Source organism: Ruditapes philippinarum, unplaced genomic scaffold (genome assembly GCF_026571515.1).
Source record: "Ruditapes philippinarum isolate M1 unplaced genomic scaffold, ASM2657151v2 ctg2987_1_1_1_1, whole genome shotgun sequence".
In the NCBI taxonomy this organism is placed as follows: Eukaryota; Metazoa; Mollusca; class Bivalvia; order Venerida; family Veneridae; genus Ruditapes; species Ruditapes philippinarum.
The window spans coordinates 853-116,922 of record NW_026867371.1 but is presented as its reverse complement, the minus strand read 5'-3'; the positions used below and the strand labels follow the sequence as shown (position 1 = coordinate 116,922).

Below are 116,070 nucleotides of genomic sequence, written 5' to 3'. Positions count from 1 at the left end.
ACACGCTAATTAGCGAGGGCGCGGGGCGATGTTTAATGAATAAAACTTCGTTCCTGGAGGGCGCAGAGCGAGATTCTAGAAATAAAACGGCGAGGTCGCGAGACGAAAACACTTGAATTAGCGGGGCGCGGGCGAAGTTTAACAAATAAAAAACCGCTAATTATCATGTTTTCGTCCCGCGACACCGCCAAGCGAAAAATCGATAATTAACAAGTACAAATGCCGGGAGCGCGGAGCGAAAACACGCTAATTAGCGAAGGCGCTAAAATAAAATAAGTTTTATTTATTAAACTTCGCCCCCTCGCCCTCGTTAATTAGCGTGTTTTCGTCCTGCGGCCCCGCCGTTTTAACTTGTTAATTCTCGACAAAGGAAATATTTCGGGTTTTGCTGTTTCATCTGACTTTCTCTGGTTCATGTGTACATGACAAGCAGATTGTTCCAAGGTGGACTGGCTGGATCTCTCTAACCTCTGAGTTGCAATATCAAACATCCTCTACAGAAGAGTACATGCCTCCTATTAATGCCCAAAGTACAAAAAAATGTTCAGAAAATTCTAGAAATTTGAAATGATTCAAAAGCTGTAAACCAACAGTACACATTTGTAACCTTTGATATGGCTGCTGCTTAAAGGCATATTCTATAGTATGGAAAATCCAACTAAGTACATTGTATAGTGATACTATCATACATTTAGGGGCTTTTCGTTTGCTAGTTTCATACCTAGGGGCGATTGGCAAACGGCTTCGTGGAAGTGGTTTCTCAGAAATCTGGATAGAGTAGAGTGAATGTGTTAATGTGTTAACAGTTGAAGCTCTCGAAAGACTGCTTTTTGAAGAGTTTGTAGCAGCAGTTATCCAAATTCACAACCCTAGTGCATTTGAAGATATCAATCAAGCGTTAAATGTGCTAGCTGAGAATCAAAGACGTGAACACCTTGAAGATGTGCTAGCTGATGATTCTGTAATTAAATTTTACAAGAGGTATCAAGGGTTCAAGGAAGACGTCAGAAAAGGTCATTTAGGGCTTGCGGCACATTTTGAATAGATTTATTGAAAAGATTTGGCTGGTTCTTCGTTATATGAGGGCCACGAAGGAAAATGATCTTGACATATACATATCAACATTATAAATATGCTACAATTATTCTTTGCATATGATCATCAAAACTATGCAAAATATCTATCTGTATATGTCGATAAATTGATTCAACACACCCAGGATCAAGAAAAGTTCTTTAAAATAACGGATTCAGTATAAGCAGATCCAATGTGCCTGGCTCCCGTAATGCTGTTAATTTAACTATTGAGTAAATAATAAACAGACATGCACAGTCTCGTAGAGGCATAATAGGATTCAGCAGAAACTATGCTGCCTACTACAGATGGAGTCAAACACAACACTCAAGAGCCAGTTATGGTGAGGCTGCATTCCGCATGGCCGGCGTATCATCAGGGGATTCTTCTACACACATTGATACACAACCAGCAAATATAGCTGCATTTGAAAAAATGTCACGAAAGAATCAATAACTAACTTTATTAATCCATTTAAAACAGTAAATAGGGATGTGTTGTTCTATTTACGTTCAGGGGCTCCTGTACCAGAGGAGATCGAAAAGAGTCTGTTTGATGCCTACCGAAATGGACTTGAAGCACACAAAAAGATCGCCCAAGGATGTTTGGTTGATAAAACCTTTAGTTTTTATGCTCCACTGAAGAAGCAAAACCTAAAAACCTTTGCCGATAAAAAGAAAGTTAAGAAAGTGACATAAACTAAGAACAATCTTGTCAAAGTTAAGGCCGTTGGCAATGTCTTCGGTCAGCTTATCATGTTATCAGAAGAAAATGACATTATCCTTGAAAAGACACTAACGTACCCGCTTGGACCAGTCCCTTGGTCTCTAGCTACAGCAGATGGCTTACTAACAAAACTGACAAGGCAAAACTAATGCATGATCTCGAAGGCGATTATATAATGAATAGAGGTCAGGTAACAAAAATATAATATACATATATCTTCAAGCACTTTCTTGTCTTCCTTCAACACTTTAAGGCGCGCTGAAAAAGATTTTGAGATTTTACCAAAATGTGAGCGTGCAGTGACAGATATGTACAAAGCAGAATTTATCAAATCTGCAGAAAGGTCACGAAGAGGAATGAGAGATACAAGTCATACCTGATAAAAGGCAACACAACCAAAGTTTTGCAAGACTGGAAAGCTTTTTTTGTTATAATTATTAAAATAAGAAACAATTGATAAGATTGATATTAGAGGAATTGTCTAAAGATAAATATGCAGGGAAATTGGACGGAAGGAGAATCTTATGCATGTGAAGAGACATTTGTATGCCTCCAAAGTAAAGATAAGTAAAAGTAATACCGATTCCAGATCTACATACGTCTCAGGAGGAAGACGATACGAGAATTATGCTACATATGCAACATGCGGCTAAAAATGATGACAAAGCAATAATTGTACGATCTCCTGATACTAATGTTATGGTATAACTTCTAACGTAAGCACAGTCTATCAACAGAATAATACTATTTGAACTGGTGTGGCTATTGATAAAAGACTGTTGAAAGTAAATGAAATCATTGATATACTAGGAGAAGGTCTTTGCAAAGCATTGATTGGGCTACATAGTTTCACCGGATGTGATACAACGAGCCCTTTTTTATGAGGAGTGGGAAAATTAAAGCCGTAAACATTTCTTTTAAAAATCCTGAATATATACATATAACCAGTTTTCAAGAAAATGTGTGTGTTGATATTCAAGAAGAAGATTTCAAAACTCTAGAACAGTTTGTTTGCATTTTATACAGGAAAGACAAATATAGTGACATAAATAAGTTGCGCGATGACATTTTCAGACAAAAGTTTAGACTAAATGCAGACATACTTACAATGACCTATGGTGTTTAATACCACAATATCTTTCCACATTAAAGATGCATATTTTTAGATCAAATTACCAAGTATTTGTTTGGTGAAATGCCTTTTGTCAATTCCCAACTATTCCATGTCCTGATGGATATGAATGGAATACTGGTACAACCGCAGGCCTCACATATACATTGTACCTGGACAGAGCAGCAGAATTCATTGAAACAATAACTAATAAAAATGCTTGTGAAGTGTTAGAAGATGATTCAAATAAAGAAGGTGATTAAGAGGAAATTGAGATGGAAATTTATATTGATGTCATTTTCGAAGAAGATTTCGAGTAATAATAAATATGTGACTAAAAAGCTTTATTATAAAACATTGGAAAAGGGGGGTAATTTATATTTTAATAGCATTATAATTAAACCAAATTGAACAACAAAAAGTCTATTTAACTTCTATAATATTTATACAAACAACTTTTTTTACAAATAAGTGATGTTTTGCTTTTTTTAAACAAAACCACAAAGTTTATATTAAAATGTTAATAAAATAACAGAAAAATGGCGGCCATGTTAAATTTGGCGGCCATTTTGAAAAGTAATAACATCAATTAATTAAGTAAATCATTTTAGAGACCTTGTCTATGAACTAAAATAAAAACCGACCACATAGCAATTCATTTGGTTAAAAAATTAATGGTTATTTCAATAAGGCTGTTATTAAGAAATTGTGACATGGGAAGATAATTCACATTGGCCTGTGACTACATGGTAAACGTTTCAGTCAGACAACAAGTTGCAAATATCTTCCTATATGTTTATCTTTAAAACTACATGGGTCCCATAAAATACCCAGAGGGGGTAACTTTTTCCATTTCTAGCTCATACTCTACACTTCCGGCTAAAACTACTTTTATATAAACTGACGAATAACTGTCGGAATAAAGTTTAATTAAGAGTTTCTTTCTAACAAGCTAAGTTATGCCTACCAAATTCATCTTCAGAACAAAACTGAATTAATTTCAAAATATGGTCAACGGCAGTTTTCTTTTTCTTGACAAATTCATTATTTTGATCAAAACATTTAAATAATGTGTTTCTAGTATTTTTAGTTTTAAAGTCATACACGTCTCTCATCAAAGCTTATATTTCAGCTATAAAATGATTACATGATGTTCCATGGTGATAGGTTGTAAACTATTTGTTTCTTGACACACTAATTACATTAACTACCAGTATGATCACATCATCACATTTTCTTTTAAGTCTGTGTTTAACCTATTCACAAATAGTGTACGGGGAAATTGTTAAAAAAACCAATTAGTTTAGATTCAATGATTCGGTTTTTTTCTCTGTTCATGAACACGCCCTATAAACAAACGATCCACATCAAAATTGTGGTGTAATTCAAAAAGAACAAACTGCATTTCCGAGATAGAGCAGAAGACCTGTTTAAGTAGCTGCTGATTGTAAGTAACTGTTGATGTTTTTGACTTCTAATTTATTTTACTGGTATCTTTTAAGAAATCGATCAATATATTTCAGTGTATGATTGTTGTAGGCTGCCAGTGACCATAGCTTTGGCGAAAATAAAATGAAATTAAATCCTTGACGAAGTGAATGGCGATTTCTTGAATATTGCACTTCAAAAACATGAAAATTCGCTCCACATCGGCTTTCTTATAAAATGTGTATCAGTAAAATATCTATAATATCTACCCGGAACAAGAGCAGGTAAGACTGTGTGTTTTTAACCTTAACGTACGATGCAGACAAAGTTAATTTTCAGCGATTATTGGCAAAATATCGTTACATCATATGATATTGGAATTAATACAAGTGCTTCCCTTTTTACATATATTGCGTGTTAAAAACAAATACGGCGTCTACTTCGTATCAGACAAGTCACTTTTGTCTAGATGTCAACATTTGAAAATTGAGGATTAAAATAAATCAAAATGTGTGAAAGCTGTTTTTTCTACTTTTTTTCATACTGCTTTATTATTTTTATTATTTTATTTTTTTTTTAAGTGCGCATGCGTGAAGTATGGCGGTCAAAATTTCTGTATGAAAATTTTCAAATAAAAATTTAAAGAAACAGACGGATTTAAAGAGCAAAATCTTGTAAATTTATAACAAATAAGTGTAAAAGTTGGATTTGATTGAATATGGACTACACAAAATGTGAAATTGTTCAGATTTGGATATAAAACATAAAATTTCGAATGGGTCTACGGAACAAAGGATCTAAAAAAAGGACTAAATCACAAACGTCCCCAGTATTGGTGAGTGAAACTCCCGCTAAACGTCAAACAAACTGTACAAAAATGTCTCAATCAATGAATATGGCGGCGTCTCCCCAAGGTGTAATGCCCCAGATTATGCCTCTTCAATATTTTACTCCTTCGTCGTATCAAAATCACATGATTCCGACATCGCCATTATCTCAGGCATTATCGCAGCCAGTGAACCAGCCGTTCATTTCTCAAACACCACAAACTAGCGAGTTTCAACAAACTGTACTTGATAAACTGAATTCATTAGAAAATCGTCTGCAAAAACTTGATAATATTGAACAGCAATTATCATCAATGTCACAGAAAATGACCCTGATGGAAAATAGAGTCTCCTCGCTTGAATCATCAGTTTTAGAAAATAACGGTCGAATATTAGATGTAGAAGCCAGTCGTGCTATGGATTCCCAAACGTGTGATGAACTGCTTGAGAAACAGAAATCTATTGACTCAGTCCTAAAGGGGGAGAGAGATCGTATAAAACAGCTTTCGAATGACTATGATACCCTGAAAAAACAAAATCACAATCTATTAGAAGAGGTACAAGATCTTCAATCCCGATCTATGAGGGACAACCTATTATTCTTTGGTCTTGATGAATGTAAATCGTTTGATGAGAGAAAATCCGAAAATTGTATGAACAAAATTTATAGCTTTCTTCAAAATACACTCAATATTACTGACGCCAGAGAAAAAATAAAAATAGACAGGGCCCATCGTATTGGAAATTATGTAAACAGTAAAACACGACCAATAGTAGTTAAGTTCAATTTCTACCAGGACAAGTTAACAGTTAAAGAGCGTGTGCGTGATGTGACCAAAGATCAAGATCATCCCTCGTTCCGAGTCGGTGACCAATTCCCGAAAGCGGTGCAGGAGAAACGGAGGAAGTTAATTCCTACCCTCATTGCTGCCAAACGAGCCAATAAGAATGCTTGGCTATCATATGATAAACTTTGTATTGACGGTAAAATGTTTACGGTAGATACGGTGTCACGTGCCGGTTATGATACTTATTAGGGAAACAACGAGAAACAGTTATCATTTCTACTCTGGAATGTACAGGGTATAAATCCAAATTAAGTGACTGCGATTTTGTTAATTTTGTATCTGATTTTGATTTTCTTTTGTTAACCGAATGCTGGAACTCTAATCGGTCAAATGTTGATATTAAAGGATACGACTGTTTTGAATGTCCAAGACCTAAAATAAATAGAAAGGCAAAACGGGATAGCGGGGGTGTTATTGTGTATTTTAAAGAAATTTACCGTAACGCCGTCGAGTTAGTGTCATTAAATGTAAACGGTATTCTTTGGTTTAAATTAAAAAAAGAATACTCAAAGTGTGAAAATGACCAATACTTTTGTGTTTGCTACATTCCACCTGAAGATTCTGCTGTCTACAGACATGTTAATTCTCCATTGTTTGATTTTGATTTCTTTGAACATTTAAATACAGAGCTCCGAAAATATAGTGACCTGGGCGATATATACTTACTTGGTGACCTAAATTCACGCACCGGTGAAGAACCAGATTTTATATCAGACTTACAGTTAGACCTTTATGTTTGTATGCCGGAGAATGAAGATCAAAGCGAAAATCTACTTGTGCGTGAAAATCATGATAAACATGTTAATCCATTTGGTGTGAAATTACTGACACTTTGTAAACAAAACAATATGTGTATTACAAACGGGCGTATTTCGCCAGGCCACTGTACTTTTCATTCGGTTAAAAGAAATAAGCCTATACAAAGTACTGTAGACTATTTGATTACTAAATGTGATAATTTTAAATATATATCTAATATGTGTGTAATGGATTTAACTGAATATTCGGACCATTGTCCTATCATTTTTTCTTTAAAATGTAATGCTACACAGATTGACAGTAAATGTAATTATTCGTATGATAAAATTGTTTGGGATATAACAGAAAAGGATAAATTTTTTAATTTACTTTTAAGTAAAACTGATTTATTTGACGACATTATAAGAAAACTTGAGTCTAGTGATATTGATGTGAACCAGGGTGTTGATGCTTTTTCTAAACTTGTGCATGATTTATCATTTCAAAGTTGTGGTAAAACATTTTCGTCTGTCCCTATCACTAAAGAGAAAAAATCTCCATGGTTCAATGAAAAATGTCGAGATGCAAAAGCCTCATTTTTTCGTGCTAAACGTGTATTCAAGAACCATAACTCAGAAGAGAACAAATTATCATTTTTAAAATTTAGAAATGAATTCGCAAAAGCGAAACGTCATGCAAAGAATAATTTTTATAATCAGGAAAAAACTAAATTAGCAGATGTTAGTAAGAAGTCCCCGCGCAAATTCTGGAAGTACATAAAAAAATTTAAAAAACGTGATAAAACTCATAACAATGTTAGTTTGAGCGACTTTAAAAATTATTTTTCAACTTTTTCTAATTCACCAAATATACAACTGAATTCTGATTCTGAGAGATTCTCACGTGATGAAACCGTTATAATTGATGTTTTAGATTCACCTTTTACTGTTAATGAAATTATAAAAACTATTTCTACATTAAACCGCCATAAAAGTTGTGATTACGAAAACAATGTAGCTGACTTTTTTATTGACGCGAAAGATTTTATATCACCATATCTTTGTATAATATTTAATAAAATATTCGAATCAGGAATTTACCCTGAGGCTTGGTGTAAAGGTATAATTGTACCTATTTATAAGAAAGGCGATGTTCATGACCCTTCTAACTATAGAGGGATTACCTTAGTGAATGTTATAGCCAAAATTTTCTCTTTAACGCTTAGGAACAGAATAAATAAATGGTGTGAAGAAGAAAATATTTTCTGTGATGAACAATTTGGCATTCGTGATAATCGTTCTACAGCTGACGCCATTTTTTTGCTACATACTATTATTGAAAAAGTTTTATCGAAAAAGGGAAAACTTTGGTGCGCTTTTATCGACTACCAAAGGGCGTTTGACACTGTTGTGAGAGATGAGCTATGGATAAAACTACTTCAATCTGGCGTTAGCTGTAAAATGATTAACATGATTAGAAATATATATAGTAATGTAAAATGTTGTGTGAAAATATCTTCTAGTATGTCTATGTCAGATTTTTTCGATGTAACGTTGGGTTTGAAACAGGGAGAACCATTGTCTCCTTTGCTATTCATACTTTTCATAAATGATATTTCTGCAAATATTGATATAAATGCAATGACTAATAAAGATCTAGAGCTATTATCTATGTATATGATACTTTTTGCAGACGACATTGTACTGTTCACAACTGATCCTCATAGTTTACAGGCACAGTTAGACAAAATATATGATTACTCGTTAAAGTGGGGTTTGAAAGTCAATGTAAATAAGACAAAAGTGTGTGTTTTTGAAAAGAGAAGAACTGATCATAATAACGTCTTTTTTATAAATAATTAAATATTGAAATTGTTGATAATTTCACATATCTAGGTGTTAAATTCTCATACACTGGAAATCTTCTAAATGCAGTTAAATCGTTGTCAGACCAGGCCCTTAAGGCATACCATAATCTGATGTTTATTTTTTATTGATAGAGTTAAATTAGATATCAAAACCAAATTACAACTTTTTAATTCTATGGTTGTACCTATTTTGCTTTATGGATCGGAAATTTGGGGTGTTTACAATTTCAAAGAAGTAGATAAACTACATATAAGATTTTTAAAATATTTGTTAGGAGTACGTAAACAGACACCAAATATGGCAATTTATGGGGAATTAGGGATATTTCCATTGTCTATTGTTGCAAAAGAGAGAGCACTCAAATACTGGTTGAAAATTAAAAATTCTGTAAACATGCCTATTTTTAATGCTTATATTGACCAATGCAACAATGTAAATATTTCTTGTTGGGCAAGTCGCATTCATTCCATTTTAGATCACCTTGGATATTCGCATATAAGACTTAACTTCGATACAAGTATGAATTAATTTCCTCTGTTAAAAAGAACATTACGTGATCAGTTTATACAAGAATGGAATACATCGTTAAATAATATATCTAAATTAGATTTTTACAGACAATTTAAAACAACATTTAGCTATGAAACTTATTTAGATAAGATTACCAGTGATATGCATAGAAAACAATTTACATGTTTAAGACTTTGTTCACACAATTTAGAGGTAGAACTAGGCAGATATAGTAGATTAGATAGAGAAAATCGTCTATGTAAAATGTGTAATCAAAATGTAACAGAAACCGAATATCATTTTCTCCTATGTTGTACAAAATACTCTCAAATTCGACAGAAATACCTTGGTAACATATCATGGCCTTCCTTGAATAAATTTAATAGTATTATGTCTTGTAACAGCAAAAAGAAACTGATTTTATTATCGAAATTTATTAAAGAAGCTTTTGAATTGCGTAAATATACCCTTGAAACTTTAACTGTTTCATGAAAGTTTTTGTTTGTATGAATTTGTATTGTTATTATACTATTCTGTATTGTATGTCTTTGCCATACTTCATGTGTTTTCTTTGTAAATGGCCAAAGGCAATTGATTTGCTGATGATGCTAATAAATTTGAAACTTTGAAACTTTATTATTTTTGCACGCTTTCGGAGTAGCCTGAATACATGTATTCATGATATAAATCTAGTTCTTAAAATACAGTGTCTATTTGAAATCTTTAACATGGATTGAGTACCGCTAATACTACCGTGCTAGAGGGATGTGAGAAATAAATGCATTTTTTCTATTACATGTATGTCTCATCACGCACGGCAAACTCATGTTCCTCTTCGAAATGCTCGGTCATTATAACGCCAGGAGGTTCTAAATGTTGCGTTATACTGAATTTGCAAGTTCGTGTTGACACACACTCACTTTGTACTTACCCATGAACACCTTAAATCCAACTGGAACTACAACTAGTAGTGGATAGAACTTAACGAGTCCTATGTCACCATTCTTATACTGGTGGGTAATTTTAACGTCTCCCGCTCCATCATTTTGGAGGTGGTTATACAAATAAAAAGCAAAGAAGAGAAAATAATATCTGTGTAGTATACATAATCTTTAATCATTTCTTTGTGATATACATATATTGAATTTGCTGCTCTGTATGTAATAATTTTTCGTATATATCAAAACCCTTTCATGTTGATGTTACCCAGGACAGTGAAGCAATTTATTCGCCATCTTCTTCACCCTATAAATGAAACATATCCATTTACATGTGTTTTGCTTAACTGGTATACTTTAACATATTTCTGCTGAACTACACAATATTTCTTTTTCATTTATTTCATATCTTTAAATCAAATTGTCAGAATTGAAGCATTCCAAATAATATTTGAAATATTTAATCTCTGTTATTATTATCTCTGTTACTGGATTCAAGTTCAAATCCATCTTATTTACATGAAATGTCGTTTTCAAAATGTTAAGAAAGGACTAATATGAATTTGGTGTCAACCGTTTTTTGCCAAATAATGTTGGACAAAGTTTTAAGAACAGTTGACACCGGCGTATCAATCTCAACAGAAAAAACACATTCATTTGGCGGCAAATAAATGGTTGAATAAATATTCTTTTATTTTTCTTGAGCATTTTACTTGTTTGTTCAGTGCTGACCAATTTGGGAAAAGAAAATAGAACAAAATTATACCTTTGGTTTTGGTAAATTATTTTGTGAGCACCAAGCCGAGAACGCTTCTCTAACAAAATGAATCACGTCAGGTGAATTATTTTTGCAATATAAACGTATACTCTGCTCAGCAAAGGTATCTGGTAAAAAATGTGAAATCTGAAAATAAAGGTTTTATAAGATATCAACAAGATGGTTCTTTCTGGTGCTGTATGCGTTATTATTTGGATATGTTAAAGCGTTCACGTCACCTCTTGATAGAAGTGTGTAAATATTGTGTTAGCAGTTTTGCCGGCACAATAGACATTAAACAGTTGTAGCATTTTGAGTTGTTGTAGTAACATGGCGCTTGACCTCTGAATACAGTTGTTACTAGACGTCACTCGTGATAACTTCATAACTCTATTTTGTCAAGACAACTTCACAAAGTGAGTATTGCTTGACTTATCTTAACTATATATGACTTTATAAAAATTTAATAACGATATATATGTATATTGAAGCGTGCATTATAACATGATATTGAAAGTTCTATAAAGTATTTACTACAAAATCGTAATTCACATATACAAAGTAAATGTCATGTCAAACTGTATGTGAAAATTCCTATTACCTGTGATTTTGCTATGGCCACTGCTTTATTTTCATCTATTTTACTGTAGAATCTCACTTTTGATATTGGGTCGTTTGTCTTCATGCCATAATCAAGTTTCACTATCTGTCATCAACATATTTCATAAAGTTTTATTCAATCAGACTTAAAATTGCAGCGATCAAATCATAAACGAAGAAATAGATGGGTCATATGATATGTAGTTAAAATAAAAGAATGAGCACAATCTAAACTAAATATGGTGCAATTGTAATTCAGCACCATTCGATCATAATAGAAATATGAAATTTAGAATTCGAATTTTAATTACATTTCTATTTTATATTTTCTGGAAGGATTTACATTGAATCATAATAATATATCAATATCAACCACATCAATCGAAGAAAATTTAAACACATGTTACATGAAAAATGCTACAGTTATTTGAGAATTGTATGAGATTATTGAGGGTTTTTGGGTTAGTGACCAGTCAATGCGCCAAAAACTGTGATGAAATAGGTCATAAATAATCATAAAATATCTCCAATCTCCCGAATACATACGTCAATCTCCAAATCAAGTTTTTTGACATCAAAGTCCTCCAACATCTCGTCGTTTTCGTTTTTAAATTTCAATAAATGTTCTTTAATGCGGTCAGGATCATTTATATTTTCATTCCCTGTAGTCTGCAAATATAACAATAAAAGATGTATGATATATGAATGATTTATTAAATACGTATTTTACTTTTGTTATAATTTAAATGGCATTGACACCTAACAACATATAACGATCGTCTTTTCTGGTTGAGGAAGACCTTAGACGGAATTATGTTTAACAATATTTTCTTAAGCAATTTTACAAACATGTACTTAATCTCGGGCACTAAAAAAAGAACCAACAACGTTCTGTAAACTAGCAAGATATCTTCCTCAAATGTAAGGTTTCCTAAATGTTTGTGCGGGGGTTCGAACCCACAGCGGTGAGGTACAAGTGATTTGTTGTCAACGACTTTATACACTTGGCCACGGACTCCCCATTTATCCATACGTAGAAATATAGTACCAATACATTCCACCACCTTGAATTGTATAAACTAATTTTCGATCATCCTCTATTTTGTTACTTGAAATCCTTGTTTCATCATTCAAGATTACACAGGCCTGGCTACTTCTTATTTCCTTGCATAACGTCCTAAGACAAAGTAATAGGGGAGTAACTTGGCTAATATTTTTGGACATGAAAATTAACTGCTCCATTTTCAATATTTTTTTCTCTTTTCTTTATATTTAAATTCAAAATCTTATAATATAATTGAATTTCAACAACTGATACCTTTCCTTGTGTTTGGGCCACATACTTGTAGAGTTTTCGGTTCATTATGTCCATCAAAATAGATTTAGACGTATTCAAATTTTCTTCAGAGGATAGTAGTATTGTTCTTATGACTGTATCAGTCAGTTGACAGTATGCTTTCATATCATCTATCGCTGTTGACATGCTTAACTTATCACTGTAATAAGAAACAATATATAGCGGCTGAAATATGCCAAAAGTTTCCTTGGCACCACAGCATTGCGCGGTTCCGGGTTGTAACAACCACGTGATATGCCACCGTGTTAAACTGGGACACTAATGAAACCAGTTTAGTAATGGAGCAAAACATTTAAACAAATGCTTCGCTTTACTGAATTCAAATTGTTGCAAATAAAGGATTTAATGATGATTGAAAAACATAATGTGCAAAAAACGCACATACCCATTTTCGCCTTCAAATATTAGGAACTCATCTGCTGCAACCAAAGCGTCACACATCCTACAAAAGGTATCGGGTTAAGATTAAAGATTTATTTCTATGATTTTAATACCTGTAATGAAAATTACATTGTTGATATGTAAAATTATACCATTAAATTTCTGATTTCAAAAAAAAAAAATTCTTCGAACTCCTTCTACATATACGTTTTTTATTAAACTCTACTTCAACGGTCAAATTTGGCATCATTGTTCCTGTAGAGAACAGAATTTAATCATCTTATTTTGCTTTTATTGCCTTATGCAATTTAGATTTACATGATGCTTAAACAATTTGTAAATGTTGAAAACCGTTTATTTGCAGGAAAAAAACGTATTCAAGAATTGAATATATTTAGATCTGTTTGAGTTTTAAGTCACATCGACACATAACAGAAGAGGATCTGGTGTACACCTCTGTGTTATAATTCTGGCCTGGACAGGCTCTAGACTAGACTAGAACCATCAGCCCACAGTAAGCTAACTGCATGGACAGCTTATAACATTAAAGAATCAAAAGCTCCTGCTGGGTTTCGAACCCACATTGACTAAATCAGCCATCTAATCCAACCTGTCAATGAGGACATGGACTTCTGAAGTATTTATGCAAAAAGAGCAGCTTAAATAACATTATTGAAATTTGTTGTCAGTATAGAAAAACTTTCTTGAACATAACCTATGAAACATAATTATGATCACAATAATTGATATGACCAAGTTAAAAAAAAGATAGATCTATGATTTTTTGTCCTGATCTTGATCTCAATGATCTGTTGAACTTTAACTTGTTAAATGATACTTTGGTAAGGTTCATTGACAATTTCTACATCTCAAAATTGAACAGTATAATCTAGATGATATTAATAAAAACACTAGTATCTGCCTTGGAAATGCTTACATTTTCCCGATGATATTGTGTGTTTTGTGTTGATATGCCTTCCTATGAAGGGTCATTCTCGTGTGGAACATATCGTATAAATCATGAGCCTCCTGCAATAAACGTTTAACTTGTTACTTGTTCTTATTGTTACTGCTTTTAAAATCAAATGAGCCGCGCCATGACAAAACCAACATAATGGGTTTGCGACCAGTATGGATCCTGACCAGCCTGCGCATCCGCGCAGTCTGATCAGGATCCATGCTGTTCGCTATCAGTTTCTCTACTTGTTATAGGATTTGTAAGCGAACAGCATGGATCCTGATCAGACTGCGCGGATGCGCAGGCTGGTCTGGATCCATGCTGGTCGCAAACCCATTATGTTGGTTTTGTCATGACGCGGCTCAAATATCAATTTAACGATTACTTTAAATTCTTAAAAATCTGGGAACAAAGTGATCCCTCGTAAGCATTAATCACAACAAAATTACAAGAGAATTGCAGATTCAGTTTGATTGAGTCTGTACATGAGGGATAATGAATACGTGCACCAACCCTCACGCCCCCTAGCACCGGCTTCAGGGGTACTCAATTCTCAAATTAGAGAAAATAAGGTTCACTAAAGAAAGCCCAACACGAAATAATTGAAAATGTTGCAGGCTCGGTTTGTTTGAGTTTGATTTAGTTTTATATGTTTTATTTATTTATTTATTCATTTATTTATTTAATTAATCAAAACTAAAGTTAAAGATCATATCTTTCGATTTTTCGGTCAATGAATATACCGGTAGTTATGAATACATACTTTATCTCTGTAACATATTTGCAGCCTTCCATCGGCCTCTAGCACTCTGGCACTGGTTATACACCGGGTATGATCGAATGAATTTTTCATCCCTAGCATGAAGCAGTCTCTCGCAAAGTAATCCCATTTGTCCACGTCAATACCGTTGGTTTTATTTGCTACAATCTATATGCAAAACTTTCAATTTAGAAAGTTTGTTTCCTCTAATCCTTTAAAAAATTTACTAATTTGGACGAGTTTCTAAAATATCCTTTCAATTATTATACTGACTTTATAATTACCAATGAGGTTTTCTGAATCAGTTTATAACTTTAAATTGATCAATGAAAATCGTTCTTAAATTCAGTTCATCCCTGTATATTTTAAATGAAGTCAAACCGTTCTCCATTGTTCTTAGACGGACTTCGTCAAAAATCTTACTAAACAATTTGCCAGCGTTACTGGTATAGTTTCAATTTAAAAACATGTACGGATAATTATTTTGGCATTAATTTGGTAACTTCAAACATTAATTTATTGGTAAAAATGTATTTGAAATGTGCTTGTTTAGGTGTTGTTTCATTTACATTACAATTACTTTTCTTACCTCGTACAAAAAGCTTTTGTCCCTTCCTCTCCCACGATAGGGCCATCTCTACGAAATATATAAGATATATATGAACATTTAGGCACATATTTCAATAACTGAAATAGCTGGAAACAAAAGATCTTTATGTGATATGTCGTTGCATAATACGTTGTCTACTTTACAGAGATGTTAAATGAAAAACAATATTCAATATTGTACAGTTAATGTAAATGGAATAAAGTTTTGCTTTTATTCTGAAGTTAATAACAAGATGAAGGAACATTATGTACAGTTACAAGAAAATATTATATACGAAGTATATCTCACAATTAAACACTTTGTTTTGCTCTTATATACATATGTATATACTTTGTATATAAGAAAACTTTAATTTACATCAAAGAATATAAGCCGTATAGCCATATTAAATATGAAATTTTTAAACTATATGTTTAACTTCGTTATGTCTTATCAACATACCAAACTGACCCTGTCCTAAATCAAACTTAAATACGAAAAAATACATATATAAACTACATATATACCCCATTGTCGATTGTTGCAGGAACATCAATAAGTTCTTTAATAAATATTAAATCAACTTCTTTAAAATCCATCATAAGTCGCTTGAAATGTTTTTCCAGTCTCCTGTCATTGTCCCTTAACATATAGTCAAACATATCAACAGATGCTTTCTCGTGCTGAAAATTATAAACATGAATGGTATCAAGATCGTTTTGATTTCTATTATAAGTTTTTTTATATTCTTACGATATCGAGCGCTTGCAATAGCTTCTATAACTTGCAGTCCAAGTCAAATTGTTTACTTCAATGCAATAAGTTTCTATAACTTACAAACCCAGTTAAATTGTTTACTTCAATGCAATAACATGATAAGCTTCTATAACTTGCAATCAAAGTCAATTTTTTTACTTCAATGTAGGCATCATTCAAACCAATTGCCAATTTTAATAAGTGAATATGCCAACATTTTGCTTACTGCATGTTGGCAATTTGTCTACCGTTGTTTTAGTTGATGAATGTACATGTATATATGTTCAATTACCATTATTCTAAAATTGAAGCATTGACAACATACCTTCCACTTACACCCTTTCCTTACAGTCGGTATAAACTTTTGATCAAACAAATGTGAAAAAGGTCCATGTCCTGAAAAGGTATATATATTACAGAAAAAGTCAGCATAAATAAGGCTCATTTACTTTCAAAGTATCAAAATGACATTGAAATTGAAATTTCAATATCAACGATAGAAAATATGTTTTATGAAAGATAGAATACGAGGCTTTTTTCTTGGCGAATGCGAAAGCTAGTTATGTTGGAACTTCACGACATATTGCAATATTCCGGAGGTGACAGATTAAATATTTAACTAGTCTCAATATGCAAAAAGAATGAGTTCAAAGACTCAGATATCACAATATGCGGCAAGCTTCTGCTTAGAAGCAGTTCCAAAATGTTTAGACCTACCTTACGAACGAAATTGAAGAATATAAACTGATTATGACTGGTTTTCCGTTAACGCTTCCTCAATTGAATAACAATTTTACGTCTGCAAAAAGTGTTTGAAGTTAATAGCCATGTAGATTATGCAAACATCATTGAAAGCCACAAGGAAAACCAGAAACCTTGTAAAAAATTATGTCGATAACTATGCAAAATTCATGAATTAATAATAACTGATAAATCTAGTCATATTAACTTTCAGTTTTATAGCTTTTATGTTTGGAAATTGTTTTGCCCTGGATTATGAAATTGAGCTTAAGTCTGTTAAATAAATCGTTGATTATTAGCATGACTTATGAGAAAAGTTATAAATAATTAATTAATGTAAAAAATGTTAACCAATACACACATTATTTTTTATATTCATTTCGTGAATGAGGCTTTAAATGAAACTGAAATGTATATGAGAAGCCCCCTAGCACCGGCTTAAGTGGTATTCAGCCTTCACCACTAACGTTGTGGAATCACAATGATTCTGAAGGACCTAAAGAAATATGGCAACATTAAAGTTACCAGCTCATTGTGACTATTTAAACGTTCACTAACTATTTAGTGTCAATAATGCAATGTTGAAAATTTACTTTTGATACATGTTTATTATAACTAGCAATAGGTTTGAATATAATCTTTTTGCATCTGGCTTTATTTCATCCCTATTATGTTAAGTGTCAAAGCGACCAGTACTTTCAGTACTTTGATTTTTACTGGTAGTAGGGAAGTTTACCAAGGTCATGGCAGAGTCCAGCAATCTCAACACAAAGAATATCTTTGTCAGTGATGCCAACATCTGGTTGACGTTCTTTTATTGCTCGCAGAAGTTTCCCAGCAAGATGACACACACTGAAAAGGTAAAACGCATGAGTAACAACATTTGAGTCACGCAATGACAAAACCAACATAGTGCGTTTGCGACCAGCATGGATCCAGAACAGCTTGCGCATCCGCGCAGTTTGATCAGGATCCGTGCTGTTCGCTGTCAGTTTTTCTACTTGTAATAGAGTTTGTAAGTGAACAGCATGGATCCTGATCAGACTGGGCGGGTGCGCAAGCTGTTCTGGATCCATGCTGGTCGCAAACGGACTATGTTGGTTTTTTCATGGCGCGGCTCATTTTTAATGTTTCCTTTTCCTTTTTTTAGGTGTGCAATGCATAATAAAAGGTCGTTTCTGTTGCTGTTATTGATGTAACATTGTTAATTTGCAATATTAAACCACAATCAAGTAAATATACTAAACAACAGATTTAAATAGTTGACCTCACTTACCCTAATGAATGTTCAAATCTGTTATGACTCGCACCAGGGTAAACCAGATAACACGTGCCAAGCTGTTTTATGTTTCTAAGACGTTGAAATTGAGGCGTGTCTATAATTTTGATACATAATGGGTGCAATTCTATATGTCCGTGAATAGGATCGTTGAATACCTGCAATTAGATGTCAATTCTTTAGTGCCGTGAAATATGATCGTTCCCATAGAAATCATAATCGGGTCCAATCTTACCAATTTAGCCTCGTTTCCATTTCCAGATAACAAATGCTTTCATACCGCATATAGCCTCGTTACAAAACATCCATTTCAGTTGCATTCCACACCCAATATAGCTCCGTTTTCATTTTAGAGTCCAAAATAACTATATCAAATGCATATAGTTCTCCATTTAGCCTTATTTCAATTTTCAAGGTCAAAATTTTTATATGAATTCCTAATTATATACTTACAAGTAACAATTTCTAAAACAAGGTAAAACAGTGTGAAAAAACTTTCTTGAGAAATGCCGTGAAATGCAGTCATCATATACACACAATACTGTTTTCCTAGCAGTTTCCGACCCCAAATCTTACTTTTCAAAAAATAAAATAAAAATCTGTCTACAACAAGTACAAAACTTTGACAGAACAAAGTTAGGTATCTGTCAAGCATTACCATGTTTTTTATGTTGTGCTTTTACTTTACTTTTGAATTAAAAAGGGGCCTGAAATGTAACATCTTTTCTGACTTTTATGCAAAATTTCATATCAGTTTTTCTGACTTTAATTCAGTCTCAGTAAGCAATGTTTAGATGATAATAGAACTTCCAGACATTTTCCATGTCGTCTGGAATATATTGTTCGGAAGAAATAATTTACATAGAATCGGGTCTCAGTTATTGCGCATGGGCATCAAACTTGAATTCCCAAGGTGTTGCTTATTTTTAAATATTGTACATTCCATTACGTAACTTCAAACAATAGGAAAACCTTTAAAACATATAAAACGCTGTACTATTTTAACTGCTGTGTTGCATAGAAACGAATGTCTCTCTGATTTGATGAAGGAACTTAGATGCCTTACTTTATTTCCAGATTTTTTTTACTGGTAAAATAGAGTGAACTGGATAAAAATGATTAAGGACCGAAAACAGCTAGGGGCCGGAAACTGCTTGGAAACCAGTAACGTATCAATTATGTATTGCAGTAGAATACAGTCATTATATACCAGCAATATAATATCAGTTCTATATTGTCAAGAAATACTGTCAGTAATAAATATTCAATTTTAAAATACCCTGAAAGTCGTTATATACCCGTGGATAAAGTTTTTGTTTATATACAAGAAGGTACCTGCAATATAATATCAAATTTTCTCCGAAAATGGGGCCATAATGTTTTCAATAATATATCAACTCACTTTGTCCGTAAATAGGGTCATTATTTGCCTACAATGAGATATTAATTTCTTATAAGATTAATTGTATTCAACAATTTTAAATGCCCTAATCATTTCACACCACCAATTTTTCGTCATTTTGGCAGAGCTCCTTCGAGTACAATATGGAATTTAGACTCTGAACATGAAAACTAGGCTAGACGGAGTAAAATAGTGGTTTGTTGTGGATTTATGGACTCGTTTAATGAGAACGAGGCTAGATAGAATACAATACTCATTTGACGCGGATTATTTGTTTTTAAAAGTTAAGTAAATGAACACGAGGCTTAATTTGCATAGATTAGATTCATTTATGAGTTATGATTGAAAATCAAATGCTGCGTCCATTGGTTACACTTTATAATGTGTAAATGATTTTATGCACGTAGATAGCGTCGTTATTTACCTTAAGAAATGAATTTTGTGAGACATCAGTAGAGTGAGCTGATATGGAGTAAGATATCAATTTAGGTCATTTTTTGTGCCCTTTGATACTTACATGTTACGTTTGGTCTCATTATAGCATAGGTTTTGAAAAAAAACTTTACAAGATTAATTTATACATATCTCACCTAAGTGCTATAGTTTAATCTTAGTTTCATGCAATGTTCATAAAACTCAACTTACTGTAAACTTATTTGTATGGGAATGCAGCAACATGAAAACTAACAAACTATGTTATACGATTTCAAGTATTTTTGCTGTTAAGATTATACCTGAGAGGTCGCTATTCAGAGAGGTAATCTAGATAAAGTTTTATCCTGTCACTTGTATCAATTTCGGCCCGATAACAAGGTGCCGTATATTTTGACTGATCTACGGCACTTGATCACGTGGTATGCATGAATGGGCACCTCTTTGCCGAACTACTTTTCAAGAAAAAATATAATTATTGTTATAATGTTGGACTTTATGTTTGGTGGTTAAATTTCAAATTTTTCATGAAAATAAGCTTTTTGTTTGGTGGTTAAATTTCAAAATTTTCATGAAAATAAGCATAAATCTGAAGGCATGCTGCTTTAAAATAGCGTACTTGATTTAATTGTTTTGCACGTGCTGTTTGGCGCTACATTGTGACGTCACGTAAACAATACTTTAAACGTCTGTACAGCGTTAACGACTGAATAAAAGATATTGGTGTTCGAATTCATTTTCTTAGTTAGACCATTTTCTTCCATTCAAGATAGTTTTCACAACAAAATTCGACAAAAAATTGTTTATATTTCTCACATTTTTGAAACAAAATGGCGCCCTCAATGTGAAAATACACAGGGAGATAATAAGAATGGCGAGTGCATTGTTGTAGAATAATGCACGCTTCGGGCCTTCTTTGTTTATATAGAAACATTTTCGATAGTGTGATTAAAGGAAGTTTGCCTAATAAAATTCTTTAAAAAAAACGGTGACAGGATAAATAGAATAATAGATTGGTGCCGTGGATGGAGAAAGTTTATCTGGCTCTGCTCCGGAATTTATTGGATTCGCCTTCGGCTCACCCAATAAATTCCTCCGCCTCGCCAGATAAACTTTCTCCATCCACGGCACTAACCTATTATTCTCTATATCTTGAAGTACACCTAAGTGGACTACATATGATAAAAGAACATCTTGACAAAAAAACAATTTAACCATGTTTTATGTTGATGTTCTTGCTGTCGATGATATTGTTGTTACTGGAATTGTTAGTGTTATAGAAGTGATGTTTTCAAATGTCCAGCACAATGCTTCGTAATTACATGTACATGCATATATCTATTCAGACGTGAACAACTGAATAAAACTTAAAATAAAAAAAAAAAATAAAAAAAGAAACTTTTCTTCTTCTAACCTTGGGCAATTCTTCGCTCGAAGGGTCTTCTTCTGTTTCCATGACAACTGCTTGAAACAAACCCTGAAGGAGATACAAGCGTTCTTTAACATCTCATCTTCTATACTTAGGTTGTATATAAAGTGGGGTAATTAAACTTACAGTTTGACATACATTAGAGATTTGTAAATGAGTTAGTGTTAAAAAGATTGTAAAGAAATAAACGACTATCTTGTCGGACCATTTTTCCCCGGTTTCGTGATCAAAAAAATATACACACAATTTAAATAGCTATAGACCTAGTAGTGACAATGTTTGCACTTGTAAAGAACGCAACACATAAAATGTAAAACTGTATTATACAACGTATTTATGATCAATACTGACTCAAACCAAAATACCCTGGCTAAACGAAATAGCGTTAACAGTAACTCAATACGGGTAACTCCTTCGACGGATTAACTTCACTGTTGTTTAAACCTGTTTAATGTTTCATTTATTAAAGGTGAATCAATTCGTAGTAGAAAATAGATAAAGTTAACTATTACAGTAAAGTTACATAATATCAGATAGATGTTACAACATTTTTTGCCATCGCAATATTTTCGTCTATTATCATGTTTTGACTATGAACAGCGTTTTATCTTAAATCGTTTCACGACAAAGAAAAGTTCTGTCTATTCGTTATGTTTGGTTACATTTACTTATTCATTTTTTAATAAATGGTATGTACGCGACAATAGGTCTTGTATACGATATTGTACTTTGATTGATCGGTATTTGTTACATGTACTGCCATCTTAAACAAAGAACAATTACCTATATCATTAAACATAATTTGAAAATATAAACTTACCTTGTTATCTCAGGGTCCGTGCTACAAGTGTACAATCATGCTGTTGACAATCCTGCTCTTACTATACTACAGTAGATAACGATTTTTGTTCATGTCTTGTCTTGCTAAATCAGACGAAATTTTAGATATTTTTAAAGCATGTACAATGTCAGAAGAATTTTGCTTTGTGCTTTACCAAAACTTTGTTTATTTCTTAATTATTCAGTTTGATTTTTAATTATAAAGTTCAAATTTTATCGTGTCAATGTTTATAACAAAAGGGTTTCAAATTTTACACGATAAATATATTGTTGTGAAATATGATATCATGAACATGTAGTTCTATTTAACATCGATTTATTACGCTGTATGCAAACAAAGTTTTCTGTCGCTATCACTGTTGAATGAGGTAATATTGAACGGTGTATGGTGTGTGTCTATCGTATGCTGTACAATAACTTGGTTTACAATTGATGTCAAATATATTTAATTTGTGATACATTTGGGCTCATCTACAGCCACTATTTGTGCCATCATCTGCATCTAGCAGCAATAGGAACACCTCGACGATTAATCGAAGACAGACTTAACGTTTCCGTAAGAATACATAATGATAATAATAATATCTTTATTTAAAGAAGGTTACACATTAAGAACATACAATAACAATCATATATACCTTATTTCCAATGTGGCCTTCTGAAATAGAAAACAACAACAACAACAGGACATGCATAGGTAGAAAAATGAATGTATAATATGTAATTTTTGGAATAATACAACTCATATACTTTCGACAGACACTCAACAATTTGTTTAAACATATACGTATATTGCATCATTTGTTCGTTCTTTCATTCGTTCGTTCATATATTTATTCATTCATTCATTCATTCATTCATTCACTCACTCACTCATTCATTCATATGAACATCAAGATATGCTTTGTATTTATCTTTAAAACATTTAAGGTTATTAACATTACGAATATTTAAAGGTATATTGTTCCAAATGTTCATGCCATAATAAGAAAATGTGTCTTTAATATAATTTGTTTTAGGTCTTGTCCATAATACAATATCTTTTCGTGACCTAGATCTTAAGTTATATATTTTGTTGTCGGATAAAGTCATCAGTTCTGTCATATAAGTCGGTGCCATGTTATTTAAAGTTTTAAAAACAAGCACCGCCGTGTGGTATTTACATCTGTCAAGGAACGGTAACCAATTAAGAGTTTCGAATAGATTTATTGACGGAGAATTTTGAGGTTGCTGTAAAATGATTTTAGCAATTCGTTTTTGTATCTTACAAACATTATTTATGTAGTTTGTGTTTCCTTTACCCCATATAATACAACAATAGTCCATAATGGGCAATATATATGCATTGTAAAACAATAATTTCATATACATGAATATTTGTTAAATTATTTTAAGGTATATTAATAAAATTCTTTTTTGTACCATTCTTCTATTATTTAGTAATTGTTTACCTTTTGTATAACCTTTGAAACTTTTAAGTTAATTCGCGAAATGTACGGTGTCCCGTTAGGGCAATCACAACACGCACGCACACACACGCACACAAGTACGCACACACGCACACGCACACACACAAATCACAAAATTACGATGGTGAAAAGTCGAAATAACGAATCAACGTTGGTAAATAGTTGTAGGTATGATGATGAAAAGTCAAAAGAAAGATTTCACCACCTGCCTTCTCGACTTTTCATCATCGCATTTTCGATTTTTTTCCATCGTAGTTTCGTTATTTCGACTTTCCATCACCGAACGTTCAACTTATCATCATCGTGGTTTCGACTTTTCACCATTGTACTATCGACTTTTCATCATCGTGGTTTCGATTTTTCTTCATCATAGTTTCGTATTTTCACCATCGTACATAATCGTACCTTCGACGTTTAAACATCGTAGTTGTTCCTTCCTGTCTGGCATGCGCACAGAGATCATACCATGGATGACGATATAAGATAATATGTTTACCAAGGATACAATTACAAAGAAATAATGATGGAAGTATAAGGTTTGTAGAATGGTGAAAACTCGAAATAACAAAACCACCATGGTCAAATGTCGGAATTACGATGATGTAAACAAGAAATTATATCGAGTTTTTATCATCGTTGTTTTGTTATTTCGACTTTTCACTTTCGTACTTTCGACTTTTCATCATCGTATCTTCGGCTTTACACCATCGTGGGTCCGTTATTTAGACTTTTCACTATCGCATTTTTGTGTTTTCGAGTTGTGTGTAGCGATGGCTGTTACAGGACATGAACACTGTAGATATGAATGTTAAGGTTGTTTTATCCTAAACAAAGATTATAATAATTTTAACACTATCTCAACACAAGAATCAGTCCGACCTGAAATCATGTGCGGTCACAAAGCCAAACATCTTTGTTCTAGTGCTTATTCTGTTCCACGAACATTTACGATATATTACTTATTGCTTGACAGGAGTCAGTGTAAAGTATTATCTACGCCGTGAAGTTTCAAAGTTTCAGTTGCCCAGAAGCATACACACAATACTTAAACAATGTGACCTATTGATAAAGTGGTCTTACTTCCAGTATATTTCAGAAAGAATATACATGTATTTATATTTATTCATAGCTGATGAAGTAAAAGAAAGTTGTTTATATTTATATCATATTAAACAAAACGTTAAGAACTTTGTCCGATACATATTTTCTTTCCTAAAAAAGTTGTAACTAACAAGTAAAACATAGACATAAATATGCAACACAAAATAAATGACAAATATACACATTTTAAAGTTTTTGTTTATCATCGTCTATGCGGGTCTCTTGTTCCATACCCGGCTGGCGGGCCTGTGTAATAGTCATGTCTTCCTTTATATGGTTCCGGATAGGCACGGTCATATGGTTGCTGTTGCCCCTGGTACCCGCCGTACCTGTATTGTTGTGAGCGCAAATCAGAATGACTATTAGGCGGGGAACCATTATAAAAATCATTTTGGTGACCATATTGTTCTGGTTCCCGGTATGGTTGTATGGCAATGTCGTCACTGTAACTGTTCTTGTCATCGTCATTATTACGATTCTGACAGCAAATTGTCAGTGAGAAAATGATCAGAAGTAACTGAAATATGAAGCAAAATACTTTTATTTTAATTTACTGCAATATACTAATTTATGAATTTTGCTTTTGACATGGATGATTTATTCGTTGTAAAATATGTGACTTACACACTTCTTTTTACAAAACGGTCTCTATATTAATATACGTAGAGTATTACAATGTACATGTTTATTCTATGATGATATACATAATTCGTATGACAAACGTGTATTATAAAAAAACGAGATACCTTTTCTTTAATATTGCATGTATGTTAGAAACTTGTCTTGAACTCCTAGTGAATTATTCAATTTTTGTATCATACATTATAACTAATGCTGATCAATAGTAACCGTAACACCACCAGGTATAAGGTACACTTACCCACCACCACCCCTTATAGTCCCGCGTCAAGTACTTTTTTATATATAAAAAAAAGAGATTAATTTACCTGAACGGCAGCAACACCAGCCCCTGCTCCTATCAGGACATTGCTGTGATCTGTTAGCCAATCATTTATGGCCTCGTAACAACCCTGTAACCATGAAAACAATTTTAGCAAAAATTAATAAAAGATAAATTTAACGTTACAGGAATACGCGGTCGTAAAAATGTGAACAACATCAAACTCTCTTACAACAGTCAACATGCTTTCTTATAACAGTCAAACTCGTCATATTGCAAAATAAAGAATAATTTTTAGATTTGGTTGATGAAAACTTTTCAATAGACCTTCGTTTTAGGAATAATAATTACAAAGGTTCTATGGATTGAGTATAAAAAGGGAGATCACTCCGAATCATTGAAATACAAACACATATGTCATTACCAACTTTGTATGGGTATTTTAACGGTATATGTTTTAAGTGAATACTCGGATTATGACATATCATGAAAAATGTAACATCTTTTACACTGCCTTGACTGGGGCGTCTGTGGCCGAGTGGTAAAGGTCGTTGACGTCAAACCACTTGCCCTCACCGCTGTAGGTTCGAATCCCGACAGGGACTTTAAATTCTTTCATGCGAGGAAGCTATCCAGCTAGCTTACGGAACGTCGGTGGTTCTACTCAGGTGCCCGTTCGTGCCTGAAATATTACAAAGACACCTGAGGTCTTCCTCCACCAGTAAAGCTAGAATGTCGCGATATGACCTATACTGTGTCGATGTGATGTAAAACCCAATCAAACAAACAAGAAACATTGCCTTGAACCTGCTTAAACAATATTCAATCTTCATTATCAAGAGACCAGACCTACGAATAATGATAAAAAAATAAGAAAAAGAAAACAACAAAGTGATGAAATATAGGACAACCTGGCACACAGCTAGGTGTGTGAACCTACCTGATTAATGTAGGAATTATTTGATGACGGGTTTGTAACACAGGTTTTATCTTTGGTATTCATGCAGCATATATATGGAATTATTTGGTCACTTTGAGTTCTATTCCATTTAGTTGTGGCATTAAATTCGCTGTAGTTATCTATTCCACAACATTTAAACTGAAATTCAAAATGGAACCATATACTATCTATCATAAAGAAGTATTGTAAATACAAAACTAAAATAAGATATAACTTTACTTTAAACAGTAACTGGATGTAGACGAATATGCAAGTTGTTCATACATCGTAACTTAAATGATCTCCCCTGCTTAAAGTATACGGCGTATGCCTATACTTAAACGGCATACTGGCAGGCTCGGTTTGATTGAGCTTGTTCGTGCTTATATAACGCCCTATATAGCGTAATTCATTCCTTTTATAGCCGTGTAATAATTTTCACTTTTTGACAAACATTATGTTGGTTTATATTGTCAGAATGTTGGTAGATAACTTCAATATAGATTTGAAAGCAAACGTTGCTGTTTGTGTTGTTACGTTTTCTTTTTCATTTTTATTTAGATTCGAAGCAAGCACTACACCGCCGCATTGATTTGATAAAAACTGCGGATTAAAAAAAACTCGGTAGAACTTCGACTTGGATATAGGACAACCTGGCACACAGCTAGGTGTGTGACCCTACCTGATTAATGTAGGAATCACCCAACTAGAAAATGCCGAAAAGTTGAAACTAAAAATACCACAAGCACAACAATAATGTCATACGGCGGTTATCATGGAACCTTCAATGTGACACTTCCGTGCCATTCCATGAAAAGCGGCGTATGGTCCCCAAGTAATAAAAAGCGTGTGCCCTAAACGAGAAAACAATGGGCAGAACTAAATAAAATGGAATTTTGAGAGGGGATCAGAGGTTATTAAGCCTTTCATGGAATGGCACGGAAGTGTCACATTGAAGGTTCCATAATAACCGCCGTATGAACACATCTGCGGATGTTTCTAAATCCAAAATTTTACTATTTCATGTTTAAATGTTGAATTCTGCTTAAGCCGGTGCTAGGGGGCGTGGACGGTAACTTGCACTTTCCAGTACCGTCCAAGAACAGGCTCAATCAAACCGAGCCTGCATCATTTTCAATTTTGCCGTGTTGGGCTTTCTTTAGGGATTCTGTGTTTATCTATTTTTTGGGTAAATCATGAAATGTTAAATTGTGTCGTTTTCGTGGAACATTTTTGTAGCGTCACTATTGCCATTAATACTATGACACAATAACAAAGTTACAAACCTCGTGCATCACAAAATTCATTGTCAATGAGAAAGGATCGGTGCCATTTGTCCCAGTGTAGTCTTTTTCTAGTTTTGTAATAAGGGGTGTTCTTATCCAACCGTCAATCTATCAAACAAAAGAAAACAAAATTATATTTCATTAAAATAAGGGGTACAAAAATAAAAATGGGATCTAACAATGTTCTCGAAACATCACGCCAGATAACATACACTCAACACCACCGTAAAGATAACTGGTCTTTCACAGGACTAAAACGTCAAATAATAATGAGAGCATGTGTCCGCAAAAGTAGTTAATTTTTTTACTTGTTTCAATGAAGACAAATATTAAAGTTCTATTTGTTTCAATGAGGGCGAACATTTGAATGTTTACGGGTATCTTCTGTAAGTGTTTATTTTAACATTTTAACGGAAGGTAAAATAGTTTAATTTAATTAACAGTTGTAGCGACAAAAAACCCGTCATACATGTGTGTCTTGTTATGAAAATAGTGGTTATAATAGTTAAACATGTAAGGTATCACAGTATCGAGAACCTGTGAGCTTTAAGAAACGGGTTATATAGAACCGCGGGTGATGAATCAGACCCCTAAGTTAGTTTAATCATATTTTTTGAAACATGTTCTTGCAATTTATATTAATCACTTCCAGGTCCACTTCCTGGAACTAACCAGTACTGGTGTCATATGCATAAACATGGTCAACCCAAGTAGGGCTCTAATCCATGATCCCATGAAACCCTCCTTAACCATTATGTCACCACTCTTCTTAAGATGTGCGAGAAAGGGAATCGCATCCAATAATTACGTAGTATATACAGTATTTACATTATTACAACGCATATAAAACATAAACCTTAGAATTAAGGAAATACTTGTCGTCGATTTAAAGTCATACTGTAGAATTAAAGAAAATTTTAATGTAGAATTTAGCAAACACCTACTGTAGAGTACAGTAGATTTTGAAAAATTTAGAAAATAATTAATGTATAATTGGAGGAATTCTTAACGTAGAAATAAGTAAATACTAACTGTAAAATTTAGGAAATATTTTAAAATTTAGAAAATTCTTACTGTAGAATTTAGGAAATTCTTACTGTAGATATATGGAAATACTGTAGATTAAAGGAAATACTGTAGAATTAAGAAATACTGTAGAATTTGAGGAAATGTTTGCTGTAGAATTTAGGAAATACTCACTGTAAAACAGAGGAAAAAACTTACCGTAGATTTTATTGTAAACAGGAGGATCACAAAGATAAGTTCGGCGACAAATATGGTCAATAGCACAATAGTATACTGTAAAATATAATGTACATCAATGTTTCAGTGTGACAATCGTGTAGGTTATATGTGTTAACATTGTTTTTATTGTTAAATAACAGTAAAACATCTTTTCCTGACCTTCTAACATACCAAGACAGTCTATATCAGACATTGTGGTCAAAACATGAAACATTTGAAGATAAGTTGTTTAATAAAGACTTAAGCTGAAAATTTTGTTTTTTGTTTGTTTTTATCAAACTATAGGACTCCATTGAACATGTTGATTTTATAATGTTTTCTCTTGCCTTTACGTCAAACATTTAAAAGTTCATACTTTCATTTATTTTCATATTAGATTAACATTCCTGAAGGCTTGAGGTAAAAGAAACGCCCTACAGATTGTTTCAGTAAGTATTGCTCTAGATGTTTGTAAAATTTGTAAAAAATAATAATAATAATAGTTCAAACTTACAACTATCAGGAGGAATTTAACTTTACAAACAGCTCCGATGCATCCGAAAATTCCCAAAACGAAGAAAAAAGCACCAATTACAATGAACGCTAGAGAAGCGTCCCCTGCCAGATCGCCAATGTCAAGTTCACTTATGTTTACGTCATTGCTTGCGGCAGCTTCTTCAAGCGCTTTCTGGAACGCACTGTAAGCGCCTTGGAGATAAGAATCTAGCAGATCTGAACCGAACCGAACTAAACATGCTACAACCAGAAGTGCTATACCGATCAGCTAAATTAAAAAGAAAATGAGTCGTAAGGAATGAATAAATAATGTTGTAATATTTTATTATGAAGTTAACCAATACATATTATATATAAAGAAAAAGAAATGATCGAGTTAACGAAAAATCGAGAAAGACAATGTCGAGATAACGATAGTTGACTCTGTATATCTAAATTTATTACATTTATTGCTTATATGAATGAGCATAACGGAAGTTTTAAGAAAGCTGCGTATGTCAGGTCACCAAATATGCACCAAGTTATATTTAACATGATGAATGTTGGCATTTGTGTTATCGGTATATTGAATGTTAGTACAACTTACATTGTTACTGTACGACCTTCTCTCATTTATCAGCGTAATTAAATAGTCAATTAAGATAACAATTAAGATAACACCGACCAGTTAGAAAATGTGTCGTACAAATTTACATGTAAAAACCTATATAAAGAAAACTTACTGAAAACAGAAAGTTTATCAGCACCAGCAGAATTTGTCCACAGCCCTCACAACATCCCATCGTATCCGGGATTTCTCCGTATAGAATTTACAACAGATATTTTATACCGAAGAATAAAAAGGTGTTACTTCAACACAATCGAAACTTCCTGAAAATGATAAAACAGATTCAATGTTTGTTGGCGTAAACGTTTAAATTAAACAGTAGTAATTCATTGGTCTAGCATAGACATAATTATATACATGAATCATAATATCATCATAATGTTGTCATTATTATTGCACATCATAATGTTAAATGGGCACGTGATTAAATGAAAATTTGAGTGATAAAAAGACCACATTATCTGGGATAAAATGTAGGTAGATGGGACAATGAAATAATACTTATAACAAAATAAAAGTAAAAAATGGAAAATAATTTAATATTGTTTTTTATCACATTCTAATTAATGTGTAAAGATATTCTGTAATTAATTGAGTATGAAATAATTTGCTTGATAAAACGCAACTGTTGCTCATGAATAAGGTAATTGGATATTTAGATACTAGTAAGCAGTGTATCAGCGAATATACATGCCTTAAAGCATATGCTTTGAATAATAGGTGTATGGCTTGATTTTTACGATCTTTCACTGTTAGAAAATTGTTGATTGATTGATAAAACTATCAAATGTGGTGTTTAATAAACAGCAACATATCTTTCTTCATTTAAAATTCCAGTACTAAATGAAAAAGAGTACGTTAATTATTGAATACTTAAAAGTAAATGTAATGATATGTAACGCCATATAACGCTTTAATATATTGAATAAATGTAGTTCTCTATTCGTTTAAAGAGCATGCTCAAACATTGAAGAGTTTTATCAAATTGAAGAACTCTTTAATCGCCAAGTATTAAAATGACAGCAAAAAATAAATGCGAAGGCAAATTATTCATGACATTCATGATTATTTATGATGAAGGCACATTGATCCTCAGAAGCTAATAAATATTTCATCAATATGGGTTTTATTACTTTTAATATAAAATTTTAGAAAATGATATAGTTGTTTATCACCTGAAGAAAGGAGTGATGAATGTGAAATTATTTGTCAAAAAGTAGCAAAATGTAAACGAATACGAATACGAAAAATTTACGAAAAATTAACAATGTTTATATAGCCTACATAAATCTGAAGTACAGTGTGAACAAAAAAAAACATATAAAAAAAAAGAAAAGCAAACAACAAAATGCATTTTACATTATAAATCGTACAGTTATCAGAAGATTTTTTGGTGAAACGTTTTTCTTATAAAAAAATGAAAGTATCTTAAGGAATGACGAATACACATATAAATGTGTATACACATGAACACATATACAACCCTAAAGAAATATTAACAATATTTACCTGATTCTCATGAAAAATTATGCAATTCTTATTTTATTTGCATAGTTAACAAATTTAGCTTAATTCAATATATCTTTTGTAGAGTTTGTTGACATGAGAGCCCTAAATTTATTCAAAGTCGGCCATTGGCAACAATAGCATTTAAAATATTTATTTCTCAAATCTCTGAAATACGGACAGACCATAAAAAATGGTATTCATTTTCGATCATTAACAAATGTAAACAAATGAGTATACCAAATCACTATATTTCGACGGTCTAGTGCTATAAGGGCGTAAATGCATTTTTGCAAGTTTCGGGAAATTGAAAAAAACTGTCTGCAGACTTTGATCCTTTTTCAAACATGGTAAATCGACTTTTTTAAAACATTTTTTAAATTTAAATAGCCCACCACCATAATAAAAATTCACAAAATCCGTATTATGCCCTTTTAATATTTACATTTTTGTGCATCAGCCAATAATTCTAAAAAGACGTAACTAGCAGTTTTGTACTAATTGACAAAAGGTACCAGTAGCAAAAGATGGTTCAGGTAATTGGACAATTAGTAACTTTCTGGAAACTATAACGGGACGCTGAACAGTTACCTACTTTTGCCTCGAAATTCAATTCAAATATCTCTGTCTTATTCTCTGTGAAAATTGAACGGTATTAAATTATCACTACTTTGTGCTTCAAATTTGAACCTTTAAGGGCAAGACTAGTGACATTTGCGGGATCCGTACTAGGTACTTTTTGTGCATTAATGGGCAAATGGACCCAAGACTTACTGAACCCGAGCCGCTAGGCCAAAAATTCAAATAATCCTTATCACTGACTGGACAATTAAGTAAAAGAGTGCTAAAACGAATTTTGTATAACCGAGTTCTTCCTTCGAACAGGAATTACATATAATATTATAGTGTGAGGATATGTTTGCCTATGAAATATATCTAGGTTCATTTTATAAAAAGTTGTATTGAGATTTTCTGTTTTCCTGTGATGAAATTTGATCAAAACAAATTTCATACATTTTTTACACCATTAAACAAGCATAAGGTCACGACCTACATGAAGGATACAAGTATATACGCACACAGGGTGTAACACATCTTGTTAACTAGCCATATATCTTGTCATTATAAACTGACCGGAAAGATAGAAATTTAAACTTGTGCTATTTTGACTTTAGAACTAAATTACTTTTCATGACACCATCACATCTGTGACCAGATCTAGTGACCAGGGTGATGGTGATGGACTGGTAGTGGTGGTGGTGGTAGTTACCCTCTAGAGGACGGCAGTAAGTCACATTGAACTTGCCAGAGCAAAGTGCAGCAACCGCATCGTGTTTGCACAGGCTGTGTAACTTTTGCAAGAAACTTATAAATTATGTTCATGCAAGAGCAGAGGTACAGTGCGAATGACTGTAGAAAGGACTTCAGGACCAATCACAACGAAAGTGACCCGCACCATCCGGGAATCGAACCCGGATCGCCCGATTCACAGTTCAACTCTCTATCTATTGAGCTAACCAGAGGGTTCTAAAGATCGAGGAAATAAATGATCCTTATCTATAGGCGGTCGCTCAAAATAAAAGTAATTTAACACTGCATTTGATCAAATAATTTTTTAAACGAAATGCAAGGGTTTCAATACTACAGTTAAAGAAAATTTCAATTTCTTTTGGTTCTTCTAAAACCTCCTCTGTATTGGTGAAAAAAGAGACACATCCGCCATAACTGAGTTTCTGGTTCGGCTTGTTCAACCTCTACAGTTAAACCTGACAAATGGGTATTATTTACATTTGCCATGACCACTGTTTGGTGGGTTTTCTTTAAGGATACAGGTATGCCTGTGAACACGTAAAGACCTTTGCTCAGACGGTGGTCTCGTAAACAGGTGTGACTGTTTATAATTCAGACTTATTAATGAAAGGTTAATTATCGTTACAAATGTATTAACATATCAGCTATAATTATATAGTGACATTTATGTATGATTAATAACACATAATGAATTATGATGAGCAGAAAAAACACCAACATTCCGTTATAACCTCGCTATAATATCACTTTGTTTGGCAAATAATAAGTTAATGCATCGGCTGTGTTTTACATTGCTAGAGTTTGCTAACATATTAGTCCGAATCTTTATAGAGTTATACACATGCGGTTTAGACTAGTGACCCCTTTTTCAGAACTTTTTGGTTATTTTCATTTTTGCCATGTTTGTGATTAATATGTCATACACTCATTCATCATTTCATTTACTTAACAAATGATATGAGTGAATAAAACTGAACATTTATGAATATATAAATATGCGCACATTTACCTGTTTAATAAAACATATACATGTACATTTAAATTAATTAAAAAAATTTCAAAACGGCTATTGCATTACATGAAAGAGAGAAATTGATTTCTGCAGAAAACGGTCTCGGTGTCTCTTAGACTTATAGAATCATGTATAATTTTTTCATAACTTTATACATGTATAAAATCATACATTTAACAATTTAAGGTAAAAATAGGACTAGAATATGTTCTAAAAGAACTTAAATTATTTAATAAAAATATAAACTTTAAAAAAAAAAAATAGCATTTTCATAAGCATACTAGTACATATATAAAAAAAATTAAAACACACACACAATAAAACCCAAACAGAACAATAAAAATCTGAGCATATCATGAAAACAAAAAGGTGTACATGCCGAGTGTCCTCACTTTTATTTCTTTTTATTTTCGTGAAAAAAGTATGTTCTAATGATTTCCTTTAATTCATGATAAATAGAAAACTAATTTACCTTTTCCCGTGAATCAGCATCCCGATTTAATCTCATGTAATATCTATTATACTTTAATCATATAAAATGTTGTAACAGTGAGAGATAACTTTAATAACTAGAGCACGCATATTAATCACGAGGTATATAAACTGTCCCACCTCTATTGTAAACAATGTTATATTTACAACACTTGTCATTAACCGAGGTAGGTCAAAGGTCAAATTCATTGTCAGGCTCAATAAAGTTTAGTTTTAAGTTATAATGATACAAAAACATTTAATAAATGTATTAAGAAAATAGACCATTTAATGGAAAAAATGAATGGCACTTTACTACGAATAAAAATACACAAAATGTCCATACTTCGTATATGTATTATTTTCTATACAAAAAAATTGAGATCCGTTGTACATAAAATACGAGGCATAATATATAGATGTTTTATCGTCCAGACATATACTTGAAACGTTATAGATAGACAGAAACTTTAGAGGCTTTTATTCATTTTATGACTTCAGCAGAATTGCCTCTTCCATATCTGTAGCTAAGTCCGTTTCTTAAAAAATGCATTAAATTTTTACTTACAGCGTAGGGCGTCCGTGGCCAAGTGGTTAAGGTCGTTGACTTCAAACAACTTGCCCCTCACCACTGTGGGTTCCCTCACCACTGTGGGTTCGAATCCCGACAGGGACTTTGGATTCTTTCATGTGAGGAAGCTATATATATCCAGTTAGCTTATGGAACGTCGGTGGTTCTACTCAGGTACCCGTTCGTGCCAAATGACCTGTCCTGTGTCGGTGTGACGTAAAACCCAAAACAAACAAACAAACGAACAAACTTACAGCGGATATTTATTAAGAATTCCTTTGTTTATACTGCAGGTATTTTGTCACAAACATGTTTCAGTTATTGACACTAAACTTTAAACACTTCCTTATAGGAAAAGGTTCACTGATAAGCCAGGTTATCTCTGTCACGCCCTTTATGAATATAACGTTATCATCGTGGAGATATGTACCTGAATATCTTAAAACCTTATCTCAAAATTCACCGATTGATTTTCGTAAATCGCGCTATGTAAATATAAAACAAACGGGAAAGAGTAATCAGTGTACGAGGCAATTGATGTATAAATCACAGATAAAGTGTCCGACATACATAGATACAACATATCATTTTCATTTCAAACCCCTAGACACATTGTTTATTGAAAAATGACAAACCATTTTTTGCCAATGTTAAGTTTAACAACATTTCTGTCAAAACGTGACAAGCAGTCAGAACGTCACTTATCTATTTTTTCTACCATGTCTGCATTTTAATACACAATTTAATATGTGGTGTGTCACTAGGTAGTGAACAGTTGTACAAGGAGATGTATCATATATTCTTTATGTTCATAAACATGTAAGTGTTCATAATTCTACAAAACAATTCAAACTTAAAACAACTCATACAAGAACCTTATTAGTCTACCAACATGATAGGTAAGTTTCGAGCCCAAGTCTTGATATTCAAATGTCCTCATTGTTAATACTCTTCATAAAACCGCTTTGTCATATTGAGCAAATGCAATCAAAATATCCGATTTCATATTTTGTTAATACAAAAAAAAATTTAAAAAAAAATTAGCATCAATGCAATGACCCCAATGTAAAATAAATTTCAATTATCACTGGATAAAACTGCCTTATGGAGCAGGGGCCAGCACTGCCATATGAAGCTTGGGTCACACTTAACTTTTAATTATTTCTAAAGTCAAACACATCAGGGGAAGAATATTATAGTAAAGACTGACCCCCTACCCCTCCCCCCCCCCCCGTCTCCCACAAATAACAAATAAAAATTCAAATTTCATATTTGACCTTGATTGTCAAGGTCATTAAAATGTCAAGGTGGCAACTGAATAAATCATCATGCCATAAGTGCTCTTTTACCCAAAAATAGATCAAATCCATATAAAAATAAACAAGTTTAAACAATTAATGCACATTTCAATAATCTGACCTTGGTGGTCAGGGTCAATCAAATGTCAAAGTCATATCAGAAAAATTCAACATGCCAGTTTTGTCATATGTAGTCTTTTGTCCAAGTATGAATCAAATCAATAAATAAATAACAAAGTTATGAAAAGTTAAGCAAACTTGAATAATTTGACCTTGACAGTCAAGATGAATTACAGGTCAAGATCATTACAGAATTATTCAACATGTCAGTTTTGTCAAATGTCTTCTTTTGTCCAAGAATGTAAGTAAACAAGAAAGTTTTAAAGCAAATATCAATAATTTGATATTGACAGTCAAGGTCAATTCAAGGTCAAGTACACTTCATAACAATTAAACATATCAGTTTTGTAATATGTGTTCTTATGTCCAAGTATGAATCAAATCTGTAACTAAATAACAAAGTTATAACAAATTATGCAAATTTCAATGATTTTACCTTGACAGTCAAGGTAAATTAAAGGTCTAGATCAAATCAAAATTATTCAAAATATTATAATTTGACCTTAAAAGTCAAGGTTTTTTAAGGTCAAGGTCAAACTGAGTTTGATCTTTTAAGGCATTGTCCTTAAAGGTAGTTGTGCTCAAGTATGAAGACAATCCTTTCATAAATGACATATTTATAGCCAATTATGGCTGAAATCAAGTAAAACTTTTTAATGTGACCTTCAAGGTCAATGTCATTGATAAGTGAAGTCATAATTAAATTTATTGCACTCAAAAGACTTGTCCATAGCACTGTTGTGTCCCACTATGAAGACAATCCATCCATAATTGCCAATTATAGCAAATATCAAGACAAACTCATATATCTGACAATGACAGTCAAGGTCCATTAGGAGTCAAGGTCAAGTTCAGTTACGATACTTGAAGCTCTTGTCCAAAGGGTTGTCCAATTATAAAGACAATCAATAAATAAAACTAGAAATGTGTCCATAGGACACGGATGCCCCCACATGCCACTGTTTTGTCAATCTTATGATTCTAGGTCAAATCTTTTTTGGACTACATGTGCCACAAGTTGAAAACTAAAAATCAACAAAGGGCCATAATTCTGTTAAATTTGGTCACAGCAAAAATTCCTTCCTTTACTACCATCTACACATTAAGGTTGTTCATCCCTGGAAGTTTAAGCAAAATCTGCCATCCGGTTTAAGAGGAGTTGGGTTCACAAAATTTCTACATAGTATAATGAAAAAATCAACAAAGGGCCATAATTCTGTTAAATTTGGTTGCAGCAAAAATTCCTTCCTTTACTGCCATCTGCACATTAAGGTTGTTCATCCCTGGAAGTTTAAGCAAAATCTGCCATCCGGTTTAAGAGGAGTTGCATTCACAAAATTTCTACATAGTATATAGTGAAAAAATTAACAAAGGGCCATAATTCTGTAAAATTTGGTTGCAGCAAAAATTCCTTCCTTCACTACCATCTACACCTTAAGGTTGTTCATCCCTGGAAGTTTAAGCAAAATCTGCCATCCGGTTTAAGAGGAGTTGCGTTCACAAAATTTCTACATAGTATATAGTGAAAAAATCAACAAAGGGCCATAATTCTGTTAAATTTGGTTGCAGCAAAAATTCCTTCCTTTACTACCATCTACACATTAAGGTTGTTCATCCCTGTAAGTTTTAGCAAAATCTGCCATCCGGTTTAAGAGGAGTTGCGTTCACAAAATTTCTACATAGTATTTAGTGAAAAAATCAACAAAGGGCCATAATTCTGTTAAATTTGGTCGCAGCGAAAATTCCTTCCTTTACTACCATCTACACATTAAGGTTGTTCATCCCTGTAAGTTTAAGCAAAATCTGCCATCCGGTTTAAGAGGAGTTGCATTCACAAGATTTCGGGACGTACGGACGGACAGACAAGTGCAAAGCTATAATGGCCAACATTAAGTTTCTGGACTGCACCAACAACCTGACTGTAGCAATAGCTCAAAAAAGTTCAAGTTTAAAACCACAAACATTTTGATGGTACATGTACCCTCTAAAGTTAAATGACACAAGATGGAGCATCTGTCCTGTTTTGATGATCCTTGTTTTGTAGACATGTTCCTATGGTTTACCAGGTATTGAAATTTCAATATAAACACTTGAAATGTAAATAATTCAATTCATTTTATGGTATTTGATTTATGTGCAAATAAAAATGAAATAATACTCATCTTCAAAATCATACAAGTTACAATAAATACATTATTGTTCATTTCTAGATGGTACTATTCTATGTTTCCAAATGGATCATTGTGAATTAATTTAATAAAAGATTCCAATTACATGTAGTAATTAAATGACCATAACCATTTGACCAAGGATGCCTCCATATTTACAACTGATACAACAAGATAGAACCATAGATCAGAAGCCTCTTTTTAAATGTCTGTCATAATAATCATATAACAAGGTCTATATTTCTTTCTTTTTTTATTTTCACATTTTATCGTTAGACATGAAAACATGTATATCTGAACAAAATATCTACCCTAATTTCTTAACAAAGCCCACATGTATGGCACACAGAGGTACTGAATATATATCCTGTATTGACAATTTGAGGAAAATAATAACTTCATCTCAATACAGCTTATATAATGTATTTATATGTGTTTGCTGATGTTTAAAGGGACTCCACAGAGATTTAAAAGCCTAAAAACATAACATTTGAATTTCTTACATAAATGAGCTTGGGCACTTTAAACAGAAGTATATGCAAAGATAGTTAAGAAATATACTTTGAAATAAATTGAAAATCATATTTTTATGCTTTTCTTAGCCCTATTTGAGTGAAAAATGTTTAAACGCTTTTCATTTTGGGTAATTTTTTTACAATTTGAATAATTATTCAGCAAAAATGAAGTGCGCAAAAGATATGAAATTTTGCACAAAGATTATTGGTCTAAACCTACATCAAATGGTTCATTTATCTGGAAAAAATATTTTCAGTCCCATCATGTCAAAAAACCTTGGTGGAGTCCCTTTAAATGCCTTAAAATCCAAATGAAAACATGTTATGTACAGCCCAAAGTTCAACTTGTAATGTCACAATTTTTCAATGTGAAATGTTGCAACATTACCTAAATCATCACACAAAAACAAAGACTTTTTTTTATATATTCAATAAATTGAATCAGGTATACTTAATGTGCATGTTTTCCCTATTATAATGAAACTTTTATGGCAACATTCTAGTGTCAAAGACAGAAATGAACTGAAATTCTGAATGCTATAATCATTATGTTTTGTTAGTCAGTTATATCTTTTTCATACCCTTGTAATTGTATTGCTCTTAGGACATGATGGTAGAAATCCAGTGAAATATTATTGATGAACCTTATATCTCATTGACCTCAAATTGCTTACAGAATAATATTCAAACCTCTGTGCCTGTTATATGTAACACATTTACCAAATATCCTTACATATATACATATATTCTTATTACAAAACATTTACATCTTAACAGCAATCATACAGTGCATATTTTTCTTATTTTATTTGATGCATAGGATGGAATATGAAAAATTTAATGTATCATAAAGGACGGAATATGTAAATTTAATTGTCACTGTATATGTATTATATAGGACGGAATATGTAAATTTAATTGTCACTGTATATGTATTATATAGGACGGAATATGTAAACTTAATTGTCACTGTATATGTATTATATAGGACGGAATATGTAAACTTAATTGTCACTGTATATGTATTATATAGGACGGAATATGTAAACTTAATTGTCACTGTATATATATGTATATATTAAATTATGTTAGGGAGTCTCTGGCTATCTATATAACTATCAAACCACTGATTGCCCTAACTGTCAATTGTTTTACTGAAGGGATTTCAATATCAAAATACCAATATCAAACAGCTAACAGAACATAGTTGGGTTAAACAACATTGATGTGAAGAGACAGGCTCTGGTATATACTGATAGTACAGGTCTGCCATTATCACTTGATGCTTAAGTAAAGACAACAACAGTGAGAAAAACAATACAAAAATAAAAGAAAACAAAGAGAATTATCATTGTTCAGAAAAGGATTTTTTTACAAGTATAACTATGACCTTGACCTTTGATTTAATAACCTGCACCCAACTGTATAAACATTGATTAAATTAACGCTGGGTTAAATGTGGGTTAAATTTAACCAAGTTTATACAATTGGGTAGGGTAACCACCTTGCCATGGGCAATTACCCTAGTAAGTTTTACAAACACTGGCATATTCCTTCTAGACTATACTGTAAAACTGACCTTTAACCCTTGACCTTATAACATATAGGGGGTCATCTACTGGCAATGGGCAATGTCCCTACTAAGTTTTACAAATGGAGGCTTAAATTCCTTCTAAAGATACTGATGGCACGAAGACTTAACATTAAATGTCATTGTGGAATTGACCTTTGATCTAATGACCTTATAATATAAGGGGTCACTTGCAATAGCCAATGTTATTACAAAGTTTCCTAAGTTTAGACTTATTCCTTCTCAAAATATTGAGCTGACAAGAATTTTCTACAATGTGTAAATGTGACCTTGACCCCAAAAACAACAGGGGTCATCTAATGGCCATGATAATCCTCCCTACCAGTTCTGAAAACAGCATATCTAACAATTATCAAGTAAATGAGTAGACATTGATGTTCCCAATTTACAGATGGATAGATGTGACTTTTAATCGAAATATTGGGCAATTTCTTTTGTTATATTCTTTTGAACAGAGGGCCATGACTCTATGTTTAATGAAGGAAGTCTATTGTCCTCTTGTTTTGTTTTACAGCTACATGTTCCTAACATTAGTTTAAGTAGCCTTGTCAGAGGGACAGATAGATGAACATGCACAAAACCATACAACAACCACAATTAAAAAACACACAAATTCTACATAATAACACATTGCTTATGTTAATACTTACCCTTGAAAAAAAGAGACATTAAAATCTTTTTAAAAAGCTACGAAGATACTCAAATGTTCCTAAAAAAACTGTAAATGATTACAAAGTCAAATTTTCAAAAATTTATGATTTCTAACAATGATTAACACTGATGCTTTGGTGTATACAGTTTCTAAGACCTTTGTAACTATTCTTAGTCAACTAGAGGATTCCTAAAAAGTTAATTTCAACTTAATCAAGCACCTGAAATAAGGTTAAGACATATATTAATTAAAATAACTACAAGGTATTAAAATACAAACAGTGAACACAAAATGGACAGTCATCTATATATCTATCACAGATAAAGGTTTCAAAAACAGATCAAAATTGTATATATATATCCTATAAAACACATGTACATTTAAGAAATATTTTATATTTATAAAATATAGCTATAGAAATGGTTTTAAAATACTATTTGTATTTTTTGATAATAAGAGGTTTGTTTATAAAAATTTACATTACTATATGGTTAGAACTGATTAGCATTTAAATAAAATGTATAACACCATCAAATATCATGAAATATGATTAAAAACAAAAGAAAAGGAAAGTTTAACAATCAACAAGATATGTTTGTAAAACATGTATGCCCCCTATCGGCAGCCAATTTGTCATGTGATCAGGTTATTATGCATGACTTCTGACCCAGTGAACAAGCAATTAATAAGGGTTATCTAGTATCTACTGGTCATGACTAGTCACAAGGTAATAATTATTGTGACCCCATAAGTTGTGTGCAGCAATTAAAGTGATTAAAAATCTTACCAAATAATATATACATAAATTTTATGAATCACATAGGCCTCATTAATGACAGCTTAGTTGTTATATTACATAAGACCTTCAAGGCCTCATTAATGACAGCTAAGTTGTTATATTACATAAGACCTTCAAATGTGTATACCAAAAGCACATAAAAATATCAACCAAGGCAACTTGAGTTGTTGAGTTATTGGTCAGAAACGGTCATTAAGTACAAGGTCACTATGACATTGACCCCTTGACCCCAAAATCAATAGGGGTCATCTACTGGTCATGACCAATCATCATACCAAGTTTGAAGTTCCTAGGCCAAAAGGTTCTTTAGTTATTGATCGGAAACCGTTTTTACCTACAAGGTCAATGTGACCTTGACCTTTGACCCCTTGACCCCAAAATCAATAGGGGTCATCTGCCGGTCATGACCAATCATCATACCAAGTTTGAAGTACCTAGGCCTAAGCCTTTTTAAGTTATTGATCGGAAACCGTTTTTACCTAAAAGATCAATGTGACCTTGACCTTTGACCCCTAAATCAATAGGGGTCATATGCTGGTCATGACCAATCATCATACCAAGTTTGAAATTCCTAGGCCTAAGCATTCTATAGTTATTGATCAGAAACCGTTTTTACCTACAAGGTAAATGTGACTTTGACCTTTGACCCCTTGACCCCAATATCAATAGGGGTCATCTGCTGGTCATTACCAATCATCTTACCAAGTTTGAAGTCTCTAGGCCTAAGGGTTCTTTAGTTATTGATTGGAAACAGTTTTTACCTACAAGGTCAATGTGACCTTGACCTTTGACCCCTTAACCCCTAAATCAATAGGGGTCATCTGCTTGTCATGACCAATCATCAAACCAAGTTTGAAGTTCCTGGGCCTAAGCGTTCTTTAGTTATTGATCGGAAACTGTTTTTACCTACAAGGTCAATCTGACCTTGACCTTTGGCCCCTTGACCCCAAAATCAATAGGGGTCATCTGCTGGTCATGACCAATCACCATATCAAGTTTGAAGATCCTAGGCCTAAGCGTTCTTTAGTTATTGATCGGAAACCGTTTTAACATACAAGGTCAATGTGACCTTGACCTTTGACCCCTTGACCCCAAAATCAATAGGGGGTTATCTACTTGTCATGGCCAATCACCATACCAAGTTTGAAGATCCTAGGCCTAAGCGTTCTTTAGTTATTGATCGGAAACTGTTTTTACCTACAAGGTCAATGTGACCTTGACCTTTGACCCCTTGACCCCAAAATCAATAGGGGTCATCTGCTGGTCATGACCAATCAACATACCAAGTTTGAAGTTCCTAGGCCTGAGGGTTCTTTAGTTATTGATCGGAAACTGTTTTTACCTACAAGGTCAATGTGACCTTGACCTTTGACCCCAAAATCAATAGGGCTCATCTGCTGGTCATGACCAATCACCATATCAAGTTTGAAGATCCTAGACCTAAGCGTTCTTTAGTTATTGATCGGAAACCGTTTTAACATAAAAGGTCAATGTGACCTTGACCTTTGACCCATTGACCCCAAAATAAATAGGGGTCATCTACTGGTCATGACCAATCACCATACCAAGTTTGAAGTTCCTAGGCCTAAGGGTTCTTTAGTTATCACTCGGAAACCATTTGGTCTACGGACCGACGGACGGGACGGACCGACAAGTGCAAAGCAATATACCCCCTCTTCTTCGAAGTGGGGGCATAATTAATGATCACTTAAGAATAATGTGAACTGAATTCAAATATGTATATATGTATGTTAAAATTGAAATAAGAAAGTCTTTTTTTAATGGTCAATCATAGAACATGTTAAGCTTTTACATACATCATAATAATGTTCAGGCTATATATTGTTTGGTTTATATATTGTCTAATTAACCACACAGGGTAAATCGCTGAGATTCTTTTGCGCTCATATCTCTTCTATTCATAACTCTGACCAATGATATATCTATATTAAAACCATAATATAACAACTTATAACTGTATATCTTAGTGGAACAAGAGCCGGTTAAACCGGGTGATGCTCCCCGAATAGGTTTTGGACCTTCAAGGAAGCGACCCAAATGTTGCGCGCGACACGTCGTCTCAATATGGTGATCATTTCTGTGAAATATTTTTAAAATCCGACTTCAAATAAAGAAGTTATGGACCGATCACGATTTTGCTGCAAGGTCATGCTGTGACCTTGACCTTCAAGGTAGCGAGCCAAATGTTGCGCGCGACACATCGTCTCAATATGGTGATCATTTCTGTGAAAAAGTTTTAAAATCCGACTTCAAATAACAAAGTTATGGGCTGGACACGAATTCTGGACGTACGTACGTACGTACAGACGGACTGACGGACAACCTGACGACTATATGCTCCCCCGAAATTTTTCGGGGAGCATAGTAAATCAAGTTTATATGTGTAGTTATCAAATCATAAAGTGCTTTATTACCTTGCCTCACACATCACAGTTATTCACATTTTGATCATATTCTTTTTGATTATAACTCTTTTAATGTAGCCAGTTATATATGTCATTAAGTAGGAACTAGATTTTGAGAGATAGAAACTCATACTAGTGTTTTAAATTGGTAACTTTAACCTAGTACAGAGTACTTTATATACAATTTCTTCTTCTTAATTTCAACAGGTTCTTTCAAATTACAAGATTCACTTAAGAAAGTATAAAATGTTTTTACTAAAACAAAATGTGATTTAGTTATTGAAAACACACCATCAATAATAATATAATAACCTAATAAGTTAAATAGTGCTTAAAAAGAGAAATATTAAAATTACTATTTCAAAAATTCTCATTTAAAAATTCTTCATTGATATATATTTTTCTCTAAAATGTTATGATTTGAATATATAGAGGATGTTGAATTAGTGTTAATTAAATACTGAATTTATTTAATGAGTTGAATAAAATTATATTATGCAAGCTTCTGCAGAGTTGAATAATATTATCTTATTCAACAAGTTCAATAAATTCAGTAATGAACTTACACCAATTTAATATTCTAGTTATCACATACCAAAAATAAAGAGTGTTTAAAGCTGCACGCCTCCAGTTGAGCAAAAATATTTTGATAAAATAAAACATGAGAAAAATGTAATAGAATTTTAGAAAAGGTATAAAGATTCAAATTCTAGTAAAAATTTCATGTTATGTGCGATTAATGACCGCATTTTTCAGTATTTATAACTATATTTCTACTGCGTTACTAACGCAGTAAGGGCTATTTTTGCATTTTTTGACCTCTTTATAGTAATTAAAATAGGTTGTAAGTGCCATTGATAATGTGGAAATTGCATTCTTTTGGTAACTTTTCAATATTATATTGTTAAATACATTTTCAAATTTTCATGAAAATTAGCATAATTCTGGAGGCGTGTTGCTTTAAAGTGAAAAAGAATCATTTTCAGTGCCCTTAAGTAAAACTGTACAATCATAACTCTAACATTTAGCATATCTTTACACTGTTTGTGTAACCCAAATGACTTAACATCAAAATATATGCATGGTTGTGCAATATCATTTTTCCGGAGTCGCAAAAGTGCACAGGTCTGTGATAAATCATATTAATGAGAATATTTCTAAAGCATTCCCAATTTCTTGCATAGGATATTTCAGAAACAATATGAGAAACATTGATATGTTCACATATTACTCTAGATATAAACATGTAAAAATTGTACAAAAAAGAATGTAAATTAATAATCAATACAAAACAGAACAGGTCAATGAGATGTCTCATAAGGTCTGCAGCATAACTAAATCTAAATCATTATATAAATTCACTAACAAACTGAAATATAAACATACTGAGATCTTTAAAATAACAAAACTTGCACTAATATTTCTTAACATTCATTTTACTTTGAGAAAGGAAAATTTTTCATAAACACTTATAATTTTGGATTAAAAAAATAATTAAAATTGTTAACTGTTGAGATGAAATAATAAATATGAGCCGCGTCACAACAAAACCAACATAATGAGTTTGCGACCAGCATGGATCCAGACCAGCCTGCGCATCCGCGCAGTCTGATCAGGATCCATGCTGTTCGCTATCAGTTTCTCTACTTGTTATAGAGTTTGTAAGTGAACAGCATGGATCCTGATCAGACTGCGCGGATGCGCAGGCTGGTCTGGATACATGCTGGTCGCAAACACACTATGTTGGTTTTGTCGTGACGCTGCTCATATATTAGATCTGTCTGATCTCTTATCATACATTCAAAGATTTGTAAAGTGGGAAAGAGAGAATAATACATATATACATGAACTTCCTTCTTTTCATTGCTTTTTTGTTTCAACAATTTAAAATGTCAGAACAATAACATAATTTCACTGCTCTGCTTCTCTTAATCATTTACCACTGTATGAAGTCTCATCAAAATCTCATACATATTAAATGAAAAATGATCCATGACCAACCAGTCAACTGACTGATTCAAAGATCAGTATAAGTATATTATATCTTTTCTTTCACATTTAATAATATTCTTAAAAAACATCTCATTCCATCATAAAGAAAGTGTTTAAAGGTTACACGCAATGAGTGAATGTTAAAATTGCAAATAAGTCTGAAAAAATATATAAACTACTTTGCCATTTAAAATTATTATGTGCTGCTTTTAGTTTATTGTTCAATATTACAATGAAACTTACCATTTCACAATATGCCCTTTTTAAGTAGTCATGGTTTTGTTAAATGCCAGGTATTCTTCATATAAAAACATTAATAATATGATATGATATGTTAGATAAATATCAGGGATATGGTCTCTCTGGTGATTCTGTTTGACTACGTCCCAGCAGACGATCTGTATTGTTTGTTACATTGCCTAATAAATGCGTAACTTCCTGTAAGTAGTAGTCAACCTTGCGTATAACAGCCTCAGTGGGCATGTGTTCTTGCTGAATCACACCCCTCTCATCTTTTATTGCACCAGCTCCTCTGATTGGTCGCTTCACTTGACCTTGAATGCTGTCCAGCGGCACTCGTGACTTCAACTCACCGACATATTGTCTGTAAAAACGAAAGAGTTGTTTTATCTTCATGCTTAAAAACACTGATAATTACCAAACAACATTTATCGATAATATTTACATATCTTGCCATTTCTCATCCTTATAGGTGCATGCCTTCAGTCATGAGTCAAAATGTTTCAAGAAAACCAAGCTTGAGAAAAATGTACTAAGATTTTAAGAAAAGTAAAACGATTCATGTATACTACATGTATTGTGAGATTAATGACTTATTGTGCAGTATTTATCACCATATCTCTACTGCATGACTAATGCAGTAAGGGTTATTTTACTTATTTTGACCAATTTTTGACAATTCATATTGATTTAAGTGTTGTATTACATTTATTGTTTGAAACAAAAAATTTTATTTTTGAATACATTTTCTATTTTTAAATGAAAATTAGCATGAAGCTGGAGGCATGCTGCATTAGAAAAAATTTACTTTTTACTTTCTTTATTCACAAACTTGCTAAGAAATATGAAACTAGCATTAACACTCTTTTAAAAAACATGTGATGAATTCATTATCATTTAGAAATATTGCAAAACATACTGCTACAAATCCTATCTTGCTGAGCTAATAATTACATTTTGAAGTAGGTTATATTCCACAAATGACAATGAAAGATATGACATGAGTGATTAACAGTGAGCAATATACTGGAAATGATATATATTTGTTTACTTATAATGAGTGACTCTCAATATGTGACTTACACTGAGTAATATACAGTGAAACATACATAAAGAATGATACTAGTATTCAGTGATACAGTTGAACTTCGTTCGCTCGAACTCGGAGGGCCTGTGCAAATTTGTTCGAGAGATCGGTAGTTCGAGCCAACCGATGTTGAACTATTATTACGTTGATCATATGCCTAAAGGTTTTCCTAGCTTACATCGGTCGAATGATAAATGCATCAATATAATTGTTTGTTAGTATATCTGTTCGTGGAATATTTCAATATTCAGCAAAATTATTATCCCAGTGTTTAATTAAGTATTAACGGTACGGCTGTTTAACTTTATTCATGCAAATATTGTTTAATTGAGTTGGATTGGGCAATCACAATACCAATTCTTGTTGAACAATGTATAAACTATATATATATATGTTTATAAAATGGGAATTAATTTAATTTTATTAAAAATAAATAATGAATAATATTTAAATTAAATATTATCAGCAGCAATCTATTTGTAGTCATTTACTTAAATAAACACACATAACAAGTTATCATTCATATTAAATAGGATAACGATGTTCGATTTCACTTTACATGAACCATCGGTTGTAATTAAAGCCGTCCGGGTAAACGTCATTCTTTATTGGCATGCATCATTTCCACTTATTCACAAGTTTATTTTCTTTTTTATCGTTACCATAAACGGCAAAATCAACATTATTATCAAATACAAATAATCGGTTATAACACCTCTTTTTTTGTATCAATTAACCTTAATTACCTTTGTCACGATCCCGAGGTGTTTAAAAACCAGTGTCGCCGAACTGTCCATCTTATTTAGGACAATACCTGACTTGTCCTTTTGTGTTCGACCGAAAAGGTGTGATTTTCACAATAATTTCTGCGAAGGGACCAGAAGATCAGTGAGAGTTCGAGCGATCGGTGTTCGAGCGATCCGATGTAGAACAATATATATTATATAGGAATTTTGCCGGGACTGGGCGATGAGTTCGAGCGAAGGGAAGTATTCGAGCGATCCGAGTTCGAGCGAACGAAGTTTAACTGTATATAAAGTGAAAAAAACAGTAATTGATTGACAGTGAGTGAAATAATAATAGATAAGTAACAAAGATGTATATTGTAACCGATTTACAAAGAGTGATAGAGGCGTCATGGCCGAGAAGTTAAGAAAGTTGTCAAACCACTTGCCCCTCACCGCTGTGGGTTCGAATCCTGACAGCGACTTTGGATTTTTTCATGTGAGGAGCTCTCCAGCTAACTTACGGAACGTCAGTGGTTCTACCCAGGTGCCTGTTTGTGTTTGAAATAATGCACAGAAGGGCACCTTAGGTCTTCTCCCACTAGTAAAGCTGAAACGTCGCCATATGACCTATACTGTGCCAGTGTGACGTAAAACCCAATTAAACAACCAAACAAACAAAGAGCGATAGACAATGAGTGATATGAATCATAAAATCTAAACAAGCTATCATAAAGTTTAACATACATCATTTTTCTGACCACATCTTTGAAGTCCTCACATTGCTGCCTAGTCTCCATGATTATACGTTGTACATGTTGCCACGCCCCTCTCTCCTCCATTAAACATGACTCAGTCACATTACGAAGTTGCTGTTCTTGTTTGACCTGAGCCTTGAGGCTTTCCAGTTGTTCCAATGCCTGTAATAAAATATTTCAACTATTAGAGTTAATCAAAACTGTCTGTCCACACCAACCTATTTTCTTCAACACTAGGCTTGAATTCTATGGACTTATACAACAAATTACTTCAAACAAAAATTTCTGATCCTAGACCAGATAAATCTATACATGTATATTGAAGTAACATGATGTGAATGCCAGTAATTTCCTGCTATAATGGGCAAACTCCAATCAAATGTAGAACTAACAGTCCTCAGTAGTTAGAATTTCATGTATTTTTATGCCTGATGAAGAGTATTATATTACTCAAAACTAGTAGCTAATAAAATCTTGAAACTGGACCTTTTATAAATCATTAAATGTAGAACTAGATTAAGCATAGTAGCAGACTCCTATTAATACATTATGTTTGATGGACAGGTCTTTATTAACATTGACCCTTTGTTCAGGTAAACATTGGATTACAACAAAGAAATGAGATTTTTTTAATAAGATATTTCTGATCATTCATTATATGAATAAAATTTTCTAAATGTACAACAATATTAATAATACATTCTCTAGGTACATAACTAGCAATATTAAATAGTAATATGATGTTGTTTCTTTTGAGAACATCTACTTATAATTTACTTGAAGCTAAAAATTTGCTTTTTTCGCTATTTTATAAAATGGCATGTGTGTTTTACAACAAAACGGCAATACCAAGATTTAAACTTGTACTTACCAGCTGCAACTGCAGACCCATTTCCTGCATTTCACCCTCAAGGCGGTCAGCATACACCTGTTCTAGCTCCCCAACAGATATCTTAGCTTTACTGTGCCACCTTGCTATAGCATTCATCATCTTCTTTCTTGGACCAAACAATCTGTTACATCAAATTCAAATGATTTTTAGAACAAAAGTAACAATTTTTTCACTGAAGCCGCAGCATGCAAAGAAAAATAAACGCACTGCATAAAATTATAATTTCAATAACAAATCCAAATTTCCAAGAAAATGAGATATTTCAACATATACATCATTTAAAAAGCAAGTCATTGGTGGAGAAGTCAGAGCACTGGACAAAGAGTTTTCAACCTGCTATCTAAAATGTGTGCCATAAAAGTAAAATCATGTAAAATAAGAGCTTTGTTTATTTCACATTTTCTCTAATGCCTAAATTTTCAGACTCTCCAGTTTTTCTAACATATCTTCTTGCTGGTTTTATGTCATATCAACACTTTATTACTGGTAGAGGAAGACTTCATATGCCCTCTCCACTAATGAAGGAAGACAACAGGTGCCCCCTACATTAGAGGCGAAATACTATAGGTGCCATTCCACTGGTATAGGAAAACTCCAGGTATGCCCTCAACTGCTGTAGTTACAAACACATTAAATAAAGTAAAGATTTGGTTTAAACATATTTATTTAAACTCGATTGCGAAACAAGTTCTTGCAACTTATATTAATCACTTTCGAGTGAAGTAAAGATTAAATATCTGTATGTTAAATTATTACTGATTGTTAAACTTACTTGATTCCTATTTCTTTCAGATCATTATCTGTGAGTGAAAGAAATACTTGGAGGTCAACATCTTGTTCATCAAACGTCGGTAAATACTTTGACAAGCCAAGTTGATCAAGCAGGGTAGGTAAATCAAGGGGAACTGAGTCTTTCTGTAACAGAAATTCCTTTAACTTTGAATAGACTATTTTAAATTAAATATCCAATTAAGAAATTCAGCCGGGTTAAAATATCTTCAAAAGTAAATAATAATTTGAATGAATAATTAAGAATACTGTGCAAAAGTCAGTAAGATAGGGCAGCATTGGTTATATATTTTAACATAAAACTAATGGTTTATTACTGAAGCATTTCTAACTCTACATATAGGTTGATCATAGGTAAATATTCACACAACTTACCATTTTTTCTATAAAGGCAGCATTAGATGAGGGTATTGATTCTTGTTTTTCCACAAGCCCCTGTGGGACTATTCCTGTGGGAGGTAACTGAGAGGCTACATGGGGATACAGCGATACATTTGGAGGGCCTTGGTATGGGTTTATTGGATAAGGATTCACAGCAGGGGCAAAGCCTGGAGGTGCAGAAACTCTAGTACCCTGATTGCCATGGTGACTACTTGGTGTGCTGTGGGAACTAGAAGATTTATACCCATCAGGTCCAGTATTTAAAATATTCAGAGCAGAAACAGGTGGAATACTATGGTCTGCCACTGAAATAATTGCTGAATCTGCAATAGCTGGACTTTGTTGAAGGAACTCTTGAGCTGGCCTAGGGTCATAGTTCTTCAGATTATTTGCTACTTGTTCAATTAATTCAGCTCCAGAGAAATGCTTTGGTTCATGACGGCTGGTTTTCTGCTCTACAGATACTGGATATTGCATATGAGTATCAGATTTTTTCCCATGTCCAGGATTATAGCCTTCAGCGTGACCTAGACCTGGTTTGTAACCATGACCAGGGTTGTGTCCTTGACTTGGGTTGTGACCTAGTCCTAAATGTTGACCATGAAATGATTCATGGTCCAGACCAACATTTTGAACTGGACCAGCATTTTGAGCTTGATCTGTATTAGAATTTTGACAAGAACCATTAACTTTACCAGGATTGTGACCATGATCTTTACTTAGGCTATGACCTTGGACATTTGTGTGACTTTCATGTTGAGTATGACCTTCATTAGAATTGTAACCTTGACCAGGTTGGTGGACAAGATTTGGATCATGACCTTTGCCTGGATTGTGATTCTCACTAGAACCCTCTTCAGATTCGCACACATCACCAGTGTTTTCTGGGTTGGAATATGAAATATGTTCATGTTGTGGTGATTTAGCATGTTTATGTTTATTAGGAAGGTACTCTGGTTTGATTGCAGCCTCCTTTTCATTGTCTTCCGTTGCCTGATTATCTGATTTAGGAATTTCAACAATGGTTTCTGGGAGAGAATTTGAATTATGAACACTGTCTATCCATTCTGAGACAGAATTTTTCATTACTTCTATCTCATTCACTTTCTCAGTTGTCAGTCTTAATTCTTTTGATTTTTGACTTTGTAATTTTCTTTTCTCCATTTCTCCTTTTCTATCTAAATTAGGATTAGTCTCAGGATCATCTGGTCCTTTCTCTGCATTCCCACTGACATCAGATTTTTTCAGAGTCTGTGAAATTTGATTGGTACCCTGATTCTCCTCAAGTCCCTCGTCAGAAGAACTATCTCCGCTGTTACCATGGTGATGTGAGTCTCCACATGATGACTCATGAGGGAATTCATCACTGTCTAAGCTATCCTCACGCCGGATACCAAATGCAGCAGCCAGGCCTCCACTAGATCCTGAACTACTTTTTATTGTGAGGGCACCAGTCTTAGAGAAAGCATTGCTGTCATCTTCTGGTTCATTATAGTCTATAAATAAAATACAACATGTCATTCATGGATAAATGTATTTCTCAAGGTATCTTACAACAAAACAACTACAAACTTTATTAAACAAGAGCTAATCAAGGAGCAGCCAGCTCCTCTGCCTACTGCACTTTTCTAAGTGATCAATTATATGCAAATTTGCTAAATAAACAGAGTTATCATATTTAACTTTGTCTTTATATGGACATGCAAGACAGAATTTATCAAAATACATTCATTTATCAAGTTTTAAAGTCAAAATCTAAGTTTCTGACCATACACAAAAAATTCTGGAGAAAGGTCACTGTAACCATGACCTTTGACATTTTGATACAAAATGACTATAGAATGGGTAGTAGGACTCTTCAAGCTTTAAAGTTTGAAGTCCAAAGGTCAATGCACTTTGATTTAATTGCCAGTTATTATTATAGCCTCCTGTGACCTTGACATTTGAAATAAAATGGATGTGGCAAGTAGAATTCATCAAGATACATGTATATAAATGTATAAAGTTTGACCGCAGATCCACTTTTTTTTAATGTGGAACTATAGATTATTTCCTACAAGTGCCTTTATTTATTTATTTACTCATTCATTTTGGACCATACATATATTGAACAAAACAAATCTGCACTTATATACACATGTACATAGCAAAGCAATACAATAAATAAATTGATTGAACAACATACATTAACTAAAGCTAGAACATACCATTCTTTCATATTAATATTAACATAGATGAGAAGTTGAAACAATTCCTACAATCATATAAGCTAATTACCTCTGCTACCAGAACTATCCAGTTTATAATCATCCTGGTTGATAGGTGATGTTACATCTCTATAGGAGAGTTTCTGAGGTTGATCTTTAGTCCCATCTTCTGGGAATGTTACATATCCTTTAGGTACTTCACCTTCTATAATAATTAACCAGAAATTATAATTCATTCATGAAATCAGGGGTATACCCTTCTTTGATTTAAAATGGCTGCTAATAATCTTCATACATATGTTTACAACAATGGGCCTTTAATGTTTAAGATATAAGATATTTGGTAAGGTTTTAAAACTGCTATGCAACATTCCACCTGAACATAAAAGAGGAGCTTTTCCAAACATTAACAGGCACCTGTATATAGATAAAATCAATGATCTTAAAACATAGAAAATGAAAAGCAAGCTATATCAAGGCTTTTAAAAAAATAAGGGTAAAAACCCTATATCGAAATTATTTTCTCTAAAATTTGTAAACAATAAAATTACGTTGGTCCCATAATCTTGAGGACAATTCTCGAAAGACATGTAACATAGAATGTACCTTTTTTGAACACACGTGGATTTTGGTATGCGACCTAACAAAATATTGTGTGACTATTTTATGTAGGAATTTAATTGTTTAGCAATGATTTCCTGCATATGCTATAGGAAAATATACAAATATATCTCCCTTATACACTTATTTCGGAATAATTCTTTTCAAAATTCATACAATAATTTGGAAATTATAGACAGTAGATATATAGCTTTATACACTCTAAGTCATATAACAGAGTGTATGATAAAACAAGTCCAAGATCATTGAAATATATGCAACATAGTTTCCATTTACCTTAAAGTTTAAGAGTTACAAATAAAAAATTTACCAGGATTTTTTTGTTGAGGTGGGTCTCTAGTTCTGTTTATTAAGCGAGCTATAGCTTGAGGTCCATCCATTATACTAGGGCCTCCACCTAAACCCTTGCCTCTACCTCTGTTCTTGTTGCGACGAGAGAAAGTGTCATCAGATGAACTCAGATCTGGTTCTAACCCTGATAAAACAAGACTATGTTTGATTGATTTACATCATATACATAAAGTAAACATATATATCTGTCTTGCTGAGAAATGGTGGTTAAGAGCAAATTTTGTACAAAATTTTAGTTTAACTTACTTGTATATACAACACAGTATGTGTTTTGCAATGCTTATTATTGTATTACTTGGGTTTATTGATCATGGATAATTTAGATTTTATAACAATATCACGAAATAGACTTACAGTACTAAATATTTACAAATAAAATGTAAAAAATTACAATAAATACAGCTTTATAACAATATTCATGAGTAAGACACAAAAACACGAAATTTTTACTATTTTTCTTCATGATCCAAAACAGACATTTCACCATTTGAATAAAGATAGGACAAACAGACCAAAACCAACGCAATTTTAAATATCAATACATGTTTTGCTTTATTAGCTTTGTCAGTTGATACATAAAGGAAATATTTGTTTTTTTTTAGATTAGATTTTTATAACACTAATAAACCCAATATTTCATTGAGGCCATATAAAAAAGGTGTACATACCTGCCTCTGCCCGCAGAGATGTAATTGGCATCACATGATTATCTATAAGACTAACTATCTTCATGTTTCCATTGATTAAAGCCAGAGATCTTGCTGTATCACCATTGTAAGCTTTAGCATTTACATTTACACCCTGAATATATATATATATATAAACATATAAAAACTTTCGAAACTTATGTCATAAAAAAATGTGCAGTCAAAAGACTTATTGATCGCAAATGTACTGTTATTGTGGGTTAATTATCAATTTCTGAAACATATTTTTTAGCCCAAAGGTTCTTTTACGTAAGAGGTTTTTTTTACAGAAGAATCTTTAAGTTTAACATCTTTGTTTTGGGATTTCAAAAGTGAAACAATAGCTTTAATACATATGTATGTGAAGAATGACCCCCATTGTGCATTATTTCATGCAAAGCCAGACACGAGTTGAACTATCAATCTTAATTTAATTATAACATCCTGATTATGTAAGTGTATATAATATTGAATATTGTCTACTTGTATTTCTACTGTTTACATATTCATTCAATCTATTCATGATTACTATGTTAAATTAAAAGGGGATAAATCCTCAGCGAAGATTCCCAATTCATACTTAAGTCTGCTTCTCTATTTATAGATGTTTGTTCTTCAATAACGGTAACTTATGATGTTGTAATACTTATACAAATATAACAAGAGCCATGTCAACATGGCCATCCCCCGCCGAATGCGTTTGCTCATTGGAAGAATGTATATGTTGTAGAGCGGAATAATTCCATTTAAAGAGGTCTTTTGGTAATGAAAACTGATGGCTATAGTGATTACAGATTTGAAACCTATGTGAATACTGATGGCTGAAAATAACAAAGGGCAATTACTGAAAAATAATGCAGGGTAGGTTATCATTTTTGTGTGCTGCATTCCTCCTCAGTAAAATCTATCCACATATGAAGTTTCAAGTTGATACCTCAAATACTTTTTGAGAAAAAAATTGAATTGAAAAATTAAGTATGAAAAAGAACAAAGGGCAATAACTCAAAAATTATAAAAGGTAGAGTTATCATTTTTTTGCAGTGCACACCTCCTGAGTGAGATCTATGCACCTATGAAGTTTCATTTTGATATCTCAAAGGCTTTTTGAGTTATGCTCTGGACAAAAATTAATTTTGAAAAATAACAAAGGGCAATAACTCAAAAATAATGCAGGGTAGAGTTATCATTCTTAAGCACTGCACTCCTCCTCAATGAGATCCATCCACCTTTAAAGTTTCAAGTTGATACCTCAAATACTTTTTCAGATAAGCTCTGGACAAAATAGCATGAAAAAAAGGGCAATAACTCAAAAATTGTAAAGGGAAGAGTTATCATTCTTGCGCACAACATTCCTCCTCAATAAGATCTATCCACCTATGACATTTCATGTTGATATCTCAAACACTTTTTGAGTTATGCTCCACTCGGGTGAAAAATTAGGTATGTAAAATAACAAAGGGCAATAACTCAAAAATTATGAAAGGTAGAGTTATCATTCTTGTGCACTGCACACCTCCTGAGTGAGATCTATGCACCTATGAAGTTTCATGTTAATATCTCATAGGCTTTTGGAGTTATGCTCTGGACAAAAATCAATTTGAAAAATAACAAAGGGCAATAACTCAAAAATCATGCAAGGTAGAGTTATCATTCTTGTGCACTGCACTCCTCCTCAATGAGGTCTATCCACCTATGAAGTTTCAAGTTGATAACTCAAAGTCTTTTAGAGATATGCTCCGGACAAAAATGTCGGACGGAAGGACGGACGGACGGAAGGACGGAAGGTCGGACGGAGACTATTTCTATATCCTCCGCCGAAATTTTTCGGCGGGGGATAATAATGATAAATGATATAATTACATGTTGTAGGAACAGCTGTAAGATAATCTCATGACCCTCAGCAGCTGCCTCCATAAATGGTGTCATTCCCATACTGGGTTCTCTGTAATCAATACAACAGTTTTAACTCTAGCCTTGCTTAACTCATGTACAGTCCAACCTCGATTATTCGAATTGCTTGGGACTGAAAATTTACTTTGAATAACCGATGCGTTCAAATAAACGAAATCCGAATATAGTGACAGACGACAACTATTCAAATTTGGCCATACGCCAATCGTTTACAACACACTTGTTTCAATTAATCAATCGAGAAAAATAAATATGTGGATTTGTCTTATATATGTTCATATGAATCTGATGACTTTAACATTGTCAACTGGTAATTTCTGGGGTTTTAATGTATAACAAAAATTACAATTATGCACAATGGTCTATAGCATAGAAAAGAGAAAAACAGAATCCCTAAAGAAAGCCCAAGACAGCAAAAATAAAAATGTTGCAGGCTCGGTTTGATTGAGCTTGTTCATGGATGCAACTTGGAAAGTGCAAGTTACAGTCCACGCCCCCTAGCACTGGCTTAAGCAGAATCCAGCATAAAGTAATGATAGATTGTACACAGATATGCAGGTTAGCCAAACTCTAAATTTGTGTGGTAAGTGAATTTGTATCAGCATTAGGACTTAAAGGGTATACATTGTATTCTATTCATTCATTCATTATCTTGTTCATCATTAATTTTATCATATCACTAAAACTTCAGTAGCTTACACAGAGTTCATGTTTGCTCCTTGTTTCAGCAGAAAACTGACCATGTTCTGATGTCCTGAGTATGTAGCATGAAATAATGCTGTCCAACCACGAGCATCACGAGACTCTAGTTCACCTCCTTGCTGTAAATTATGAAACATAACATGTTCAAGCATTTCAAATTCCTTTATAATGCATTCTAATGTGGTTTATATATTTTTATTAGCCTGCATTCATAACATCACGTAATTGCTTGACATCATTCAAATTAAAACTAAAAATTAAATGTAAGTTTTATTATATCCTTATAAAAACTATATCTGTGAATGTTATAATCAAATAAAGAGATACATGTATGCTTGTTCTGTATCATTATATGGAACTTTTTGTTCATGATTGTATTATATAATCAACAACTATTTCATGAAATTTTTTTTTTAGAGTCCTCCATTTCTAATCTCTAGTTTCTCTATCTCTAGGAGGTCATGTTTTTTTGTTTTTGTTTTTTTTTAAAGAGGAATTCTCACATATCAAAAATAAAAGAACATATTCAGTCAATATATGTAATTTTATTATTCAACCTAATAAATCTTTATAATATATGCTGTAATTCAATCATTAATTGTTAAAATTTAGGAGACATTATATGTCCAGATATTTCACTTATTTAAAGAATTTCTAACAATATTACTTACACTACATAGTAGACGTCCCACTCTATCATTACCACAGCTAGCTGCTAACATCAATGATGTCTCTTTTTTCTGGTTACGAAGATTTACACACGCCCCTTCTTCTAATAGGAGACTGACTATAGTTTCATGACCAATATAGCAGGCATACATCAAGGCAGTCCAGCCACCTTTGTTAATGTGGTCGATGTCAACCTCTCCTCTAATGTCAAATGTAAACAATATCATAAGTGTATGGATTTATAACAAAAACACTTGTTAAAAAAGACCCTGGATTTCATCACACTTCAGGTCTGGCACTACTATTTTTCTTGCAAACTTTCAAAACTGTTTCCAACTTAATGATTTAAGAATTAATTCATGCAAACGTGAAGCATGTAAATGGTTTGATCAACAATAAGTGAGTAAACTACATCAACCATATATTTATCTATCTATAAACCTTCTTGTTTTCTGTTTTTTTTTACTTTAATATACATGTATAGAGGATATATAAATCCTGTATTTATAGGAAAAAAATATGAATTTTCAGTTTATTATATACATTTTCTCTTTTTTGACACATTTACTACCTTAAATTTGTGTACTGACTGAATTTAGAAGAATGTAGTCCAACAAGACACCAGAAAGAAAATATGTTTCACTGTAGTGAAAAAGTAATCTTTACAGTGAAAAAACTGAAAACAAAATATGCATTTTTTTTCGTCAATATATCTCAATATTTCATTTTCTACCTATATAATAAATTCAAGTATATCATAATAATCACCTGACAATATGTGCCTTCACACAATCATATAGACCCAGACTTGATGCTGTATGTAAATCTAGAGGTATTGGCTCAAATTCTTCCTTTGATGTCTTGTTTCCTTTCCATACAGACAAACTTCTGTTAAGGAGCTCATTCTCAGAAGTATCATCTGACCCTTCAGTTTCAGCCATGGTCTGTAATCAAAATGATAATTATTAAATATATAAGTCATATTTCTTGATTATTAAAATATCATTATTAAATATCATGTTTAAGACAGTACACTTTTACTTCTGGAGTCCCCCAGTGGTTTATGCAGTGCTTGGACCCTTTCTCTTTCTTGCATACAGTAATGACCTTCCTCAAAATATCGGATTATCCTATCAAAAGTTAGCATATTTGCTGATGAAATTGCTATATACCTAACCTTAACATCAACTCAGCAATCAGAAACCATTCAAAAAGATTTAAATATATGTACCTTAGAAAAGTGGGATTTGGATTGGGACATTGACTTCAATCCATCTAAATGTAAATCAATCCATGTCACAAAGAGGAAACATCCTATACCAACTAAATATTCTCTTCATGGAATACATCAGAGGTGGTTACATCAGCCGAATACCTGGGTGTGGATGTATCAAATAATGTCTCATAGGGACAAGCACATGAACAGGTCAACCAAAAAGGCAAAGCAAAACTAATGGTTTCTTGCACTGTGATATTAACTCATTTAAGAAATTCAGTCCATAGCATTTAAGACCCTTGTTGCGTCTGAGGTCTGGTCCTAAAAAAAGTCAAATCTAATTGATCAGATAGTCTGTCCATGTTACTGCTTAATTATTATTCATTACTTGAACAAACATTATTTTTAATCCAGTTTCTACGCCATTCTATAATTAGTTAATTGCCATGAGCATCCAGTAAGTGCGTGATGTAAGGAAAACCCCTAGCCTGGTTGGTTGCTATTTATGTAAATACTTAGAATAGTAACACCCTAAGTTTATGCACTGAATGCCCTCGTGAATGATCAATCTTTACGATATTTCTTTTTACAGTAGTTTTCGTATCAAATAAGAGATATTTGGACAAGTAAAAGTAAAGTCAACGATTCTTGCTTCTTCCACCAAGATCATGCAAGTCGACAATTCTGGCTTACATGCGGTAATCGATAAAGCATTCAATTTTCGCTTAGATTCGGAGAATGATAAAAGTCGGCAAAAGTTGTTTGCAAAAATGTTATTTCAAAGATATATTGACATATACAACAGAAAATGATTTCATTTAGCACATTTTACGGATCTGTAATTGCTTTAAATTAGAGTTAAAAGTACCGCTTTTCCAGGTCTGTAACGAGATACGTACCGCAAATTCTCAGACTGTGGTTTACCGGTATACCGGTTAAACCGCGCACCTCTTTAATTTGTGAATTTTTTTCCAGAACTGTGAATAGGTTTATTGGACCTAGTGAGTATAATAAGTTTGAAAATTGCGAAGGAAAATTTGTGATTGTAAATGGAACTGTTATCATATAGTATCCCTTATGCAGAGCTCGAGATAATTTTTTTGGCCAAGGGGTTTTTACCCCTCAAAATCTAGAGTGAGGGGTAAAATGCAAGTTCTGCAAAAACTTAAGGGGTATAATCTGTCAAAAAAGCATTTTGCATTTTTGTAAACAAATTAAACTCATTGTCTTTGTTTGTTTGTTTGTTTATTTTCTTTTTTTAGAACAACTTTTACAAATAAAATACTAATTCAATGTAAAACAATTATAAAACATGCTCTGTAAAGTCAGACTACCAAACAATTATAAAACATGCTCTGTAAAGTCAGACTACCAGAATATATGGAACTCAAGTTTAGGAAACACAGCAAAATTATCAGGGCTTCCATTTTCAAAATTTGGAAGTCAAAGACTTCAAAATCTCTGATATTTGAAGTCACATTTTATAGGTAAAGAAGGAAAAGTATTAGATTTTGGAAGTCACAAGTGTAACTTTGACGCACAAATTTTGAAAGTGATGCCTATTTTGGATTTCCTATGCGTACTTCACGCTGATAGTGATACACAAGCTATCTGGAACTCTGCTTATGAAAGGAAAATAAACACTTAAAAGGCATAAATCTCCTTTTGTTTCACTTTTTAACTTCTCTAACTGACACTAATTGGCTTGGTGTGCCAAGAGTCACACAGGGTGTTTAAATAGACACACAGAAGAAATACAGACAGGCTGCTTAATCCTGGGATGGGACGAGACAGAATTATGTAGGTGGGTGGGGTACAAAGCCAAAGGACGGTTTCATATGGATAATAATGTCAAATGATTTACTGTTACATTGATGTTGGTCTAAGTTTAGACTAAGCTTAGGTTATTGTCAAAAACACATTACTATATGAATGACATTAAGCCTAATTAACACTAGACAGATAAAAATTAAATTTCGCAAACCTAACAAACAATTTTGCGAAAAACAACTTAAAGAGCATTTGCAATCGATTTTTATTTACTCCATAACAAAAAAACACGTGATACATTCATGATAAACTTACTGTAGAACTCAGGAATTAGCAAAAATTCCCGTAACACCAAAAATTTCATAAATATTATTTTGACATTTCTTTGCTTTTGTTGTTGTTGTTCTGGATATTGATGTAGAATTTACGAATGTTTAAAATATCACTGTCATCCCCTGTGTGACCACGTATGATCTACAGGTACCCTTATCTTCGTAACATCTGTAATATTAATAAAAACTAGATCATCTTCATAAGAAAGGATTCTCCCTCTATTGACTACATGTAATTATGTCAGATTACATGTACAAGTTAGCATTGTTCATGTAACCTATTAATAAGGGAGAAAACTCATAAAATATGTATGAATTGTTCCCCTTGGAATTAAGTTTACCACCACTCAACAACTTCCTGCAAAACAATATAACATCTTTAATTTGCCCTACATCAAAAATATCTTATTAGCAACTATGATGTCAGTCATAAAAATATAAAACTTGTATCAAGATATGGCATTCTTAACTTCTTTTCATTACATTTCAAGTATAGGTTGCATGGGGTAGACAGACGTTTCACTATTGAGACGGTTCACACCAAGACGGTTCACACCAAGACGTTTCACTCCCTTTTTATACCAAAATTATTTTGATACTTATGATATACTAAAAAAGACCTAACATGTTGAATTGAATTGAACTAAAATAAAATTTAATAAAAATAAATTAAAAAGGGGATTTCACTTTTTTGTCAATGACATTATTTCACTTAAAGAAAAAATATTTTTGATTAAAATAACACTTTAATATTATAACTAACTATTTGATCTTTTGTAAATATGGACTAAATAGGCAGTTTTGATTTAAAGCATAACAATCTTGTGACAACAATTAACTTTGAGTAACATGCTTTTTGTTGTCAATTTTAAACATGGGATAAAATTGTTAAATTAATGCTAGTATAGTGGTTTTGCGATATATGTCAAAAATTTTAATGGCCATTGAAATCAGAAATTTCTTTAAATTAAATTAGAAGCATTGGGACTTTTTCAATATTTGTCTTGATAATCATTTTTTGCATATGAAATACTTTAACCTTGAACCTCAATATTTGTTTGTAAATGGACTCGTCCAGCTTCCATTTTAAAAACTGTCCATTACAAATTTTAGGAATATCAAGATGAATATTTAAAGTTGGTCAGCCAGCAGTCTAGAGGTTGGTCAGACAATTCAAATATGTAATTTGCTGTGCTCCATACTGGTGGTAAAGGACAAGTCACTTTAGGTTCAGGCAGGTAATGGGTTATTAACATCCCTAACAGGACTCAAAACCTAGTGTTTATTTAACTTATAAAAAGAAATCGGGTCAAAAAGCACAAATACATATTATATGATATTATTTGAATTTTTTATGCCATGGTTGAGAAAAATGTGCAGCCTGACCGAGACTCGAAACCAGGACACTCGGAATACCGTTGTGGCTCTACCGACTGAGTTAACCAGCCGCTTACACATTTTCACCCTAAGTAGTGAACAGTTCTTAACTGTGACATTTACATAGATCAGCATTTTGCACACAAGTTATTGGACTTATGTCAAGTATGACATAAATCTTGAGAAAATATTTCCAGTCCTGTGTCAAAAAACCCTCAGTGGAGTCCCTTTAACTTAAAAAATATAATATTTTATTTTGATGGTGACCACAATCTGACTAAAGTTCAGATCTACTTATTTCTTACATGTAGCATATTAGGAATTGGTTTTCATCGGACTGGAGGCATTAAGTTAAGGTATATGTACATGTTCAACTTTACTTAGTAAACTGAATGAACTCTCAATAACAATGGAGCCTGTTTTAGCCACTTGTTCTACAAGACAGGAAATATAAACAACAAACATTTCCTTCTAAAAATTGCACATTTTAATTCCGTCCTCTGACAGTATAAAGTTCTTATAAAGATACAACATACAATAAAATATATATGCATGATAGATGTTTGAATACATGTGAGTTAATTTACATATCTGATCAAATGTATAATACAGCCTAATATACAAAGCAGAAGTATATAATCTTTGACTCAAGTTGGGCACAGTATTGGTTTGTTATTTTTCCCTCCAATTATTTCAGTCACTGAACAGCCACTGTTTTTGAACATAACAACTAAAAAAACTCAGGAGACTCAGGTCTCCTCAAAAATAGTTGATTTTGAGCTCAGTTTTTAATTTTCTTTGAGATGTTAAATAAAGTGTGGAGATTAACAAGTTATAAGCAAATTAAAACCACTATGATATTTTTAGAACTGGCAGACAAAAGATGGTAAATTAAAGGAAGGTTATACAAAACTTCACTGATTTCTTTCAAAAAAAATCAATTTTTGAATAAAAATAACACGTTCCTCATCATTTAAACTGAATCTACCTACAGTTGTATGTGACCAGTGCAGACAAAGATCAGCTGTCACACCAAGTCTTCTGATCATGATCATGGTCAGCACTGTTCGCTATTCAGTCAGTACTTATTTTGAAACTCTTCCTATAAATGACAAATGGTTTTGTCCACATTGAAAGATGGACAAGTCCATTTTAGATATTTAGCATTGTCAGGGTTAAATCCCAACACCTATATCCAACAAAGAAATTCCTGACTACAAACCATCACATAGGAAAATAATTGGAAAATCTGACTTTTCAATTAAAGAAATTATTAACCTTCGATTAACATTATATTAACCACAGCATAAAGTTAACTCCCTGAATAAAGTTATTATGTACATCGGTTGTCTAATAAACATCAAGAATTTAAATGAGCCTGAGAAATTTAACATTTAACTGACAGTTTATAATTTGGACGAAAAAATTAATTTCAAAGGATGAACAAGCAAGAAAATCAGACTCATAAATTAAGGGCTAGGAACAGAAAGTTGTTATCTCTAATGAAAAGAATAAAATAATTATTTGCCACAGAGTTAGTGTAATGTTATATAAATAGCTAGTAACAATTGCGTAATTTTTTAACTCAAAAACACAGCAGAAATTCCTTCCGTCTATTACCCGTCTTGTATTTCTAGTTAATCAAATGCCAAACATGAAAACCAATCTACAAATAACTTATCTGGCTACATAAAGCAATACACAAATAAAAACTGAAAAAAAAGAGAAAATATAACAGATCTGTTTTTATTTAAAAAGAAACAGTGTAATACTTTTTTCAAAAATGCTTCAAAAAAGATAACTATGAATTGGTTAAAAAAGCATCCAAGAAACTGGACGATAGAATTATAATCATGATTTGATTATAGGAGATGTGGAGATGTTATTATAATGGGCAACATGGTTATTGTTTATGTACACTAGGAACTTCATAAATCTTAATACATGTATAACAGGTATTCAGGTAAGCCCATAAAACATTTCATACAAATAAACTTGTTACATATCTTTGATTAAATATTAAGCATTTATACAAATAAACATTTATTTATTTAATTTATCTGAAATTTTGAAAACAATATTCCATGTTTTTATCACAAACAACTGAATAATTCAAATATTTCAAGATAATGATTATAACACTTACTTATTCCCATTGGGAACATATTTTTAAGCATATATTTGTGACAAATAACTTTTAGCCTACTGAAGTAATTCTACTTGTATGGTCTAACTCGACTTGTAGACTCAACTTGTAGACAGGCAATCATACGTAGCTTAGAGTAAACAAGTTGTATCTCACTAAAATGTATGTATATTATTTCAAACTGAAGACAGTAACCTGGTCTTGTCTCATTTTTAACAAATTATAATAGAGCTGTACAAGGAAGTCAACACCCTTTGCCAGTTGTATAGAGCTGCACAAGAAAGTGAACACCCTGTGCCAGTACAAGAGCCAGGTCAGTCAAGCATATTCACAAATTCAGACAGGACTCTAAAACCATTTGACGCCATTTTTAAGCTAAGCAACTAAAAGTCTGCACATTGCCATCCAGTCATATTCTTTTTCTTTCTTTTTTTTTCCAAAAATAAATATATGTATAAATACAGAATTAAAGTGAAATGTTTTGGCATTATCATAAAGTCTTATTAAATGACATTTTTAACTTTGATCAATACTGGCTCAGTAGAGCTTAATTCAGCTTAAATCATGTTATCAATCAGCTTGTAAGAAAATAATAATTTCTCCCTCATTTTCTGTTCAGATAACAACAACACACAAATCTTATAACCATATTTTGTTGCCAATTAACAGATTCGTTATTTAAGTAAAGATCTATAACACTAACAGCTGGACCACACCGTCACGTTGGAATTATATACATGGTTCAACATAATTTCCAGGAAACAATCCTGTCTGTCCGTTCAGCACACCCTCGTACCAGCCATCATCGTTTTTCTTTAGCACATATATAACAGAGTTTTCTGTGAATGTTAGTTCATCTTCCTTGTCCGCTGCATAATCATAAATTGCGATCACTGAAAATATGAAAAAATATAATAAATATATATAAGTCACAATCACGTCAAATAGATCAAAGCTTTAATTAGTAACTAAATATCTATAATATAAATGGAAAAGAAAATTCGTAAATCAACAGAGGGCATTCCATGGGCCCTGCAGATATGGTGGCAGCTGTTATACACCATAAATATATATTTGGATTCTTCAACATTTTACAATAGGCAAGTGAAGTTAATGAGAAGTTTAAATTTTAAAATTATATACATTGTGAATGATAATAACACTTAGTAGTTTATAATAATATTAGCAACACTGAAAAAGCTTAAAATGATTCTCGTTTCTGAATGCACAAAAAATTGACATGCATCTGCAGGGCCAAAACACCATTTTTGTGGAAGGGGCCTCAGCCTTTTTCTTGAGGAAAATATGCGTGATTTTGGCATACTTTGGGAAAAAGGGTCTCAAATTTAACACAAACTTTTAACAAGTTCTTCAAAATAGAAAAGCAACCAGAGCCCGGTTTGAGCCGGGTGATGCTCCCCGAATAGATTTTGGACACAGAAAGTACACCTCTTGTAGTTTCAGAGTTATGTCCCTGGAAAAAGTTCAAAGTGCAATAATTCCAAAATTAGGCAAGGCAGAGTTACTGTTCTTTGCACTGCACTTCTAATCAATGTGATCTATCAACCTACAAAGTTTCTTGATGATATCTCATATGATTTACGAGTTATGTCCCGGACAATTTCAAAAAGTAAAAATAAACAAAGGGCAATAACTCCAGAATTAGGCAAGGCAGAGTTATGATTATTGTGCACTGCACATCTACCTATTAATATATATCTACCTGCAAAGTTTCATGTTGATATCTCTTATAGTTTTACAGCTATGTCCTGGACAAGATTTTTCTAAAAGGGGAGATAATTCAAAAATGAGGCTTAACAGAGTTATGGTTCTTTTGCACTGCACCTCTACTCAATGAGATCTATCTACCTACAATGTTTCATCTTGATATCTCTTATAGTTTTAGAGTTATGTTTCGGACAAAGTTCAACGTGTTAAAATAAACAAAGGGCAATAACTCCAAAATTAGGACAAAAAGAGTTATTGTTCTTATGCACTGCACATCTACCCCTTGAGATCTATTCACCTACAAAGTTTCATGTTGATATCTCTTATAGTTTTAGAGTTATGCCTCGGACAAGATTTTTCTATAAGGGGAGATAGTTCAAAAACCGGGCAAAATAGAGTAATGGTTCTTTGACACTGCACTCCCCCTCAATGCCCTCTACCACTGTATGAAGTTTCAACAAATTATCTCCAAGGGTTTTCAAGTTATGCTCCGGACAAGACAACGGACAGACAGACGGACGTTCTAACAGGAGAGTAATTATGTGGCTACTCTATTGTTCTCTCTATTGTTCTTTTTAGCCACACAAAAGAAAATAGCCACATAAAAGCATTATGGAATGAATGACATCAAAGAGAAAGAACAGTTACCTATTCTCCCTCCAGCCACATAATTACTCTCCTGTGAGTGCGGACAGACAGACAGACGGACAAGGCGCCGACTATATGCTCCCCCGAAATTTTTCGGGGAGCATAAAAAGCACTGGGAAAGACTTATAAGGCAGTAAAAGACCTTAATTCAACACCATCATTTAATTTTGTTCTAAATTCTATGGGAAATTTCAAAAGACTGGGGAATGTTTAGGACCAAACTGGGGAAAAAAGAGGCTAGTTTGGTTGGGGAAGCAGCCTATATTCAGTTTCTAAAAAGAAGGGTTTTTGGCCCTGATCTGTCAGGCTACTCAAAATCAGACACAGAATTTAAGCCAAATTCTTATGTATATGTTCAAATATATGTATTAGTTATGAACTGTAAATGTTTCTGTTAAATTAAACTTTTTTGTTGAACAGAATGAATTTTTAAGTGAATTGGTCTAGGTAAAGGGTTTTTTAGTATGTAATAACATAGAAAATTATGTTGATAGTATTCAGCTTCAACAAATAATGAAATAACAAGAAACTTCGAACGACACATATGCCTCCCTTTCTAGCCCTTGGCTCACATTATTGGTAATTTTGTTAGAGATACTTGCCATAAATAGGTACATGGAAGTGTTCAATTATGGAAAAAAGAAGAAATAATGAAGACTTTGTAATAAATAGTTTTCAAGATAATGAGACATTTAAGGGCCCTGTGACCTAGACCTTTGAACTAGTGACCCAAAATCAATAGGGGTCATCTAATAGTTATGACCAATCAATACAAGACTATGAAAACTTTGTGATAAATAGCTTTCAAGATAAAAAACTTTGTGATAAATAGCTTTCAAGATAATGAGCAGAAACCATACTAACATTCAAGAACCCTGTGACTTTGACCTAGTGACCAAAAAGTCAATAGGGGTCATCTACTAGTTATGACCAATCAATATGTGAAATATGAAGACTTTGTGATAAATAGTAACCAAGATAATAAGCGGAAATCATATTACCATTCAAGGCCCCTGTGACCTTGACCTTTGACCTTGTGACCCCAAAAGCAATAGGGGTCATAAATTATCTATGACCAATCAATATGTGAAATATGTAAACTTTGTGATGAATACTTTTCAAGATAATCAGCGGGAACCATTCTGACATTAAGGCCCCTGTGACCTTGACCTTTGACCTAGTGACCCTAAATCAATAGGGGTCATCTACTAGTAATGACCAATCAATATGTGAAATATGAAGACTTTGTGATGAATACTTTTCAAGATAATCAGCGGAAACCATTCTGACATTTAAGGCCCTTGTGACCTTGACCTTTGACCTATTGACCCTAAAATCAATAGGGGTCATCTACTAGTTATGACCAATCAATATGTGAAATATGAAGACTTTGTGATAAATAGTAACCAAGATAATAAGCGGAAATCATATTACCATTCAAGGCCCCTGTGACCTTGACCTTTGACCTAGTGACCCCAAAATCAATAGGGGTCATCTACTAATTATGACCAATCACTATGTGAAATATGAAGACTTTGGGATAAATAGTTTTCAAGATAATCAGCAAAAACCATGTGGTCTACCGATGGACAGACTGACAGACAGACCGGATCAGCAAAACAATATACCCCCTCTTCTTCAAAGGGGGGGCATAATTACATCATGGTCATTACTGTTTGCTATTCTATAAAAAAAATTCCCATAAAATGACAAATTTCATGGTTGTGTCCAGATTGTAAAATGGACAAGCCCATTTAAGATATACAGTGTGGTAAGGGCTAATCCAGACGTATTTAAAATCTGTTATTGCTGCATTAGAAGATTCTTTCAGTGAATAAATAGTTATCAGCAACTATAAGTATTCTAACTTTAAAATAAAACTCTTACTTTTAATTCTGTTTGTGCATTACATTTTGAATGGTCAGACATCAATTTTTTTGAAATTATCAAAATGTTAAAAGCAAACATTTAACTATGTAGTCACTTTTAACTGTATGATGTGTACAATGGACTGGTGCTAAAGTGTAGTAAAGTGATAAGTTTACAGATTGTTCAGCGAGTTTAAGTGGGATATTTATTAATTACCTTTCTCAACATAAGCCTCAGGAACAACAGTTGTGAACATGTCCGGTCCTGTAGCTGCATAGGGGTCCTCCTCATGTGCCATCGGCATTACATCCTGGTCATCATCAAACTGTGGGGGTGGAAGTGGCAAGTTTGAACCTGAAATATCCACGACTACATGATAATTGATAGTATTATCAAAATTATCTACCTGCTACAACTTAAAACAGAATGCTGTTACTTTTCATAGTTCATAGAAACATACTTGATGCAGTTTGAATTGCTTATTAATAATAAGTGTGTTATACAACATCCATTCATATTTAAATATAGGGGTGTGACGTACACTTATAGCAATAATAAAATATTTCAAGGATAAAAAAATAGTGACCTTACATCTATCTCAAAACTGTAACAAATGAATTAAACTTATTAGGATAAAATGGGAAAGACTTTATATAGGTGATATGTAGGTGATATGACAATCTGCTAGATAGATTAACAGAATGGGTGATGAGGAAACCTACTGAAAAGAAATGGAATGGGAGGAAAATTAAAATAAAAGGTGAAATTGCAACTGGAAAGGATAATATCTTTTAACGTTGTGCTTCTTTGACATCTTAGGTATACCAGTGTCAAACTTTAAGTTCTAAATATTTTTATAACACTACAATATTTTCTGTTAAATCAAATATTGACACATTGGTGCAAGCTTTCAGGCATTTGCCTGAAAGTGAAATTCAGGTTTTTTTCTACTCTTGAAAGCTCTCTCTTTTCTATATAAAACCAATTGAAATAATACTGAATTCAGCTTTTTCAGGTTTTCTGATATTTTTAACTTGCATTTGTAAGTCAAAAATTTTTAAATAACTAGCATGTCTTGGATAAATCTCATTTTCTGGTATTGAAATTCTGAAAACTTCAAATCGTTAACACTTGGCCTGCTGGAGGCTACCAAATCTACACATGTAACCAGTACAGACCAAGATCAAAGGCCTTACAAGGCTTTATAACTTATGTAGCTCAGTTTTAGTAATTTTATAAAGAAAACCCATTAACTTCTATTGGACTGTACCAGTTTCAAATCAGGGCAGGTTTCACATTTTGCAACTCAAGAGGGGTAAATATTTAAGTACAGTAGTGTATGAACATGTAACTACAGCAAAGTTTGTGTATTTCATGTGAACAGCTTTTATGAAATGATGAAGATTTGTGTCACAATAAGCCCTCTAAAATGATATTACAAAAAAATTCTAACACAACCTGTGTTTTTCACTATTGATTATAGAAGAAATCCGAAAGTATGTGTTTTTATGCATTAAAATCACTGTTGATGTTCTATATTTAGATATGTGATGTAATTATTTTACATGTGACGTAACCACTATAAAATCCAACACGCTGAAAATAAGTACAGAAACAAATCAAGTGCAATTTTGCTTAATATCAGGTAAGGCAGCATTTATTTGTTGATGTTGTGTTAGAATCGAAATAAAATATCCAAATCTTTGATTCTATCACTTGATAACATCACTGTTCAGATGAGCATCATATCACTTGGGCTACGCTAACGTGATACAATTCCTCCCATCCGAACTCCAAACAGTGATGTTATTGAGCGATAAAATCACTGTTTGGGATATATTATTTCTTAAACAACAAGATTAATATTGTCACTTTATCTTATAACAGTTTATACTCTAATTAACTGTTTTTACACTAAATATCTTAAATGCCAATAAATGGACTTGTCAATCTTTTAATCATGACAAAACCATTCATCATTTTTAGGAACATTTTCAAAATAAGTCCTGATTTAACAGCAAACAAAGCAGGCAATGATCAGATGACATGGATGTGCCAGCCAACTTTGGTCCGCACTGGTCACAAGTGTAGATTCTGTAGCCATAAGCTATGGGTAAAACATGTTTGTAAAATACCAAAAATAAAAAGAATTCCACAAAAGTCTGACAACAATTCCATGTGCATTTAAAACCCGCAACATATTAGCCAAAACAAGAGCTGTCCGTAAGACAGCGCGCTCGACTTTTTTATTGCTTGCCAATAAAAAAAGTTTTTGCAGTAAAAGGCGAGATAAAATGTGAAATATGCATATACTACTGATTTTAATTTCAAGTACAAAAAGAGAAAAATAACTAGTTGTTTGATACCCTTGAATATTACAGCAATGTTTATATGACATAATTTATGGTAAAGTGAACAAGTGGATAGGAATGAATTTTTTTAGATTTTTTAAGTTTTTTAGTGCTTGCCTATAATACAAAACATTGACAGTTAAGGGCCATAATTCAAATAAAATCTTTGACAGAATTACCTTTTCCTGGACATGTTTGGGAATCATGATTGTAAACAAGTATTCCAACTTTCAAATTAATATCTCAAACAGTTCAGTCAAAAAGTGGACTGGTACTAAAAACTTAACCAAGATTCTAAGTCGATAAAAGGCCTTAATTTTTAAAACAAATCCTTGACAGAGTTACCTTCTCTTGCGTACAGATGGGGGTAATGATGTGAAATAGCATTAAAAGTTTCAAAGCAATATCTCAAAGGGTTAAGGCAATAAGTGGATTTTACCCATATTCAATGTATTTTCTAAGTCAAAAAGGGGCATAATTCTGTCAAAAACTTTGACAGAGTTATGTCCTCTTGTCTTTTGATGAAGGTCGTGATGGTAAACAAGTATGGTCAGTTTCAAAGCAATACCTCCAATGGTTTTGAAATAAAGTGAGGTGGTACAAAAAACTTAACCAAGCTCAATACACTTTCTAAGTCAAAAAAGGGCCATAATTCTGTCAAAAACCTTGACAGAGTTATGTACTCTTGTCTGTAGATGGAGGTTATGATGGTGAACAAGTATGGTAAGTTTCAAAGCCATACTTGTAATACTTCTGAAATAAAGTGGGGTGGTACGAAAAACTTAACCAAGGTGTGACGCCGACGCCGACGCCGGGGCGAGTAGGATAGCTCCCCTTTTCATAGAAAAGTCGAGCTAAAAATGTTACATTTATAAAGTAAAATAGGCTCAACTAAGCTAGCCTAAACATGCATGAGATTGGGATAAAAGCAAAAGCCATCACCAATATTGTAACTGCTTTTAAAGCAAAACTATAAGAGAAGGAGGTTATAAAATCAACAAAGAGGGGAAATACAAATTAATATTTGATACTTATAAATGATAATCTTACCTGACTATATAATTCATGATTTAATAGGAAGCTTACTATTAAGGGTACATTATCACACATTTCTGTTCTTTATGTTACCTAATCAACTGCTTTTACTAAACCTTTAATTTACTTTAAAATATTCATCCCATCCAACCCCTATAACTTTTTAAGCAAATGAAAGAAAGAAACTTTCTTCAAAAGCAAATTAAGATTGACTAAATCTGATTAAAAATTGTAATTGCAGTAACATAGAAATTTTTGTCACACAAAATGTAGCTTAAAACATATATGACTTTTTTTCTTTTACAGTATATAAGCTACATGTATTTGAATTTTTTGGCCAAGAATGAAAGAACAAGGGACATGCAAACCTTCATCAAAGCTCATTTGTTGGCTCTCTCGGAGAGGGTTTTCATCGTCTGGCGGTGGCGGTGGTAGATTCTCTGCAACAAACCACAACATCATAGCACAACATCAAATATATACATGTAAAACACAAGCTGCGCATGAAGTACTGCTCATTACCATGACAACATTCAATGCATATTTCATGCTTTATACATGTACAGATAGATCAGCATGAAATGTCTTGCAGAAATGAAAGAGGAAATCAAATATAACAATAAAGATGTCTCATGACCTGTGGTAAAAAATACATGTAACATTAATTAATAATTAAATATCAATTTAAACATTATAATGGGAGCATGTATATTTGCATTCAAGGTCTCTTGGATCCAGAAGAAGTAAGTGCCTATATTTTTTTTTTTAATTTTATAAGATGAATTTCTACATGTTACTAAAAGAACCTAGAAATTGTGCAAGTGGCATTCATCTGACCGTATGTTTGAATATATAATGCAGTGGAATTGAAACTATTATTTTGCCAAGGAGAAAGTGTTTGTCTATACCAACGGAGAATAATTTTGTTGCAAGTTCTAGTAACTTAAAGTAAGGTGATGTGTATATCTAATACTACAAATTCAAACATGCTGTTCTCTGAATTAACAAAACCTAAGTTTCTCATATATTACTGCACCAGTAACATGTATTTGTAAACTCTGCCCCCACCCCCAATACTCACTGCCCACCTTCCCAAGATATTAACTTGGGACCAGGAAAGCAGTGGTAAAATCCCCTCCTGGCAAGGGACCATCAGATGATAAAATCTCTACATGTATTATCAACAGCTAATTTTGGTGTAGAAATAAAACCACTGTTTCTGGGCCAGCCGGAATATAAACACTCAGTTTAATTCATCCTGCTATCTCCAACATCCATGTAGGGTGGGGGGCGTGTATTACAAAATGACTCGTGCTGCTACATAAGTTTAAATGGAATGTGCATGTTTTTTTAAATATGATTTTTTTTTTTAATTTTGTCAAATTTGTGCAATACTGCTCCATATTCCTTGAGAGTGCAAACCAAAACAAAATAAAAAATTATGATAAAATGTGAATGTAATTTAGTAATTCTCTTAACCACAATTAGTGGGGAAACTAAATAAAGACATATAAATACATGCAATAAGTGGTTAATAAAGATAACAAGTATTGAGAATCCCATTCATACAATATTTAACAATAACAATACAAGATAATACTAAACATGCTTTGTACATGTACCCACGTCGTGCCTCATGCAAGTAACATCCATATCAAGGGTCCAGTTTAAACCATTTTTTTTATTAACATCTTAAGAAAATCACAAGTGACAACCATTTTAGAACAGACCCTTGACATAAATTTTTAATATTCAAACATCTGGTGTACATACAATTTTCCTTATGAACTTTAGTAAGAAGCTTTAATATAAATGATGCATTTCTTTTCAAATATATTTCATACTGGTACATACTATATTAATTAAAACATGCCCTGACAATCCTTACCAGTAACCTATACTTTCTTTGACATATTTCTTAAAAATTAATGTTTGGAAAAAAAAATAATATTATAATACTTTATAAAACATCTTCACATCTTAAAGTTGATCCATGAATGTGTAACTATCATTGCTTCAACAAAAAACATACCAACAGAAGTCTGTCTATTAAGTTGGGAGGTCCTATCTCCTGGTGGCATCCCTGGGGGAGGCGGAGGTGGTGGCATAGCTCCGCCCTGAGACTGAGACATTGGTCTAGCCACGCCTAGCGGAGGAGGGTGACTAGGCAAGCCTGACTGGTTCTGCATCATACCTGATGGCATTTTTGCTTGGCCCATCACAACACTCGGCATGTATGGCGACCCTCGTTGTAACTGTTCCCTCGATGCATACCCTCCTGGTACGGTAGGTGGAGCTACCATAGGTGCAGGAGTTCTGCAAATAATGGAGCTATATTTTTAGTTAATCATTTTCATATAAGAACAACAAGCTTTGGTACAAAATCCATTTTTGAAAAACTTATGACAGATAATATTCTTATTATGCTATTTATGAAAATATATGCCATTATCTTTTAGTGAACAAGCTAATAATTGAGCAGTGCCCAATTTTCTGCAATCCTGTTTAAAACAATATTATTATTTTGCTTTAACTGTCAAGATTATCAGATTTCAATCAGAAATACATTTATGAGCAAAAGTTAGGCAAGTTATTAGCTGTTTAAACCTGTAATTTCCAGCAATTTGTTGACCACTAGCTCTACCAATACTGCCATGTTGACTACCACGGAGTTGTGGAGGTGTGGGGGGCTGCTGGGTGGGCGCCTGGGAGGATCCGCTACTAATGGAAGAACTTCGGCTCTGAGATGGACCTGACTGAACTGATGGACCAGTCTGTAAAAACAAACAAATACATATCATCATATCCTCAAGTACAAACATATACTGTAATGCTAATGTAAGTGTCTATTTTAAGATTAAATGTTCATAGGGACTTCCCACTATCATTTTAAGATGGGGATTTTTTTAAAAAGAATCGGAGATTACTAGAAAACACATGGTACATGTATTAAGCCAAATTTACTAAATATTTAGTCTGAATAAAGATATAATTATTTGTTAAAAGAATATTGTTGTTAAATTTAGGCAATCAAAGACAATTTGTCAAAACTATAAATAGAGTGAATTCTGCAATACCCCATATCCTAAAATAGACACTACACATGTAGGCGCACATTTACATCAAAACATGAAGACTAAAACTGCATATACATGTAACTATAACTAAAATTCAAAGTATGCATTTAATTTTTTTTTAAACAAATAAGCTTGAATGAAATATGAAAATATACATAAAACTTAAAGGAACATATAAAAATAAGCAACTGAAAATAAATATGACTTGACAACAACATACATTAATATGTAACAAAAATATATTTCCGATTATATATCATATCTTCATAATAAATGTATTATTTTTGAATTAATAATGAAATCTTTTTTAAAAGTATAGTATTTGTCTAGATTATACTTATAATGACACTATTAGTAACTAGGTAACAGGTCTGTCATAAGTCACAAAGATAGTATCACAGAAACTTCAGGAAAAGTTATGTCATGACTTTCCACTTCTCCTTAGAAGTAAAGACCGCAGGTACCTCTTTGATTATTACCTAACATATCATATGTGATCGAATAATCAATATTTAGCTACCTGTATTCATGCCTGGTAAACAACAGAAATACCTTTTTCAGAGGTATACAATAAATTGCAAAAGAGGAATATATCATATAACTCCAAAACAGGAAGCTCTGTTGCTTACCAGCATGTGTATTGCTTTCTTCAAATAAAAATTTTCAAAATCCAGAGCAAGATGTGACTCGAAAGCAGTGACAAGGAAGAATGTGCCATATGTGATTTACACTAGGATTTTAAACCTATATAAAGATATAGCAACTTCATAAGTGTACAAAGGAAATGAGTATCTTATATTCCAAGGGTTTAAAGTACTATAACTAAACTACACGTGATTGGTTTAAATCTATATAAAGGAGTAACTGTATGTAAGAGTTTAGTACCAACAATAGAAGATGTGTGAAAATAGCAATTGTTTTTGTTTGTTTAAGTTCTTAACTTGTAAGGTGTTAAATAAACCAAACTTAACTTTTAGAATTATTTCAAATTTAAATACTTAGTACAAAAATAGACAGGTTGTTTGGTTTATACAGAATTTATTTTAGTTTCGATTATGTAGGTAGCTATAAGCTTATAGACACACTTTTGAATCAGTCCCTGGAACCAACCAGTACTGAGCTTAAAGTTTCTTGCTCAATGAAACAACGACTTGCCCCTGACAGGGTTTGAACTCATGCAGCTTGCAATCATTAGATTACTAGTTCGTCACGTTAACCACTCGGCCATGCCGCCACACAAGGTTGATTCACAAACTGATCTTCTTATGCATGCATGTATAAATTTTTTTATTCACAGATACAGAACGCCCATCCCCCTCACTTTAATGGCCAAACTTTAATCTATTGGGGCTAACAGGCAGAACAAATCTGAGGGCTGTATAGTTTAGTCAAAGCACTCTGGTAATTAATCAGAAACACCATTTGCAGTCAAGTTCACAGTGACCTTGACCCCTAAAGGTCATTTACACATCATCTGAAACTTTAAGCCAAAGCACTCTCAAGGTCTGGTCTCTGTCAGGGTCATAAGGGTATATGTTTTGCCATAAGCTCTGGAAATTCTGAGAAAAACTAAAGCAATGCCACCTTCACCAGACACACAAAAAGAAAATCCTAAATTCTGAGTATACATGTTTCTATAATTTATATCAAATAACAGTAAGATGTACAAGGTAATGTAAAAACAACAATTCTAAATTGCAAAATTGCATAATATCTCAATTTTTAAAAATAGTTCTTATATGTGCATTCTTTACAAACATGTAGATCTTATTCAACAAGAGTATAAAGTCTTATAAAAATTGATCATTGCACTCTAAAAACAATTAATTTGTCAATAATCATCTTGCATGTAATTTTAAAAAATGAAATTTCCTGGAAAATCTACAAGTTTTAAAAAATATCACGTTTACGGCAAATAACAGATGCCATCTAGCACACCTCTAACACTACACACAGAAAAAGTTTGTATGTCTGCCTTTATTGGCTTAAGGTTCATAAATTATATATGTATATAATATTTGTATCTTAAAATCAGACAGACCTTATGCTAGTATTTCACCTCAATATTAGATTTTAAGAAAAGCGAGAAAAAAATGCAAGTAATATAATCAGTATCTTGGTTGAAGAAAACAAATTACATGCACATAATTAAAATTGTAACTGTTAGCTCCTGATAAATTTTCAGGACTTTAAATGAGAAAAAAAGCTAAAAATTGGAGGGGGTGGGGGACTTCATTAGAAATTTATCAACATTTTTAGCGCTATTATTAACAGTGACTTGCCTTGCCACTATTACATGTATAATGTATATAACCATGCCAACCTGCACTTCAATGCAGTCTGATTGAATAATTTACTGTTGGCTGTCCAGTTAAACTTTTTAAATGGAGACACAACCCTTAAAATAGCAATGTACTTTTCCAAATTCAAAGCAGGAGAACTCCATTTTGCAACTTTAGCAGTGCATTGGTGCAAGGATTAATATTATCTCTGAACCAAGCAAAAGCAAACAAATAAAACTTGTTATGCAAGTAGCTTACCTAGTAAAATATGATTTACACATTTCATAAAATAAGTTCTTGTATGTGAAAAAGCAATACAGAATGTTAACTTATAGTTTTATATTGTTGTTTTTTTTTGTTAGTTTTCAAGAAACTGTTTCCATGGAATTGGTAAATCATAAAATATTCTTATTTATGGTATGTAACTAAAAATACTTAATATATATACCCTTATATAAATTTCTGGATTTTCTGGTGACTGAAATATCATATAATGTATCATATAAATAATAAACATAACAATCAACCCATCAAAAGCATGAAACACAAAAATAGCTGTAAAAATAAACAGGCAATTACGGTAAAATCATCGAAGTTTGAGAATTTGCAGACATAGAATACATGAAAGTAACAAAAATTATATGTAGCAAATTAAATGAAGCTAAGAAAAGAATTGAAGCAGAATTTGTTTGATTAAGCCAAAGGAATTAAATCATATTAAATGAAAACAATAAAAAGATGTGTAGGTAAGCTTCGTCCCAACAGTTATAATACATGTATTCAGCAGTGTACAATAAACATACAAAAAGTGGGCTAGATATAAAATTAAATAGGTGCATTAACAGTAAACATAAATTTCAAAGGCATATCCATTCTTAAGGATAAAATACCAAACAAACAAAGCAAATTAACAAATAATACTTCATTTTTGAACTACATATAAAAATAAAATGCTTTTATTAAACAGACAGGTAGTAAAACCTAATATCACATGCAACACTGAACCTGATCCATGCATCTAAACCTAGAATTGATTATCTTGCATTAGGACCAATCACACCCGCCCCTTCCCCCCAAGTTGACTCAGGACTTCTAGTGTCTTTTACCCTTTTATATTTTTGAACATTTCCAAAATTACTGGAATGAACTATAGAATATGTGTTGCTTATATTGATTTAAAGTTCATATTTTGTATAAATAATATAAAACAAACACTTTCATTGAAGAAAATTAACCATGTTAAGGTAAAATGATTTCTTTAAGAACATCAATTAACAAATCAATTATCAGATATCAAATTCAATTGACAGATAAATTATTCTTGTAGACAAATAGATGACACCGTGAGTGGGTCAGGTATACAAATCTTGTTTGTAGCAAAAGGGTAAAACACTAGATGGATTGTCAACTGATTAACATTAAAGCAGCACGTATCAAGATTAACTTTAACTTTAACAAAAAACTTTTAAGTCACAAAAAAAAATCAAACTTTACAAAAATACATATAATGTTTGAGAATTATCTAAATATTCACTATCAATTGAATGCTTAAAATGCTTGACATGATTGAAATTTATACTTGAATCACAATACATAACTGTCCTGTTACTGATAAAGGCCTCAGGGCTGATTTGGGAATTTTTTACACATTTTAAAAATTTTATTCAGATTTGTTAGTGTCTATTGCATGCTTGAATTACTGAATTTATTTATATGACATAGTTTTTCAATTTTTAAAACATTTTCAAAAAAACTTTTAACATATAAAGAATATCCATTAATCTGGAGGCATGCCGCTCTACATGTATGTAACATCAATAGTAATACAGAGTAAATTGATTGTTCGTCAAATAATTTATACATAATTTGTTCTGCAATCTCAATGAATTACAGAAAAGTTACATCAAATAATCAAACTACATTTCCCACTTTTTAAAAATGATCATTTAGTTTTTCAAATACATACCTTCACACCATGTCCTATGTCATCTAAAAGTGTGTAGTCAATATTTTTTCTCTGGTATTTAGTCGGTCTTTCTCCATGTTCGGGGAATATTATACCATTTTTCACACCCAGAGGCCGTGTAGTAGTTCTGTTTGTGGTAAGTACTCCAATTTCTCTTCTAGCAACCTTCTCTTTATGTATGTTCACAGTCTGTTATATCAAAATTGAAAGAGACATAAAATAACATCATCATAACACTACATGAGTATGGAAACCCAATTTTTTTTATATTCTAATATTGCATTTAACGACAAAAATATGTATTTTACGTTTTTCAAATGTTCATTCAGACTTACACAACTAGTTATATTTCTTGTGTTGTATAACTGAAATATATACCAACTATTCCAATTAATATTAATACCCTTTGAAACGATTATATAAAAGGCTACATGACAGTTTTTGTAACAACGACAATGCCACAGCTATTTAGTATTATAATAGCTTGACTCTTTCTTTCAAACAGACAAGCTTAAATGTCAGTCACTGGCATGAACTGTCATTTACTTAAGACACTACATTTACCGTAACTTACCTGTGCTAAATGGTTTACATTGGACTCCATCTCAGCAAGCTGATTTTGTTGTAGATCTAACAATTTGAGAAAGTTTGTAGCTAAGTTGTTGATCTGGTATGCTACACTAGCTAATGAATGAGTGGTAAAGTTTTTAGTTTCCTCCAGAGCTTTTTTCTTATCCTTTGCCTAAAACAGCAAAATTAAATTTTAAAACTTTGATTGATGAGTAACTATCTAAATAACTTATCGACTTCTCAGTAAATCCAAGTGCTCTGAATCTTATCAATATTTAACAATATAAACATTAATAAAATTCTCTTCAATTAATAAACCTAGATTTAAGTAAAGAATTACACATTTAATGGTTGAATTTTTATTATTAAAATAAATCTAAATAAAAATAATAAATTAAATTAATGTAAATTTTTACCCAGCAAATATTAACCATCATAAATGTAAGTTATAGTTTGAAATATCTATTTCTATACTTTTATGACTTATTTTATATACTGTTACAGTTTAAATAGTAAAGTTCATGTTCGTCATTCTCTTTCATATTTGGGTAACTTTTTGATCACAGTAAATGAGTAATTAATTTACAACCAAAAGATCAGAATTTAATTTTTTTATTAAAATACATATATGTATATATATGATACAAGTAATTTATAGTCCTTGTTGACCTAAATAATCCCATAAGAGCTGATTTTAAGAAAATAATATTCATATTCGGTACTCCCGTTCATATTCGAGAATATGAATTCATATTCGGTTTTTAGTCATACCGCAGTTAAAGTGTGGGTAAATAGAACGGTAAAGGGTCAACTCGGCCCTATACCAACTTGGCATGGGTCAACTCGGCCCACTATTAATAACTTATATTAGGATATAGATTGTTTAGTTAAAAAAAAAAATTTAAGGAGTAAATTATTATTAAAGTATTCAGAAGTACGATCACTAATTCACTTACAAACAGAAATTAAAAAGGTTGGCAGTGTACATGTACGTATTGCTTGAAATTATCTTTGTTAAGAAGAGATATCAATACAATACATGTTAAATATTGATCCATAAATAAAGCTTTTGCATTGAATTTTTATGACAATGAATGTTATCGTATTTAACACTGCAATGTTCGAAATGAGCAGTAGTCCTATAGCCCCTGACTACTAAAATTCTCCTCGGGCTACAAACTTTTCATAGAAACAAGCCCAACCAGGCTATTGTATTTTCAGAGGCAATATAAACAACTGTTTTGAACAAATGAATTGTGCTAGTGAAATGTCTTTTAGGCTAGTGAATATTCCAAGATTATCTGGTAGTCCGATTAGCCTAGTGGTTTCAAATCCTAATTTCTTACACTGACACTCACAGGCGCTAGTCACATAATCAAATATTTTACATAATCGGTCTATATATGTATATAAAGATATAAGGCCCCCAACGAAACAAAAACATCATGCAGAACAAACAAGAACACTGCTGCAATAAACAACCAGATCACGGTTATCTCTTTCTGGTCGCCATCTAAAAGGATCAATCCAAGTGCCAACGCTTTTTATTTAATTAAAATCACTCAAATAGCAAAGAAATTGGGAAAAGTTTCGCAAAATGCCAATATTTTCAATTCATGTCGTTTTCGACGTCCAGTCCATTCATGTATACAAACACGATTTCTGATCGATTTTTACGGAAAAAAACAAAAACGGCTAGAATTTCCACGTACGTTCCATAAACAAACTCTTTTCCTATCGATCTGCGAAGTCTTCACTGATCAAATGCCCTCTTTGTACGTATTTCATTAAAAAAATACACAAGGATCTCGCTTGTGACAGTATTTTATCGCCATGTATAGCGCATGTATATACTGTTCCGCTCTGAATATTATATAAGGATTTGATTGGTTAAGATAATTACCGGAATACTATTGACCAATCGTATAATACTATTTCTTTGCTTCATTTATCTGTCACTTCAAATTACAAATGGCACACTTTACTTGACCTCCGCTTCTACAACCAATATTTTTTAAATATTTGAGTACAAAGAGGGCTCTAGTTCAATTTAGACTTCGCAGATTGATAGAAAAAGAGTTTGTTTATGAATTTTATGAGGAAATTTTAGATGTTTTCTATTTATTTCGTAGAAATCGACCAGAAATTGTGTTTGTATACATGAATAGATTGGACGTCGAAAACGACATGGATTGAAAATATTGGCATTTTCTGAAACTTTTACTCATTTCTTTGCTATTTGAAGTATTTTAATGAAATAAAAAGCTTTAACGCTTGGATTGATCCTTTCAGCTGGCGACCAGAAAGAGATAACCGTGATCTGGTCGTTTCTTTCAGCAGTGTTCTTGTTTGTTCTGCATGATGTTTTTGTTTCGTTGGGGGCCTTATATCTTTATATACATATATAGACCGATTATGTAAAATATTTGATTATGTGACTAGCGCCTGTGCTGACACTGTTTGTTCTTTAAAACCACCAATGCTATTTGAACGATATTTTTTACTAAAAACATCTGAAGTAGACAAAACATGCATATAAATTGTAAATTAAGAATCTATTCAATGAGACTGTCAAATAACTGTAAAGAAATAAGGATGTGTTACCCCACCCATAATTTTTTAGTACCTGAATGTAGTTTTCTTGGCAATATTGAGCAACTTTCTCCAAGTTATTGAAATTCTCTTGAAGGTTTTGACGACCTTCAGGAATTTCCTGCTCTATGAGTTGCATTAACTCCGACATTTTGTTCTTAAAATGTTGTAAATTATCTTATTTTCATTTCCTGAAAAGTGGGTCAAAATAAGACTTCCTGTTTAAAAATTATTAACGAATGTATCTTATTATCGTTGTCATCGTCAGCTGTGCTTCTCTTAGTTCACGGTACTAAAAGCTTTGAAACAAGAAGGAAAACAAACAATGAACTAGACTAACGGTACCAAAATATTCATATGCTCTAACATTTAGATATCTTCTGCTGTATGACACAAGGAAACAAAACATCTTCAATCAAAATAAGATTTAATCATATGTCGGCCATTTTGAAAAAGTATATCATCATTAAAATCGCGGTAAATAGTGTTACACTCTAGTTTTTTCATGTTTCACATAAAATTATAAAATGATGTATTGCTCAATTTTAAATATTAAAACTATCTTTAATTTGTAACTCAAAATTGACTTTTTTTTCAACAAACTAGAACATTAAGAAATCAGACGTATGCATACATTTTAACGGACTAGTGTGACTAGTGTGACTTTTCTAGAAATGAGTAAAATGTTGTTCTGTTTTAAAAAATCTACAGATTTAAAATGTTTTGTACAAAAGCTTAGTTGTTTAGGTGTATGCCTCAAATATTACAATTTTGACCATTATTAACAAATATTCCATTACCATGAAATAAGCGATAACGCGAAATTAGAGATGTTGACTATAATTATTTGCTTCCCTCTATAGTCTATATAGCCAAGTTGAGTTGAACACAAACCCTTTATATAACTTCATAATAATGTTATCATCTAAGAAAATTGATATATTCATTCATTAGCTTGTTGTTTTTCCTATCTTATAGCATGATACCCTGTCAGTCTAGTTTATCACTTGTAATTTATTCTTTAGATGAAAACATTTCCAACCCAAAATAACATGCTTTTTGTAATTTAAAGTTTACTTTTAATTTTGTAAGAAGAAGATAGCGGATAATATGAGGCTGGAAACTTTACTGCCCTTAAGTATGCCTAAAGACCAATTTAAATAAAGCCCTACAGGTCCCATATGAGCCAGTTTTACAAAAAGTTTGACAAGTCAAGGCCATTAAAACAAATAAATACAGTCCGTTTACATCGCAACTCCTAAGAATATGGACGATACCTGGCCACCAAGTCAACAAATACAGTCATATGGGCCAACTTCAGTTTATCTGCGAAGAATGACAAGACCCCTTTTAACTAAAGCTACCCAAAACACAATAAAATGATCTATTCAATGTTATTTGTTGAATCTTAGTATGCGCTTTATTGTATTTTAAATTTCACCAGTTTGGGATATTCTTATTATTAATATTATACAAAATTGAAAAAAGAAACCGCTGTTTTGGCTAAAATTTCGTTCCAAATTCGCCTGTAAAATAAACGGAAAGAATGCTCATGCATATGTCAGTCGTGCATACGGAAACACTGATTTCATAAGTTTATCAGTCAGTTAAGCTCATCCGAAAGATATGACCATTTATTTTTCTCCATGATGCATATAACGGCCTCATTGGCCTCCCTTGAATTAAAATAGTATCGTCACAAAAATCGACTTGCATACATATTTAGTACCATTCAGTGAATTACTGAATTCAAAATTTATATTTCACTTTTGGTTGATAATAACATTTCAGGACATGAATGGTGACATACACAAAACACACGCACGCACACACGCATACACACAAACATCAACAACAAATAAATGAAATCAAACCAATTTAACTGGCTACAGTTAATGAAGAGGAATAGACAGGTATTCACCTCAAATCTACCATTGTTACACATGGTCGTTTGCATTTTTTTGTTATTTTTTTTATCAGCAAGAAACAAAGATTAGTGTTAATATCTATATAATACAAATAAAATAGATACAAATAAAATAGATACCGGTAATCACTTATATTGGATTTTTTAAAAAACAAGATATGTTTGATATTGCTTTTATCTTTTTAACGTTCCTTACATCAACAGTCATGTGTATGTTTTATTAATTTCGCCAGTTATGTTTTCTTTATTTGTAGAAGATTTGGAATTGTTTTTACAAGATAGAATAGATTGTGGAATAAACTATCAAAATATTTGTTAAATATGATTACTCTTTGCAGATGACATGGTCATCTTAGGACTAACTCAACTCTTGCAACAAACTTTATGAATATTGTAATAAATGGGTCCTTGAGGTAAATGTTCCCAAAAACAAAGACAGTTGTGTTCAGGAAAAAAGGCCGATTGAAAAAATGACGAATATTGGTTTTGTAGAAGTTGTAAATGATTTCAACTATTTAAATTACACTGGGAATTTTATCTTAAATACACATTGTATGGAAAAGGATTAAAGACAATGAATACTCTTATTTTGAATTTAAAGAGATACAATACTAAACCAAAATTAGCCTTACAATTATTTGATGTTTTTGTTTCATCAATTATTACATACGGTTGTGAAATATGGGGCTTCACTAAGCAACTAGAAACATTACATATAATTTTGTAAAACATTACTTGGTGTTCGCCGCTCTTCTTGCAATGTAGCTATACATGGGGAATTAGGAAGGTACTCTCTTTATATTAATAGATGTGTACATATTGTTAAATATTGTATATGTAATTAAATATGTAACAGCAAAAATCTGATTGTAAAAACTTTCGTTGACAGTTCCATTGTTGATTCTGAAATGAATAAGCCAAATTGGTTTTGTAATGTTAAAAATATGTTAGCCAGATATGGATTTTTAGAATATTTAGATAAGATTATCTAAATATTGTTCTTAAGCTTAAGATAGCTTTTAAAAACTACGTATCTCAGCCCAAAGTCTTCGTTTCCAAATTGGAAGGTTCACAAATAATCAAATAGATAGAGATCAACGTTATTGTCAAATAAGTAATTCAAATGTAATTGAAGATGAGTACCATTTTGTTTTTGTTTGTCCATAAATTATAATAATTCTTTTAAATATATAAAGAAATTTTACAGAAATAAGCCATGTATGTTTAAATTTGTTAACCTTTTAAATAGTAAAAAAATAATTTTCAGAATTACTTACGTTTAGCAAATATTATTTCGGGGCTTTTAAAGTTAGAAATAAAATTCTTACAAATCTGCCAATGTAACTGTTTGAAGTATGGTAATCCATTTACAATAATATCATATTCACAGTTTAATGATTCTCCTTCTGAACTGTTAAGGTATTATGTTATAGTTCTAATTTTCTTTACTTGAATTCAAACATCAAAATGCAAATACACGTGTTTTTTCTTTGCTTTTTTCTTTGTTCTTTAACATACAATTACATGTTGCTTTTTTGTTTTTCATTCTATAACGTATCCATGTTGTTTTTAAGAAAGCATTAGTTCATTCGTTATCGTGTTATACATACATTCATTTTCATCATATATGTATCGTTCAATATTATATTATATAAATAAATTATATTTATTAGTCTTTGTTAAACACGAGAAACTGTTCATTTTACGTGTACTAAAATTTGTTCTTTGAAGGAGTAAAATAAAGTATAATGTAATAAGTGTTGTTTTAGCTGTTATCACTGTAGTACATGTAATAAACTTCGAACATACAAACAAGCTGTCATGAACTTCTTGAGTAAGGCTAACTTTTTGCGTCTCATTGCTTCTCTTTGACCTAAATCCATTTTGGAGCGGGCTAATTATGTTCAACAAATCCGTGCTCGACTCGTACAAACTAACATGCTAGAACTATGTTTTGAATATTTCTTGTGCCGTCGTTCATTCTTGCATAGCGTTCAGAACAACAATTAAAATAATCATAAAATCGCCTTTTATCGGGTGCTTAGTTTAAGCATTTTCAACGCCTTGTTTATGTATCTGAGATGTTATTTGCAAATAAACTTAAAATGAATGAAAATGCTCCGTATCTTCCAGTTATCAATCTAAAAGCAGAACGTTAAAATTTTAACAATTTTAAACAATATTTTAATGCTGTTAAGGATTTTGACTGTGTCGAATTTGACCAGAACTAATGGCTGATAAATGACCATTGAGTTTAACACAACAACTTAATTTATGCTAATTAACAATTGCTAGCATTTCATTGGACATTGTTTATTGATAGGTAAATACATTAATTTCTCATGGCGTCTTAATGAGGCATTCCATAACCGTTCAAGATTAATTAATGGAACACTTATACCACATTCACCTGGAACCCCCGGGTCGCTAATGAGGCCCCAGGGGAGCTCCTATTACCTTGTAATTTGTTGATGTAACCAACGTATGGTGAACTAATTAACTCGTTAATTATAGATTGTGAATTGGGTGCACCGTTCTCCTATTCTTCTATTTTAACGATTATACTTTTAGAACATTTTAGGTTTTGTAAATTTATCTGTCATCTGTATTTTGTGTCCGTTCACGATTGAAAGGTATAGTTATAGAACACCACCTTACATACATATTAAATACATATATAAAATCTTACATGTTGGTTCTTATTGCTCTACGTCGAGCAATTTATAAAAGACAATTACACTACCCAATGGACAATAATACAGATTTTCTGATTAATCATAGAATTTTCCAAGTACCACTGTGCAATCCTAGAGTAGTTAGAAGTTATGTCCATTTATAGAGATGAACATAAGAAAAGCTTTTTCTTATTTTGGATTTACACACTTTGCAAAACATCTTTTATATTAAATGGACTCCACTGAGGGTTTTTGACATGATGGAACTGAAAATAATTTTCCAAGATTAATAATCCAGTTGATGTAGATCTTGACCAATAACTTATATGCCAAATGTCAGATCATTCGTTCGCTCCGTTTTTCCAAAATAATGATTCTTATTGTGAAACTTCGAAATCGTTGTAACGCACAACGCGTTTGACTCAAATCGGGCAAAGGATAACGAAAAAAAAAAAAAAACGATTTCAAATATATTTCTGAGTACATTTCTTAATTATCTTTTTCATGTCTTTCTGATTTACGTTCCCCAGGTGATCTATGTAAAAATTCAAATTTAATATCTTTATGCTTTTGGACCACAGTGAAGTTCCTATAATTCAGCAATATGAAATAGCATAGTTCATAAGTATTCCTAACCTTAAATCTATTACTGTTTTATAGAGGTATTTTTAAATACATTTGTACGAGTGCATTATTAAATGTATAACGTCAGTCCTATGTTCATCAATTAAACTCTTTATTTAGCTAGTCATTGACAATTATAATATGTCTTTCTCCAATAGTTTATATAATTAAAATACATCTATATTTCAAAACATATCGTTATAATCTGCAAGATTGATTTGTTTAGATACAACTTCCGGAAATGACATACTTCTTGTTCACTCCAGGAGACGCTAAAGAAAGTGTGCTGTAAGATTATGATTCACGTGAAATGCACGCATAGTGCTGAAATGTTGTAAACAAATTACAACCACCCAAAATATTTTGAATCTGCTCACAGACAAACATCTCAAAAATCTCCAAAAAAAGGTTTCAGTTTTTTATAATCTTTTTTATCTTGGTAAGTTTGTAAATGATGTAAACAAATGTTAATTTTTCCTGTTGAATCTAACGCTGTTAATGTTTTAACTGCATTTAGGGGGGGAGCAATCTGACTTCGTTAACGATGATGATGATGATGATGGTGGTGGTGGTGATGATGATGATGATGATGTTGTTGTTGTTGTTGTTGTTGTTGTTGTTGATGATGATGATGATGATGATGATGATGATAATGAAAACTATTTTGCATATTGCAATATAATTATACAGGTTATTTAAATGTTTTGAAGTTTTACCTCTGAATACAATATTCACTCAAAAGCCTATTCTACGCTATTGTTGAAAGTGAATGCATTTATCCGCTTATTCAACCATGGACAGGACCTATTGAATGCCAGAAACTTCAAATACCCAAACAATGATTGATATCATAATACCAAAAATATACTGTCAGAATATGTATTAGCATGTTGTCATTTTTATATTTGAATTGAAATGACGGTAGGATCAGAATACTCATATTTTTTTGAGTCCACATTTTTATAGGGTATATCTTTCCAGATCGGAAGTTTTACCATCGCAACATGACAGATTTCAATCTTATCTCATAAAGTTTGTGTTTCTCATAACAAACGGTTGCTGAGTTAAGGAGAAATATTGCTTCTGACATAAACGACGTGTTAATACGTGTTCTTGCAGCCTATCTTCACACAGTATTTTGTTAAATTATGGAGAAGAGAGAGGTATACATGCCCATCCGAAGGTATTACTGCGCATTGGTCATGTTCTATTATTATTTCAGTTTTCAATTTTTACTTGATTAATATGATTATCCTGCATCGAATAGTACCCTCGTTTTAGAAGAAAATATTGAAGAATAAAATTACCTATTCAGATTGAAGCAACAAATCACAAAAAGCTGCTGTTTACAGTTAAAAAATAAAAAACAAAATTTCGCAATGCTCAGAGAAAGAATTTATCTCTTGAAAAATTAGTTCATGAATGTATTTTAATTAATGGAATTTTTCATTCAATGTGGCTTGTTTTGATAAATTGTGTGAGGCTTATGTTCATACTTTATTTTTGCTTTTTATTTTGACTATCTTACTATTATTTGCATTTTTGATTATTATCTAAATGTATATACATTGTACATGTACTATTGTATAAAGTTTTAATATGTGTATTAATCAAAAGGCTATTTTTTCTTCATGCGTTTCTCATTTTATTTTTCATATATATTTAATCGTATGAAACTAATTTGAAAAAAAACAACGTCTTAATTCAACCAAAGCAAACAAAAATTACAGTAATTCTTATTTTGCTGTCAGTTGTTAATCAAAGATTAAAATGCTAATTTCATTTTTGTGGCCATTGTAAGGCAATTAATCAACGCTGTCCTTTGACAAAATATAAAACAATACATGAGATAACAATAATTTATGTTATTACCACCAAATGTTCCTATCATGATTATCGTCTGCGAGTGATCGTCTGCGAACAGCTGTAAACAGCTGGTATAGAAAGGCGTGATGCGGTTCCTACCGCGGAAGGATATCTCTCTGAAACTAGATCCCAGAATTGCCGAAGAATTTTGACAGCTCCATGACTTCAAGCCGTAGTTTTCCAAAATTTCTTTAACAGATGAGTGTGAAAATAATTGTCGTATAGGATTGCCTTTCGTAGATTTATGAACTTAGATTTTAGTGAGAAAACCTAAATTACAGATTTTTCTGATTTTCTCATTTGTTTCTATAAGTCTTTTGGATTACTTAAGCAAATTTTGCACATTTCGTCTGCCGAATCTGATTTTCTCATCTATTCATCAAAATTACTTTATTTTGTGAATAATTATATCAATGGAAGAGCCAGTCACTGATTCGACATCGCTCACAAACATGAATCTGGATTCTGGTGCGACACAGACTTGTGCGACAAGTTCTTACAATTATGGAATGGGACGATTCTTTCAGAGACCGAGTGCTTTTGACTGTATGCAGGGAAGTTCGGGAGTTGGAATGGGGACGGCCCCTTATTCATACCCGGCTTACCCAAGCGACTGGGGACTTATGTCCCAACATTATTCACACGGATTTAATCTAAACAGACCACTTGGACTTAATAACATCGGTTCAAATTCTTCTGGATTTTTAAACAATTTAAACAATTTTTCTGTACAAAATAATGTTAATTCACGGGATTATAGTTCAGCTTTCTCAGGAATCGGTTCGTCGTCGTCGGCATTCTCTAGCACAGGACTTGGAGGACATGCTCCCGGCGGGGGCGCGATAGGAAATATGTGTGCTCCGGACAATTTCAGGGGACAATGTGGTACTCCAGAAAGTCAAAGTAATTCATCACACGGCAGCACATCTCCGTGTTTACCCAATATGGACCACGTCGAGAAACTCGACGGTAAAAGTAAAGGTAAACAATAAAAATCTGGCATTCAGCGATATGATTCTCTTTTAAGTTTTAAAAACTAACAAACAAGACACACAAACAAACACTCACTTTTTTAAAAAAAAATTTACATAAGACTGCACAGTCTTAGATAATTTTTAAGTACATCCTTAAATTCTTAACGTTAATTTTTTAAATTGAACGCTATTTTAGTAGATCAACAAAATCTTTCTTCTTCCGAATAAAAAAGAATGAAAAATGATTTATTTGATTTTATGTTCTTTTTTTTATCCAAATGATTGAACGTTATAGCGAAATGAGTGAAAAGAAAATCTTATCAAAACATAAACAAGGAATTTTTAACCACCACCTAATAAATTATTTTATGAATTGTTCAGTAACTGAGAAAAATATTGAAAGAAATAAATGCGTAAGGACTATGCCAGCCGTTCAATTATTATTATTATCATTATTATTATTATTATTATTATTATTATTATTATTATTATTATTATTATTATTATTATTATTTGTTATTATATAAGCTTAATATTTTAATGTGTTATCTACTGTCGAATATCACATAATATTAAATATTTCGGAAAATTTCATGTCAACATAATTTATTATGTGAAATAAGAAGATTTATTTATTCGACAAAAATTGTTTCCCTCATGCTTATAAGAACTTATACACCTATACATTTCTTGATTCCCATCTACACATTAATCATGCAAATTTCATTTGAATGACGTCGAATTAATCTAACAATTTTATTTTGTATGACGTATCAAGCTATCTTGCTTATTTAAAAAAATGAAGAAAAAAAAGATAAATAAAAGATAAGAACATGCAATTTTTTTACAGAAATTCGATTGACGTAGAGCATTACGTTACCACTAAAGATTTATTCACATATTGCGTTCAGCAAACACTATATCGTATTCAAAAGTGTTTATAAACAAACTGAACATGTGTTTTATTTCATTTTAATCCACATATTCATCACGTCCTCTCATTTTTTTTATTTACAGAAAAAATCACATGTGGTTATTTTTTTCTGACAACCATGCTTTTTAAAAAGTATTTAGGATTGCCAATAATGTAAGCAAAATATTAACAGTCCTTCCGACTTTCTTGGATTGTCTTGAGAAAAAAGAACATTATACCGCTTTGTATACAGTTATCATGCCATCTTTAGGTTTTACAACTAACATATTTTATTAATCCTTTTAAAAGAACGCTTTATAAAACTACCTTATTCATTGTACACTGTAGAAGAAAGCGGGAACAATGCCATATTTTTTTCCATTTAAATTAATACTATGCTCAACCTTGAGCGAACTATTTTAATCGAAAAAATTTGATTAAAAAACCTATTTCGAAATAAATCAAATGACACCATAAAACTATGCCCAATTGGGGTTCAACAAAATCTTGTATAGGACAAGAAAAGTTGGGTCTTTTCTTAAAAAAAGCTGGGTGTTTTTTAAACGACACTTAGGCATAGACCAAATCAAAGTGAGGACAGGCATTTTTAAAATCATGACATATCAAACTTGTGTGAAGTCAAAAGAAGACTGTGTAGCAAAAATCAATATTTTCTGATATCAAATTTGAGCAAAGTATATCTTTAAATCAAATGACATAAGTGTCAACATATATCAAATGACACAAGCATCGACAACTAAATGAAATAGTGAACACGAAAACATTTGAAAAGCAATATTACATTTGATGCTTTGTTATGTACATGCATAATAAAAAAAAACAAAGTTTATTTCGAAATTGCAAACATAAAACGTTAAAACGTGTCATGTTGGCCAGTTTTTATTTTTTATTTTAAAATGGTTAAAATAACTTTTGCATACCCCTATTTTACATTCTTTTTTACTTTTTTTCTGCATTTTTAAAATGAACGACAAAAAATTACTTGTATCTTTTTTTTTAAAAAATTTTTTTCGTTTGGGAAACTGCTTTTTAAAAAACCCCAAAATTTTCTTTATCTGACACTAACAGTTTTTTCTAAAATTAATAAAAATTTTTGTTTTCACTTTCTTATAAACATATAAACAATTATTTTGATTATAATTTTTCCAAATTTTTTAAAATTTAAATTTACAAAATGTCGAAACATTTTGGGGTTTTGGAAAATGGCACAGGGGTTAGAAATTTTAATTTTTTAAATTTGTTTACGAACTAGTATTAAATTTAGTTTGTAAAAACCCTTCCAAATTTTTTATTAAAAATTGAAAGGGTTTTTACTCGGTTTTGTTTGACAGTTCATCCGGCAATAGAAAAACAACAATTAAAACAAACTTTTCATGTAAAAATCTTTTAACAAGCAAGTTTTAATAAAGAAATTTTTTAGTTTTTTCTGTGTTTTTGTTTTTAAACCTTATGGTTTTTTAAATAAAAAGCTTTTTAAATGTCTTTTTAAAATATTTTTTTAAACCCCGAAAAAATATTCATTTACATAAAAATGAGAGTGGGAATAAAAAACAGTAGTTAATTTTAAAACAAGCCTTTGGACTTTTCTTTTAATTACTTTTTCAACCCCCAGCAATCTTCCAAAAAAAAGGAAAATTTTTGAAAAATTTTAAAACATGTAAACAACAATTTTTATAACAAAACATTATAAACTTTAAAAACAGGGAAATTTTCCCTTTTTGGGCACCAGGTGTTTTCATATTTTTTACAGTTTTAAAGAACAGTAAAAAACTAACTTTTAACATTTTTTAAAACGTTTTGTATGAAAAATATGATTTTAAAAGTTTCACGCGAGAGCAAATGTTTCTTATTTTAAGTCTTGGTCTGTTCATGTGAGGCAATACAAAACGTAATATCTAAAGCAATATTAAATCGATATACCAAAGCATTGTAACAACTATTTTGATAATGCAATTACCGTTCATTAAAATACAATGCAATGTGCTTTGTTCCTTCAGACGCCCGTAACAAGTAAAGAAACTGATAGCGAACAGCATGGATCCTGATCAGACTGCGCGGAGGCGCAGGCTGGTCTGGATCCATGCTGGTCACAAACGCATTACGTTGGTTTTGTCGTGGCGCGGCTCATTTTATTTGATTGTTTTTTTACGCCGATATTAATATTTTGGCCATATATCCGCGGGCTTTGAGTTTTGAAGAAAAATCAGAATGCTGCGGGTGATACCATTTTATTTAACATGTTTAAACATATTTTATTTTGGAGCTAGTGTTAAATATCAACAGAGAATTGTCCTTAAGAAAATGAAATAACAAATTTGATACTTAAATTATTAAATGCGTTATAAAAATTCCCATTCATGTACATTATAATATTACGTTATACTCCCAACAAAAAACTGCTTATTCCGCATAAAACGAAGGAGTCTTGTGAGAACTTTTGGTCAGTATAAATATATTACACATATACACGTGTGTTTTGCCGCACATATATCTACATATCATACTATTTTGTTCAGGAAAATTACTATTCTGTTTGGAATTTTAGATATCCAAATGAAAATGTACTATGAAATGTTTAGTACATATCAACAAAATATTATATATTCGATATTTGAAGATCGTTCATCACGATATTCTTGTAGTTTGTGGTATATCCTCTCCTTCTATTTGATCTTTTCTAGTTGGTAGGTTCCAGTATTCCTACTTGAGTACGTATAATGACCCTAAGGATATGTTGCCTGCCTTTAAGATTTGCCTATGACGTATTATCTGTGATATGCAGGCTCCATAACCTCTGATACCCTTTCAGAATGCCCTTTTCAATTTATTTTCTTGAGGACTTTACGCCGCTTTTCATGGAATGACACGGACGTGTTTCTTTAAAAGTTTCATGATAACCACCATATTAACATATCATTTTACCATTACAGTGTTTAAAAATGTTAAATACTACTTGAGGAGCGTGCTCGGGAGCGTGGACTATATCACTACAGTCTATGAACATAATCAATCCAACCGAACCTGCATCATTTTTTATTTTAATTTTAGTATTTTTAGTGTTTTATGCTCCGTAGTCAAAAAGAAGCTTAAATTACTTATAAAACTTATATATATATATGAAAGTGCGGATGTTGCCATAGATATTAAGTTTTCATAACAATATCTTCTGCCGTTCCTTTGACGTTCCCATTTTTCCGTCTTACTGACAAGTGTATTTATAGTAAAGCCAGCGACAAATCTTTTTTTCATCAATTGAAACCTAGTAAAGTCTGCTGACAATGAATATGAGAAAAATATTGCAATAAATCTTTTGTATCTATCAATATAAGCCAAGAAATTCAGCCAATTAGATGTCATCAAAATGCATAATAACAACAGAAATACTATAGTTTATGTAAACTTATGGTACAATAAGGACAACACATAAAAATAATACATGTCCTAATCTTTTTATCGTGGACATTTTGTTACAAATGTTTCAATACAAGATATGTAGCTTATAGTCACTTCTAGTTAAAAATTGATGAAAAGTTTTGTTTTGATAATAAACTTATTACAATTTCTATACAACTGTTGCTTGTAAACTTTTTGAAAAAACTTCCTAAATGTGTAAACAGATTTGGTCAGGTTTTTGTAAACTCACAGTATGCTGAAAGAGGTGTTTATCCTTATAGTTTTTCTTTTTCTCTTTGGTGTGAAAGCAAAGTTTTTAAATACTTAAATTCACTAAGTGCTAGCAAAGCTACAGGCTCAGATGGTATACCTTCCCGTTTTGTCAGAGATAGTCACCTATAATTGCAGGTCTTATAACCCTCATTGTCAACTTGTCTCTTATCCAAGGTGTAGTTCCTGATGATCTAAAGACTGCTAGAGTTGTCCCCCTTTTTAAAAAGAATGATAAACTTTCTATGTAGTCTCCAAGATACTTGAAAAGGTAGTTTATGACCAAGTTGAAACATATTTTAAAGAGAATAAGCTGTTGTATAAATTCCAATCTGGTTTTAGAAATTGTTTCTCCACTGATACTTGTCTCATTTACATGACAGACTACATTAGGCATGAAATTGATAAGGGTAATGTGGTAGGTATGGCTCTGTTAGACTTACAGAAAGCCTTTGACACTGTTGACCATTCCATTCTCTTAATGAAGCTTCAAGCGTCTGGTCTTGGTGATGACATCATAAGGTGGTTTAGGTCATATCTTTCTGAGAGACAACAGCTTGTTGATGTGTCAGGTAGTTGTTCTTCTACTATAAGTATAACATGTGGTGTTCCCCAGGGTTCAATCCTTGGGCCCCTCCTCTTTTTAATTTACGTCAATGACATGTCAGCGTTAGAGAAAAATAGACTATTGTTATATGCTGATGACTCTGGAATACTTGTTTCTGGAAAAAGTTTATCTGAGGTTGAAATTTCTGTATCTGAAGATTTGTCCTCAGTAAGTCAATGGTTAAGTAAAACTGAGTCCATTGTGTTTGGGTCTAAACAAAAACTCAGGTCACATTCCAAATTAAACATAAATTGTAACGGCCCTGCAATAGAAGCGTCCACATCCATCAAATATCTTGGGGTAACTATTGATCAGTACCTGTCCTTTGGTTCCATGGCAGGTTATTTAAGTTCCTTTACCGTAAGAAAGATTTCCTTACACAGCATACCAAAAAACTGCTTGTCAGTTCCTTAATTCAGTGCCACTTTGACTATGCCTGCTGTGTCTGGTATAATGGTTTAACTCAGGTCTTGAAAAATAAATTACAGACAACACGAAATAAAATGATGAGATTTGTTCTAAACCTTGATTCCAGAGTTCATATTGGCCCTTCCCATTTTAAATCCCTTAATTGGTTACCAGTTTGTTAAAGACGTTGAACAAATTATGTTATGTCATGTTTTTAAGGTTAAAAACCAAATGGCCACAGAGTACTTAAGTTATTGTTTTGTTTCTCATGAATCTATGCATTCTTATTGCACCAGACTGAGTAAAAAGGAGGGTATTGTCTTCCTAATGTTAAAGGTTCTAGGTCAAAGTCTTTTAGTTTTATTAGTGCTAAACTATGGAACAGTCTTCCAACTTGTAAAACTGAAATTAACAAATTTCATCGTTTTAAGGTAGCCATCAAAAGACACTTTTTAAGTATCATGTAAGTACATGTAGCATGTAATTTCTTGCAAGAAAATTTTATATGTTTTCATTTTTTTTATTGAATTATTTTTCGGCTCAGGTTTACTGTTTTATTTTATGAAATTTGTTTTAAATTTTTTATTAAGACTTTAAAAACTTTGTCTTATTTTGAATAGTGTAATCTATGGCATGTTCTTTCCTTACATACTCATAACTGTATGTTCATATTTTAGTTACTTTTAATACACCATGGTCCCTGTGATAATATATCGCAATTATCCTGTAAACTGTGATAATTTTTTAATGTAATCTTTTCTTAATATGCACATGATTATTTTTCTTAATGTGATACTGACTTTTAATGAATTACATTACTTTACATTTTAAATTGTGATAATCTTAAATGATATCCTTAATTAATGTGATTTTTCTCATAATAAGTGATTTTTTTTCTTTTATGAAATGCCTCTCTTTGTCATGCCACCAAATGCTAAGGACCACAATGGAAATAAGAGCTTGCTATTTTTTGTTGGGAACATGTCATGGTTTACATAATATAGTATTCATTTATTTATTGATCTATTTATTTATTTGTAATTGTTTTAATCTATATTGTGTTTGTTTATCATGTAACATGTTTACCTTTATGCCGAAATAAATCTATTTATCTTTCTATAGAAACGGTCTATCAAATGTTTTGATATACAGTACACTATCAAAGCAATACAGAAGTTATACCAATAGAAATCCCTATAACATCTTTTATAAATAAGTTTCGATTACGTTACTTTTTCCAAATTATTATAAGCGATTGTTTTACAATCAACAATTAACCAATCACTGCACGAGCATTTTTTGAAAAATGGCTGTTTTCATTGAAAAGTCTCTCGTTACAAGTTCAAATTGCTATAAAACTATAAAAACTGCTTCAATACTAACCAAACTTGGCGCAAATGTTGACAGGACCATTGCCTTTGTAACGACATGCTCAGTCTTAAATTTTCTGTTACCATGGCAACGAGGAGACATCTCTCTCAAAATTGCCAAAAATCACTATTTTGCGTTGGTTTTTTCCATTAAAACTGATTTCAAAGTGCTGCAACTTCTCAATGGATTGATACAGAGACAAAGGCTTTTCAGCGTTGGTTACACGTTACCTTATGATCGACCTGGGGTCATTTTTAGCCTCTCAAAAGTCCAAACCAAAATTTTCTTGGCGATGAGGGGGACTACCGCCCCCTTCAACCCCCCCCCACCCAAACAGAAGGGGGCATATCCCCCTTCTGGCAACCCCCTGATGTACCTTTTGGATAGGGGGCGGCGCCGGAAAGGTGGTCACTTTTATATACAACTTTTCTCAAACAAAAACAAGTGTTGGGGCCTAAATAAGGCATTTTTTCACCGTTTGAGACCACAAAAGGGGGGGGGGTGAAAAAGGCGTTAAAAGGCGTATATATCAGGAAATGGGTTAAGGGGAATATGAGTGAATATACATTTACAAAAATAATTAGATGTAGTTTACAGACAGGCAGGTTTAGAATTTATAGAAATATATATCAAATTATATCATCCTAGAATACCTTAATAAAAGCATAGCGTACAAAGATCTTACAAGAACGTTATAAAATGTTAACAAAATAAATATCAATACTTTATGCAAAATATAGGATTTAGTGGTTTTCATTTCTTCCTAAATTAATGTAAAGCAATTATTCGTTAATAAAGTCAACATCACATTTCTACAGTAATAACTGAACTCATATCTGTGTATTATACAAAACATCAAAAAAAAAATCATTTTGAGATTTGCGTTTTAAAACTTGATATAAGCAAAAAAGGACCAAAATGTGGAAGTTAGTAATGAGTTTTATACAAATCTTACATAGCTTTTTTAATTTTGTGCGGACTATTAATGTGAACTTCCGAAGGATCACACTTTTCCAGATATAGATCAACTTTGGTACTTAAAACGGAATGAGAATTATACACAGAAATAAATTGAAAATCGTATTTTTGTGCAAATCATAGCCCGAATTGAGTTAAAATGGTTTCCAATTTTTGGTCATTTTCATAATTAGAGTAGTTATTCTGGAAAAAACGATGTTAGCCCATGACTTAAGTTTAAATTTTAAAATTTGTTCTACACTTACATGAAATGGATCATTAAAAATTATTCATATCCCCGTACTTTTTAAAAGTATCAGTGGAGAAACTTTTATACAAACTATATGTAGACAATTCTCATCATGATATTGTTATTATTGTGATTTTATAAGTATCAACTTGATTTTAAATTTGGAACTGTCACCTGTTACTGTGAGAGATTTCAATAATAACATTTTTAATTTGACAACCAACATTGTATGTAACAGTCTGTCCAAACTAATCGGATGGGCAATGTGACCTGCCTATGTTTTGGAAACATAGGGAACATCATTAGATTTATAAGCAACATACATTTTATAATGCATATTTAGAAGAATCGACCTATCAGTAAACTCATAATACAATTTAAATTTACTACATTCGTTTATAAAATGACCCACTCCGTCGTTTCCCTGCATCATATTGAATGAAAAGAAATTTACGACGTGAGCGATTGTAACGATATTGCTTCTAGGTAAAAAGGCGTAAAAAGTAAACATATTTTTTGTTATTGTTGAACATTGCTTTATCTATTCTGATATAGATGGAAATAACAGAGAAAATGTCAATATTAACTTCTTTTTGTTTAGAAATGATGAATCTGAACAATAATCACGTCTGTGTAACTCTGCCCCAACCACCTGGCCAACTGAAGTATCGTTCATACCTCACATAAGCCACTTGCGGCTTTATTAAGACAATCACGCCCGCAATTAACGCTTCCTTTAAATCAATCAAGCAACGCCTACCGTATAATTGGTATCAAATTGAATCTGAATTTTACTGCCTTGCACCATTATTCCTCAGTAAAGTTTTCACCACCAGTTTTAATTGACATGCCGTATGAGTTACTGAGTTTTACTGAGTTTCATTCGTTTTTTCTGCAGCTTATTTTTCTGTTTGAAGTTTCCGGAAATGGCAGAAAAGCGGGATTTGGTTTCAAGCGCGCGTGGGGGACATCTGGCTGCCTACTGGGAGTCCATGTTGTTAGGAAGAAGTAATGTAGGAATATAAACATTAGATGAAGGGATGGGGTTGATATTTTTGGCAAAGGTCAAGCGTAAAATACATACGTCAATGACGGTGGTATGTTGATGATAGGGTTAAACTTGATGTATTTAAGACAGGGATCAGCATAAATAACCTCTACTTCATGAGTACAGAAAAACTCGAGGTGAACATGACATCGAATAAAGAACCAATATTTTAAATAATTGGCTTGCTATCCGCTGTTCTTTTTTATGTTGTATTTTTACTATACGGTAGTAATAACTTATTTGTTTTAAGGACCGCTATAACACATATATACGAATGTACAAAATCATGACCAAAAATGATTAAAACAAAGCAAAATATAATTTTGCTATATAAATTGAAAACTACGTGTTTTTCTTATACATATGGAAATTTTAATCATTTAATTCTGTCCTCATAAAATTTGAAATATATGACGTGAGTAAATTTGCAATTTTGCAAAGAAATACATGTACTTTGGAATAAAATGAGTTCATATTCGGTGAATTAGAGAGATTAAATTTTAAAACAATACATCTTTCTATCGACTTAAAACATTGTATAAATTAATTTAACTTTAATGAAAATAGTAATTCACTAGTATAAAAATGCTTTTGTTTGCCAAATAAATCAAATTGTTGATCTTTAGTTTAGTGTGTTCTCTTTGTTTTTAAAATACTTGGCTTCAACAGTGTGGTTGATATACAGATATATTTCTATCTTAAGAAAAACAAAGGTTACCTGATAAATTTGCACAAAAATGGCAAAAAGATAGGAAAAAAAGAATAAAGCTCTATTTTTAAAAAAAAATACATGTATTTCAAGTCTTAGATTTAAACCCTATTTTGATTTTTTTACAATTGAAATATTTTGTGATTAAGAGTTACATTCTACAAATAACTAGCAATAACTGGATATTGGTCTTGACCATAAGCCACACCGTTAAATGAAAGATTGTGTCATTTTTGTAACGTCTTAGAAGACGAATATCATTTTGTTGCGTTCTGTACAATGAGTTAAGACAAAATATGTACCACCAAAATAATGGACAAGACATATGATTAAAGAAAGCTTGAAACATTTATTTTATTATGCTTTTGTGAAGCGTAGCGTTTTGTTATAATTATAGAAATACTTAATATACTTTAGAATATATTCATGATTTGGTCTTGACATGATTAGATAGATATGCATCATAGACAAGACACACCAGAATGTGCCCCATAACCATTTAAGCATTTAGTATCGCATTTGCATTTTTCTTTATTTTTCGGACAAATCACTGGTAGCTATCAATTATTTTTCATGAATCCAGTTGGTTGACCTTTCGTTTAAGGTTCGTCATAGCGAAATAAGTTAGAATTAATTTACAATGCATGTGATGAAAAATATAGAAATGGAAATGAGTGACTTCAAATCACGAGGACAGACAGAAAATGGCAATTTTGTCAAAAGAACAAATGGCTATGGAAAATTGTTTCAGCTTGTAAATGGAATAAAAAGTTATGACACTGAAGTGCCATTTCATTGGTATATAGACAAAACATTGATTTAACTTAATTTTATTTGTTTTTATCGCTTATATTTATCTCCGAACAACAATGTAAATCAAGTTAGGGATACAAAATTAACATAACTTGGAGGGAGGCTAAAATTCAGATCATTTACTCTATAACATTTGTTTATTGTTACAATTAGATTTATTCTAGACCTTCAAAATAAATGATCAGATATATCGATATGAAATATGTAAACATATACAAATATTTTAGATGTAATAAATTGTGGAAAAGACAATACAGTTTGCTAAATGTCTGAAGACATGCAACACCGATATACGATACAATATTTCATAGGACAACACAAACTTGTAATAGGTTTTATTGAAAAGCAATGCTTGCTTTTTGGCATATAATCTTTTTATTTTTGTAAAAGATATAAATAGTTTAGATTATAAATACCAATGTTACACTTTATAGTTGTCTTTTTATTATTATTATTATTTGAGCAGTGTCATGACAAAACCAACATAGTGCGTTTGCGACCAGCATGGATCCAGACCAGCCTGCGCATCCGCGCAGTCTGATCAGGATCCATGCTGTTCGCTATCAGTTTCTCTACTTGTTATAGATTTTGGTAAGCGAACAGCATGGATCCTGATCAGACTGCGCGGATGCGCAGGCTGGTCTGGATCCATGCTGGTCGCAAACGCACTATGTTGGTTTTGTCGTGACGCAGCTCATTTTTTGTCATAGACAGATTGAGATAAGAGTAGTTAACACTACATCTGCTAGTGACGCTATATTTCACAATTTTTTTAAAGATATATCTTACCTACTCCAATGATAGGTATTCCTTTATTCTATGTGTTTTATTGCATCTCTGTGATGTCTGAGGTAATGAGTAAAAACACCAGCTTCATGATCCTACTTTTTACAGCCTATATACAATATTTAACAAAACACTGTATAATTAATGTAAATAATAATATTGGTGTATATCTACATAAAGCTATACGTATATTCTAATGTTTTGAGGAGCTGAGGCTATGAGAAACTGACAGCGAACAGCATGGATCCTGATCAGACTGCGCGGATGCGCAGGCTGGTCTGGATCCATGCTGGTCGCAAACGCACTTTGTTGGTTTTGTCGTGACGCGGCTCATATGTTTTTATGTTTCTGGTCAACTAAATACACATCACTTGCAATATCACCTGAAGAGTCTCTGTTCATAGTTCATAGGACAACACAAATTACATTATCCTTCCCCCGAATACACACCCATTGGCATTGGTAAATGCTATTTTGTATATTTACAATACATTTTTATTTTTTACTGGAGTTGACTAGAACTATTTTTACATGTACAGTTTCTATATTAAAATATATACTAAATTTCTACGTATTGTATTTCCCAAATCCCACAAAACTACAAATTAAAGCAATCCTTTTTATTTTCAAAGTTTACAGACTTTCGGAACTGACAGTATTTTTTTCTAAACGGAAACTTTCTCATCTCCTCTGAGAGGAACGACTCTGTTCACAGCTCTAATGAGCATTTCTATGGTGTATATAAACAAACGTGATATTATTTTGGCTGAACGTTTCTAAACAATGTAGGAGGATAAATGGAAAATCCAGATCCCGTCCGTCAACGTTGGCGCAGTGATACAGCTTGGGTTACACACGAGTGAAACATTAGCCGGATAATCTTACGCGAGAAGAAATGAAGCTATGCCAGTTATGAGAAATTATACGGAATTATTTATTAGTTTCAATATTTTGAGTTCTTTAAGTGCCCACCTTTGATCGCTAAAAAACGAAATTAAACATAATCTTCAGATAATTATTTACTGAATTATCTTTTTACTTTTTGTATATCAGAAATAAGAAAAATAAACATTGATGAAAAAATTACTGTACATATTTTTATTTCCAATGTTTCTTACACAATATTAACAAAAATATATACAAGTGTATAAGTAATGATTTTTTCCGATATCCAAGCAAAAGGAAAAAACTAGGTACTGTACAAACGAATTTAATTTTTTACATGCATGAAATAAAACATTTTTCATTACAGATTCGAGTGACCCATTTAAGTTGGACTTGTCAGTAAAACCCCGAAAGGAACGGACGGCGTTCACCAAACACCAGATCCGAGAATTAGAAAAAGAGTTTAACTTACATAATTACCTGACCCGACTTAGAAGATACGAAATAGCTGTGGCACTAGATCTCACAGAGAGACAGGTACATGTATATTCATTAACCTCTTACCTTGTCAGCCTTTGTAATGGGATTGTCTAGGTATGAATTTGGTACAATACATTGTTAGTTTACGGGGTGTTAAGCTTAATTCTGCTGTAGTTTTGTAGGTGGTTTACTCTGCATTGAATTTGGAACATTCCATTTGAATCAGAAATCAAGGAAGTGCAGGCTGGCCTTGCTCTTTATTATTGCCAAAGGTTAATTATTTACAGTTCCAGCAGGTTAAAGGTCAATATGAAAACACATACCGGCTAGCCAGCAGGCTCTACACTTTTGGCAATGAACTGTATTTATAATTATACGCTTGTCCAGAACTCTAATCGGTATATTTAAAAGTACACTCATTAGAATCAAGTTTGCTTTACACGAGATTTATACGTGTTTGTTAAAATGCTTAAATAGTTTCGCTATTTTATTATTGATCATTAAGATACCTGATAGGGATTCCTTATTAACGTTTCATAATAATGTAATCGTAAAAAAAGAGAATGAAAATTATATCAGATGTAAGAAGGCGCATATGTCGAAGGAATAGATTTGGAGTGAACACAAGAATACAATATACTAACAAAAACAGAATTGGAACTAAACAGAAAACTGCATGCAAGTCAATATACAAACATAGAGCTTTAATCTTCTGAACATTTAAGTCATAAAACAAATTTAAATGTTAATCAGAACATTTAGTTCCTGTGACTACAAGGTTCACTAGAAACAAATCGACTGCATCTTTTTTCATATTATCATTTTATTAACAAAACATTATTTGAATATACGAATAAGAAGATGTATACCTCCACTAAACAGCGGCTCTTTCACATTTTTATGATCTTTTAAATGAGAGCTTTCGTCATTTCCATTATAAAGTCATCGACCAAACTAAAGCTCGAATATGTAAAAGCAGTTTTTAAAAATATGATTTTTAAGAAATACCGGTATGCTTGTTGTTTTTTTCTTTAAAAATCGAAGAATGTCATGTCATGTCAAACATTTTCTAATCATTTTGGATGAAAAAGAAATTTTACCAAATATTAACTTTGTACTTTCCTTTACGTCGAGACACATCTTTGGTGTTTTTTACCTTAAAGTTAATGTCTGCCCGCTTTTTCGTGCATGGAACATGATTCGTATTTCCCCTTTGGCTCAACATAAAAAAATCATAGAGCTTGGTTAAAAATAAATGGTAAACATTGTGCTATGCAACACAACCATTCAATAACTGTCCATATTATAGAATTATACCGATTAATACTCATGGATAGACTAAAAAGAGAATCACCAAATCAATTGTGATAGATTCTTAAGTATTTACTACGTCGCTTTATATTGCAAAAGTATAAAAGTTTTCTTTCACTGATTATATGACTTTCAAGTGAAAATTTGCAAAAATAGTGTCTTCATTACTTGATTTGAGTTTAAGAACTTGTTCCCTGGATGGGCATTCTTTGTTTTATTTCTGCAAGTGTGGTGTGTCGTGTTTAATTGTTATGTTTTTGACAGCAACTTTGAAATAGTGTTGCATTGCTTTGATGAATTTTACTTCGTGCTCAGCGCAACACTTAAACATTTCACGAAAGCAAGTATTTATCAACTCATTTAATTCTGTCAATTTGATATTTATCTCCAGTAATCCATTGACAGTTATTGAATGGTTATGTAACTTGTGTTGGCTCGATCACATTTACGAGGGCTCTTTCAAATTGCCGATGACCCCAGCACATTGTCGATGGCTCGATCATATTTGAATAATTTAAAGTATTTTATTTATAACCAAGCTCTTTGAAGTTGAAACAAAGGTGGCACAATATTATTTGCACTATTAAGTGGATCAACATTAACTTTATGGTAGAAAAGTCACCCAAGAAAACACACTAGTTGATACGTGGTAAAAAATCTAGCAACGGCATTTTGAGGTATTTCGTTTTGAAAATGCATCCAAAATGACGAGAAAATGTTCTACGTGGAACAACATTCTTAAACAAGTCACTGTCACAAGTTACCTTTCTGAGCTTTGTTTTAGACGGAAATGTGAAATAGCCAGCGTTTAGTAGGAGGATGTAGTTTTAATAAAAACAACAAAACTTTACAAACACAGTTGAATATACAACATTTTGTTAGTTATAAAGGCAGGTTATTTGTACATATATAACACAGTGTAAACGTTTTTAAACGTATATGACCAGAGTCGTTTGACAAAAAACTGTTTTACAAGACCACAAAACCAGTCTAATTTGTTTAAATTAAATTTATTATACAGCACAATTCCTTTCGTTATTTTTGTTAATTTACAGTGGCCGTATATAAAAATCAAAGTGACAAATGAGCAATATAAACTATTATATATTTTTATACATACATATAAAGAATTCCAACAATTTGTTCTGTGCATCCATCATTTCATTACGTAACACAATATAACAGAAAATGTTTTTTTTTTTCATTTTCAGTTCATAATATTATACAAACATTTTTTATTCACATGAAATCTGGCAATTAAAGATATAATTTGAATTCCGGATATTAAGATTCACTTATAAATTATCATTAAAATAAATTCCGTCGAATCATTTACTTGGAACTATTTGTCACTAAAATATACTCATAAATAAAAATTGTCAATTTCAAGATATTGTTCTATTAATGCTTTTAATTAACAATAATTTCTTCTAAGATAATCAAGGGACAAAAAGAAACTTCATAATTTATTGTATTCACTAAATTTTCTATTGTTCAAGAGCATCATGGGATAATGAATGGACAGTGCGATGTTTAAACTTGAACAAGCACTTGAACAAGTTTATCATAAACATAATATTTAGGGATGATTTATTTTTTCTTAATTAAAAATAGTTACATTAAACGCAAATGCATGTTAATGTATATAGAAATTTAAGATATATAGAAAGTTTTGTTTCGTTTTTTTACGATATGATATAGATATAGTAATTGCCAGGAATTTGCTATTCAGGTCGCTTATCTATATATTTAATTCACATAGATTATAAATTCCAGAATTACTAACTAAGAAAGATGATGGTAGATGTTATAATAATGATGCAGGGAGACAGGCAAATTTTCTCTTTTTTTCGTTTTGAATTTTTAATTCATTATTCTGTAAATGTCCTCAAAATGAATACACTAGGCAGTCACTGGATTTATAAAGAATAAAATGGTGGTTTCCTAATACTTGACCCACGTAGGTCAGGTTAGAGCGTTAAGATTTCACAATTGGCATTACAGTGAACTCTAGAAACGGTAAAGAACATGTCAAATGAATGACTAAGACTTGTTTCAATCATACAATATCCACAATATCTGTTATTGCAACTTCCAGGGTGTGCTAAAGTCAGATGACTTGTTTTAAAACTACATAGTGATTCTGTCGGCGTCTAAATTTTGTTCAACATATATAGATGTATTTACATTTCAAACCCAAAATATATAGAATTCATACGGAAATGCTGAGACATTTCATGCATGTCATTTTGGCGTGATTTGAGAACATAAAATCATTTTATTATTTTGTCATTAATTTGCCTGAATATCCCTTTATTCGTGGCTAGTAATTTAAGTTTTTTGCTTGCTTTAAATGGGAAATCAAAGATAATTTTCTTACAAATATTGCAAACAAGAAAACTTTTAAAATGTTATGATAAATAAAATTGAAATGAATTTAGAAAAATGAATACTTCTAAAATATGTCTGTATATTTCTTTATCTGTTCACGTCAGGTAGACATTAAGTTAAACTTCACTATCTTTTTTATGACAGAATTTAATTTCTAAGCATATAAAAATTCTCTTGTTTTCTGACAATTTTATTTTAGTTTTTTGTCATTATTCATTTTGAGATCAAGAAACAAAAATCATATATTCTATTCGCCCAACATCTCTGTAACTTTACTTATTACACAAGAATAAGAAAGTAATATTCCTTCATTCTAAATTCATGAAGAGTAAAAGTTATCATTTAACATGTCTAAATAATAGAAACATAATAACATGAAAATACCATTATTATCATTATCACATATTGATTACATTCTTAGTACCGTATAATAATACTCGCATATGGATTGTTGAATTAAGTTTTAGCCGGTGCGGGAGAGGGGGGGGGGGGGGGTAAACGGTAGAATGCATTTATTACTGCCCTTCATGAAGGGCTCTATCTACCAGGTCGACACCATTTTCAATTTTATCATATTCGGTGACCAAAAAAATGTGATCTTGATTATTTTCAAATAACATAAACAGTTTGCCTTCGCAAAAAATATAAAATATTTAGCAAAGGAATACAACTAATTCTTGAGTGTTTTACAGTTAGTGTGAATATATTATTAACAAGCCCACTTGTTATCAAATTAGCGATTAAAAATAATTTTGATAACATGATACACATTTGAGCCGCGTCACGACAAAATCAACATAATGGGTTTGCGACCAGCATGGATCCAGACTAGCCTGCGCATCCGCGCAGTCTGATCAGGATCCATACTGTTCGTTTACCAACTTAATTACAAGTAGAGAAACTGATATCGAACAGCATGGATCCTGATCAGACTGCGCGGATCCATGCTGGTCGCAAACCCATTATGTTGGTTTTGTCGTGACGCGGCTCATTTGTTTCACATGAACTATATTTAGATAAATCATTTTTATTTACCGTTAGTTAATGGTATTTTATAAAGGATTTGTTCACAGTCAAATCGCTAATAATGTAAATAAGGATGTTTTGTGAGTAATATCGTGAATAAAAAAGTGCTATTTAAAATATATATTCTTAAATAATTGATATGACGAAATTTTACAAGACTTAGTCTACTGTACACGTCGCTTCCCTGTTAAACATTTTGGTCACAATATGCTCATATTGAATGATGCTATAATGGGCGTATAAACTTTACTGATTGAAATAAAATTTAAGCATATCATTACAAAAATTAAGAACTCATACAATATGGATCTGTCTTAATAATGCTATAATTTGTCCTGTGACGAATAAAATGTTGCAACGTTATCTAAACATTGTTTGCATCGCAAACTGAAATATATTTTGTTAGTGCAGACTAAAAGATTTGCTACAGCTTATTTTCGAATTTAGACAATGTGTCATATAAAGCAAACATTTTATTTTCCAATTTCTTAAACTTCGAGTATATACCAATGTTATTTGTGTTGAGATAATTGCAAAAATCTGGATAGGGATGATCCTTCGGAAGCAATAAAAACAACAGTTTCAGTTTCATTTATTGACAATCAGCAATACATTTGCCTTTGGCCATTTACATACAAAAAACTTATAGCAAAAATATTATATACATAAATAACATAGACAAATAATTATCAGAAAGACAGGTAAACTTTAACGGATATTTTGACGTTAACAATGCTTCTTTTATATATTTTGCTAGATTAAACATATATTTTTTTCTCATATTTGACATCAATGCATTAATTTATTTTATAGTTGGCCATGAACACTGGCCTAAATATTTTGATCTTATACCACTGTAACGTGAGCAACGCAAAACAAAATGATATTCTGACTCTACTGCATTTTGGTTACATAGTTTGCACAATCTATTACTTCTTTCAATATTATTATAATTATATTCCTAATTCTATATCTAAACTATGTGAGCATTATATTAAGCATGTCAATTGCTGCCTTAGCTTATCATTCAATATAATGTCCACGTATTTTTCAAAACAAAATTCAGTTTAAAAACAACAATATTAAATGGAAATTGCAGAGTCATTTTAAAGGAAAATGTTCATGAGGGATAATATAAGGGTACAATATCTCTCATCATCATTTCAATTCTTTATGAACAAAATTGACCATTTTGTAAAATTAATTTGACAGTGCTGAAACAACTTTGTCTCAATCGGATGTTTGGAGCTGAAAATCGCAATTTTTTACACAATGAAGCTTTCTCAAGCATTAATAAGTTTTCGTAAAATATTAATAGCAGTTTGTTAGTAGGCTACTTTATTTATACATGTATACTACATGTATTTCTTACGGAATTGGCCTTCATTGTCGATGTATATTTGAAACCCAACTCAGCGCCGTTTTCTCAATGTCAAGTCTAATAAAAACAAGATATATGCCGAATACGAATTGCTTTAAACAAAATAATCTGAACATATACTTTGGTCTTCGAGCATAAAGTATTTACAAAGATAGAATGCAAGCATGTCTCGAGAGATATGCATAATGGCCAGATATTAAAAAAATGGCCAAATATTTGAAATAATGGCCAAATATTTGAAATAATGGACAAGGTGTTGCACCATGACTGTATTTAGTCTTGCAATATAGATATACATGTATTTTAATATAAATGGTAATGGTAAAGAAAATAAATATGCATGTATTTTAGATGTCCTGGTGATTTACCTAGAGGGAAATATACAGGTCGACATAACTGAAATAATAATAAATCTGAAATAATAGATACATGATTTTTTTGATTTTTTTCTAAAGATTAAACACATTTAAGAACTGAATATAATCTTATCCGTTTGTCCTCTATACATTTTTGACAATAAGGCTTAACTGCAGGAAAAATGTGTTAAAATTTTTAACGCCAGCATTTTAAATTTCTGCTTCTTCTTTTTATTGTTCTTCTTTAAATCATTTCCAGGTTAAAGTTTGGTTTCAAAACCGGCGAATGAAGTGGAAACGAGTAAAGGGAACTAAACTAGCAAAAGACAAAGTTGATGGACATCTTAAACCTATAATGGCGCCAAATGTTTCTTCTACAGACTCTGATGATCATCATCAAAACATGATTTCAGAAACCGGAAACACGTGATAGTATGGCAAAGCTAACCGGAAACACATGATAGTGTCACAGACAAGGTCATTAATTGGATTATTGTGAAAACATATTAATAGGATGTAATCCTAAAATGCAATAAAAGATGGGCAGCGCTTGTTGTCCAGGAAACAACGTAATATTTCACGTGAAGCTTAACTCTACTTATATACAGAAAATCGCTTAAACGAGGGGATAGTGTTTCAAAATGCGATGAGGGATTACGTGGTTAGCAACTTTTGCAGTTTTAACTTTGATTTGAAAGATGAAGGGCAATTGATTTAAACAATATCAAAATATACTGTATATATTTGTTTTATTTTTTTAGGTAAGTATAAAACTGAAATATTGAAATATTTGATTGCATGAGAAACAATCTTTTATTTTGAATGTATGTCTTGTTATATATACGCATTTTTTATAAATGAAAAAAATGCTTGTCAATTTTGATAAGTTAACATGTACGCGATAGGAACTTAAAACTGCTGTTTTGTGCTCATAATGTCACAAAAACCTGCAAGAGTTGTTATGAAATATGAACGATGGACATGTTATAAAAGTAATACCTGTGTAATAGGCCTGGAAAATGTGTTATTCCAGAATCATTAATCATGATACCTGTCGCAATATGTCTGTTAAATAAATATTTCAGCAATAAACTATACCTCGTATACTGCTTTATTTAAAGTTTCAATCTGACAAACTGACGATATTTTTCTTGATATATCTTATATCATATATGAAAAAAATATCTTAAAGCATAATTATTAGTTTCTCGTAGGAAAGAAATGTGTAAAAATCTATCAACAGCTGGTGTTATAATGGCGCAAAAAATCTCGTTTAGTTCTCACTAATGTCGTCTGCTAAATTCATCAGCGGCAAATTCAAAGCGGGACTGTGATTGCTTTACCAGAAAATCACGGTGTTTGCAGTTAGGCATAGTAAAATGCTCCTAGATGATAGAAGGCCGTTGCTGGCATGTTACGCTGTTTTAAAACTGTAAATCAAAGCGAAATGAAAATAACACAATTTCCATGACAACTGGTGTGTTAAAGTCACGTGATCCTCAAATATCATCTTTGACGCAACCACATGTGGAAGAACTTTGATTTATCCGATGTTGTTTTTTCCGTAACATCTATTTAATATACCACATATAAATGTAACCAGTGTACGTTATTGCTAAAAACATTTATGCTTAATAATACAATCGAATCATTAAAATGTTTAAAAGATTTCATTTTTTTTTTTGGGGGGGGGGTGATATTAGAATAAATTCCATGTGCGTATCAAAATACCAATGTGTATGTCACTGGCTAATTTCCGAACAAGTATATTTATATAAAGAGTGATGCATTGGCGACAATAAAGTATTTGTCTTGTCCATACTTGAAATAGAATGTCCATACTGTATACACATGTTATTTAAACTACATCCAATTGAGGTAAAAAAAAATGTCAAAAGTGAATGCAAACTGAATCAATCATATACTTGCGTATATATAATGGCGATTTTGAAAATAAATTCTTAACAATATACATTTTGTTATTTATTATTCAGTTTACCTCAAACAAATATGTTTTTCCCGAATATTGTAACATAAAGTTATGGATAAAGAGTCTCGATTTCAAAGTCACACTCTAGGTCTTGATGAGCTGCTCTCTCTTACCAAATGCTAAAACAGTTACAATCTCTTTTTTGTTACTTATGACCTGTACAATATATCAAGAGGGAAGTTTAATGCACCATGGTACCTACATGTAGGAGATCGAATGTTGCTTTAATCTTTTACAGTCAAACTTTATTGATTAGATTAGATTTTTTCTATAAACGATATGTATACATCATATCAATCCCGGATATTATTATTTTTCACATAGTTTCGAATCTTTGGAAATATTGGTCTGAAAAATTTTAATATTCGTTGACAATTCCTAAGTAAGTATCGTTTTTCAGAAGGTGAACAATTTGGACCTAAACCACACGCTAGTGAGATATTCTGTAAATCATGAACAGACTCAATCAAACCTAGTCTGAAATTGTCGTTATAATATTGATGTTTTCCTTTCTTCAGAGGGATAATACAATTCCAATAAAGCATAGAGTCTACTTTTGAAAAAGATATGTAATTTGATAAAAGGCATCACATTAGAGATGAACTCAAATCACAGTGAAACTGTTTAAAATAATCGAAGTAAAGCTTAGTTAGTGGCAGAATTCCTATCATGAATAAAATAGTAAAAAGAGAAGAGGAAAGAAGAAGAAAATAGTTAATTATTAATTTTATTAATATTATACATAAACAATATGACATTACATAGAATGAAAACAAATACAAATTTTATCATGATCACATGACAAACAGCAAGAAATACGAGGCATATTAAAAAAAAAGGTTCTTGCACTGAAGCTTTATCTTCACATCACAGAAAGATATTTTTTAAAATGCGCAACAGGAAAGATTTTAAATGCTACGGCAATTCGTACCATTTGAAGTAGAACATTTTAGACAGGACCTAGTTCGGGACCTTATACAAATGTTTATGATACATAAGTCTATAATTATAAATAAAATGTGTTTGAAACTGCAGACTGTAAATAAAACAAGAAGTATCTTTAAAAAAGATACTCGGTCTAAGTAAAATTGGTTAATACGCAAAATTATGTTATTTCTAAGTTTTCAATACAAAAAGAAATGTAAGCAACGCTTGCATAACAATGACATGATAATTATTTCTTGTAGCTGAGAAAGTATCCATTTTTTATACAAGGAAATTAAATTATTGATTTTTCAAAGTAGAACAACTTCTATTTAAGGTGTCCTTTTAACTTGTTTTACGTTTGACTATATAAATCGTGTAATCATTCACAAATTAACCTAAAACTTAAAAAACTATACTCATTCTTGTACACTTTAACGATCCTTTACATTTTATTTTATAGTGACAAAACTATTCCTTACATTTTATCTTAGAGCTATCCATAAAAAATTATTTTAGAATGGTAAGAACCATCCTTTACATTTTAGTTTAGAATGGTTAGAACTATCTTTTACATTTTAGTTTAGAATGGTTAGAACTATCCTTTACATTTTAGTTTAGAATGGTTAGAACTATCCTTTACATTTTAGTTTAGAATGGTTAGAACTATCCTTTACATTTTAGTTTAGAATGGTTAGAACTGTCCTTTACATTTTAGTTTAGAATGGTTAGAACTGTCCTTTACATTTTAGTTTAGAATGGTTAGAACTGTCCTTTACATTTTAGTTTAGAATGGTTAGAACTGTCCTTTACATTTTATTTTAGAATGACCAATGAGATTCACCGACTTCAGTTTGTAATTTTAAAATGACCAATGAAAATTCTTCTCATATTCAGTCCTTCCCTATTTATTTTACAGGAAGTCAAACTAAGAACAGACGGACTTCGTCCGAATAATCTGGGACATAAGATCTTATGTCCCAGGAATAATCTAAGAAGTTTGGATCTAGGCAATTGATAAATTTTGCTTTACTTTACATATGACCTGTTTGATTTATTGTATGATTTATTTCATAACTTTTTTTCAAATGGTTAGTTAGCAATTAATACTTGCGTAATCGCATGATTTATCATTTGCAAATGTTTTTCTTTTAAATCTTGGGTCAAGACAGTGATAAGATAAAAATGAAGGAAGAACAGCAATATGCTTAACATGAAATGCAATACCAAATAAATAAACCAGTTTATCTACATAAAACATTATTTTAAAACCATTATTAACTAGGCCTTCATGGCTGAAGATGTGTTTTCATTTCGGGCTGTATAAACCGAACCCTCAATAAGTTTCATTTTTAAATTTCCAAACAACTTGCAAAAGATTCGACAATACATATATGGATGAAACTATTACAATAGTTTTATAAATGATTGACAGAACAAATGATACGATAAGGTTCCTGAAAGAAAAATTTCAAAATAGATTTAGAAAAAAACAACACAAATAAGGTTTTAACTTAAGATTCATATCATGTATATAATTGAATATATCTGATTAGAATATTTTAATTGCGGAGAATTAGTAAGAAACATTGCCATATTGACGTACATTTTAGAACATATAAGACAGGACATTGTGCGGGAACTTGTACAAATGTTTATGATACATAAGTCTATAATTATAAATAAAGTTTGTTTGAAACTGTAGACTATAAATAAAACAAGAAGTATCTTTGGAAAAGATACTCGGCTGAAGTAAAATTGGTTAACACGCAAAATTATGTTATTTCTAAGTTTTCAATACAAATAGAAATGTTAGCAATGCTTGCATAACAATGACATGATAATTATTTCTTGTAGCTAAGAAAATACCCATTTTGTAAACAAGGAAATTAAATAATAGCATATTTATAT

At 32.0% G+C, this 116,070-nt stretch overlaps 5 protein-coding genes across 10 annotated transcripts; 1 reads left to right on the top strand and 4 right to left on the bottom strand.

The window, feature by feature from the left end:
• Nucleotides 1–10,229: 10,229 nt before the first annotated feature.
• LOC132735843 (deoxynucleoside triphosphate triphosphohydrolase SAMHD1-like) lies at nt 10,230–22,423 on the bottom strand. Its single transcript, XM_060722860.1, has 15 exons — nt 22,330–22,423; nt 21,495–21,557; nt 18,244–18,404; nt 17,704–17,819; nt 16,552–16,622; nt 15,998–16,153; nt 15,471–15,518; nt 14,885–15,049; nt 14,101–14,192; nt 13,168–13,224; nt 12,744–12,921; nt 11,972–12,094; nt 11,427–11,531; nt 10,835–10,972; nt 10,230–10,375 (listed from the first exon to the last, which is right to left on the bottom strand). The coding sequence occupies exons 2-15, from the start codon at nt 21,534–21,536 to the stop codon at nt 10,355–10,357; spliced, it is 1,473 nt and encodes a 490-aa protein (XP_060578843.1). The 5' UTR covers nt 21,537–21,557; nt 22,330–22,423; the 3' UTR covers nt 10,230–10,354.
• A 2,499-nt stretch (nt 22,424–24,922) lies between these two features.
• LOC132735841 (tetraspanin-9-like) lies at nt 24,923–35,678 on the bottom strand. Of its 3 annotated transcripts, none has more exons than XM_060722855.1 (8): nt 35,519–35,678; nt 30,509–30,656; nt 29,785–30,054; nt 29,271–29,345; nt 28,047–28,154; nt 26,761–26,919; nt 25,867–25,950; nt 24,923–25,436 (listed from the first exon to the last, which is right to left on the bottom strand). In XM_060722855.1, exons 2-8 carry the CDS (start codon nt 30,566–30,568, stop codon nt 25,122–25,124), a joined length of 1,071 nt encoding a protein of 356 aa, XP_060578838.1. In that variant the 5' UTR covers nt 30,569–30,656; nt 35,519–35,678; the 3' UTR covers nt 24,923–25,121. The 3 variants fall into 3 exon arrangements, with proteins under 3 accessions (XP_060578838.1, XP_060578841.1, XP_060578839.1); XM_060722858.1 differs by lacking the exon at nt 35,519–35,678 and adding an exon at nt 35,262–35,418; XM_060722856.1 differs by lacking the exon at nt 35,519–35,678 and adding an exon at nt 34,695–34,847.
• A 10,896-nt stretch (nt 35,679–46,574) lies between these two features.
• LOC132735840 (ankyrin repeat and SAM domain-containing protein 3-like) lies at nt 46,575–62,236 on the bottom strand. Its single transcript, XM_060722854.1, has 13 exons — nt 62,146–62,236; nt 59,613–59,788; nt 58,847–59,045; nt 58,173–58,294; nt 57,423–57,504; nt 55,545–55,677; nt 54,821–55,000; nt 53,975–54,100; nt 51,692–53,193; nt 51,300–51,442; nt 50,507–50,648; nt 49,625–49,797; nt 46,575–47,429 (listed from the first exon to the last, which is right to left on the bottom strand). Exons 2-13 carry the CDS (start codon nt 59,783–59,785, stop codon nt 47,171–47,173), a joined length of 3,234 nt encoding a protein of 1,077 aa, XP_060578837.1. The 5' UTR covers nt 59,786–59,788; nt 62,146–62,236; the 3' UTR covers nt 46,575–47,170.
• Nucleotides 62,237–66,335: 4,099 nt separating this feature from the next.
• On the bottom strand, nt 66,336–84,034 carry LOC132735839 (abl interactor 2-like). 4 transcript variants are annotated; one of them, XM_060722849.1, is made up of 9 exons: nt 83,838–84,034; nt 81,216–81,383; nt 80,642–80,830; nt 79,124–79,153; nt 75,924–76,090; nt 75,349–75,647; nt 73,685–73,756; nt 70,147–70,284; nt 66,336–66,578 (listed from the first exon to the last, which is right to left on the bottom strand). In XM_060722849.1, the coding sequence occupies exons 1-9, from the start codon at nt 83,952–83,954 to the stop codon at nt 66,415–66,417; spliced, it is 1,344 nt and encodes a 447-aa protein (XP_060578832.1). In that variant the 5' UTR covers nt 83,955–84,034; the 3' UTR covers nt 66,336–66,414. The 4 variants fall into 4 exon arrangements, with proteins under 4 accessions (XP_060578832.1, XP_060578833.1, XP_060578836.1 ...); XM_060722850.1 differs by having other exon boundaries at nt 75,349–75,632; XM_060722853.1 differs by lacking the exon at nt 73,685–73,756.
• Nucleotides 84,035–90,993: 6,959 nt separating this feature from the next.
• LOC132735842 (homeobox protein Hox-B7-A-like) lies at nt 90,994–112,909 on the top strand. The gene is made up of 3 exons (XM_060722859.1): nt 90,994–91,876; nt 104,668–104,837; nt 111,505–112,909. Exons 1-3 carry the CDS (start codon nt 91,309–91,311, stop codon nt 111,673–111,675), a joined length of 909 nt encoding a protein of 302 aa, XP_060578842.1. The 5' UTR covers nt 90,994–91,308; the 3' UTR covers nt 111,676–112,909.
• Nucleotides 112,910–116,070: the final 3,161 nt, after the last annotated feature.

What these genes read in the sequence shown, in the direction of transcription:
- LOC132735842 (XM_060722859.1), top strand. Translation starts at nt 91,309, where the DNA reads ATGGAAGAGCCAGTCACTGATTCGACATCGCTCACAAACATGAATCTG. An exon ending in ACTCGACGGTAAAAGTAAAG is followed by an intron (nt 91,877 to 104,667) that starts GTAAACAATAAA and finishes TTTTCATTACAG; the next exon opens with ATTCGAGTGACCCATTTAAG. An exon ending in TAGATCTCACAGAGAGACAG is followed by an intron (nt 104,838 to 111,504) that starts GTACATGTATAT and finishes AATCATTTCCAG; the next exon opens with GTTAAAGTTTGGTTTCAAAA.
- LOC132735841 (XM_060722855.1), bottom strand. Translation starts at nt 30,568, where the DNA reads ATGGGATGTTGTGAGGGCTGTGGACAAATTCTGCTGGTGCTGATAAAC. An exon ending in TTAAATTCCTCCTGATAGTT is followed by an intron (nt 29,346 to 29,784) that starts GTAAGTTTGAAC and finishes TATATTTTACAG; the next exon opens with TATACTATTGTGCTATTGAC. An exon ending in TGTTTACAATAAAATCTACG is followed by an intron (nt 28,155 to 29,270) that starts GTAAGTTTTTTC and finishes TTTGTTTGATAG; the next exon opens with ATTGACGGTTGGATAAGAAC.
- LOC132735839 (XM_060722849.1), bottom strand. Translation starts at nt 83,954, where the DNA reads ATGTCGGAGTTAATGCAACTCATAGAGCAGGAAATTCCTGAAGGTCGT. An exon ending in TAATAGACAGACTTCTGTTG is followed by an intron (nt 73,757 to 75,348) that starts GTATGTTTTTTG and finishes GGTTTGTTGCAG; the next exon opens with AGAATCTACCACCGCCACCG. An exon ending in TGAGGCTTATGTTGAGAAAG is followed by an intron (nt 66,579 to 70,146) that starts GTAATTAATAAA and finishes TCATATTTTCAG; the next exon opens with TGATCGCAATTTATGATTAT.
- LOC132735843 (XM_060722860.1), bottom strand. Translation starts at nt 21,536, where the DNA reads ATGGAAACAGAAGAAGACCCTTCGAGCGAAGAATTGCCCAAG. An exon ending in TGGACTCTGCCATGACCTTG is followed by an intron (nt 16,623 to 17,703) that starts GTAAACTTCCCT and finishes ATACCTTTTCAG; the next exon opens with GACATGGACCTTTTTCACAT. An exon ending in ACAAAAGCTTTTTGTACGAG is followed by an intron (nt 15,050 to 15,470) that starts GTAAGAAAAGTA and finishes TTTTGCATATAG; the next exon opens with ATTGTAGCAAATAAAACCAA.
- LOC132735840 (XM_060722854.1), bottom strand. Translation starts at nt 59,785, where the DNA reads ATGGCTGAAACTGAAGGGTCAGATGATACTTCTGAGAATGAGCTCCTT. An exon ending in TGGGACGTCTACTATGTAGT is followed by an intron (nt 58,295 to 58,846) that starts GTAAGTAATATT and finishes CATAATTTACAG; the next exon opens with CAAGGAGGTGAACTAGAGTC. An exon ending in CTGAAAGAAATAGGAATCAA is followed by an intron (nt 50,649 to 51,299) that starts GTAAGTTTAACA and finishes TTGATGTAACAG; the next exon opens with ATTGTTTGGTCCAAGAAAGA.